The sequence below is a fragment of the Lactuca sativa genome, chromosome 1 (assembly GCF_002870075.4).
Source record: "Lactuca sativa cultivar Salinas chromosome 1, Lsat_Salinas_v11, whole genome shotgun sequence".
Classification (NCBI taxonomy): domain Eukaryota; kingdom Viridiplantae; phylum Streptophyta; class Magnoliopsida; order Asterales; family Asteraceae; genus Lactuca; species Lactuca sativa.
Genome location: NC_056623.2, coordinates 89223821 through 89367999, shown reverse-complemented (window position 1 = coordinate 89367999; position 144179 = coordinate 89223821). Strand labels below are relative to the sequence as shown.

At 38.6% G+C, this 144179-nt stretch overlaps 5 protein-coding genes across 5 annotated transcripts; 2 read left to right on the top strand and 3 right to left on the bottom strand.

The window, feature by feature from the left end:
- Positions 1 to 84345: 84345 nt before the first annotated feature.
- Positions 84346 to 84957, bottom strand: LOC111896914 (uncharacterized). The gene has a single exon (XM_023892888.3). The coding sequence runs from the start codon at positions 84955 to 84957 to the stop codon at positions 84346 to 84348; it is 612 nt and encodes a 203-aa protein (XP_023748656.1).
- A 19-nt stretch (positions 84958 to 84976) lies between these two features.
- On the bottom strand, positions 84977 to 85633 carry LOC128125826 (uncharacterized). The gene has a single exon (XM_052766128.1). The coding sequence runs from the start codon at positions 85631 to 85633 to the stop codon at positions 84977 to 84979; it is 657 nt and encodes a 218-aa protein (XP_052622088.1).
- An 888-nt stretch (positions 85634 to 86521) lies between these two features.
- Positions 86522 to 90188, top strand: LOC111896913 (70 kDa peptidyl-prolyl isomerase). The gene is made up of 12 exons (XM_023892884.3): positions 86522 to 86860; positions 86960 to 87046; positions 87170 to 87430; positions 87516 to 87590; positions 87667 to 87747; positions 87849 to 88046; positions 88148 to 88234; positions 88319 to 88494; positions 88576 to 88698; positions 88892 to 89166; positions 89247 to 89367; positions 89942 to 90188. The coding sequence occupies exons 1-12, from the start codon at positions 86653 to 86655 to the stop codon at positions 89993 to 89995; spliced, it is 1746 nt and encodes a 581-aa protein (XP_023748652.1). The 5' UTR covers positions 86522 to 86652; the 3' UTR covers positions 89996 to 90188.
- A 14303-nt stretch (positions 90189 to 104491) lies between these two features.
- LOC111896904 (cysteine proteinase inhibitor B) lies at positions 104492 to 105370 on the bottom strand. Its single transcript, XM_023892872.3, has one exon. The coding sequence runs from the start codon at positions 105139 to 105141 to the stop codon at positions 104749 to 104751; it is 393 nt and encodes a 130-aa protein (XP_023748640.1). The 5' UTR covers positions 105142 to 105370; the 3' UTR covers positions 104492 to 104748.
- Positions 105371 to 121655: 16285 nt separating this feature from the next.
- Positions 121656 to 127547, top strand: LOC111896985 (kinesin-like protein KIN-12B). The gene is made up of 15 exons (XM_023892961.3): positions 121656 to 122146; positions 122250 to 122384; positions 122477 to 122560; positions 122646 to 122771; positions 122873 to 122932; positions 123005 to 123151; positions 123272 to 123367; positions 123438 to 123580; positions 123658 to 123807; positions 123882 to 124011; positions 124097 to 124843; positions 124939 to 125037; positions 125147 to 125299; positions 125628 to 126314; positions 127108 to 127547. The coding sequence occupies exons 1-15, from the start codon at positions 121823 to 121825 to the stop codon at positions 127333 to 127335; spliced, it is 3309 nt and encodes a 1102-aa protein (XP_023748729.1). The 5' UTR covers positions 121656 to 121822; the 3' UTR covers positions 127336 to 127547.
- Positions 127548 to 144179: the final 16632 nt, after the last annotated feature.

The window sequence follows — 144179 nt, the reverse complement described above, 5'->3', positions numbered from 1 at the left end:
TGCCCCGCATTGATGATTTATTTGATCAACTTCAAGGAGCCAACTACTTCTCGAAGATAGATCTACGATCCGGATATCACCAACTACGAGTGCTAGAGGAGGATGTTCCCAAGACAGCCTTCCGAACTCATTATGGACACTACGAGTTTGTAGTGATGCCGTTCGGATTAACTAACGTACCCGCAGTATCCATGGATCTGATGAATAGGGTGTGTCATCCTTACTTGGATCAATTCGTCATTTTTTTCATTGATGACATACTTATCTACTCTCGAAGTAAGGAGGAACATAGTCAACATCTTCGTAGAGTCTTAGAAACATTACGAGCGGAGAAGCTCTATACGAAGTTCTCCAAGTGCGAATTTTGGATCCAACGAGTCGAATTTTTGGGCCATGTTGTTAGCGAAGAAGGAATACACGTGGACTCTCCAAAATCAAGGCCATTGAGAACTGGTCAGCACCGAAGACACCTATAGAAATTCGTCAATTTCTAGGTCTCGCTGGCTACTATCGCAGGTTCATTCAGAACTTCTCCCGCATTGCGAAACCTCTTACAAAATTTGACCCAGAAAGGCGTGGCCTTTGACTGGGAAGAGAAACAAGAAAGAGCGTTCCAAACGCTCAAGCGAGCCTTGTGCACCGTACCAGTACTATCCCTCCCCGAAGGGATAGAAGACTTCATTGTCTATTGCGATGCATCCAATCAAGGACTCGGATGTGTTCTGATGCAGCGAGGTAAAGTCATAGCCTATGCCTCGAGACAGCTGAAGACACATGAGGTTAACTACACCACCCATGATCTTGAGCTAGGAGCAGTTGTGTTTGCTCTGAAGATCTGGAGACACTACCTATATGGTACAAAAAGCACGATCTTTACAGACCACAAGAGTCTACAACACATTTTCGACAAGAAGGAGCTCAACATGAGACAACGACGTTGGGTCGAGCTACTAAGTGATTATGAGTGCGAAATTCGTTATCATCTGGGTAAATCCAATGTAGTAGCCGACGCCCTGAGTCGGAAAGAATATACTGGTCGTAGAGTCAAATCTTTGACTCTAACTATCCATTTACACTTGTCCACGCAAATTAAGGAGGCTCAGCTCGACGCTTTGAAACCTGAAAACGTGGCAGGTGAATCCCTTAGAGGGATGGAGAAGAACTTGGAAGTCAAGGGTGGCGGAGCCTTTTACCTCATGGATCAGATATGGACACCGAAACACAGTGGCTTCAGAGACTTGGTCATGACCGAGGCTCACAACACTCGTTATTCCGTCCACCCGGGTTCAGATAAGATGTATCTGAATCTTAAAAAGTTATTCTGGTGGCCTAACATGAAAGCAGATATTGCTACCTTCGTAAGTAAGTGCCTTACTTGCGCGAAGGTAAAGGTCGAATACCAGAAACCCTCCGGTCTTCTATAGCAACCGGAGATACCAGAATAGAAGTGGGAGCGGATCACTATGGACTTCATAACCAAGTTGCCCAAGACGACGGGTGGACTTGATTCCATATGGGTCATCGTCGATAGACTGACCAAGTCTGCACACTTCTTGCCAATCAAAGAAACAGACAAGATGGAGAAACTGTAATGCCCGTAGATCAGGGCTAGTCAATTTAGAGACGATAAGCGTCAAAAATGACTTTTTGATAGAAGATTATTTAGAATGAATAATCTTAACTAAGTTGTAGTATATGTTACAAGGATTCCGTACATATAAAGAACGCCGAAATCCGAGTTATAACGAAGAAGTTATGACATGTCGAAGTTTCGCGACAGAACCGACACGACACAGCGCGACGTAAAAAGTGAATTTACGTTAGAGCGATATTTAGCCTTAGCGATCTAAACGAAAGTCGTAGAATACGTTAAACCTTGAGCGTGCATAAAAAGAACGTCCAAATATGACTTCATATGAGGAAGTTATGATTTTTCTAAGTTTCGACTTAGCGGTATGTAGCCCGAATACTCGATTTGAGATCGAGCGGTTTTTAGCTGAAACAATCTAAACAAGAATCGAAGATCTCGTTAATAGTAGTAAAACGATAAAAAGATAGGCGAAAACGGACGTCAGACGAAGAAGTTATGAATTTCTAACGGAGTTTTCCTATCCCGACCTATTAAAAATAATATAATAAATATAAAGTCAAAATTAGCCGACGGAGCCTAAAGGAAAGTTGTAGACCATAGTATCACCTACGCGTGGATATAAAGAACGTCGAAAACGGGGCTCGTATGCGAAAGTTACGCAATTTTTAAGTTTGGTATGTCGGTGTACGCTAAGCGTAATGAAGTACGCCCAGCGTACCCATATGCATGAACTGAAATGGGCCACGTCGACCTAACCCAACACTCGAGTACCCGGGATCGTAAGCGATGACGTATCCGGCCTGATCTGAAGCGTACACCCAGTGTAACGCTTAGTACGCCCAACGTACTCCGAAATTATGCCCAGCGTAATCCCAGATCCAGCACCCTATAAATAGAATGCGAGGGCAGCCGATTCCTTTGCTCATTTTCTCTTCTCTCTCTCTCCCGTTTTGCATCGTTTTGCGTGCAAGAAATATCCCGAAGCCTCGGTATCATTCCCGAGACCCGAAGCGAGTCCCGAGGCCCCTAAGATCCCGAGAAGTGAAATTCCCGAGCCGAAGCTCTGCCCGCGAGGAGCCCGATTTTTGTGAAGATCTTCCAGATCTACCGAAGAATACTACTTCTACAAGTCGTAGTGCTGTCCGGGAATCGTCTAATCAAGTGAGTGTGTAGTTACTTTCTTCTAACACATAAATATGAAGTATTTGGTATGAAATACGTGCTATGTGTTTATATATTATTTGTCTATTTGAGATGGACGTGGAATTGATGTTGTATACAAGTGTTAAATGATTTAAACTGTGTAAGTATTTATATCTATGAAAATGTTGGGTAGAACTTGGGTAGATGGGATAGTTGGTGACTATGGAGTTAGCGCCTATTTAATGAACCTTGGCGACTATGGAGTTAGCGCACGTTGAGTAAACCTTGGCAACTATGGAGTTAGCGCTTGTTAAGTGAACCTTGGCGACTATGGAGTTGGCGCTTGTTAAGTGAACCTTGGTGACTATGGAGTTATCGCCTGATAACTATGGATTTAGTACTTGATAAATAAACTTTGGCAGCAATGGATTTCGTGCCAATTCCTTAGGAATAAATGAATGAAGGATAGTTGGTTCTTAGGGTAAAACCTTAAGAAGATAATGGGGAGGGGTAATTGGGTTGATTGTTTGTTGATTAAATATAATAATTATATTATTGTGGGTTGAAAACCCTATATGCTCACCAGGCTCCCAAGCCTGACCCACTTAGTTTTCTTTTCATTACAGGTAATGGCATAAGGGTATAAGTTAGTGGACTTGACGAGAGAATTTGGATTATAGATCAGTAGTCATAAATAACTGTTGTAAGATCTATTTTATACTGTTTATGCTTTTGGTCTGTATCAGAACATGACATCCCGAGGTTTTATTATTTAAGGAAAATACATTTTCTTTAATAGATGCTTTTCATAAATTCTTATCATATTTTATTTTGGGAACAAATTCCACAACTCTTTTAATCAAAAGATTACTCTGATTTTATAAAACAAAGCATAAACAAATCGGTCTTTTCTGGCCGTGAAATTGGGGATGTCACAGAAACTTACAAGAACATACATTAGGGAGATTGTAAGACTGCACGGTGTTCCCTTATCTATCATCTCAGACAGAGATAGTAGATTCACTTCGAGGTTCTGGCAGTCACTACAAAGTTCCCTAGGAACTAGGCTGGACATGAGTACAACCTACCATTCACAGACCGACGGGCAAAGTGAGAGAACTATCCAAACCTTGGAAGATATGTTGCGAGCCTGTGTGATAGACTTTGGGAAAGCTTGGGACACCCATTTACCCCTTGTCGAATTTTCCTACAACAACAGTTATCACACGAGCATAAAGGCAGCTCCTTTCGAGGCCCTCTATGGCCGGAAGTGCAGATCCCCTCTGTGCTGGGCTGAGGTGGGTGATACCCAGTTAGCTAAGGGACGAGTTCCCGAAAACACTCTCACGGGTCCGGAAATCATTCGGGAAACGACAGAGAAGATCGTTCAAACTCGTGAACGATTGAAAGCCTCTAGAGACCGACAGAAAAGCTACGCCGACAAGCGAAGGAAACCATTGGAATTCCAGGTGGATGACCGTGTTCTATTGAAGGTCTCACTATGGAAGGGCTTGATACGCTTCGGAAAGCGTGGAAAGCTAAATCCAAGATACATAGGGCCTTTCGAGATTCTCGCAAGAATCAGCCTTGTAGCTTACAAACTCAATCTACCACGTGAACTCAGTAACGTACATTCTACCTTCCATGTATCGAACTTGAAAAAGTGTCTGTCCGACGAGACTCTTGTTATTCCACTCGACGAGATCGAGATCAACGAGAGCCTCAACTTCGTGTAGGAACCAATAGAGATCATGGACCGAGAAGTCAAACAAACGAAACAAAGTTGTATCCTGATAGTGAAGGATCGCTGGAACGCAAAACGGGGACCTGAATTCACTTGGGAACGAGAGGATCAGATGAAACATAAATACTCTCAGCTTTTTCCTTAGTTACCTGTAAATACTTTATTTGCATAGACTTTAATTTCGGGACGAAATTCCCTTTAACGGGGGAATGATGTGACAACCCAAAATTTTCATTCGGTCAAAGCTTACAAGTCAATCACTTCTTATTATGAGTTAATGTTGTTGTTTCTTATTTTAACAAATTTAGAGTTTGTTTGATTATTTTAATAATATTCTTTAAGCGAACGGGTGTAAGAAAGTGTCGTCTCGGGTTTTGAAATTTAAAAACCGCAAACACCTTGCGTCTTAGAAGTTCCCGGCCAAACTATTTTGTTTGGGTCGAAAAATCATCCCAAAATCTGTAAACTCATGCTTATCCATTAGTTTACTCCCTAAGTCTAGTCAAGGATGAGTTTACTCCCCATTTATCCAAAAGAGTAAACTCCAAAAGAGTAAACTCAAGAAACACTCTCAAGTAGCAAACTAGAAACAATTCAAGATCTTCAAAGTTGTAAGTGTTCTATCCATTCCAAGTTGATTAAACACTTAATCTAGTGTTTGTGCATCTATTCATCCATTCACTTTTGTGTTTTGATTAGATTTCCAAAAACACCAAGAACACACACTAAGTGTTCTTGGACTTTTAGCATATTTCAAGCTTCCTTATAGTAAGTACTTCAATCCTTGAGTCTTATTGAGTTAGTATTACAAGTTAGCATCAAGAAAATATGCCAAGAACACATGGAACAAGGTGTTCACGGTCCAAGAATGTTCTTGGGCCGTAAACACCATATAAGGCACCAAAGTGTGCCTAAGTCATTAATCTAAGCCCTAGTTGGATGTTTAAGCCTTCCTTGACATGTTTGAACCTTCCATTGATGTGTTTAAGCCTTGAAAAACACCAAATACCAACATTTATAGGTGTTTACGGTTTGGGGATCTCCCAAAACCGTAAACACCCTAAGGTGTGTTTAAATGAGTCGTTTTCCTTCCTTAGGCCTAAAAACTAGCTTAGACAACTACCTTGATGAGTTAGGGACTTGAAAACATGGCAATACCCTTTTCCATAAGGGTTTACGGTAGTAAAACCAAAGGGAAATGACCATGAGGCCGTAAACTCCTCTAAGGAGTGTTTTGTTGCCCTAGTCCCTTCCAAAGTCCAAACCACCAAGTAGAAATGCTTCAAAGGACTTGCAAACCCTCGAAACAACTTATGGTCAAAAGGAGAGGAGTTTACGACCATAAACTCTTGAGTTTATGACTATAAACTCATTAGGTCAAGGTCATGAAGACTTTAAACTCCAAGGGAGTTTACCCTTGAACCCCAAACACAATAGCAAGATCCTTTAGCACTTAGATGCAACCCTTATAGCTTGTAGCACATATATAAGGTGTTTTACATGCTTTAGGATGTCTTAACTTTATCAATTAGTGGTTTAAAGTCTAATTGGATACATATATGTGTGATTATATGTTAACTAGGATCTTTGGGTGTGAACAAGTCTTCACTTGTCACCTAGTTATCCTACATCATTCCGTACATCCAAACCACCATCTACAGGTGAGTTCATACCCCTTAATCAATGTTTAAATGATTTTAAATGCTTTAATGGGGGAGAGTTGTAACACCCAAAGTTTTGAAGGCCAAGAAAGGAAAGAAAACCCTAATTTTTAGGGGCGACTCGGCGAGTCCAAGGAGGAACTCGGCGAGTCCGAGCGGGATCCGGGTCGAGGTGTAAGTGACCAACTCGGCGAGTCGGCCAAGTGTTCTCGGCGAGTCTGGTCTGTGCGAGGAAAACCCTAAATCCGGGACTTTGGGCGCTATTTAAGCTCCTTATTCTCTCCATTAGGGTTCCTTAGAGCCTCCCTCATTTAGAAAGCGAACCCTAAGCCTCCATTGTTGTGCATTCAAGCTTCCAAGCCATTTTTGGGTGAATTGAAGGAAGAAGAAAGAGGGGAATCAGTGAAGCTTTAAGGATTGGCTTCAGATCTGGAGTTTGTGGAGCCCTTCTGAGATATTGAAGGTAATAAGTCGTCTCTCTCCTTTAGATCTTCCATGGTTGTGAGATTTGGGGTTTTTAAGCCATGGTTTGTCACCCATTCGAGTTAGAAGCCGGATCTGGAGTTGCTACTTCAGATCCAAGTGTGTTATGGACTAAAGAAGCATAAAGTATCAGCCCTTGAGTCAATGTTGAAGCCCCTTGGCCTTAAACCCTAGTTTATGGTGTATTTTGCTTGGATCTCCTTCTCTACACGTAAAGTTTGCAACTTTACGTGAGGAATAGGCTTGGGAAGGGTAGATCTACAGATTTGAGTCCCTGCATGACTCAAAAGTCCTCTGCATGTATGGAGGACCGGATGGACTCGACGACTCCTTTGAGTGGACTCGACGAGTAGCTTGAAGATGAGGAGGAACTCGACGAGTGGGATGAACAGCTCGTCGAGTCGGATGAAGTTGGGCATGAACTCGGCGAGTTGGATGGAGATTGTCTTGGACTCGGCGAGTCTGTTCTTGGACTCGGCGAGTCAGGTCGCGAAACCCCAAACCCTTCGAGTTGAGACTCGAATCAGTGAGTCGAATGGAGACTCGATGAGTTGGACAGGTCAGGACTCAGTAATCGGTAGACTCGGCGAGTCATGGACTGGCTCGGCGAGTCGAGTCGCGAATACAAGGACTCTGAACATATGAACTCGGCGAGTCAACAGGGTGACTCGGCGAGTAGGGTTGACCTGGGAGGTTGACTTTGACCAGGACTTTGACTTTGGAAAGAGTTGACTTAGTTGACCTTTGAAGGTCAGTTAGACTAAGTGTTATGTTGATATTGGTAGCTCGGGGAGCTAGTGGAGCAGCAGTTCGGAGTTAGTGGTCAGGTAGCAGTCAAAGGGATTAGCAGCAGCAGTTCAGCGGTATCAGGTGAGTTTCCCTTTGTGTGAATGGGTCTACGGCCACAATGTCGGCCCATGTAGACATGAGTAGAAGACCCGGGGGTTAGTCCTAGGCATCGTATGCTAGTATGTTGTTCAGGACGAGGTCCAATGTTAGCGGGCGGGTGCCCAAGGAATGGTTTATGTGATAGTTTATACTTGTTGTCTGTGTGATACTTGTATGTGCCTGGTAGGGTGGTGAGTGTGGGCGAGGTCCCGTACCTCACCAACAACAGAGTGTGGATGGTGTTCCACATCTCATTAGCAGCAGATCAGGGGCGAGGCCCAAGTTAGGGAAAGAGTGAGCGCGGGCTGGGCCCGTATCTCACTATCAGTAGGAGCATGGACGGGGCTCCCTGGCTCATCAGTAGAGTTCGGTTGTTAGGACCGGAGGGTAGTTAGACACCCCAGAAACGTCTGACAGTATCTGATGATATGTTTGCATGCTGGCCTGTTATGTTATATGCGATAGAGGTAGTAGGAGGGGACCGGTCCCCAAGTTCGGTTGTTAGGACCGAAGGGTAGTTCAGACACCCCAGATATGTCTAATAATCTGTTATGTTATGATATGAGTATGTGATAGTATTAGAGTTCGGTTGTTAGGACCGAAGGGTAGGTCAGACACCCCAGATATGTCTGATAATATGTTATGTATGATATATGTGTAAGTAGCAGTAGGGGGTGAAACAGTCCCCGAGGACCGGTTGTCAGGACCGACGGGTAGTCAGCACCCCAGAATGGCTTGACACGGGTAGTCAGCACCCCAGAATGGCTTGACACGGGTAGTCAGCACCCCAGAATGGCTTGACACGGGAAGTCGGCACCCCAGAATGGCCGCACGGGTAGTCGGCACCCCAGAATGGCCGTACAGGGTAGTCAGGCACCCCAGAATAGCCGGGCAGTATGTTTGTTGTATGTTTGCATGGTATGTGGTAGGGTGGGGAACTCACTAAGCTTCGTTCTTACAGTTTTCAGTTTTGGTTTCAGGTACTTCCGGTAGCGGATGATGGAGCTCAGGATGATCGCATGGCACACACCATAGATTAGTCAGCCTGGGAATGTTTTACTCTGATAATGAACACGTGTTTTGAAAACTAATACTCAGTTTATGTTTTGAAATGATGATTTTACTTTAAGTAATATTTTATTATAACAAATTTTTAGTCTTGAATTTTGGGACGTTATAGGGTGGGTGGGGGGGGGGGGGGGGGAATACAAGTAGAAAACTGTTGGATTAGTGTCTAAGTCCATAACTATTTTGGTATGTACTTGACCCGATGGTGCATGGTCCTTTTGGGTTGCCTTCACCAAAGCAACTTGATTGGAGAAATAAATAGAGAGAGAGGTTATTATGATTTATTAATATGTTATAAGAATAATATATTAAAGGAGAAATCATATTTGTTTAATTAATATTGGTCAATAATTAATTAAGAATTAATTTTGTGATCAAGTGTAATTAATTAAACTAGAGGGGCTGAATTGTAATTATGTGATAGTTACAAAATAAGGTAAGAATTATCTTAAATATAGGGTGAACGAATTTAAGGAGATAATGCCTTAAAATTCGACTAGGATAAGGGTTTCTAAGACTTATCTTATGGTTGCTTGGTGGGCAAGTAACTAGATAAGGATAAGGACTAAAACCCTAATCTTTACACCTATATAAACCCCCTAAGGCTCATGAATTCGTCCAACCCTTCCCAAGAAGTCCTAGGGACGAATTCTAACACCTCTCCTCTCTCCTTATACCTTCTCCATTTGCTCTTGGTGTTTGTAAGCCATTAGAGGAGTGACACTTGTGACTCTAAACATTCCAAAGTCAATTCAAGGAGGAATTGGGATTGTTATTGCTACATAACAATCAAGGTAATATCATAAACCTAATTATATGTTAATATTGATTTCCATATGCTAGAATTAGGGTTTATAGTCTTGGATTCAAAGCATGTACAATAGAGAAACCTAGATCCAAGCATTAGGGTTTGTATGAGCACATAGGATGTCTTATGACCAAAACCCATCAGTGGTATCAGAGCCTAGCTTGGTTTTAATTGTATTGATGCTTGGTATAACTGGAAAATTCGATTTTTGGTGTTTTAGAGGCTGGACTCGCCGAGTCCATAGCTGAACTCGCCGAGTCCAAGGTGACTCGACGAGTCCAGGCTTGACTCGACGAGTCAACTCGTCAGATAGAGCTTATCTCGGGATTTCTTGCTGTTTTTTCATTGGGATAGTTACCTTATCATGTTAGATCAATATTAATCCGATTATATGATATATTTGACTATATTTTTGATCTAATTGAGGATATTTATCAATTAATAAGATAATTGTTTCCTTATAAGATAATTGATTAATTATTTTGAGTAGTCAGACACCCCAGAAACGTCTGACAGTATCTGATGATATGTTTGCATGCTGGCCTGTTATGTTATATGCGATAGAGGTAGTAGGAGGGGACTAGTCCCCAAGTTCGGTTGTTAGGACCGAAGGGTAGTTCAGACACCCCAGATATGTCTAATAATCTGTTACGTTATGATATGCGTATGTGATAGTAGTAGAGTTCGGTTGTTAGGACCGAAGGGTAGGTCAGACACCCCAGATATGTCTGATAATATGTTATGTATGATATATGTGTAAGTAGCAGTAGGGGTGAAACAGTCCCCGAGGATCGGTTGTTAGGACCGACGGGTAGTCAGCACCCCAGAATGGCTTGACACGGGTAGTCAGCACCCCAGAATGGCTTGACACGGGTAGTCAGCACCCCAGAATGGCTTGACACGGGAAGTCGGCACCCCAGAATGGCCGCACGGGTAGTCGGCACCCCAGAATGGCCGTACAGGGTAGTCAGGCACCCCAGAATAGTCTGGCAGTATGTTTGTTGTATGTTTGCATGGTATGTGGTAGGGTGGGGAACTCACTAAGCTTCGTGCTTACGATTTTCAGTTTTGGTTTCAGGTGCTTCCGGTAGCGGATGATGGAGCTCGGGATGATCGCATGGCACATACCATAGATTAGTCAGCCTGGGAATGTTTTACTCTGATAATGAACATGTGTTTTGAAAACTAATACTCTGTTTATGTTTTGAAATGATGATTTTACTTTAAGTAATATTTTATTAAAAGAATTTTTTAGTCTTGAATTTTGGGACGTTACAAGTTGGTATCAGAGCCTTGGTTTGAGGGATTCGGACATGCTCTCGGGTGTGTCTGAACTCAAACTGAGGAATTGGTATAGAAGTTTTCAAAATGAAAAGACAGTTTTGGGAAAGAAAACAGTTTTAGAAAAGCAAAAATAATTCAGAAAGGAAAGAACTTTGAAAAGAGAAAAAAGGGTGTGGTGCATGCAATCAGCCGAGCTCAAGTAAGTAACCCAAAATACCCATACAAGTTTATGTTATGATTATCAGTTGATGGAACAACATGCTAGATTAGGACTAAGGATCTAGGAATGATGCCTTATGTGCCTATTATATGTGTTTGAGCTGCATGATAGTGCTGATTAGACAGTAGTAGGATAGCCTGATTAGGTTATGCCTGAGTTTATGAGTTTGTGTTGCATGCTAGTTCAGATTCTTGCTATTTGGATATGATTGCTTAAGTATTTTGTGGTTAGATTTTCCCCTTGTCCGAATGCTGCTTGCTTTGTGCATTGTGGGATTTTGAGTGATGGAAGTTAGCCATTAAGTGGATACGCCGCGTCACATGTGATCAGGGTTGAATAATCTCAGGGTGCTAAATTTGGCCCTATTGCGCAACTCTCGTTTGAGTCTAACCGTTTTAGGGACGAGTCTTTTACTTGAAGGATTATCTGAGTCTCATCACATGTGATGGTATCCAGGTGATGGCTAATTGGCATCACAAAGAGACCTTCAGCAGCTGAGGACTGGTTGAGTTGAGTCAGAGGTTTCCCTAGGGTAAGCCTAGGATGAGAGTAGTAGAGATCAGTAGTAGTAGAAGTGACTTGGTGGAGTCGAGGCAGTACTTGAGGAAAGTATGGATAGATGTGGAAGGTAGTATGGGCCCGTACTACTGAAAACAGAGGATCCGTACTCGAATCAAGGAAGGCTGAGATGAATCCAGGGAACGTGTAGTGTGTGAGATCCCTCGAGTTTGGACGAGTATTGTGATGTTAGTGATGGCATGTTGCCGAGTATAGTGACGCTACGTGGTAGACTAGATGGTAGTTCTGGTGTCGACAGGGGATCAGGCTCGGACTCTGGAGCCGGGCAGATTGATGATCAGATGAGAGAGTTCATTTCATCTGGGAATTTTACGCAGTATCATTGACCAGACTCCTGTGATCCTCAGCGTGATCAAGGAGGGCATTATAGAGATTTGTGATGAGAGGCCGAGTGCATTCTGCACTGAGATAGCAGTCATGATGGAAACCCATACGTTGATGTTTCAGGAATTCAGAGTTAGTGAGGCTTCAGATTGTCATGGGGGTTAGGGACCCCATTGTTAGCAACAGATGGTTGGCAGATGTCACCAACACTTTTCGTACCAGACGTTGTCTCGAAAGGAGACAAGATCTGGCTTACTTCCTATCTCTTGAGGGATAGAGCACGAGATTGATAGGAAGAGGTTGGTAGTGAGTTGAGGGATGATGTGGTTGATGCTATGTCATGGGATGACTTCCAGACCAGATTCTGGGCAGAGTGTGCCCAGGCGATTGAGGCGCAGCAGTTGGCGCCAGAGTTGTTAGATCCTCACCAGACGAATGAGACTGTGGCAGAGATCACTGCCAAGCCTCGGGAAAGAGCTTATATGGTACCGTATTATGCAGCAGATGAGGAAATGAAGAAGGAAAGTTATCAGGACATACTGTAGAATGATAGCAGGGAGATCATGAGTATCTCGGGGTGCAAGACCCTGAATGATATGACTTCTAGAGCTCGAGAGCGGGATATTGACTTGGAGCACATTGTTAAGAGGGAACCAGATCAGTTGCTTATAGTGAAGGGTCCCAGGAAGAAACCGTAGATTTCAGATTAGCTTCTGAGAGGCCAGCGGGGTCAGAATCGGTGCAGCACTTGTGGGAAACTGCACAAGGGAGACTTTTGTTCCAAGGGTTGAGTAAGTGTAACCCTGTGTTATCCTCGGTTCATGTCTGAATTACATTTTCAAGAGATGTCATATGCCAACTGCATGCCGAGAAGCATTAGCGAATAGTGATAGAGCAATTACCCAGATTACGGGATTGGGAATATACAACATCATCTTGGTTTATTCCAAGACTGAGGAGCAGCATGAGAAGCACCTGAGGAAGGTGCTAGAGACTTTGAGAAAGGAGAGAATTTTCGCAAGGTTCTCCAATTGTGAGTTCTGGTTGTGCGGGGTGCAATTTCTTGGATCCAATTGAGATTCAGAACTTCCTGGTTCTAGCGGGTTATTACCGAAGATTCATTCGGATTTTTAGAGTTGTGTGATCTTTTGGACTAACTAGTGTTGAAACACTAGCAATGGTAAAGTGTGGTTTCTAGCAGATTGGTCATGGGTGGTGAGAAGGATTGGGAATTCTTCCAGTTTTGTTTGCTATAGGGAGTTAGCTGAATCAAAGTGGGGGAGAATCACCCAAGGATTTAGAAGCGAAGCAGTTTTGAAACTAGGTTAAGTTTCGCTCTCCTGTTAGGAAGAAAGACGGCTCAGGTGACTATATGATTGGAGGATAGTGTAAATTGGAAGTTGGGAAAACTTGTCAATTGTGAGACCTCATTCTCAAAATTTCTGGTCGCGGATTACATAGGAATCGGTTGGGAGTTCCATTTGGGACATGAGTACCACTTGGGAGTACTCGATTGTGTTGTATGATCAACTATGGGTTAGTCGTATCATCCACTAGCAACTAGTCGGTGTGGAAAGGTGTTGTCAGACTACCGGATGGCCGTAGCATTCACCAGTGGCTAGATAGTAAGAGAAGTACATTAAGACTGCGGTGTGGTCCATAGCAATCGTATGTGAGGATAATTAGTAAGACTGCGGTGTGGCTCGTAGCATTAGATTAGTAAGACTGCGGTGTGGTCTGTAGCATTAGATTAGCAAGACTGCGGTGTGGCCCGCAACAATCGTAAGAGAGTATGGTTAGGCTACGGTGTGGCCCGTAGCACTGGTTTAGTAAGACTGCGGTGTGGCCCGTAGCATTAGATTAGTAAGACTGCGGTGTGGCCCGTAGCATTAGATTAGCAAGACTGCGGTGCGGCCCGCAGCAATCGTATGAGAGTAGAGCTAGGCTACGGTGTGGCCCGTAGCATTGATTTAGCAAGACTGTGGGGCGGCCCGTAGCTTTGGTTGGTTGGCAGCGTAGAAGTGTTGTAAGACTACGGGGTGGCCCGTAGCATTCATCGGTCCCTATTCGTTAGAGCGTATGTATCAGGTGTATGATTTAGTGGCAGAGTGGATTGAGCGGTTATTGGTGAAGTTTCTTCGAAAGTCGCTGGGAGCGACTAGGAGTTGAGTTGGGGCTAGCGACCGGTGGGGGCCGATAATCCAGATATTGGTAGATTGGTAGGGACCAGGGTGGTCTCAGTTCATCCGGAAGGCAGATAAGGAACAGCAGAATTGCCAGTCAGTGGCAGTGCGAGTATGCAGCGTATGGTGGAATTCGGTTAGTTGATCGTGAGGTGCTCGGCACCAAAGTATAGTAGAAAGAAATGCCCAGTGGATACTGGCGATAATGACCCATACTGGAAGTAGTGGGAGTAATAGAATTGGTGAAGATAGGATCTTCACAGTGGCAGGGGAGATAGTTCTTTTGGGGCATCACCTTGGGAAGGAAAGGGAATCGCATGAGGAGAGAAGAGGTGAATCCCTATGGGTCCAGTTGCAGTACTCGGCGAGTACCAGAAGGTTGTCGACTGAGTAAGTTATGTTTCCAGAATGATCAGGTTCAGATTTGACCCGAAATGATTATCCGCAAGGATTTGTGTTAGTCGGAATGACTGAGCGGGAGGCCAGCGAAGGTAGGCAGCTGGTGTTGGATTAATTGGTGAGTTATTGGAGGCAGATGGCAGGCGGTGGGCCATAGCAAACTTCGAGGACGAAGTTTAGTTTAAGTGGGGGAGAGTTGTAACACCCAAAGTTTTGAAGGCCAAGAAAGGAAAGAAAACCCTAATTTTTAGGGGCGACTCGGCGAGTCCAAGGAGGAACTCGGCGAGTCCGAGTGGGATCCGGGTCAAGGTGTAAGTAACCAACTCGGCGAGTCGGCCAAGTGGACTCAGCGAGTCTGGTCTGTGCGAGGAAAACCCTAAATCCGGGACTTTGGGCGCTATTTAAGCTCCTTATTCTCTCCATTAGGGTTCCTTAGAGCCTCCCTCATTTAGAAAGCGAACCCTAAGCCTCCATTGTTGTGCATTCAAGCTTCCAAGCCATTTTTGGGTGAATTGAAGGAAGAACAAAGAGGGGAATCAGTGAAGCTTTAAGGATTGGCTTCAGATCTGGAGTTTGTGGAGCCCTTCTGAGATATTGAAGGTAATAAGTCGTCTCTCTCCTTTAGATCTTCCATGGTTGTGAGATTTGGGGTTTTTAAGCCATGGTTTGTCACCCATTCGAGTTAGAAGCCGGATCTGGAGTTGCTACTTCAGATCCAAGTGTGTTATGGACTAAAGAAGCATAAAGTATCAGCCCTTGAGTCAATGTTGAAGCCCCTTGGCCTTAAACCCTAGTTTATGGTGTATTTTGCTTGGATCTCCTTCTCTACACGTAAAGTTTGCAACTTTACGTGAGGAATAGGCTTGGGAAGGGTAGATCTACAGATTTGAGTCCCTGCATGACTCAAAAGTCCTCTGCATGTATGGAGGACCGGATGGACTCGACGAGTCCTTTGAGTGGACTCGGCGAGTAGCTTGAAGATGAGGAGGAACTCGACGAGTGGGATGAACAGCTCGTCGAGTCGGATGAAGTTGGGCATGAACTCAGCGAGTTGGATGGAGATTGTCTTGGACTCGGCGAGTCTGTTCTTGGACTCGGCGAGTCAGGTCGCGAAACCCCAAACCCTTCGAGTTGAGACTCGAATCAGTGAGTCGAATGGAGACTCGATGAGTTGGACAGGTCAGGACTCAGTAATCGGTAGACTCGGCGAGTCATGGACTGGCTCGGCGAGTCGAGTCGCGAATACAAGGACTCTGAACATATGAACTCGGCGAGTCAACAGGGTGACTCGGCGAGTAGGGTTGACCTGGGAGGTTGACTTTGACCAGGACTTTGACTTTGGAAAGAGTTGACTTAGTTGACCTTTGAAGGTCAGTTAGACTAAGTGTTATGTTGATATTGGTAGCTCGGGGAGCTAGTGGAGCAGCAGTTCGGAGTTAGTGGTCAGGTAGCAGTCAAAGGGATTAGCAGCAGCAGTTCAGCGGTATCAGGTGAGTTTCCCTTTGTGTGAATGGGTCTACGGCCACAATGCCGGCCCATGTAGACATGAGTAGAAGACCCGGGGGTTAGTCCTAGGCATCGTATGCTAGTATGTTGTTCAGGACGAGGTCCAATGTTAGCGGGCGGGTGCCCAAGGAATGGTTTATGTGATAGTTTATACTTGTTGTCTGTGTGATACTTGTATGTGCCTGGTAGGGTGGTGAGTGTGGGCGAGGTCCCGTACCTCACCAACAGCAGAGTGTGGATGGTGTTCCACATCTCATTAGCAGCAGATCAGGGGCGAGGCCCAAGTTAGGGAAAGAGTGAGCGCGGGCTGGGCCCGTATCTCACTATCAGTAGGAGCATGGACGGGGCTCCCTGGCTCATCAGTAGAGTTCGGTTGTTAGGACCGGAGGGTAGTTAGACACCCCAGAAACGTCTGACAGTATCTGATGATATGTTTGCATGCTGGCCTGTTATGTTATATGCGATAGAGGTAGTAGGAGGGGACCAGTCCCCAAGTTCGGTTGTTAGGACCGAAGGGTAGTTCAGACACCCCAGATATGTCTAATAATCTGTTATGTTATGATATGCGTATGTGATAGTATTAGAGTTCGGTTGTTAGGACCGAAGGGTAGGTCAGACACCCCAGATATGTCTGATAATATGTTATGTATGATATATGTGTAAGTAGCAGTAGGGGGTGAAACAGTCCCCGAGGACCGGTTGTCAGGACCGACGGGTAGTCAGCACCCCAGAATGGCTTGACACGGGTAGTCAGCACCCCAGAATGGCTTGACACGGGAAGTCGGCACCCCAGAATGGCCGCACGGGTAGTCGGCACCCCAGAATGGCCGTACAGGGTAGTCAGGCACCCCAGAATAGCCTGACAGTATGTTTGTTGTATGTTTGCATGGTATGTGGTAGGGTGGGGAACTCACTAAGCTTCGTTCTTACAGTTTTCAGTTTTGGTTTCAGGTGCTTCCGGTAGCGGATGATGGAGCTCAGGATGATCGCATGGCACACACCATAGATTAGTCAGCCTGGGAATGTTTTACTCTGATAATGAACACGTGTTTTGAAAACTAATACTCTCTTTATGTTTTGAAATGATGATTTTACTTTAAGTAATATTTTATTAAAAGAAATTTTTAGTCTTGAATTTTGGGACGTTATAGGGTTGGGGGGGGGGGGGGGGGGAATACAAGTAGAAAACTGTTGGATTAGTGTCTAAGTCCATAACTATTTTGGTATGTACTTGACCCGATGGTGCATGGTCCTTTTGGGTTGCCTTCACCAAAGCAACTTGATTGGAGAAATAAATAGAGAGAGAGGTTATTATGATTTATTAATATGTTATAAGAATAATATATTAAAGGAGAAATCATATTTGTTTAATTAATATTGGTCAATAATTAATTAAGAATTAATTTTGTGATCAAGTGTAATTAATTAAACTAGAGGGGCTGAATTGTAATTATGTGATAGTTACAAAATAAGGTAAGGATTATCTTAAATATAGGGTGAACGAATTTAAGGAGATAATGCCTTAAAATTCGACTAGGATAAGGGTTTCTAAGACTTATCTTATGGTTGCTTGGTGGGCAAGTAACTAGATAAGGATAAGGACTAAAACCCTAATCTTTACACCTATATAAACCCCCTAAGGCTCATGAATTCGTCTAACCCTTCCCAAGAAGTCCTAGGGACGAATTCTAACACCTCTCCTCTCTCCTTATACCTTCTCCATTTGCTCTTGGTGTTTGTAAGCCATTAGAGGAGTGACACTTGTGACTCTAAACATTCCAAAGTCAATTCAAGGAGGAATTGGGATTGTTATTGCTACATAACAATCAAGGTAATATCATAAACCTAATTATATGTTAATATTGATTTCCATATGCTAGAATTAGGGTTTATAGTCTTGGATTCAAAGCATGTACAATAGAGAAACCTAGATCCAAGCATTAGGGTTTGTATGAGCACATAGGATGTCTTATGACCAAAACCCATCAGTGGTATCAGAGCCTAGCTTGGTTTCAATTGTATTGATGCTTGGTATAACTGGAAAATTCGATTTTTGGTGTTTTAGAGGCTGGACTCGCCGAGTCCATAGCTGAACTCGCCGAGTCCAAGGTGACTCGACGAGTCCAGGCTTGACTCGACGAGTCAACTCGTCAGATAGAGCTTATCTCGGGATTTCTTGCTGTTTTTTCATTGGGATAGTTACCTTATCATGTTAGATCAATATTAATCCGATTATATGATATATTTGACTATATTTTTGATCTAATTGAGGATATTTATCAATTAATAAGATAATTGTTTCCTTATAAGATAATTGATTAATTATTTTGAGTAAATTGATAAATTGGTTTGCAAGAAATCATTAAACAACTCAAATATGGATAATTATGTAATTAAATGTTAGTTTAGATTATTTGTTATTTGATCCTTGTTGTTATGAAAAGTTTTATATTTTGCCCTTTAGGTTTTATAGTTTAAATTTGAACCCAATAGTTTTGTAGTTTTGAAATTTAAATAGTTGAAACCCTAATGTGTTGAAATGTTTCAAAACTTGCCCTCAAGTTGATTAAAGAGGTTTAATATGTCCATAAAAGTTTAGGTTTACAATTTAAGTCAATTAAAAGTATAATTGTTAAATTAGACCACCTAGTATTTTAAAAGTATAAAATACACCCTATACTATATATATAACATTAAAGGTATAACATTATATATATGTATGAGTAAAAGTCAGTCTTGCCGTTAGTAGGCCTCATTCACGAAGCTGGTCTATAAGGGGTGTTTAAGGAAATTGCCTATAAAATGGCGATTGAATGGGTATCCACTCTTACCCACCGCACTCTTGACTAGTGGAGGGTCGTTAGCCGAATGGGTAGGATAGGACGAAACCTTCCATTATAAGTATAATGAATTATCAAAGTAACTAAATGTTTTATAAAATTCCCAATCTTAGTTACTTAGGCAAAAGTGAATTGATGCAATTCCATGAAATTACACTTTGTGCCCTTGCGAAGACGTTAGTGGAGCGTGTGTGGTTTACCGGCACACTAAATGGGTCTAAGCAAAGGTAGCAAAGGGTGACTCAATGTTTGTCATAGTTCGGTGGAGCGTGTGTGGTTTACCGGCACATCGAATAGGTGACTGTAACATGTGAGGGCACCATGTAAGTTTGCATGGTTATTCACACCCGCTTTGTGATCCTCGACATCCCAGTCACAAACAAGAGGGGCATATCGAGATTTAAACATGCCATTGAAAGTTCAATGTATCTCAAAGGATCTAGGAGTTTTCATAGATTTAAAACTTAAATTTCTTTTTCGTTTTTCATGGTGGAAATTAGTGAATCGTCATTCACTTACCTTCAAATATTCTGCAATTAGGGTTACGGCATCCCTCTCCCGAGTTGTAGAATATTGTGTTGGGTCCTAGCCTTAGTATTTCATTTGGGTGATTTACTAAGGACTCTATCAATCAACTAACTTGAATTCTTTTTTCTCCCGTTTTGTAGATGTCAAAGTTTGACAACTATGGTCTTCTCAAATCCCGTGGAACAAGCATTCCACATGAAGATGATATTCCACGATTCAATCGAGGAACAAGAAATCATGCTTCACTTCCTCCTCCTCCTCCTAGTGTTCTCCCCAACCCACAAGATCGAAGAATTGAAAGGTTCAAGATCACTAAAGCCCTATTGGAAATGAAACATGAAGATGGTAAACCCGTGTGTGCCCATGTTCTAGGAATGAAATCACACATTGATAGGTTGATAATGTTGGGTGTGTCATTCCCAGATGAGTTGGCTGTGAATTGGGTTTTGCAGTCACTTCCTGAATCATATAATGAGTTCAAAAGAAAGTATTATATGATGGATCATGACGACAAACTCATTGACCTAACTTACATGCTCATTGCTGTTGAATCAGAAATGATTTGACGAAGCAATGGAGCGTATTTGTTGGGAAAGTCAACCGACCATGCTTCCGAGGACGTTCTAGGAGAACCGACCTGCGTTTGCTGCCAAAAGAAAGGGCGTTGGATACAAGTCTGCCCAAAGAGCCTGAAGAGTCCAGAAGATGGGAGAGTCAAAGAGTATGGCTGCGCTTCAGGTAAAATCCACTAACTCTTTTAAGTTTCTATTCTAGATTCTTAAAACATAATGTGATAAGATTACAATTGATGTTTTGTAGGACCAAAGAAAAGAAAGGAAGCTTAAGGGAAGAAGTGAGCAAAATCTAACCGTGAAGGAATGGATTTCGATCGCATTTCTCGAAGATTAGATTCTTGAGCTACTACTTAGAGTTAGAATTAGATTGCTAAGAAAGATGTATTAGCATAGTTTTTCAATGAACTGCATTGTAAGGACAAAATTTTTTCCACAATAAAATAAATTTTGATTTTAAATTTTATTTATTTATCCTTGCAATGGCGTATATGAAAAATTCATGTTTGAATTATTAACAATAATTGATTTGGTTCTTATTATGTTATTTATGGAAAGTCGAGAATTTACCAAATAGGAAGAGTTTCTCATCGCCCAAGTTTTAATTGGACAGAAACTTGGAATCATGCAACTTGGTTGCACGATGAATGAGAAATTTTATATTTGGAAATTAGACTAATTCATTGACAAAGTGTCAAGTGAAGGACTAGGAGATCGAGCACACAAATTTGCGTGTTGAACGAGTCCACCATAAGAGTAACAATGATATTCATCATGATTTACTAAAGGTTTAGTAAATATGATTATACTCACAAGATTAAGTGTAATTATGAATTGATTGAAAAAGTTTAAATCAATAGTAGAACGAATAAGAAGAATCAAGTAGGCAGAAAGATAAAAGTTTCTCCATTCTAAGAAGAAGGGAGAGTAGCTTTTATGCTTTATGATAGGTCTTAATGATTAAGAACCATATCTCAATTGATCCTCTAAGTAAATCTTAGCACAATTGTATGTTTAAGAAGAGGAATCAAGGATTGAAGAAATGGTTAAATCAAGAAGTCTATCATACTTCGTTCCAAAACACGTCTTAGAGTTATGATTGTGATAATGAGTGAAAAGTATTAAAGGTTTATAACGTTCATCAAATGTGGAAAGTTGTAATGTCTTGGATAAGACAAAGACCAACTAGGACCAATTTATGAAGTGTTTTGATAAAAGCTACACTAACTCTTGAATATTTGTTTGTCAAGAAATGGTTATTGACAAGAGAATCTTATATGTCAAGGAGTCAGTGGGAGTCTTAATGGTCTTGAAAGGTTTCAGGAACAAATCAAATAAACCTTATCGATCATCACTAGCACACGAGTTGAGGTTTACAACCTATCGTGTTGACATTATTTTGTTTCTGTGCTATTCCAATTGAGTTAATTATGCATGTGAGTTCTATGAGTTCTCATTTTGAACGCATAAAAGGCAAAGCACCTTAATCAATGAAAGGTACATTGATAGGAAAAGGTGAGCTGCTTAACTGCTTGGAAGACATGGTGGGCAACTGTGCTACCATAAGGCAAGAAATCAAGATTAAGGAAGTTCGGTCCATATGAGTTTGAATTTGTCGTAAACTTGGTTTTAACAAATTCACATGGATAGGAACATATACACCGTTTAAATCTAAGTGTCATAAGATTTCCTCCTTCATGAAAATGATTGTGAGGAAATGCTTTCACTAAGAGAGATTTTAAGAAGATAGTGATTGTAAAATTGCATTCTCGAATTCGATTATGGTTACAGTATCCCTTTCCATAATTTGAATTGTGAGGTTTGGCAATTGTTTACACACACATATGAACTATCTAAGGCAAAGGTGTATAAGTTCAACAAGCCTTGATAAAAGATTATCAAAGCACTAAGTATTAGAAACATGAACTTAAGAAATTCAATAAGCATTGTTTTTCTGAAAGTTAAGAGGTTTATGAATACATGTTGAAGCTAGTGGGATCATAAGTGTTATGTTTTATAATAATCATCATGATAGTGGAAGCATAAAAGTTATGATTGTATGATTATTAAGGCACGTATTGCAAGTTGGCAATATTAATTATAGAAAACAAGAGTTATACCTTGCAAAGTCGTAAGGGTTGTAAAGTTGTTTTGCTATAATTAAGGGAGAGAATATTATGCTTCATTTCAAATCTAAAGGCTTAGGTTGTGGAATGTTAATAAAATTTAGTCAAAGGTACATAGTGTGTTCTTAAAATTTCGATTATGATTACGGCATCCCTCTTCACAATTTGAATTTTGAGAACATAGCAAATAAAACATTATGCGTCGTGTCCCATACGCTTCGGGTATAGGATCGATTGCAAATGCTTTAATGTTTGACCATTCTAAAATTTTCCAAATGTCTAGCGCATTTAGAGGGAAAAGGGACTAGAATCGGTTTTGACTAAAATGATTAAACAACTATCAAAGGACAATCCAAAGTTCGACGAGGATTGGTCGCTTGTGAGTAGTTGGAAGTATAGTATTGGAAAATATGGGAATGTTTCCATATTGGATGGACCATATCGACATCATTACGAATAGATAAGATTCTATTAAGAATGAGTTGTCATATGAAAAATATGGAAGCGTGTCCATATTGAGAATTGAATATTGAAAAATCTATGTCTAGATTAGAAACTTTTATGCAAAAGGATGTTCAAAGGAATGTACTTTGAGTGAGAGACATCATATCTAAGGAATTGTGTTGTAACAATCTCCGATAGAAGACTTTGTAATATCCTTGGCAATAGTCTTTGTGACTTTGGTGCAGTGACATTACGAAAGGATAAGTTGCATAGAATGTTAGAATCTAGCATATTCTATAAGTAGCAAGAATTTGATAATCTTTCACTTATGAAAAAGGATTTGGAGTTGTGAAATGAGAATGATTGGAAATGTGTTCAATATGATCTATTTCACAAAGTAAGAACCATAGGTAAACATTGTGTGCATGCTAGGAGCATGGGACAAGTGTTGTAATTCAAGTAAGAAGTTGATTACCCGAAACGACAAATAATGAGTAATCAATATGGTGATAAATAAAAGGCGTTTTATTTATACTCAAAGATTTGAGGCCATATGGGATTAGTATTATTCTTGTGTTTCACATTTGCATGTTTTGACTTCCAGAATAATTGAGTTTATTAAGAATAATCGAATTATTCGAACGGGCCACAGTCGTTCATATGTTGGAAGTAGATATGAATGAAGACTGTCGTGAATTGGTGTGTGGATTGTCTAAAGAGCATTAGACATAAGCAAATGTTTGCTGCAACGTTCATGAGTGCTTATGAATATGATTTGAGCATTGGATTAAACCCACGCTCACTTGGATCACTCCATGGATTGTATCACGAGTGATTGGTGAGACGATAACATCTTATATTCTTGAAACTGAGATGTGTGAGTTGTATCTTGTAAATCGGTTGCACATTGATAATATGTAAACGCACTAGTAACTTGGTGTTATAAAACATATTGTTGTGTGTGATTTGGTTAGTAAGTGCAAGCAAGCATTGTATCAAAGTTTATCCGTTTCTTTTATTCAAAGTAGGATAAGCGATATCTTTGGGCCCCTTGATGGTTTTGTGATGACAAACGTAAATGCTCGGCCGGGCTAGGGCTAATTTGATTTGTTCAATTAGTCTATCGTCATAAATCGGGAATCGAGATATAGTACAAAGAGAATGATTTGAAATCATATCTCATATGATATCTAGAATGGAGGAATATATGACCCATTATCTAAGGACACGCGTATCTGATATGATCAGAGTTGACAATGGCTTTGGAAAGCTACAATTGCAGATTAGGATCTGAAGTCATACGCAGAATAGTTGTTAGACTTATCCAAGTGGGAGACTGTTGGATTAGTGTCTAAGTCCATAACTATTTTGGTATGTACTTGACCCGATGGTGCATGGTCCTTTTGGGTTGCCTTCACCAAAGCAACTTTATTGGAGAAATAAATAGAGAGAGAGGTTATTATGATTTATTAATATGTTATAAGAATAATATATTAAAGGAGAAATCATATTTGTTTAATTAATATTGGTCAATAATTAATTAAGAATTAATTTTGTGATCAAGTGTAATTAATTAAACTAGAGGGGCTGAATTGTAATTATGTGATAGTTACAAAATAAGGTAAGGATTATCTTAAATATAGGGTGAACGAATTTAAGGAGATAATGCCTTAAAATTCGACTAGGATAAGGGTTTCTAAGACTTATCTTATGGTTGCTTGGTGGGCAAGTAACTAGATAAGGATAAGGACTAAAACCCTAATCTTTACACCTATATAAACCCCCTAAGGCTCATGAATTCGTCTAACCCTTCCCAAGAAGTCCTAGGGACGAATTCTAACACCTCTCCTCTCTCCTTATACCTTCTCCATTTGCTCTTGGTGTTTGTAAGCCATTAGAGGAGTGACACTTGTGACTCTAAACATTCCAAAGTCAATTCAAGGAGGAATTGGGATTGTTATTGCTACATAACAATCAAGGTAATATCATAAACCTAATTATATGTTAATATTGATTTCCATATGCTAGAATTAGGGTTTATAGTCTTGGATTCAAAGCATGTACAATAGAGAAACCTAGATCCAAGCATTAGGGTTTGTATGAGCACATAGGATGTCTTATGATCAAAACCCATCAAAAACAGCATGTTATCAAATCTTCCATATGTATTTATAACTATGTTTTCATCCAGCAGATTTCACATACTTCAAAATGTGATGAATGAAATGGTTTTCTATCTTAAAAATACTTTGTTATCAAATGTATTACTTATGAAATGTTTATTAAAATGACATCAACTCATTGTTACTTATTGTTCAAAACTCACACATGTTTTACAAAACCATTTTTACCTTCTTGAACAAAACTATACTTATATATTTATGTTCTTATATATGTATTGATGTTATAGTTTTCATCATTCATTCAGTTTCCCACACTCTTGTGTAGCAAGGGTGTATAAACCTACTTGAACAACCAATTACCTTCCAGTTACTATCATAGGGATAGTTAGAAGATAAAAAACATTATTCCTATTACAAGGAATTACATTAGAGTCAGTTCATTCATGAGTCTACACTATACATTACATGAGTACCTTACATGAATACATTACATGTGTACCTTACATGAATACATTACATGAGTACCTTACATGAATACATTACATGAGTACCGTACATGAATACATTACATGAGTACCATTACATAGATACATTTTCCTGTGTACACTTACATGGATACTTATACCTAGAGATACGAGGATGATTTATTAGTACCTTCTGTGTAAAGTGTCCTTCCTATCCCAGTTCAACGAGATATCTAGACGGGACTAACCATTCCGAAGCCCAACTGATTAGCACCAGTGGTTGATGAACATCTACGGATGCCTACGATTATTACTTATATTAGAATACAGTTACGGGACTAACCATTCCTCGAGCCTACTGTTCGCTACAGAGGTTGATGAACATCTACGGATGCCTACGGTTAATACTTATATTAGGGAATCGATTACGGGGCTAACTCTTCCTCCCCCTGTTGTATGCTACAGAGGACAATTGAACAATCTACGGATGTTCATTAGGTTATACATTTCGCTAACCGCGATGTCATGTTAGTCCTAGTACCAAAGGATAACAATTACATTAGTACATTTTCCTATTACTTTATTTTGTGATACATTCACATAAACGAGGAGTTAGACTAAGTACTTTTAGTACTAGTCAATAGAAAGGAAAAAAATATCATTTTACTTACAAAACATTCGGGTCTTGGTAGAAGACTACATCTCATACTAGTAGGATATAATGGATTTTCTAGGGTTTTTCATTACTTACATCAATTGTTTCATTTAAAGATTTACAGGGCATTCACAACAGTTTTCCTAAAACAAGACAATGACACTTAATTAATTATGAATTCACCAGCTTTATGCTGATACCCGCTTTCAAAATAACTTGTATTCTCAGGTCACCAGTAGACAGGTACGATTGCCAGGTTTTGAGAAGACGGAGCACAGACAAGACTCGTCTTTTATTTTGATTGTATTTTTGGTGTCTTATTACATTGAAAGAACACACATGTATTAAAACTTTACTTTTAATGCAATGGATGATGTTGTTGCTTGTTTACTACTTTACATTGTTTGTGATACTATACATGACGTCCTCCACCCCGGAACGTTTCCGCCGTTCTTGGTTTTGGGGTGTGACAGATTGGTATCAGAGCATTGTTTATAGTGAATTTAGTATATCAACCCATAAAAGATATACTAACTATAAATACATTGGGATTAAAACACTCTGTCTAAGAGTTATACTTTTAAATATTAAAATATTTAAGTAAGTATACGTGCCTGCATTCATACTAAAATCAGTGTCACAATGACAAGAACAAAAGTATTATGATTGTTGAATATCACAAGTAAGCCTGGGGATATATGGTCAGTCTTGGGAATGACATAGCCTGATCAACTATGCTGGTCCAATGAGTGATTAGCATATGCCCAAGAATGGTTGTGATGTGGCAACAAGTCTAAAAACTTACCAACACAACCATAAAGAAATACCATAGGGGTATTTGATCTTACTGTAAATATCTTAGTCAGTTCGTATACTTTTGCTATTTCTTATATCCCTTTTCTCGCATAGATTTTAATGGCTGGATTTCACCACGGCGATCCGTACTTCCCGAACCAAGGCAACGCTGGATGGCTAGAGGAAGAACCAGAAGATGATCACCCAATCCCTTTGGATGATCACCATGCTGAGGGTTTTTCCGATAGTTCTGACTCGGAGCCTGAAGTCAACAACCTACCTCCAGCTGCTCAAGACCTAAACCTGAACCCTCGTCCCGCATTTCAAAGACCCACACCTCTGTGGGCCACTAACTTGAGTAGATGGAGTTAGGAACAGGGTCAACCCATTCCCTACAACGGAGATAGAAGTTTCTACAACCTCACTGAAGGAGGTTCTGCTGACAGGGTCCTACCCATCATGGTTCGTAGAATTTCTAGAAACACGATACTGGGTCAAGAAACTATCGACCGAGTCGTGGAGATTGAAGCCAACTCTGGCGTTAACACTGTCCACATTCGCTAACTAGAGTCTGCTCATGAAAGGACTCTGGTCCGCAATGCGGCTCTGCAGAGGGAACTTGCCGAAACTCAAGCTGAAGTTAGGGAACTTCGAGCTCAACAAGTGAGAGCTGACAGGCATATAAGGGACATAGAACGTCTACTGTCGGGATCAAGAACTCATGCTAGCAGTTCTCGTCGCCGATAGAATCTTGACGACTCATCTTTTGGATATAACCTAGTTTATGTAAAAACTTTGGTCTAATTTCCTATCTTTGTAAATCTTAGATCTGTTAGGTCTTGATTAGTCATAGTCTGTCAAAATTTTCTTATCTTGGTTGATGTAAGGGCTACTTCTAGGCCATTTTTCCCGAACTTGTTACATCTATAATCCCAGTATTATTGACAGATATCTAATCATATGGATATTATTATCCAAATGCTATCATCTTCTTTTAGCCACTATTCATTTTGTTGTTGGACTATGGAGAGTTAGTCCATGAGACACATTCATTATTCATTATTCATTTATTCTTATCCATGTCGTCATCTTTTAAACGTATAGTTAAAGATGCCGCCACGCAGAAATCCCAGACGTAACCCAAACAACGAAACACCGATACCACCACCTTAACCTCCTCAACCACCTCCTCCCTTCGATGCCACTATGTTCCACCACCATGGACCTTTCAGGGAGATGTAGTGCTCTAACTGCGACAGGAAGGGGCATACAGTCCGTTTCTGCAAAACTCCAACAGCTCAGGCCGCCCAGGTTCCCAACGCCGGTATGGGCCAATCTTGCTATGGTTTTGGCGAAGTGGGCCACTACAAGAGGAACTTCCCTAAAGCGGGGATGGATGGAGGAGTAGGAAGAGTTATGGCCCTAGGCCACGAGGAAGCGGTAGCTGATCCTACGATAGTTACTGGTACGTTCCTCCTCGATAACTCATATGCTTGCATACTTTTCGACAGTGGAGCAGAGAGAAGTTTCGTAAGTCATAAATTTGCACACATGCTTAAACAAAAACCATGTGCATTAGATAATTCATTCACGGTAGAAATGGCTAACGGGAAAACGGAGAGTACTAACTGCATATACGTAGGTTTGTTTCTCGATCTCAGTTTTGTCTGACATAGAACTTAATTGAACACATCAATTCACAGGGCTTGACACATAAGTCAAACCAAATCATCGAGGGGCCCAGATATCACTTTTACCCTCTTAGGATAAAAGGAACAGATCAACTTCAACTTATATGCATTTATCATTCGCTCATCGAATCATGCACAATAATGCGTTTTATGACATCAAGTTACTGATGCGTTTACACATTATCAATGCACAACCAACTTGCAAACAACAAACGATATATCCAGGTTTCAAGACCATATGATATTATCGTCTTGCGATCACTCGTGATAAATTCCATAAAGTGATCCCAACAAGCGTGGGTTTAGTCCAATGCTCAAATCTTATTTCATAAGAACTCATGAACGTTGCATCAAACTTTTTCTATGTCTAATACACTTTTAGACAATCTATACGCCAATTCATGCCAATCTTCTTTCATACCTACTTCAAAAGTATGAACGACTGTGGACTGTTCGAATAATCTTATTATTCAGGAAGTCAAAACATGCAAAGTGAACTAATAGGTAAATAATTAACATAATACATTAACTTTACTCATAAATAATACTCCTTTATTTTATCATCTAATGTCGATTACAATTTTTCTATTACACGTTTCGAAACTATCTAATCTAAACTAATATCGTCCTTCAGCCCAATGTTCCTAGCGTGTTGCAAGTGCTTAACCCTACTTAGTCCCTTAGTAAGGGGATCTGTTGGGTTCTCTTCTGACGGCACCATCTTCACTACGAGGAGTCCCTATTCTACCCGATGTCTAATACAGTGATATTTCATGTTGGTATGTCAAGATCTGCCATAATCCCTTGCTTCCTTGGTCAAGGCAACCACTCCTTCATTATCACAAAAAATTTCCAGAGGCTCCTTTATGGCTGGCACAACTCAAGGGTCTCTGATGAAGTTCTTCAACCATATCACCTCCTTTGACGCTTCGCTTGCCGGTATGTACTCTGATTCGCACGTTGAATCAGCTACGGTCTCTTGCTTGGAACTGTTCCAAGTCACTGTTCCTTCATTCAGGGTAAAGACCCAGCCTGACTGAGAACGGTAGTTGTCTCGGTCGGTCTTAAAATTGGTGATATGAGCATATCTAGTTATAAAATTCATGCATTATCTTAATACTTTATGTTGATTTTATCTCATTTAATGAACAAAAGGTGCTTAATTAGTTTATAATTTCATTTTTCAGCAACAATTACATGCTCGAAAGGAAAATGAAGCGGAATTGGCGATTGGACGCTTGGATCTTGGATTTTGAAGAAAGAAGGACGTTGCTAGACAACTTGACCCCTCGTCAGTGTTTTGGCCATATGTCACGAACCGTAACTCCGATTGACGAGATTCAAGATGTTCTGAAAAGTAGACACAATTTCGAACAACTTTCGTGTTTTGAGAAAATGCTGATTCGAAACGTACTCGGCGAGTAGGGTCGATTACTCGGCGAGTTGTATCGAACTTTCGCGATTCTGGACACGCTGACTTGCCGTACACGAGTTTTAAGTGACGGACTCGCCGAGTAGGTCACTAGACTCGCCGAGTAGCCTCTGGTTTGTGGAAATATATATAAAGGGACTTTCAGATCGATACCCTAACATGGAGAGAAACCCTAGGAGGCTGAGAAACGATTGGAAGTGCTGCTAGGTCGTGAGGAACTGAAGAATCAACCCTACATTCAATTGTGAAGAGAATCAAGACAATTTTGGTTTATTCTTAGTAACTTTTTGATTTAAGTCATGTTTACATACTTTGATTTCGTTTTTGAGTTTATGTTTACTGCAATCATGAGCTAAAACTCATAACTTATGTTTAGGTAGATGAATTTGTGAACATGGATTGATTATTTGATTAGGATTAATTTTAATTGGTGATTATGTTTTATTAAGCTTGTTAAAGAACCTTATGTGTTAACAATAACTATTCTTCTGTTAATAAATCAATAATTAAGTTGTATGAACATCTCTTAGTTGCTAATTTCATATGATTTACGTGACCACATAGTTGTATGTCTAGGAATAACGAATGTGAAACTAGAATTAACTTGAAGATAGGTAAGTTAATGTGTGAGCTTGTGCGATACACCATCAACAAGAGGTTAATTGAATCACCAATTTAATTAGCTAATTACAAGTCTTTCTAAACCCGAATCAACAAACTAGGAAATTCATTAATTTAGACAACTGTCCATTGCTTGAATTAATATGTTTTCTAAGGATTAGCTATAGCGAATGTGAATTTAATCACTTTAGTCGGTAACCAATGAAGAATTAATCCAATATATTTACCATAAAATCATCCATGGGAACAAATGATTCAAACCTAAACAGAAGGCCTTTTTAATCATTGAATTTAGTTGATCTTTGTTTTCTTAGCTATTAGTTGCTTAGTTTGCGTGTTAGTAACGTATTTAAGTTTCTAGTCTTGCAAAACTAGAGAAAACTCTTTCTTTTACTTGTTTTATTTAGATAATATTAGCATTTATTTTAATTGTTTACCGTTCTCTGTGTTCGATACCCTACTTGCTTGAACTATATTACTAATCGATAGGTACACTGCCTTTCGTGTGTTTATTTTGTGTCTAAGTTAATAGGATTAAAACTAGTTTGTTTCACACACATCAATTGGCGTCGCTATACCCTCGTACCCTTAAGTCATCACTCCTACCGAGGACTAGAAACCATTCCTTGGTCCTCCGAAGGTACTTAAGAATATTCTTGACTACGATCCAATGTGCTCTGCCAGGGTTCCATTGATATCTGTTGACCATGCACAAAGCAAAGGCCACATCAGGGCGAGTAAAAGTCATAACATACATGATCGAGCCAACTACGGAAGCGTAAGGTACTCGGCTCATCTCTGTTATCTCGATTTCGGTACTCGGGTTTTGAGTCTTACTCAACTTGGCATTAATTTTGGATTGGTAACTCCCCTTTCTTGGAATTCTCCATACTAAAAACGTTTTAGTAATTTGTCCAAGTAAGTATTCTGACTAAGTCTTATTAGTCTCTTACTCCTATTTCTCACCATCCTTATTCCCATAATATAAGCAGCCTCTCCGAGGTCCTTCATAGCGAAACACTTCCCAAGCCAAGACTTATCTTCCTGCAGGGTCGGAATGTCGTTTCCTATGAGTAGTATGTCATCTACATACAATACAAGGAAGCTAACTATACTCCTACTGGATTTGACATATACACATGAATCATCCTCGTTTCGCAGGAAGTCAAACTCTTTGACTTTCTTGTCGAAACAAATATTCCATCTGCGAGTTGTTTGTTTCAATCCATAAATGGATTTCTCAAGCTTACTCACTCTATTAGGACGCTTCGCATCAACAAAACCCTCTGGACAACTCATCTAAACATCCTCAACCAACTTTCCATTAAGGAAAGCGGTTTTGATGTCCATCTGCCATATTTCATAATGATGAAACGCAGCTATGGCTAGCATCACCCTAATAGACTTTATCTTTGCAACTGGTGAGAAGGTCTCATCATAGGCCCTGTAAATCATAACAAATGTGAAAACCACACCCTGTATCGAGAACCCAAGAAATAGCATGAGATGAATCATTATATTTAACAGAATAAATACCTGCGAATGATGGCTTGATCTTCCCATCCTTGATATCTTGCAGATATTTCGGGCAACTTCGTTTCCAGTGCCCTTTGTCGTGGCAGTGAAAGGACTCTGAATCCATCGGTTTTGAAGAGGGTGTAGCAGGACCAACATTGGTTCCATTAGAAGAGGTGTCATCATGGGAATTTCCCTTATGGTGGCTCTTTGAAGGAGTCTTCCTCTTCTTACTCTTCCTTTGCCCAATAGCCAAGACAGGGGAAGTAGTAGCAGTAGGATTTGGTGCAAAAGATTTGTCCTTGAGGTTGCTCTCAGCAGTCCTCAACAGGCCTTGCAGCTTGCTCAACATAACCTCCTCTTTGTTCATGTGGTAGGTCATGCGGAACTGGTTGTAGTAAGGAGGTAAGGAGTGAAGAATAATATCAATCGTCATCTCCTCATCGAAGTTAACAATTAACTTCTGCAGGCGGTCGACATATCTCTGCATTTTTTGCAGATGAGCAGTGACGGACTCTCCGTCCCTCATCTTGGTCGTGATCATCGAAGTGATGATCTTATACCTCTCCTGCCTGGCACTTTGGTGGTACTTGTCTAGTAAATTATGGTGCATTTCATAGGGATAGAAGTCCTTGTAGGATTTCTGGAGTTCGGCAGTCATGGTTGCGAGCATGATGCAATGGACTTTTGTAGCATCACGCTCATGAGCCTCAAAGACAACGATCTACTTGGGAGTAATAGTATTGACATCTACTTCTTTCAGCTCCTTGTCGAGGACATACTCCTTGTCCTCGTAGCGGGTAACCATTCGTATGTTGTGGATCCAATCATTAAAATTGTTTCCATTGAAGATCACCCTCCCACACAAATTCATGAGTAAGAATGAGTCGGAAGAGTTTGAGCCGGAAGCGTTGTTGTTCGGGTTAGACATCTGAAAAAGAAAAGAGACAAAGTTTTATTAGAAAAGAATCCCCAATTAAACACCCAAATGAGAAAATAGGGCTAGGATTCAACAACATTATTCACAATTTAGAAGAGGGATGTTGTAATCTAAACAACAAATAATTTGAAGGTAAGTAAATGGCGATTCACTAATTTCCACCATGAAAAACAAAAGCAACTAAGTTTTAAATGTTTTGAAACTCCTATATCTTTTGAGATTCATTGAACTTTTCAACGGCATTTTTAAATCTCGATATGCCCTTCAAGTTTGTGACTGGGATACCGAGGATCACAAACAAGGTGTGAATAACCATGCAAATGTACTTGGTACCCTCGATGTTACAATCACCTAATCAATGTGTCGGTTAGCCACACACACTCCATTAATCTATGACAAACATCGAGTTACCCTTAGCTACCTTTGCTAGACCCAAATTAGTGTGCCGATTAACCACACACGCTCCACTAACGTCTTGGTAAGGGTACAATGTGTAATTTCATGGAACAACATCATTTTTCACATTTTGTTAAAGTAACTAAGATTGAGAATTTTATAAAAAAAACATTTAGTAACTTTATTAATCATTATACTTTTAATGAGAAATTAGTTGCCCTATCCTACCCGTTCGGCTAATGACCCTCCACCAATCAAGGAAGTGGTGGGTAAGAGTGGACACCCATTAAACTGTCATTTTATAGGCAACAACCTTATACCCCCTTATAGATCGGCTTCGTAAATAAGGCCTACTAACGGTAATACTAGCGTTAATCTTATAAATATATATAATCATCATTCTTATAATATTATAATAGTATAAAGGTTGAATTTTAAACTTGTAAAGTTCTAGGGTTTTGAATTTAATTATTTCAAAATTAAACTTTTAATCAAAGATTTAAATTTCAAAACTTGAGGGCAAGTTTTGAAACATTTCAAAACTATCTAGATCAAAATTCAAATAATATAATTAAGCAATTAATTGGTGATTATCTAATTTTGACCTAGTCCAATTTCATGCAAGATAATTGATCAAATAATTCAAATAATTAAGGTTTATCATATAAGGCAATAATTATCTAAATAATTGATAAATATATTTTATTTTGACAAGCATAATCGCATGGAATCAATAAAAATCGAATTTTATTAATTAAAAACAATTTTGGTAATTCTCCCAAGTCAAAATAAGCCAAAATCCCGAAAATCCATATGTCTGACACCCCGACTCACCGAGTCCTTTACAGAACTCGCCGAGTTCATCTGACTCGTCAAGTTCATCACTGGACTTGACGAGTCTGTCAGGCAGACAACAGAAAAAACAATTTCAAGCAATGAATTAACACACAATGCATCAAATACAATAGAAACCAAGCAAGGCTCTGATACCACTGATGGGTTTTGAGTAAAAGAACGTTCCTATGTGCACATGCAAACCCTAAAGCTTTGGATCTAGGTTTCTCTATTGTACATGCAAACAATCCAAAGCTTGTAAACCCTAATCTAGCATACCATAAAAACGAGATCTACAACTAAAACAAGTTTAAATGATTACCTTTTGATAGTAGCAAGAGTCTTCAACTTCAAGAGCTTAGTATCATAATTGTAATACCTCTAATGGCTCACAAACACCAAGGCAAGAAGATGATCTTTGAAGAGAGGGAATGGAGGCTTAATTTCGTCTCTTGAACTCTAGGGTTTCTTAGGGTAGCCGAAATATGGAGCCCTGGGGTCCTTTAAATGTGTTGCTAGGGTTTTGTAACGCCCCGATTTTTAGGTATTGACTGTGTGAGAACTTTATTGATTTCAAGGCTTACTCGACGAGTTGGCTGCCCTACTCGTCAAGTAGTAGCGGGTTGGTTCATGTGTTTTAGTGATCTACTCGTCGAGTCCAAGAAGGGACTTGACGAGTAGGAGCTGGCAGATGAAACCCTAAATCTCGGGCTATTGTGCCCTATTTAGAGGATCATTTTCCTTCCCTAACCTCCCCTTCACGACTTCTTGGCACTCTTAAACCCTAAATCATGTGTGTGTGTTTCTTTGGTGTGATAGAGCTTGGAAGAGAGGGATCTTGGTAAGGAGCACTTGGGGAAACAAGGAAACCAAGGCTTGGAACTCGTGGGGAGCTAAGAAATTCATCAGTCATCACTCTCTAGAAGGTATTAAGCTATTTCTTTGGTTTATCTATCTTTTAATCCCTTTTGGGTGGGTTTTTGAAAAAGGCTTTTGGTGTTTGAGCCAAGATCCGAAGCTGCAACTTCAGATCTGGACTCCCTTTGGCCTCTAGATCAATAAAGTCATCAGCCTTGCCTAGTATGAGCCTTCCCTCAAGTGTGAGACTTCATTGCAAGCTTATTTTTGTCATTTAAGGGCCTTAAAGCCTTGCATGCATCTAAAGTTTGCAACTTTACATGATAAGCATGCCTAAGGATGTTGGATCTACAATCTGGAATTGTTGCATGGCTTAAAAACATCTATATGGATGAAGGATAGAAGGGACTCAGCGAGTAGCATGGTCGACTCGGTGAGTCATATGAAGATAGTCTAGAACTCGACGAGTTGGATGTACAACTCGGCAAGTCCGATGAAGATTGTCGAAGACTCGGCGATGGAGTAGAGTGAATCCGCGAGTAGGTGAGGGTTTCTCCTAACCGTTGGATGCGTATGAACTTGTTGAGTTGCAAGGGGAAAACCCGACAAGTATCCGTGGAGCTTTGACCACGAGCCTTAGGAACTCGACGATTTACTCTGGTGACTTGGCGAGCGGACAAGTATTACAAGGAACTCGGTGAGTAGCTGAGGGTACTCGACGAGTCGAGGTCAACATGGACTGTTGACCTTGACAGTTGACTTTGACTTTGACCAAGGATTGACCAGTTGATGTAACATCCCGAGTTCAGGAGTGCAAGTTCAGGGTTCAAAGTGAAAATGTGGATGGTCAACTCGACGAGTCCATGGGTAGACTCGGCGAGTAGGGTCGCAATTCTGGTCGTGTGTTAAGTGGCCAACTCAGTGAGTCGGTGGCTGGACTCGGTGAGTTGGTGCTGTGTGGAGGAAACCCTAATCCCGGGGGTTGATCCCTATATAAAGAACATAATACCCTCTCCCCAGCATCATTACTCTCCCTTGAAGTCCAGAAACCCAAATATTTTTTTGTAAGAGAATTAGAGAGCATTTGGATCTTGAAGGAGTGTTTGTTGAAGAGATCTTGAAGATTAAGAGGCTTGGAGCAAGGGGCTTTACAACGTTTTGGCTTATTCTTCTGTGGAAGTCTTCTCTTGAGGTAATGATTCGTTGCTTGAGTTGTTATCCATCTAGATCTATCATTTGTGGGATTTTTGGGAGTATATCTAGTGTTATCTTGAGCTTGGAGGTTGGATCTGAGGTTGCTACCTCAGATCTAGAGTAGTGATGATCCAAAAGAGCATAAAGTCCTCGTTCAAGAGTTGTTGATGAAGCCTTTTAGTCCCAAACCCTAGCCCTAGAGTGTATTATGCTTAGATCTCCTTGGATTCACGTAAAGTTTTCCACTTTACAAGATGGATGGCTTGTATAAGAGTAGATCTATGGATTGGAGACCCTGCATGGCTTGGAAAGCCTCTGTATGGGTTAAGAGCTAGTGGTACTCGGCGAGTCACATGGGTGTACTCGGCGTGTTGCATGAAGATAGGCAGCAACTCGACGAGTTGGAAGAACAACTCGGCGAGTTGGTTGAAGATAGCCTTGGACTCGGCGAGTCTGGTCATGAGGTCCTAACCTTTCCTGGTTGAGCTGTGAATCGGTGAGTCAAGGGATGACTCAGTGGGTTGAGTGCGATTAGACTCAGAGTTGTGGGACTCGGCGAGTCTTGGGGCGACTCGGCGAGTTGAGTCGTGTTATGGGAGTTTCAGAGCATAGGGACTTGACGAGTCAGCGGGGTGACTCGGCGAGTAGAGATGGTCTTGTGTTGACCAGTTGTCTTCCAAGGATTTTTTGGTATTTATTGAGTTTAGTGTTTTGGTTATTGATCAGTGGTGAAGTTCGTGTCAGAGGTTGGAGCAGCGTGATCTTATCTCTTCAGTCGGCAGTTGCGAGGTGAGTTATCCTCACTATATCGATAGGGTCTATGGCACCAAGACCGGCCCTTTATCAGATTGTAATCCGGGTATTGTTGTTATGGTATTGCTTTGCTATGTTTGCATCCTGGTAGTTAGGATGGTATATGTTAAAGACCTGGTTGAGGTCGGTATCCTGGTATATAGGATGATGCTATGCTAGTGACCGGTTAGGTCGATATCCTGGTTAGGATGATGTTATGTTATGTGATCTGCTTGATCGGTTTGATTGGATGTGAATTGTTATATGATTATATGTTTATGTGCACATGGTTGTCGGATTGGGGTTGGGTTGAGGCGGGTCCTGCTTTGTGTTGTAGGCCAACATACCCAAGGCGGACCGGTTATCCCGAAGGCCCAACGAGCGGTACAGATAGGCTGTGGGTCCTAAGAGGGCGGACCAGACGTGCCGAGGCTCGGGGAGTGGACCAAGCGGACTGAAGGCCCGGTGCGGGCGGACGAATCATACTGTAGACTCAGAGAGTGGACCAGATGGATTGAAGGCCCGGTGCGGGCAAACCAATCACACTCTAGACTCGATGTATGTGGCTAGACTCGGAGGGTGGACCAGGCGGACTGAAGGCCCGGTACAGCGGACCAGTCACACAGTAGACCCGAAGTGCATGGCTGTTATGTGTTCTGTTATGATATGACATGTTAGGTGTATGGTATATGTGGTTGGTATTTTGGGGGTATCTCACTAAGCTTTCAGGCTTACAGTTGTGGTTTAAATGTTTTAGGTACTTCAGGAGACCATGGCAAGGCAAAGGCATGATCGTACCGCTCCTCATGTATATGTTTTATGATATGGTTCTGGGAAGACTCTGATAATAATTGTATCGAAAACCTTTTTGTAATAACTTAACGAAACTGGGTTGTTTTTGAAAAGTTTAAATTGGTTGGAATTTTTAGAGTGTTACAAGTTGGTATCAGAGCCTTGGTTTGAGTGAATTGGAGGAACATTCGTGTGAATCCAGTCTCAAATAAAGGAGAGTTTTCAAAAGAGAATTTAAAATGGTTTACAAAATGAGTAAAAGAGGACGCGGAGGTACGATCAGCTGGAGCCAGTAAGTAACGCCAAAATACCATACAAGATAATTGTTTTTTGAGATATGATAGAACAACATGCTAGTACTAAGCTAGGGATCTTCAGGAATTTCATGATAGAGTTTCCTGATTTATGATGCCTGCTAGCCTAGGGTTGAGTGCTTGTTATGTATGATCATCGCTAGGGTGTTGTAGTGACACTTGATATAAATATGGGTAGGTGTGGAAGGTAGTATGGGCCCGTACTATTGAAAGCATAGGACCCATACGCGTATTAAGGAAGCCACAACCTCTAGGGTGGGGTTGGGAGTTGGTTCTCGGGGTTCTGGGAGAGCGTTTGATGTTTTGCGTTATTTTCAGTATGGTGGTCACAAGGCATGCTGGGAGCGGATCCGGATCAGGATCGGGAGCAGGAGAGGGCGGTCAGGGTGGGTCGGTACCGCCCAAGGTTATTGGTTGTGGGCCTGGGGTATTCCATCATGAGGATGATTGGACCTATAGTATGTCGACATTCCAACCTGTTGGTTGTTGACCTGGGGTATTCCAAAATGATGGTTGATTGGACCCATAGTATGTTGTTTGTGATTCTATGTGTATAGCTGTGAGTATGGATATTTTGGGGGAACTCACTAAGCTTTCGGGACTACAGTTTCAGTTTATCATTTCAGGTACATCGGGGGATCGCGAGAAGGTCAAGGCGTGATCGCACAACTCCTCATCTTTTGTCATGGTTTATGGGAAAATTCTAATATGAACTATTTTAGAAACAAAGTTGTAATAACTATTGATTTAAAGTGTTATTGAAAAGTTTAAATTTGGCTTGAATTTTTATGGGTGTTACAATTTCAGTCAAAACCCTAATTGGATAGCTTAGGCCTTAAGCAGTCCAATGGAACCCTCCAAAATAAGGCTTTGGACGATTTCTAAGTGGACTCCCACCTTAAAATCGTCCACCCTATAATCCAAGAGATCCACAACCCAAAATCCAATTATCTTATAATTGCAATTCCAGTCCCCTTAGTTGAATTAATCTCTTTTGATCACAAAATCAATTTCTCAATTAATTCTTGATCAATATTAATTAACTAATATGATTTCTCTTTTAATATAATACTCATATAATATATTAATAAACCATAATATCCTCTTTCTCCATAAATCATCCTGTCAAGTTGCTTTGGTGAAGGCAACCCAAAAGGACCATGCTAGAACCGAGTCAAGTACATACCAAATATACTTATGGACTTTGACACTAATCCAGTAGATACAAGATCTCAAAGTTGTAGTCCTTCACTACATCTAACCACTTCCTATGTCTCATATTCAGGTTGGGCTGATCCATAAGGTACTTTAGGCTCTTATGGTCCATTTATATGGTACACCAGACACCATAAAGATAGTGGTGCCAGATCTTGATGTCGAACACCACTGCCCCCAACTCCAAATTGTGAGCGGGATACCTCGTCTCATGAGGCTTCAACTGGCTCGATGCATACGCTATCACATGCCCCATTTACATCAACACAACACCCATCCCGAATATAGATGCATCACAGTAAACTACGAAGTCCTGCACTCCCTCGGGAAGGGCTAACACTGGAGCTTCACACAATCTCTAGAGAAGAGTCTCGAATGAGGCCTGCTGCTTAGGCCCCCAGGAAAAAGTAACACCCTTCCTAGTCAATTTGGTAAGAGGAACAACAATCTTGGAGAAATCCCTGATAAATCTCCAGTAGTAGCCTGCCAGGCCAAGAAAACTCCTGATCTCGGATGGAGACCTCGGCTCCTCCCATCGCATAATTGCCACAATCTTGGCCGCGTCGACCAAAATCACATTCTCATTAACAATGTGCCCTAGGAACTGGACCTATCGTAACCATAAATCACACTTGGAGAATTTGGCGTAAATCCTCTCCATCCTCAATACTCCAAGAATCTCTCGAAGATGCTCCTCATGCTGCTCTCTGGATCTCGAGTATACCAAAATGTCGTCAATGAACACGATCACCGACCGATCCAACATGGGCCTACACACCCGGTTCATGAGATCCATGAATGTTGCCGGTGCGTTGGAGAGTCCGAAAGGCATCACCACAAACTCGTAGTGCCCATAACGAGTCCTAAAGGCCGTCTTCTGGATATCCTCCTCGCAAATTCTCATCTGATGATACCTAGATCTCAAATCAATCTTGGAGCCCCATGTAACTGATCGAATAAATCGTCGATCCTCAGTAGTGGATAACGATTCTTGACCGTCAGCTTGTTCAACTCCCTGTAGTCGATACACATCTGGTGTGAACCATCCTTCTTCTTGACAAAAAGGATCGGCGCTCCCCATGGTGAGCTACTCGGTCTAATAAAACCCTTTCCCAGTAGCTCCTGGAGCTATGAGGATAACTCATGCATATCGGGCAACACAAGGCAATAAGGTGCCGCACCCGGAACCAAATCGATCCAGAACTCTTCCCGCATCTTGGGAGGCTCACTTGATAACTCCTTGGGGAAAACATCTGGGAACTCACACACAACTAGAACATCGAAAATCGAACTCGTCCTCTTAGTGGCAACTCTCGTATCCATGACATATGCTAAATAACCCATACATCCCTGTTGTAAACTCTGCCTCGCCCTGACGGCAGAGCAGAAAGTTGATCCAGATCTGGTCCCCTCGCCATACACGACAAGCACCCCCCCCTTCTAGGGTCTCATACGGTCACCATCTGTCGCTCACAGTTGATCACATCTCTAAATCGGGAACTCAACACCGAAAATTTCCAATACACATCCTTGGAATACATCGGTGGAAAAAACTGCACGCTCTTCGGCTATAGAAACCTTCGGTTGCCGACTTAACGCCTCGCGTTTTACACTAATGTGACAACTAAAGGGTAGAGACACAAAAGATCGACTCACACCTAGGTCAAACAATACCAAGGCAGGCACATAACTCACAAGAAAAGTACTTATATACAGCACAATATAAAGCACAAACAAATCTCAAATAATATAAATAAGGAGATACGTATCAACAAAGACATCAGGCGCGACGCGGACCTCCTTTGTGGTCAGCTGAAATGCTCTCCCACGAGCCCTCGGAGGCTCGACCTTCCCCGACCAACCATCAGTAAGACGTAAAGCAGTAGGAGCAGCAACCTAGGATGATCCCTGAGTGAGCTGGGGACACTCAGCCTTCCGATGGCCCGTTTGGTTGCAATGAAAGCAAACAGAAAATCCCTTCGGGAAGTCCATCGCCATATGCCCCTCCTTGCCACATATGTAGCAAATCCCCGCTCGGCATGACACCTCATGGATCTTGTTGCACTTGCTACAAGTGTGGCCCTTCTGGACTCCACCTCTCGAATCAACGGGCTTAGCCCTCTTTGTCACCGACTGCGATTGTATCAGTCTTTTATCTCTCCCATGCTGCTCTCCCTCCTCCCTAGTCTGAATCTCCAACTCAATCTCTCTCTTCCTGGCACTGGTCTGTAACTCAGCCACTTTCTGATAAGACGAGTTCACCACAAACTCCCGAATGTCTCTCCTCAAGATGCTCAAATACCGACTCACATGTTCCTGCTCAGTGGACACATGCTCAGGGCAGAACAACGCCCTCTCATGGAACATCCTCGTAATCTCAGTCACTGACTCTGTCTTCTGCTTGAGAGACAGAAACTCATGTTCCAAACGTTCCCTCTCCACCCAGGGATAATACTCATCTCGAAACAACTTGGTAAACCTATCCTAAGTCACTACAGCAGGATCTGCAGGGGTAAAATCAGTAGTCACAAACTTCCACCAGTCCTTCGCTCCCAAGAGAAGCTGGTTCAGCGCGAACTGAACTCTCAGATGCTCTGGACATGAACACATATAAAAACACCCCTCAATGTCGGAGATCCATCTCATGGCAACGTTCGGATCCTGCGTCCCATCAAACTCTGGTGGCTTCATGTTGCTGAACTCACGAAATAACGTGTCACCTCCCTGTGGCTTGGCTGCAGCTATGGTCGCAGTGGCTGCAACATCAGCAGCCTCCATAACAACAACGTATCTGTCATCGAATGTCTCGATCAATGTCATCTTAATAGACCCGAACATCTCTGGTATGGCCTATCAGATAGTTGCAGCCACTTCCTCATGAATGATCTTGCAGATCTCCTCATCACTGCTACCACTTGTTGGATTAGTGTTTAAGTCCATAACTATATTTGGTATGTACTTGACTCAGTTGTGCATGGTCCTTTTGGGTTGCCTTCACCAAAACAACTTGACTGGATAAATTATGGAGAAAGAGGATGTTATGGTTTATTAATATACTATAAGAATAATATATTAAAAGAAAAATCATATTTATTTAATTAGCATTGGTCAGGAATTAATTAAGAATTAATTTTGTGGTCAAAAGAGGTTAATTGAATTAAGGGGACTGAACTTGTAATTATGTGGGGTAAGGAAACCCTAAAGCATAGCGTGGACGAATTCTAAGGATAAGGGCCTTAGGAATTCATCCAAGGGGATTTTAGAATAATCATTGGTCTGCTTGGTGGCTAAGTAACCAGATAAGGATAACCACTAAAACCCTAATCTCCACACCCTATATAAAGACCCCTAGGGCATGGGATTTCGGCTACACTTGAACCCTAGGAGTCTTGGAGCCGATTTTTTCGTCTCCCCTCTCTGTCTCTCTCTCTCGATTCATCCAATTGCTTTGGTGTTTGTAAGCCATTAGAGGCACCACATTTGGGGTGCTAAAGTTCTCAAAGCTTCAAGATCTACAATCAACAATCAAGGTATTCATCTAAGTTGTTTATTTGATATTCAATTAGTTTTGTTGTATGCTAGATTAGGTTTTACAAGCTTTGGATAAATTTGCATGTACAATAGAGAAACCTAGATGCAAAGCTTTAGAGTTTTGCATGTGCACATAGGATGTTCTTTTGCTCAAAACTCATCAGTGGTATAAGAGCCTTGCTTGGTTTCTATTGTATTTGATGCATAGTGTATTTATTCATTGCTTAAAATCAAATTTTATGCTATCTAGTTGACAGACTCGTCGAGCCCTTTGAGTTACTCGACAAGTCGGATGAACTCGGCGAGTCCTGTAATGGACTCGACGAGTCGGGCTGTCAGACAGACTGATTTTCAGGATTTTGGCTTATTTTAACATGGGATAATTACCAAAATTTTTATTAATAAAATCTGAATTTTATTGATTCTATGTGATTATCTTAGTCAAAATAAAAGATATGTATCATTTAATTAGATAATTATTGCCTTATATGATAAATCTTTATTATTTGAATTATTTGATCAATTATCTTGCATGAAATTGGATTAGGTCAAAATTAGATAACCACCAATTAATTGTTTAATTGTTTTATTTTAATTTTGATCTAGATAGTTTTGAGGTGTTTTAAAACTTGCACCCAAGTTCTGGAATTTAAATTTTTGATTAAAAGTTTAATTTTGAAATAATTAAATTCTAAACCCTAGAATTTTACAAGTTTAAAATTCAACCCTATAGTACTATAATATTATAAGAATAATTATTATATATGTGTAAGATAAATGCTAGTCTTACCGTTAGTAGGCCTCATTCACGAAGCCGATCAATAGGGGGGGGTATAAGGTTGCTGTCTATAAAATGACAGTTTAATGGGTGTCCACTCTCACCCACCGCTTCCTTGATTGGTGGAGGGTCGTTAGCCGAACGGGTAGGATAGGGCAACTAATTTCTTATTAAAAGTATAATGATTTATAAATTAACTTAATGTTTTTTATAGAATTCCCAATCTTAGTTACTTTAGGCAGAATGTGAAAATGATGCTATTCCATGAAATTACACTTTGTACCCTTGCCTAGACGTTAGTGGAGCGTGTGTGGTTAACCGACACACTAATTTGGGTCTAAGAAAAGGTGGACAAGGGTGAATCGATGTTTGTCATAGATCAATGGAGCATGTGTGGTTAACCGGCACATTGATTAGGTGACTGTAACATTGAGGGCACCATGTACATTTTCATGGTTATTCACACCCTGTTTGTGATCCTCAGTATCCCAGTCACAAACTTGAGGGGCATATCGAGATTTAAACATGTCATTGAAAAGTTCAATGAATCTCAAAGAATCTAGGAGTTTCAATACATTTAAAAGTCAATTGCTTTTGTTTTTCATGGTGGAAGTTAGTGAATCGTCATTCACTTACCTTCGAATTATTTGCTGTTTAGATTACGACATCCCTCTTCTAAATTGCAAATAATGTTGTTGGGTCCTAGCTCTAATTTCTCATTTGGGTGTTGAATTGGGGATTCTTATCTAATCAGCTTTGTCTCTTTTCTTTATCAAGATGTCTAACCCGAATAACAACGCTTCCGGCTCAAACTCTTCCGGATCATTCTCACTCATGAACTTGTGTGGGAGGGTGATCTTTGACGAAAACAATTTTAACGATTGGACCCTCAACATAAGGATGGTCACCCGCTACGAGGACAATGAGTATGTCCTCGACAAGGAGTTGAAAGAGGTGGATGTAAACACTGCTACTCCCGATGAGATCGCTATCGTTGAGGCCCATGAGCAAGATGCCACGAAAGTCCATCGCATCATGCTAGCGGCCATGACTGTTGAACTCTAAAAGTCCTACAAGAACTTCTATCCCTATGAAATGCATTATGATTTACTTGACAGGTACCACCAGAGTGCCATGAGAGGTACGAGATCATCATTTCGATGATCACGACCAAGATGAGAGACGAAGAGTCTGTCACTGCTCATCTATAGAAGATGCAAAGATATGTCGACCGCCTGCAGGAGTTAAATGTTAACTTCGATGAAGATCTGGCGATTGATATCATTCTTCACTCCTTGCCTCCTTGTTCCAACCAGTTCCGCATGACCTACCACATGAATAAAGAGGAGGTCACGTTGAGCAAGCTTCAATGACTATTGAGGACTGCTGAGAGCAACCTCAAGGATAAATCCGTTGCATAAACTCCTACTCCTACTGCTGCCCCAGTCTTGGCTATTGGGAAAGGAAATGGTTAGAAGAGGAAGGCTCCCTCAAAGAGCCACCATAAGGGAAAGTCCCAAGATGGCACCTCTTCTAGTGGAACCAATGTTAGTCCTGCTGTACCCGCTTCAAACCCAAAAGATGCAGAGTGTTATCACTGCCACAACAAAGGGCATTGAAAACGAAGCTGCCCGAAATATCTGCAAGATATCAAGGATGGAAAGATCAAGCCGTCCTATGCAGGTATTTATACTATTCAATCTAAAGATTCATCAAATGCTATTTCTTAGGTTCTCGATACAGGATGTGGTTTTCACATTTGTTCTGATTTGCAGGGCCAAAGAAGAAATAGGGATGTGGAGCATGGGAATATAATCATGATCATGGGGAACAGAAGAGTGTCACCTGTCACCAAGATTGGAGTTTACTCTTTAGTTCTTAGTAATGGATTAGGACTAGATTTGAATAACTTTTGCTATTCTCCAGAAATGGCAAGAAACATCATTTCTTTTCATGGTTTGTATAGACAAGGATTCATATATTCATTTGATAATGAAAAGGGTTCTATTAATGCTTATCTTAATTGTGTTTTCTATTTTGAAGCATTGCCTTGTAATGGAATATATGAAACTGTGATGGTTGTAGACAACTTAGGAAATGATGTGTCGCATATCGATTCTTCCAATAGTTTGGACAAAGCATGCTTGTGGCATTGTCGTATTCGACATGTCAACAAGAAACACATATCCAAACTCCAACATGATGAAGTTTTGGAGTTATTCGACTTTAGGGACGATAATGTGTGCGAGTCTTGTTTACTTGGAAAGATGACCAAGTCACCCTTCACTGGTTCTTGTGATATGGGTGAGGGTTTATTGGATCTCATACACACCAATACGTGTCGGCCATTTAGATCCACCGCAAGAGATGCAAGCCACTTCTATGTGACTTTTACCGATGATTATAACAGATATGGGTATATCTACTTAATCAAGCACAAGTCAGCAACCTTTGAAAAGTTCAAAGAGTTTAAGCAGAAAGTGGAGAATCAGCTTGGTAGGAAAATCAAGATGCTTCGATCCGATCGAGGTGGAGAGTACCTTAGTCTTGAATTCCATGACTACCTTAAGGAATGTGGAATTGTTTCGCAATTGACGACACCTAGGACACCACAATTGAATGGTGTGGCAAAGAGGCACAATCGAATCCTGCTATACATGGTTCATTCCATGATGAGTCGTGTTTTGCTACCTATCTCATTCTGGGGTATGCCTTAGAGACTGTTGCCCATATCCTTAACTTAGTCCCTATGAAGAAGGTTGCTAAAACACCTCACGAGATGTGGACAGGGAAAGCTCCCTCGTTGGCACATATCAAGGTTTGGGGTTGTGAGGTTTTCGTAAGACAAGAGACTTATGACAAGCTCGAACCTCGTAGTGAGCGGTGTGTTTTCATCGGCTACCCATAGAAGTCCTTTGGATATCTATTCTATAGAACGAGTGACAATGTTGTCTTCGTTGCGAGGATAGGGTTTTCCGAGAGCGAGAACTCATAAGCTAAGGGGACAGTAGGAGGAAAATCGATCTTGAAGAGCTTCAATAATCGAACGATGAAGGAACCTCTAACATTGGTGCTCAACCCGAGGTGGAAACACTAGTTGAACCAATTGACGAGTTCTTACCTCTTAGTCCTTCAAGTAGAGTTAGTGTTCCACCTGTGTTATATGGTTTTCATATAACAAGTGAAAGTGATACGTTTATTACTGACAATACACTGATAAATTTGGACGAACCTAACACCTACAAGGAAGCCATGTTAGGCCCAAAGTCTGCAAAATGGAAAGAGGCTATGGACAACGAGATCCGGTCCATGTATGACAACCATGTTTGGAATTTGGTTGACAATGTGCCAGGTTTAAGACAGTCGGGTGCAAGTGGATCTTCAAGAAGAAGACCAACATGGATGGGAAAGTACACACTTATAAGGCACGATTGGTTGTGAAGGGCTTTACTTAAACTCCCAGAGTTGACTATGATGAGACATTCTCACCGGTTGCAAAGATAAAGTCTATAAGGGTCATGTTAGCCATAGTTGCGTTTCATGGTTATGAAATATGGCAGATGGACGTCAAAACCCCTTTCCTTAATGGGAAGTTGGCTGAGGATGTTTACATGAGTCAGCCAGAGGGTTTGTAGATGCGAAGCCTCCTAATAGAGTGTGTAAGCTTGAGAAATCCATTTATGTATTGAAACAAGAATCTCGCAGATGGAATCTTTGTTTCGACGAGAAAGTCAAAGAGTTTGGTTTCTTGCGAAGCAAGGATGAGTCTTGTGTATATGTCAAAGCCAGTGGGAGTATGTTAGCTTCCTCGTATTGTATGTCGATGATATACTACTCATAGAAACGACATCCCGACCCTATAGGAAGTTAAGTCCTGGCTTGGGAAGTGTTTCGCTATGAAGGACCTCAGAGAGGCTGCCTATATTCTCGGAATAAGGATAGTGAGAGACATGAGTAAGAGCCTAATAGGCTTTAGTTAGAATACTTACTTGGAAAACGTACTAAAACGTTTTAGTATGGAGAATTCCAAGAAAGGGGAGTTACCAATCCAAAGGAATACCAAGTTGAGTAACACTCAAAGTCCGAGTACAAAAGCCGAGATAGCAGAGATGGGTTGAGTACCTTATGTGTGACAACTGTCAATTTTTTGTCAAGTCAAATTCAAATAAAGTGAACAAGGCAAACCAGTCAACTCAATTAACCCTTGTATATTAGGGTTTACCTTAGGTTTACTATTGTACAACACACTATCTTAATGCAAAGTATCACTTTGAGTTTTCACGTGTTCAGAAAATCTAAACCCTAATCAAGGTAAGTGATGGAACCACTCGATAAAACATTATTGCATACCCTCCGGGGGTATATAACACTCACGAGGCTTAATGGGGTTTGCACACCTTGGTATGATAAACTAAACACTCGCAACTGTCACAAACAACGTCTCTCTCAATCTCTCTCGCTCTATCTCTCCCTCTATCCTAAATCTCTCCGAAATCTCTCTCAAAACCCCTCTCGACTTTTTATGATCACTCGGGGCATCCCGACCCTTAACTTAGGCAAAAATCACTCGAAACGGGAAGATTAATGGAAAAACAACTTAAAGGGGGCGAAGACTCTTAAGGACCGAAGCTACTCTTAAAACCCGAAGCCAACTTCTAAGAACCGAAACAGCCCCTAAGAACCGAACCTCCTTATAGACCGAACACACCCTTCGACCCGAAACCTACTTCGGTTCCTCCCACCTTCGATTCGAATCAAGCCCCTTTGCCTTCACTTCCCTTACATCTTCGCATGCGATACTTCTCGGACCAATCCTGTAACGTCCCAAAATTCAAGACTAAAAATTTCTTTTAATTAAAACATTACTTTAAGCAAATTCATCATTTCAAAACATAAAAAAAGTATTAGTTTCCAAAATACATATTCGTTATCAGAGTAAACATTCCCAGGCTGTCTAAACTATGGTGTGTGCCATGCGATCACCCCGAGCTCTTCCCTCCGCTACCGGAAGTACCTGTAAACAAAACTGAAAACCGTAAGCACGAAGCTTAGTGAGTTCCCCACCCTACCACATACCATACATAACCACATACTGCATATACTGGGCCGCGCCCGCTATCCTGGGCCTCGCCCCCTACCTCGGGCCTCGCAAGCTACAACGGCCCCGCCTGGCTTCGAGCCCCGCTCGGATACAGATCTGTTTTACTTAGGCCTCGCCTGTCACAGGGCCCTACCCACTAACATATAATAACACATACACATATCACATAACATCACATAAGCTAAACATATACTAACGACTCTTGTTCTAAGGCCTCGCCTATCTCTGGGCCCCGCCCTTGTCCTGCTACTGATGAGTCATGGAACCCCGTCCATACTCCTGATGATAGTGAGGTACGGGCCCAGCCCACCCTCACTCCTTCCCTAACTTGGGCCTCGCCCCTGCTCTGCTGCTACTGAGATGTGGAACACCATCCACACTCTGCTATTGGTGAGATACAGGACCTCGCCCACACTCACCTCCCTACCAAGCACATACAAGTATCACACAGACAACAAGTATAAACTACCACATAAACCATTCCTTGGGCACCCACCCTTTATCATTGGACCTTGTCCCGAATATCATACTAGCATACTGTGCCTAGGGTTAACCCCCGTGTCTTCTATTCATAACTACATGGGCCGGCATTGTGGCCGTAGACCCATTCATACAAAGGGAAACTCACCTGATACTGTTGAACTGCTGCTGCTAATCCCTTTGACCGCTACCTGACCACAGACTCCAAACTGCTACTCCACTAACTCCCCGAGCTACCAATATCAATACAACACTGAGTCAAACTGACCCCTGACAGACAACCAAGTCAACTCTGGTCAAGTCAAAGTCCTGGTCAAAGTCAACCCTTCCAGGTCAACCCTACTCGCCGAGTCCACTTACTGACTCGCCGAGTTCACATACTCAGGGTCCTTCCATTCGCGACATGACTCGCCGAGTTAGTCCATGACTCACCGAGTCCCACGATTTCCGAGTCCTGACCTGACCAACTCGCTGAGTCTCCACTCGACTCACTGATTCAAATCTCAACTCGAAGGGTTTGGGGCTACGCGACCTGACTCGTCGAGTCCAAGAGCAGACTCGCCGAGCACAAGGTAATCTTCATCCAACTCGCCGAGTTGTTCATCCAACTCGTCGAGTTCATGCCCATCTTCATCCGACTCGACGAGCTGTTCATCCCACTCGTCAAGTTCCTCCTCATCTTCAAGCTACTCGCCGAGTCCACTCGAAGGACTCGCCGAGTCCATTCAGATCTACATACATGCAGAGGACTTTCGAGTCATGCATGGACTCCAAACTGTAGATCTACCCTTCCAGAGCCTTGTTGGATAAGGTGTCTAAGTCCATAACTATTTCGGGCTTGTACTTGACCCGACCCGGCATGGTCCATTTGGGTTGCATGGCACCATGCAATTGGATAGACTAAATGAGAGAAATAACACTTGGAGATTATTAATATATTATAAGTTCTAATATATTAATAATATTATTTGATTAGTTTGATCAAGAATTAATTTGGAATTAATTAGGTGATCAAAGGATAACTAATTAAATATATGGGTTGATTATGTAAATCATCCATATCTTGTATAGTGGGCTAAGAGGCTTCATGGATTATCAAGTTGGGTTCTACCCATAGGATGCTCCATGGATGCTCCATGGGAGTTACAAACCCATGGGTCATGGAAATGAAGAGTCATGACACATTAGGGTTTACATGGTGTAACCCTAGATGTGTCAACACTATATAAGGATCATATTCTCCACCAAAATCGGCTAGACATAAGAAACTAGAGGGCTTGGCCGATTTTGAGAAGTGTGTGTTATCTCAAGAGTCTTTCCAAGAGCATTTGGTGTTGTGTGAAGCATTTGAGGCATCACACTTGGGGTGCTAGGCTCACAAGGTTTCAAGGAACACAAGCAACAACAAGGTAAGTTATTCTATCTATGATTCAAGATAAAATTGTTCCCCATGTATGCTAGATAGGAATATAACCTTGGAATTCGACTTTGCATGATAATTAGACAAACATAGATCCAAGGTTATTAGGGTTGCATGTACACTTAGGAAGTGTTAGAATGCTCAAAACCCATCAGTGGTATCAGAGCCTAGGCTTGTTTGTTTGTTATTTGTGCTTAAAAGTTGAAGAAAGTCGAAAATCTTGCTGTCTGACTGATGGACTCGGCGAGTCCATGGGGAGGACTCGTCGAGTTCATGTGTATCTTCAACCTACTCGGCGAGTAGGTTTATGCACTCGGCGAGTAGGGTCGACAGAGTGCAGAATTTCGACTTATGTTGCTGGAAATGGATTAGAATCATTACCCTAAAATGTTTTGGTACTTGAAAACTTATTTCAGAAGGTGTAATGTCTTTTCTAACTCATTTACAACAACTAGTTATCAAAATTACAAAGATTAAATGTGATTTTGATTCTTGAAAGTGTTCATATTCATATTCTTGTTCTTATGATGTTTAGATGATCATAGGAATTATTTGTAACCTATGTGGTAGATTAATTCATGATGATAATGTGTTTTAATGGAGTCCATAACTTGTCCTCAAGTTATGGAAAACCAAAAGTCTCTTGGATTAAAAACCATTAAAAGAACACAAGAGTTAGGAAAAATGAAAAGTCTTCATTTTATTACTCTATTAAACTCATAAGTTACAAGAAATGAAAAGTTTTGAAAGTTTACAAAACTTGCCCTCAAGTTTTGGAACAAGTAAAGTTAAGTTACAACTTTAGTTCCAACCCCTAGAATTTTAAAAGTTAAAATTCAACCCTTATACTTATATTATTATGATTTAATAATTTTATATATATATATATATATATATATATATATATATATATATATATATATATATATATATATATATATATATATATATATATATATATATATGTATAAGAACAAAGTCGTCTTACCGCTAGTACGCCTCATTCACGAAGCCGGTCTATAAGGTGGGTATAAGGTTGTTGCCTATAAAATGGTGACTTAATGGGTGTCCACTCTCACCCACCGCTTGCTTGATCGGTGGAGGGTCGTTAGCCGAACGGGTAAGACAAGGACTTATTAATTCTCATTCAAAGTATGATGAATATTATAAAGTAACTAAATGTTTTATTAAATTCCCAATCTTAGTTACTTTAGGAAAAATGTGAATAAGGTGCTATTCCATGAAATTACACTTTACACTTTGATTAAGTCGTTGGTGGAGCGTGTGTGGTTAACCGGCACACTAACTTGGACTTAACAAGGTAGGTAAAGGGTGACTTAGGGTTTATTATAGTATCGATGGAGCGTGTGTGGTTAACCGGCACATCGATTGAGTGATAAACTTTAAGGGTACCAAGTGATTTGCATGGTTACTTCACACCTCGTTTTGTGATCCTCGGTATCCCAGTCACAAAACTTGGAGGGCACACTCGAGATTGAAACATGCCTTTGAAAAGTTCATTGAATCTCAAAGAATCTAGGAATTTCTAAGAACCATTCAAAAACCTAATACTAAAATATTGCGGTTTTCGTGGTGGAAATTGGTGAATCGTCATTCACCTACCTTTCAAATATGATATAGCTTAGATTACGGCATACCTCTTCTAAGTTATATTATATTGTGATTGGATCCTAGCCTTAATACTACATTTGGGTGTTTTATTAAGGACTCTCTTATATCTAAACTAATCTTGTCCTCTTTCCTTCAGATGTATTTCAACAATGCTTCTGGCTCTAATCCTAATGGCTCCTTTACCCTTATGAACTTGTGTGGGAAAGTCACCTTTGATGGATCCAACTTCAATGAGTGGATCAGAAACATCAGGATGATTACCCGCTACGAGGACAAAGAATATGTCCTTGACAAGGAGCTTAAGGAGATTAATGAGTCCACTGCAACTCCTCAGGAGATCGCTGAATTTCGGGCACATGAAAGGGATGCTACGAAAGTGGCTTGCATCATGACGGCCACGATGACAGCGGAACTCCAAAAGTCTTATGAAGATTTCTACCCTTATGACATGCACCAAGATTTGATGGAAAGATACCATCAAAGTGCAAGACAAGAGAGGTATGAGATCATCTGCTCCATGATAACAACCATGATGAAGGACGGGGAATCCGTCACGAGCCACATGCAGAAAATGCAAAGGTATGTGGATCGTTTGCTGAAGCTTAATGTGAACTTCCCGGAGGATCTTGCAATAGATATTATTTTGCATTCCTTACCATCGTGCTATGATCAATTCCGCATGACATATCACATGAACAAGGAAGAAGTCACCCTCAGCAAACTTCAGGGACTTCTCAAGACCGCAGAATCAGGTCTTAAGGGGAAGTCGGTTGCTATCACTCCTACTCAAAACTCTACTCCGGTTTTGGCAATCGGGAAGAATTGATGGAGGAAGAGAAAGAGATCTTCGAAGGGTACCAAGGCTCGGACCCTTGATGGCTCTTCTTCAAGTGGAACCAAGAAAGGTTTCATTACTCCTTCTTCTGACCCAAAAGAGGCTGAATGCTTCTATTGCCATGAAAAAGCTCATTGGAAGCGGAACTGCCCAAAATACCAGCAAGATGTGAAGGATGGGAAAGTTAAACCCAACCATGCAGGTATTTACACTATCATTTCTAATAACTCACCCCATTCTGATTCTTGGGTCCTTGATACCGGGTGTGGTATTCACATTTGTTGTGACTTGCAGGGACTAAGAAGAAGTGAGGATGTGGAGCAAGGAAGGATAAACTTGATCATGGGGAATAGGAAAGCTATACCTGTTACCAAGATTGGAGTTTATACTTTATCGCTAAGTAGTGGGTTTAGTTTAGATCTGAATAAGTGTTGTTATTCGCCAGGAATGGCAAGAAATATTATTTCCTTCCATGCTTTGTACAAACAAGGGTTTACCTTTTCATTTAATAATGAAGTTGGTTCTATTGATGCTTTCTTTAATAATATTCTTTATTTTAAAGCATTACCTTGTGATGGTGTGTATGAAGCTGTATCTGTTGTTGATAACTTAGGAAATAATGTTTTGTGTATTGATTCTACTAATAATAACTTGGATAAAGCATCATTATGGCATTGTCGTCTTGGACATATAAGCAAGAAGCGCATAGGCCAACTCCAAAAAGATGGAGTCTTGGAGTCGTTTGACCTAAAGTCAGATGATAGTTGCGAATCATGCTTACTTGGAAAAATGACAAAGTCACCCTTCACAGGTTCGTGTGAGAGGGGTGAAGGTTTGTTGGACCTTATACACACGGATGTGTGTGGACCATTCAAACATGCCACAAGGGATGCTAATCGTTATTATTTGACTTTCACTGATGATTATAGTAGATATGGATATGTCTACTTGATCAAGCATAAGTCAGAGACTTTCGAGAGGTTTAAGGAATTTAAACAGGAAGTCGAGAATCAATTGGGCAGGAACATTAAGATGCTTCGATCCGATCGTGGTGGTGAGTATCTTAGTTCAGAGTTCCTCGACTATCTAAGGGAATGTGGGATAGTCTCACAATTGACACCTCCCAGGACACCACAGTTGAATGGTGTGGCTGAGAGGCGTAATCAAACCTTGTTAGATATGGTTCGTTCCATGATGAGTCGAGCTACGCTACCAATCTCATTCTGGGGGTATGCCTTAGAGACTGCCGCCCATATTCTTAATCTAGTCCCTACAAAGAAAGTTGCCAAAACTCCTCACGAGATGTGGACTGGTAAAGTACCTAAACTAGACCACATCAAGATCTGGGGTTGCGAGGCTTTCGTGAGACGCGAGACTCATGATAAGCTTGAACCTCGAAGCGAGAGGTGTATTTTCATCAGTTACCCACAGCGATCCTTTGGTTACCTCTTCTACAGACCTAGTGACAATGTGGTCTTTGTAGCAAGAAGAGGTGTCTTTCGAGAAAGAGAGTTTATAAGCCAAGGAGACAGTGGGAGGCAAATTGATCTTGAAGAAATTCAAGAATCAAGCAGTGAAGGAACTTCAAACTCTAGCCCTCAACTTGAGGAGGAAACTCCTGTTGAGCCAATTGACAAATCTGTACCTCTGAGACGTTCCACGAGAGTTAGGAGTGCACCTGAGCATTACTATGGATTCCATATTACTGCAGAAGGTGAGACACTTATTAGTGATGAAACACTAGTAAGTCAAGATGACCCTAACAGCTACGAGGAAGCCATGGCAGGCCCCGAGTCTGCTAAATGGAAGGAGGCTATGGATAGCGAGATACAATCCATGTATGACAATCAAGTTTGGAACTTGGTTGAAAATGTACCAGGTCGTAAGACAGTAGGGTGCAAATGGGTCTTCAAGAAGAAGACCGACATGGATGGTAAAGTACACACTTATAAGGCTAGACTGGTTGCAAAGGGCTTCTCTCAAATTCCTGGAGTGGATTATGATGAGACCTTTTCTCCGGTAGCCAAGATTAAGTCTATTCGGGTTCTGTTAGCCATAGCTGCATTTCATGACTATGAAATATGGCAGATGGATGTCAAAACTGCTTTCCTTAATGGAAAGTTGGCTGAAGATGTTTACATGATTCAGCCAGAGGGTTTTGTCAGCAACGAGTACCCTAATAGAGTGTGTAAGCTTGAGAAATCCATTTATGGATTGAAGCAAGCACCTCGCAGATGGAATCTTTGCTTTGATGAAAAGGTCAAGGAATTTGGCTTTTCTAGGAGTGAAGATGAATCTTGTGTGTATGTCAAGGCTAGTGGGAGTATAGTTAGCTTTCTGGTATTGTATGTGGATGACATACTACTCATAGGAAACGACATTCCAACCCTGCAGGAAGTAAAGTCCTGGCTTGGGAAGTGTTTCGCTATGAAGGACCTTGGTGAAGCTGCCTATATTCTAGGGATAAGAATCTTGAGAGATCGGAGTAAAAGACTAATTGGACTTAGTCAGAGTACCTACTTGGATAAGGTGCTGAAGAGATTCAGCATGCAGGATTCCAAGAAAGGAGAGTTACCCATCCAGAGTAACACCAGATTGAGTAAGACACAAAGCCCTAGCACTGAGGCTGAGATAGCAGAAATGAGTCGAACACCTTACGATTCGGCTGTAGGATCGATCATGTATGCTATGACGTGTACTCGACCCGATGTAGCTTTTGCCTTGAGCATGGTTAGCAGGTATCAGGCGAACCCTGGCAAGGCACACTGGACTGCGGTAAAGAATATCCTCAAGTACCTGCGGAGGACTAAGGACTGGGTTCTTACCCTCGGTGGGAGTGATGACTTGAGAGTTGTTGGGTATAGTGATGCTAGCTTCCAGACTGATAGGGATAATTTCCGCTCTCAGTCGGGCTGGGTCTTTACCCTAAACGGAGGAGCAATTTCTTGGAAGAGTTCCAAGCAAGAGACAGCGGCAGATTCTACTTGTGAATCAGAGTACATTGCAGCTAGTGAAGCAGCAAAGGAGGCGATATGGCTGAAGAACTTCATTGGAGACCTTGGAGTTGTACCAGCTATTAAAGAGCCAATGGAAATTTTCTGTGATAGTGAAAGTGCTGTTGCCTTAGCCAAGGAACCAAGGGATCACGGGAGATCCAGACACATCGACAGAAAATACCATTTCATCAGACATCGGATCGAAGAAGGACTCCTCGTGGCAAAGAGGGTATCATCGGATGAGAACCCAGCAGATCCCCTCACGAAGGGACTGAGTAGGGTTAAGCATCTTCAGCATGCTCGGAGCATAGGGCTGAAGGATGATATAAGTTTTAGTAGTTAGATAACCCGGAAATTTGTAAAGTGTAATTGACATTTGATGATGAATAAAAGGTGTTTTATTTATGAGTAAAGTGTTGCTATCTCTTGTCAATCATTTACTATATTTCTTTTGCATGTTTTGACTTCCAGAATAATTCTGTTTGGTATAACATATTATTCAAACCTCCACAGTCGGTCATATGTTGGAAGTAGATATGAATCAAGACTGTCATGGTTGGTTGTAGAGGTCTTGGACAAGGCTACAACAATCATGAGTGCTCATAAGTTCTGAGCATTGGACTCAACCCACGCTCACTGGAATCACTTCATGGAATTCTATCTCGAGTGATCGTGAGACGGTAATATCATATAAGTCTTCAAACCTAGAGATATGATTTGTTACTTACAAGTTGGTTATGCATTGACTGTACGAAACCGCATTGGTAACTCGATGTTATAAAACGTACTTTTGTGTGTAATTCAATGAGTGGTAGAACAAACATATGAGTCGAAGTTTATCTGTTCCTTCTTGGATTAGAAGCTGATATCTGGGCCCCTCGATGATTTTGTTTTGACCCATGTACCGGGCCCGGTCAGAACTAAGTTGATGTGTTCAATTAAGTTCTATGTCAAACAAATCGGAAATCGGGAAACAAATGCTGGACAATAAGCAAGACAATGTTCCATGTATTTGTCCGGCTGATATCTAGAACAGAGGATTATATGATCACTTATCTTAAATGGCGTATCATCATCTTCTCAGTTCCGAGAGACCTTGAAAGAGCTACGATTGCCGGTCGGTTCCTGAAGTACTAGAGATACAGTTATTAGACTTATCCAAGTGGGAGACTGTTGGATAAGGTGTCTAAGTCCATAACTATTTCGGGCTTGTACTTGACCCGACCCGGCATGGTCCATTTGGGTTGCATGGCACCATGCAATTGGATAGACTAAATGAGAGAAATAACACTTGGAGATTATTAATATATTATAAGTTCTAATATATTAATAATATTATTTGATTAGTTTGATCAAGAATTAATTTGGAATTAATTAGGTGATCAAAGGATAACTAATTAAATATATGGGTTGATTATGTAAATCATCCATATCTTGTATAGTGGGCTAAGAGGCTTCATGGATTATCAAGTTGGGTTCTACCCATAGGATGCTCCATGGATGCTCCATGGGAGTTACAAACTCATGGGTCATGGAAATGAAGAGTCATGACACATTAGGGTTTACATGGTGTAACCCTAGATGTGTCAACACTATATAAGGATCATATTCTCCACCAAAATCGGCTAGACATAAGAAACTAGAGGGCTTGGCCGATTTTGAGAAGTGTGTGTTATCTCAAGAGTCTTTCCAAGAGCATTTGGTGTTGTGTGAAGCATTTGAGGCATCACACTTGGGGTGCTAGGCTCACAAGGTTTCAAGGAACACAAGCAACAACAAGGTAAGTTATTCTATCTATGATTCAAGATAAAATTGTTCCCCATGTATGCTAGATACGAATATAACCTTGGAATTCAACTTTGCATGATAATTAGACAAACATAGATCCAAGGTTATTAGGGTTGCATGTACACTTAGGAAGTGTTAGAATGCTCAAAACCCATCAAGCCTATCCCCCACGTAAAGTTGCAACCTTTACGTGTAGAGAGGGAGATCTAGGCAAAAAGCACCATAAACTAGGGTTTAAGGCCAAGGGGCTTTAAAATCGACTCAAGGGCTGATACTTTATACTTCTCCAGTCCATAACACACTTGGATCTGAAGTAGCAACTCCAGATCCGACTCCTCACTCAAGATAATATCATTATGGCTAAAGAGCCAACAACCACACATAAATCTAAATGCAAAAAGGGTCCAGGAACTAGTTTATACCTCCAAAAGCTCAGAAATGTCTTCCCAATCCCGGATCTACAGCCCCCTTCTTGCACTCTCAAGATTCTTCTTCTTTCTCCAATCTTAATGCACTCGTGAAGGCAATAAATGGCTCAAATAGAGGATATGGCGGCTAGGGTTTGATATCCAGGGCTTAAGAGGCAGTAAGGAACGCTAAGAAGGAGATTAAGACATTTATATAGGCTCAAAGTCCCGAATTTAGGGTTTTCCACGCACAGACCAGACTCGTCGAGTCGGTCACTTACTCCTCGACCCAGATCCCGCTCTGACTCGCCGAGTTCCTCCTTGGACTCGCCGAGTCGCCCCTTAACATTAAGGTTTTCTTTCCTTTCTTGGCCTTCAAAACTTTGGGTGTTACAACTCTCCCCCACTTAAACTAAACTTCGTCCTCGAAGTTTACTATGGCCCACCGCCTGCGATCTGCCTGCAATACCCAACCAATTATTCCAACACTAGCTGCCTTCCTTCGCTGGCCTGTCGCCCGATCATTCTGACTAGTATTAAACCTTGCGGATGATCATCTCGGGTCAACCCTGACCCTGAACATTCTGGAAACACGACTTACTCAACCGATAATCCGCCTGGTTCTCACCGAGTACTACACTGAACCTATAGGGGTTCACCCCTTCTTTCCTTGCACAATTCCTTGCCTTCCCAAGGCAAAACCCCATAACCAATTATTCCTTCTATCACTGTGAAGGCCCTATCCTTCACCGACTCCATCACCACCGCTTACCAGTACGGGTCATTATCGCCAGTATCCACTGGGCATTTCTTTCTACTATGGTTTGGTGCAGAGCACCCCACGATCAACTAACTGAATTCCACCATGCGCTGCATACTCGCACTGCCACTGCCTGACACTTCTTTTGTTCCTTTTTGACTTCCGGATGAACTGAGACCACCCTGGTCCCTACCAACCTATCAATGACTGGATTACCGGCTCCCACCGGTAGCTAGTCCCAACACCACCACTAGTCGCTCCTAGCGACTTCCAAAGAACTTCGATCACCTATAACTGCTTAATCTACTCTGTCATTCAGGCACTACAAACCTGGGATGCTCGATCTCCTAACTTGACACTAAGGTCCCTACCAGGTCCCACCTGTGCTGCTAAAACTCACGGCCCTCGCCCACGGGTCCCACCTGCCTTTATCCTTCTATTCCCACTAGTCTAATCACTCTCGCTCGGGCCTCGCCCACGGGTCTCACCCAACCATACTACTGAGCAACCCTGCTCCCAGGTCTCATCTACACTGCTAATCTCATACGCGCCTCGCCCACGGGTCTCACCCAACTATATCCTGGAGCGGCCTCTCCCAAGGTCTCACCTCTCTAGGGATATACAGGCAAACTCCATATCATTATCATCCACTACCCATTCCTGATCCCTATCTGATCACTAGGAGATAGGGGCCTCGTCCCAACTCCGCTAACAAAACTACTAAGGAATGCTACGGCTTACCCGTAGTCTTACATCACCATCCATTGCTGACTGCTAGTACGAAGGCACCCATGTGTCATTAGCTCTCAAGATCCTCATTCCGACTCCCTCGAATCCTACGGGCGATCCACAACCTGAATTCTCAACCATAACTAACCATTACCATCACACGCACTAGCTGATGGGGAGTTTCTCAAACTCCCAACCCTGAAATCCTCAATCCATCAAACGCTGAACTACTTCTCTTCCCTCTCGGAGGTCACGTACTCATTCTGGGTCTGCATGCTCCTCTCTGGGCACACCCGGAGGATTCTCCCCCAATTCGATCCTGCTTACCCCCTGCTGCTCAATACTCAAAAGAGATCCCGATCTTTGCTACCATTCCATAACCCATCTACTGAGGAACCCAAGCCCGCCATAGCTAGGGATTTAGCCAATCCATCACAATCACTGTACCACTCCGAACTAGCGAGACGCACCGAATCCCTCCCAAGCATGTTGCAGTTACTGCATCCTTCGAAACTTTCTTCAATAAAGCACAACCCCTAACTACCATACAAATATCCAAGGTATGCAGATGGCATATAACATAATCACAAGCAAGCCACTCCCTAATACAATGCTCATACCAAAATTGATGCAGAACCATAACAATATAATCATAACATAAGCTGACAGAAAGAGGAGGATTCATACCCGCATCCTGCTCTGAAGAACCCCCAAATCCTCCTTCCTTCCGAGGCCTCCGATGATACTGAGGCTGCTCCTCCCGCTGAGCGGGGCAATTTGCCCTGACATGACCAGGCTGATGACAACGATGGCATAACTCTACTCCTATTGTGCATTCTTGTCGTCTATGACCCTTCCATCCACATCTGCCGCACTTAGACTTGCTGTGCAGGCCAGCCCGTGCTCCCTTCTCCCTCGTGCCACCATCTCGACCCTGCGGGCCCCTGACACCAATTACGACAGTGTCCGACTGCCCATCCTGCCGAACTAGACCGGAAAACCGCTTCCTCTTCCTTAGCTGACTATCCGAGCCAATCTCCCGTTCACGGGTCATAGTGACCATTTCACCCATTGCCTGGACAGCTGAGGTCCGCCTTTCAATCCCGTCGACCACTCTATCGGTGATACGCCCAATGGTGTTCGGTAACTCTTCCTGGAGAGCCCGCGAAACCTCTGCAGCAATCCAATCCTGCAAATACCCCTCCTGAAAACATGATGAACCATTCACTTTTGACCCCAATCTACAAAAGCTAGTGGTAGGATCCTCTTTCCAAAAGGATCCCTGAGATCCACAAGTTTCGGGCTCCGGATGAGCCCCCACCTGCTCTGCTACAATCTCGGCCCGGAGGGCCCCGATGCGGCTATCCAAAAGCCCCATAATAGCCTCCTTAACCGAATCAAAAATCACAGGAGTCTGATCAATGATGTTGCGCATAATCTCTGCTGAAATAAACTTTCTCGTCCAATCGTCCATCTGTCCGACTCCAGAGTCGGAGCCAGATCCCTTTCCGGCACCTGAACTGCCCACTGGTATCTCTTGCAATGTCACCATTCTACACATGTAACACAATCGCTATCAGAATACTTATCACTGCTGCGAGACCGAACACACGCACCACTAGGTTCCCAGTCTTGTCTCGGCCCTTCCCGAATTGAGTACGGATCCTCTGCTTTCAGTAGTACGGGCCCATACTACCTTCCACATCTATCCGTACTTTCCTCAAGAACTGCCTTGACTCCACCAGGTCCCTTTTTTACTACTTCTACTCCCAGCACTATCTCATCCTAGGCTAACCCTAGGGAAACCTCTAACTCAACTCAAGCCAATCCTCAGCTGCTGAAGGTGTCCTTGTGATGCCAATTAGCCATTACCTGGATACCATCACATGTGACGAGGCTCAGATAATCCTTCGAGTAAAAGACTCATCCCTACAACGGTTAGACTCAAACGAGAGCTGCGAAATAGGGCCAAACCCAGCACTCTGAGATTATTCAACCCTGATCACATGTGACGTGGCGTATCCACCTAATAGCTAACTCCCATCACTCAAAATCCCACATTGCACAAAGAAACACAACTCATAACATCAAGCATAACCTAAACAGGCTATCCTACTACTGTCTAATCAACATTATCATGCAGCGCAAAACACATAATCGGGCACATAAGGCATCCTTCCTAGATCCTTAGTCCTATTCTAGCATGCTGTTCTACTAATAAAATCATAAACTTGTATGAGTATTTTGGGGTACTTACTTGAGCTCGGCTGATTGTATGCACCACACCCCCTTTTTCTCTTTTCAAAATTCTTCTCTTTCTGTATTCTTTTTGCTTTTCTAAAACTGTTTTTCGTTCTCAAAATTCTTTTTACAAAACTGTCTTTTCACTTTTGAAAACTTTTTATCCGACCCCTCAGTTTGAGTTCAGGCACACCCGAGAGTATGCTCGAATCCCTCAAACCAAGGCTCAGATACCAACTTGTAACGTCCCAAAATTCAAGACTCAAAATTTCTTTTAATTAAAACATTACGTTAAGCAAATTCATCATTTCAAAACATAAACAAAGTATTAGTTTCCAAAATACATATTCGTTATCAGAGTAAACATTCCCAGGCTGTCTAAACTATGGTGTGTGCCATGCGATCACCCCGAGCTCTTCCCTCCGCTACCGGAAGTACCTGTAAACAAAACTGAAAACCGTAAGCACGAAGCTTAGTGAGTTCCCCACCCTACCACATACCATGCATAACCACATACTACACATACTGGGCTGCGCCCGCTATCCTGGGCCTCGCCCCCTACCTCGGGGCTCGCCCGCTACAACGGCCACGCCGCCCCAGGCCCCGCCTGGCTTCGAGCCCCGCTCGGATACATATCTGTTTTACTTAGGCCTTGCCTGTCACAGGGCCCCGCCCACTAACATATAATAGCACATACACATATCACATAACATCACATAAGCTAAACATATACTAAGACTCTTGTTCTAAGGCCTCGCCTATCTCTGGGCCCCGCCCTTGTCCTCCTACTGATGAGTCATGGAACCCCGTCCATACTCCTGATGATAGTGAGGTACGGGCCCAGCCCACCCTCACTCCTTCCCTAACTTGGGCCTCGCCCCTGCTCTGCTGCTACTGAGATGTGGAACACCATCCACACTCTGCTATTGGTGAGATACGGGACCTCGCCCACACTCACCTCCCTACCAGGCACATACAAGTATCACACAGACAACAAGTATAAACTACCACATAAACCATTCCTTGGGCACCCGCCCTTTATCATTGGACCTTGTCCCGAATATCATACTAGCATATTGTGCCTAGGGCTAACCCCCGGGTCTTCTATTCATAACTACATGGGCCGGCATTGTGGCCGTAGACCCATTCATACAAAGGGAAACTCACCTGATACTGTTGAACTGCTGCTGCTAATCCCTTTGACCGCTACCTGACCACTGACTCCGAACTGCTGCTCCACTAGCTCCCCGAGCTACCAATATCAATACAACACTGAGTCAAACTGACCCCTGACAGACAACCAAGTCAACTCTGGTCAAGTCAAAGTCCTGGTCAAAGTCAACCCTTCCAGGTCAACCCTACTCGCCGAGTCCACTTACTGACTCGTCGAGTTCACATACTCAGGGTCCTTCCATTCGCGACATGACTCGCCGAGTCCCACGATTTCCGAGTCCTGACCTGACCAACTCGCTGAGTCTCCACTTGACTCACTGATTCAAATCTCAACTCGAAGGGTTTGGGGCTACGCGACCTGACTCGTCGAGTCCAAGAGCAGACTCGCCGAGCACAAGGCAATCTTCATCCAACTCGCCGAGTTGTTCATCCAACTCATCGAGTTCATGCCCATCTTCATCCGACTCGACGAGCTATTCATCCCACTCGTCGAGTTCCTCCTCATCTTCAAGCTACTCGCGAGTCCACTCGAAGGACTCGCCGAGTCCATTCAGATCTACATACATGCAGAGGACTTTCGAGTCATGCATGGACTCCAAACTGTAGATCTACCCTTCCTAAGCCTATCCCCCACGTAAAGTTGCAAACTTTACGTGTAGAGAGGGAGATCTAGGCAAAAAGCACCATAAACTAGGGTTTAAGGCCAAGGGGCTTCAAAATCGACTCAAGGGCTGATACTTTATACTTCTCCAGTCCATAACACACTTGGATCTGAAGTAGCAACTCCAGATCCGACTCCTCACTCAAGATAATATCATTATGGCTAAAGAGCCAACAACCACACATAAATCTAGATGCAAAAGGGTCCAGGAACTAGTTTATACCTCCAAAAGCTCAGAAATGTCTTCCCAATCCCGGATCTACAGCCCCCTTCTTGCACTCTCAAGATTCTTCTTCTTTCTCCAATCTTAATGCACTCTTGAAGGCAATAAATGGCTCAAATAGAGGATATGGCGGCTAGGGTTTGATATCCAGGGCTTAAGAGGCAGTAAAGAACCCTAGGAAGGAGATTAAGACGTTTATAGGCTCCAAGTCCCAAATTTAGGGTTTTCCACGCACAGACCAGACTCGCCGAGTCACCTTGGCCGACTCGCCGAGTCGGTCACTTACTCCTCGACCCAGATCCCGCTCTGACTCGCCGAGTCGCCCCTTAACATTAAGATTTTCTTTCCTTTCTTGGCCTTCAAAACTTTGGGTGTTACAAATCCTCCTCTCGGTTCTCAGGGACCGAACCCTCGCTGGTTCACCTCTCAAATCCGGTTTTCGACTACTTTCGCGTTTTAAGCCCGTTTTTCATGATTTTAACATGGGATTTTCACCCAAACTCATATTTTGACATATAAGACCCTATATATTCATATTTTAAACATATTTTGGGGGAAATCTTTAACTATGGATAATACCTTTTGTGCAAGATATTGTCTATGAGTGTTGACCTTCCCATAAAGCTATGACAACAAGCTATCCCCCTATACCCACTCTATGACAACCTCCAGTCACTATTCATCTCTAGCTAGTCAAATATTTGTACTTTCACACTCTTCTCCAACAAGTTACATTAATCAAAACCTGGGGAAATCCTTATCTCTCCTCCACGATATTCTCTCTTTCACCAAAAGCAAACATATCACTCTCTCATTTACTCTCTCAAAACTCGAGATTTCAAGGGATGATCTCAAGCTTTTCACTCACTTTTGGTAAGTATCTTCACCCTACACTTTAACATTCTACACACCTTCACTCGAATCATGGATTTCTTACATAAATATCGACATTTGCTCTTAGGATCTTCAAATCTTCAAGCATCTTCCAAGTGTTATTGACTTGGAAACCTCCTCTCTTCATCATCCATCCCAAGAAATCAGTCAAGGTGAATTTATAACCCCTTCTTTTCATGATTTTATCTAGTTTTTATGGGGGAGAATACAAGTCACCACAACAAAAACATGCTTAAACTCAAATGACAACTTTCATCAGAAAAGTTATGGTCCAATCACGAACTGTTTTGACCACCTTAAACTACATAAATTTCAAAAATGCTCAATATGAAAATGGTTCAGGTTTATAACTTTAAAATGACTACTTGCACATGCTCATACGATTTTTCTACAATTCATGGTGATGTTTACAAAATGGTCTATCACGGTAGCTAAGATTTCGGACCAGTCAGTGAAAATGTCCACTTCTACTCTAGTTAGAAATCACTAAAAATCATAATAAAAGCTGTGAGTGTAATAGACATATATTTAGAACTGTTGGAGTTTACAGATTTAAATTTCGACTCACGATGATTTTTTTGTGATTTTTACAAAAATAGGGACCGAAAAGTAAAAGTTTATAACTAACAGTTTACAAGTCATTCACACTTTGTAATATGTTGAGCAAAATGTTTATCTTTGATGACTTTATATTTTACATGTGTTTTTCTATTTAGTTACATTTAAATAATAGAAATTACTCACTGATTGTAAGAGTCCTTAATCATTACAAACATACAAGATGAAACATAATAAGTATAGTTATGTTTTGCTAAACTACTACTCACTACGAAAAGGGTTTTACTCTCAATACAAACGGGTTTTGATTTACCACATGATAAACTACAATAGGTATAGTTTATGGATTTTACAATACAAACATACTACATGAAAAGGGGATTCAATTCCACCACAGAAAAGGTTATACACTCACACTACATGTAAACTCGTTATCGTAAATTGTGTGACATTCTTCATTGTACTCTTAGAGTACGGGTTAAAATTCTTGTAAGTTATAACTAAAGTATCTTGTAGGGAGATCATGATAATTGTATATACATCTATATTGGGATTGACAACCCACACCCAAGCTGCTTGCAACAGCTCGACCAGGGTGACAAATGTCATATCTTTTCCGACGCTTGAAGAACGTCACAACATATATTCTCTGTCATAGTATGGTTATAGCAACTCACATAGGGGGATAACGACACATATAGTTTACGGGAATTTCTACTTTGAAAAGGGGTTTTAATTATTTAAATCCGCATACACTATTACAAGTACGAAATAACACACTTACACTCGGTCTTGGGATTTAAGACTACATATCATTTTATAAGGAAAATATCGGATTTTTCTTGAGTATACACTACATTTACAAACAAAGGTTTTAGAAACTCTACATACAAAAGCTTATGCACTCACCAACTTAATTGTTGATACTCTTTCAAAATTACTTGTAATCTTAGGTAATCAGTAAAACAGGTAACTACCAGCTTTTGAGGATGAGACGCTGTAGCGTCAGGGTAAATACTTTTTCATTATATTGTAACAGAATTTGAAACATGTAACTCGTGAAATCATGTAACCTTCTCGATTATATTTATAATGGTTGTATTTACTTTGAGCACTATTATACTCATTGTTGTGATACTATACATGAAATCCTCCATCCCTGGACGTTTCCGCCATCCTTGGTTCGGGGGTGTGACATTATGCTTCTGCAGTTCGCTCGATCATGTATGCTATGACTTGTACTTGCTCTGATGTGGCCTTCGCTTTGAGCATGGTAAGCAGATATCAAGGGAACCATCGTAAAGCGCATTGGACCGCAGTCAAGAACATTGTTAAGTACCTTCGGAGAACCAAGGAATGGTTTCTAGTCCTTGGTGGGAGTGATGACATAAGGGTGTGAGGGTATAGTGACACTAGTTTTCAGACCGGCTGGGACAACTATCGCTCTTAGTCGGGCTGGGTCTTTATCCTGAATGGAGGGGAAGTGACTTGGAAAAGTTCCAATAAGGAAAACGTAGCTGATTCAACGTTCAAATCGGAGTACATAGCAGAGAGCGAAGCGTCGAAGGAGGCAATATGGTCGAAGAACTTCATTGGTGGCCTTGAGTAGCACCAGCCATAAAGGAGCCCATGGAAATTTTCCGTGATTATGAAGGTACGGTTACCTTAACTAAGGAACTGAGGGATCACGACAGATCATGGCATATCGACAGAAAATATCACTTCATTAGACCTTGGGTAGCAGAGGGACTCCTCGTAGTGAAGAGGGGATCATCACAGGATAACCCATCAGATCCCCTCACGAAGGGACTGAGTAGGGTTATGCACTTGCCGCACGCTAGGAGCATTGGGCTGACGGACGATATTTGTTTAGATTAGATAGTTTCAAAATGTGTAATAGATAAATTGTAATTAACATTTGATGATTAAATAAAGGAGTATTATTTATAAGTAAAGTTACTGTCTTGTGTTAATTACTTACCTATTGTTTCACTTTCCATGTTTTGACTTCCTGAATAATAAGATTATTCGAACAGTCCACATTCGCTCATACTTTGGAAGTAGGTATGAAAGAAGACTGTCATGAATTGGCGTGTAGATTGTCTAAAAGTGTATTAGACATTGCAAAAGTTTGTTGCAACGTTCATGAGTGCTTATGAAATAAGATTTAAGCATTCGATTAAACCTACGCTTTCTGGCATCGCTTCATTGAATTTATCACGAGTGATCGCAAGACGATAATATCATATAGTCTTTAAACCTAGATGTATGGTTTATTGTTTGCAAGTTTGTTATGCATTGATATTGCGTAAACCCGTCAGTAACTTGATGTTATAAAACGCATTGTTGTGCATGATTTGATGAGTGAATAGTAAATACATATAAGTCGAAGTTTATCTGTTCCTTTTAACCTAAGTGGGTAAAAGCGATATCTTGGGCCCCTCAATGATTTGGTTTCACTTATGTGTCGGGCTCGATCAGGACTGAATTGATATGTTCAATTAAGTTCTATGTCAGACAAATCAAAGATCGAGAAACAAACTGCTGGACAATAAGTATGACTATGTTCCATGTAATTGTCCGCACGATATCCTGAGAACAGAGGACTAGACAATCCCTTATCTAAAGGACAAGTTACTGATAAGATCAGAGTTCGGCAACGGCTTATTAGAGCTATGATTGCTAATCGGATCCTGAAGTCGTACTTGCAAATTTAGTTGTTAGACTTATCCAAGTGGGAGACTGTTGGATTAGTGTCTAAGTCCATTACTATATTTGGTATGTACTTGACCCGGTTCTAGCATGGTCTTTTTGGGTTGCCTTCACCAAAGAAACTTGACATGATGCTTTATGGGGAAAGAGGATATTATGGTTTATTAATATATTATAGGAGTAATATAATAAAAGAGAAATCATATTGGTTAATTAATATTGATCAAGAATTAATTGAGAAATTGATTTTGTGATTAAAAGAGATTAATTGAACTAAGGGGAGTGGAATTGCAATTATAAGATAATTGGATTTTGGGTTGTGGATCTCTTGGATTATAGGGTGGACGATTTTAAGGTGGGAGTCCACTTAGAAATCGTCAAAGGCCTTGTTCTGGAGGGTTCCATTGGACTGCTTATGGCCTAAGCTATCCAATTAGGGTTTTGACTGAAACCCTAGCAGCACACCTATATAAAGAACCCCAGGGCTCCATATTTCGGCTACCATAAGAAACCCTAGAGTTCAAGAGCCGAAATTAAACCTCCATTCCCTTTCTTCAAAGATCATCTTCTTTCCTTGGTGTTTGTGAGCCATTAGAGGTATTATAATTGTGATACTAAGCTCTTGAAGTTGAAGATTCTTGCTACTATCAAAAGGTAATCATCTAAACTTGTTTTATTTGTAGATCTCGTTTTTATGGTATACTAGATTAGGGTTTACAAGCTTTGGATTATTTGCATGTACAATAGAGAAACCTAGATCCAAAGCTTTAGGGTTTGCATGTACACATAGGAATGTTCTTTTGCTCAAAACCCATCAGTATCACCCTGGCAAGGCTAATGTGGTAGTAGATGTCCTGAGAGGCAGTGCAGTGGGTGCTCCGATCCGAGATATATGCATGAAGATGACGATGATGACTTCGGTCTTAGATACCATCCGAAAGGCCTAGGTGGTGGTAGTGAGACCAGAGAACCGTAAGAGAGAGCAGGTGGTCGGGCACATTTTCGAGTTTAGGATGGATAGTCGGGGGCTTATGACTTTCCATGGACGGATTTGGGTGCCTTATACGGGTGGGGCTCGGCGTATTTTGAAGGGGGAGGCCCATAGGTTGAGATTCTCGATCCATCCAGAGGCCACCAAGATGTATTTGGATTTGAAGAGGGATTACTGATGGCGCTGAATGAAGAGATTTGTGACATGGGTAACTGAGAGATGCTTGAACTGTTGTCAGGTTAAGGTGGAGCACCAACGTCCACATGGCCCGTTGCAGCCTCTAGAGATTCCCCGGTGCAAGTGGGAACAAATTTCCATGGATTTTATCACCAAATTACCGAGGACTGCGCGAGGTGTCGATGTGATCTGGGTGATTGTAGACCGGTTGACGAAGAGTGATTACTTCCTGGCTATCATTGAGAGCTCTTATGCAGAGAAATTGTAACATCCCAAACTTCGCAGGTATATTTCAAATCCCTCCTCTTTTGCAAGTTTCCAATTGTAGCCCCTGGAATGTTTGAGTTGGGCCATGCGGAGTATAAGGATCGAAGTTACTACTTTGAGTCAGGAGAGAGTACGCTGAGCGTACTGAGCGCGTCCTAGTACATTGGGCGTATACTCATGTATGTCGGGCGTACTAATGTCTGGAGTAAACACTAATGTTTAGGGTTTGGGGACTATATAAACACCCTTATGGATCGTTTCCTTTGATTATGCTCAGCCTCCATAGCCTACATTCGTCATCCCCAAACCCTAGCTCTTCTTTGTGGGTGTAAGCTTAAGTGGTGTGTGTTTTGGAGTGTTTCAAGAGAAGAAGATTGCATTCAAGTATTGGAGAAGAAGATCAAGTTCATAGATCTGAAGTTAGTTTGTGCTCAAGAAGCTCCTAAAGGTATGAAGTTCTATACTTTATACACATATGCTTAGATCTAATCATTTTACTTTATATGAAGCATCTCTTGTCCCAAAAGCCATAAAGTGGTGTATTTTGCGTTATGGACGAAAAGAGTTGTCCTTCCAGGCTCTTGAAGGGACTTTGACTGATAAAAATCAGGTCCCATTAGCTGTAAGTGTCCCATGCAAGAAGAATAAGGTCTTAATAGGTTAAGACCAAGCATTTAGAACTTTATGGACGTCCAAAGTGATAAAGGACGTGACTTTATGGACCCTGGGCATGTTAGGCCTCTAGATTTGAGATTAGAACTTAAGTGCTTAAGCCATTAAGCACTTAATAAGGTTTTGTCAAGAGATGAAATATGCCCAACATAAATTCGGTACGCCCAATGTACTGGGTCAACCACCTCGATGGTGGTCAACCTCTGGTCGAGTACGCCCCGCGTACGACCTTTGTTGGGCCATTGACATTTGGGCTTTGGGTTTTTGGGCTGTCTTATGGACTAAAGGGGGTTTGGGCCTTTGCTGGGCTTAATAAATAAGATTTTATGGGACATTTAGTGGTAGTGGATCATGGGTTTAGCCCCAATAAGGAGATTAGGCCCAATTTAGTAAGTTGGGCCAATAGTGGGCTTAAGTGTTGGGCCTTCAAGATAAGGACTTGGTGTGGGACTTTGAACCAATAAAAAGAATGGTTTAATGAATTCTAAAGACACTTAGTCAAGGAAATGGCAATGTTGGGTATTAACCTAGTATTTATTCTTATGTGACAGTTCGGGATTCCTGGTGAGATCATAGTCAGAGGCTTGTAGTATTTCAACACTATTTGCGAGGTGAGTTATTCTCACTATATCAATAGGGTTTAAGGCACCAAAGCCGGCCCTTTATGGTTTGTATTCGGATTATTATTATGATATGCCTACTGATTTACATCCTGGTAGTTAGAATGATATGTTAGTGACCTGTTAGGTCGATGTCCTGGTGATAGGATCATTGCTATGCTTGTGATTTGTTCTATCGGTTTGATTGTTATATGCATGTTATTGTTTGTATGTTATCCATATGCATATGATTGTTTGTTTGGAGGTTGGGTTGAGGCGGTCCTGCTTCGTGCTGTAGGCCAACATACCCGGGGCGGTCCGGATAGGCTGTAGGCCCTAAAGAGGCGGTCCAGTCATGCCGAAGGCCCGACGAGCGGTCCGGATTGATTGTAGGCCTTGAGGAGGCGGTCCAGTCATGCTGAAGGCTCGAGAGCGGTCTAGATAGGCTGTAGGCCCTGAGGAGGCGGTCCAGTCATGCTGAAGGCTCATTATACATGTTGTTTGTTATTATTTTGCTGTATGGTATATGTTGGTATTTTGGGGGTAACTCACCAAGCCTTCGAGCTTACATTTACCAATTATTGTTTCAGGTACTTCAGGTGACCATGGCAAGGCGAAGGCATGACGCACACATCCTCACATTTTATGATTTTGGATTTCTGGGAACTCTGACATGAAATCATTTTGAAATAATTTGTGAACTATGTTGATGTTTGAATAATTTTTGATTATTCAGATTGGTTTTGAAAAGTTTAAAAATTTAGTAAAATTTTGTGTTGTTACAGAAATTGGTCGAGATCTACGTGCAAGAGGTGGTGGCACGGCATTGAATACTAACATCGATAATTTCAGATCGAGATATGAGCTTTACTTACGGGTTCTGGAAGAAATTTAATGAGGAGTTGGGTACCCGGTTGCACTTCAGTACCACTGTAAGGTCAAACCTTGAAATATGATGATGTTTTGAAATTTATCTTTCAGCATCAGCGCATATCTTAGCATCAGCATCAGCATTTCAATAGCTCAGTGTATATAGCTTTATTCAGTGCATTGTAACAGATCTTGTATTTATCTTGTTTCCATAGTTAGCTTATATTAGTTTGCTTTATATCCCTGATTTGTAGGGATTGTCTAGAATAGTATTATATATTGTTTTGTGTCGGTTTGTGTAGTTCATACGCCTTTCACAAACCCAAATAGCCGCTTTGTGCAAACAATAATCTCTTGGTGAGATTATCATTCTTAGTGAAAGCTTTTCTTCGTGAAACCTTATTGTTCTTATTTACAATCATTGTTTGATAAATAGATTGGTCTAAAGTCTTTTCAATTGGTATCAGAGCAGGTTTCTTTTATCAAACAAATGGCTTCATCTTCTTCTTCATCAAACTCATCAAATCATCCTTCCGCTAAAATTCCTCCTTTTGATGAAACAAATTTTGCTATGTGGAAAATAAAGGCTCTTTATGCTTTAGAATCAGTAGATGAAGACATGTTGGACATCGTCGAAAAGGGTCCATATGTTCCGATGTATCAGCCTCTGAAAAACAACGTTCCTGATGGTGCTATGAAGAAAAAACCTAGAGAAAACTGGACAGCAGATGACAAAAGAAAAAATGGTCTAGATGTTCGTGCTCGGGCTGCAATCAGTTACGCTTTGCCATACAATATCTTTGGACTGGTCCAGAATTGCATCTCAGCAAAGGAGATGATGGATACACTGACTGTATCTTTTGAAGGCACTGAAGAAGTCAAGGCCACTCAAATAAATGATCTAAACCGAAGGTATGAACATTTTTTGCAAAGAAAGGTGAAACTCTGACTCAAACCTTTAATAGGTTTAATACTCTTGTTAATGATCTGCGGAGACTAGATCAGTTGAAGCATCGAACTGTTCTAGTGCAGAAGTTTTTGGACTCTTTGGGTGCAGGTTGGGAGAACCATGTTGATGTGCTGAAAAACAGTGAGAAGATCAACACTATGGACTTACAAAGTCTCTATGGAAACCTACGTTACTATGAGGAATCCAAGCTTCAGAGAAAGGAACTGATGAAGGATTCTCAGCGTGAATCATCTGTAGCTTTATTCTCAAACAAAAAGCAAATGTCAGAGTCAGACACTGAAAACCATTCAGACACTGATTCATCTAAAAGTGACATTGATGATCTCGAAAAGGTTGTGGCTAGTGCGGCCTTGATTGTAAAGACTTTTGAGAAATCAGGCCGAAACTTCTCAAAGTTTCAGAAGAAGATGGGTGGAAAATTTTCAAAAAGATCAAACGCTGAACAAAATCATGGTACTGATAAGAAAGGGAAAGCCCAGTGCTTTAACTGTGGGAGCACTGATCATTTTGCAAAAGAATGCAAGCAAAGAATCCAAAGCTCGGACGAATACTGGAAGCAGAAGTATAACAAGCTGGTTGAGAAACTGAAAGTAGAGAACTTGGATCATAAAGTTCTTGTTGCTGAAGAAGAAAAATGGAAGACTGATGAGGAGTCATCAGATGATGAAGTTAAGTGTCTGATGGTCAAGATAGAAGACACTAATAATTGTGAAAACAGCACAAGTACATTTGACGCTGACATGTCTGATGCAGTTGAAAATTCTAGGAAGCACAACACTGGCTCTCCTTCAATGTATCAGGTTAAAAACTTTGTTTCCTACTCAATGAATGAAAAAATCAAAATGTTTGAGTATTTGGGTGTCCTTAATTCTAAGAAGAATCAAACAATAAGGGATTTGCAAAATCAACTTGATCTTCTTGAAACTGAAATATCCATGAAAAATAACATTATTGATTCCACTCAGGAAAACCTTAGAATCACTAGTTTGTCAAACTCATCTTTGTCTGCTGAAATTGATAATGTTAAAGATATGTTGATCAAAGAACAAACTGTGCTCCAAATTTGGGCAAAATATCACAAAAATGCTAATTATATTATTTCTGCTCAAATTCCACATTCATGTGAAAAAATTCTTGGGGGTAATTTTGCAGAAGCTGAAAAAGTTTTTAAATCACAAGAAAAAGAATCTGAATTTTATTCCATGAATGAAGTGAAAAACAATTTCAAAAAAAAGTTTGTCAGTAACTCTTTTATTAATCAGAGTCTAATTGATGAATACTCTGTTACTAACTCTAATGGTGTCACTGACTGTGATGTTGAAATTACCGGAATTGATCCAACCTCTTATCCTGCACATCTTGTGAGACCAACTCCTCTCTCTGAGAATATTATTGCCTTCCCTATCTCAAATGGAGTGTTTCACGCTGTTCATGAACAACTTAAACATTTCCCTGATTGCAAAGCTTCTGTGAACATGTCCAAATCAGATACTGATGTCAGCTCCACATCTGTCACTGATCATATTTTATCTGCCACTGAATTCAGTTGTGATTCAATGATAAACAAAGGGACTCAAAGTTCACTTGGTGAATCTTACAAGTCTAAATGTGTTAAGTCTAGAAATATGCTCACCAAGAAGAACTTTGGTACTAGAGTTTGTTACAGATGTGGTGATACCTCTCATAAGATCAGTGAATGCCCATTTGATGAAACATCTTTAAGAGTTGATAACATTAAAGTTAGAAATGAAAAATGGACTCTTAAGTCAAATTCTTTAAAATGTCTTCCTAAAGAGTGTTATAACTTATTATCAAATAACATTGTGAATGACCCATCTTCGAATGGGTCAGTATGTTCTAACTAGTTTGTCAGCACTGTAGGGTCAGGAACATCTTTGGTACTTAGATAGTGGATGCTCAAGACATATGACAGGATCCAAGTCTCTCCTGGAAGATTATGTAAAGAAAACTGGTCCTGCAGTAACATACGGAGACAATGGAAAGGGATTCACCAAAGGATATGGAAATATCAAGTGTAATAACGTGGTCTTTCAAAACGTTTCATATGTAAAGGGTCTCAAACACAATCTTATCTCCATCAGCCAATTGTGTGATGCTGATTATGAAATTCACTTTACAAAGAAGGAAGGAAGAGTTGTCAACACTGACAAGAACATTGTACTTTCAGCAAGTAGAAAAGATGATATATATGTTCTTGATATGTTCTCAAGTGACAAGGCGCTGATGCAATGTTTCTTTACAAAGTCTCAAACCAATCTTAGCTGGATTTGGCATAAAAGGTTCTCTCATTTGAACTTTAAGAATCTATCCAAAATATCCAATCAAGATCTAGTTAGAGGTCTCCCAAAATTCAGCATTGTAAAAGACAAGATGTGCTCAGCGTGTGAACAAGGAAAACAAACCAAGTCATCATTCAAACCCAAGTCATGTTCTAGCATATCTGTTCCTCTTCATTTACTACACATGGACTTGTTTGGACCTATTCCTGTTCGTTCTCAAGGAGGAAATAAGTATACTCTAGTGGTTGTGGATGAGTTCACTCGATTCACATGGGTGGTTTTCCTAAAGAAGAAGAGTCATGCTGCACAAGAAATTATCTCACTGATTCGTAAAAATGAGACACTGACGGGTCTCAAAGTTAAGCAGCTAAGAAGTGATCATGGCACTGAGTTCCGGAATTCAACTCTTGAAGAATTTTGTGATCATAAAGGCATTGGGCAAAACTTCTCAGCTCCTCGTACTCCTCAACAAAATGGAGTTTCTAAACGAAGAAATAGAACACTGATTGAGGCAGGAAGAACCTTAATGATTCATGCTGGTCTTCCTATGTCATTTTGGGCTGAAGCTGTTAACACAGCATGCTATTCTCAGAATCGATCTCTAATTCACAGGATTCACAAGAAGACACCATATGAAATGCTGAAAGGTCGAAAGCCAGACGTATCCTTCTTTCACGTGTTCGGATGTATTTGTTATATTCTTAATCAGCGTGACCCAAGATCAAAATTTGAGCCTAAGGCTGACAAAGGTATTTTTGTTGGGTACTCATCTATTTCAAAGGCTTTTCGTGTCTTTCATGTGAACAAGCAGTGCATTGAAGAATCCATTCATGTGAAGTTTGATGAGGAATCATACATTGATGAAAAGGTCACTCATTCTCCCTCTATTTTTAAAGAGCTTCTCTCTTGCCCATATAATGAAGTACCTCATGCTGAAGATGAAGCTACCATTTCTGACTCTATCATCCCAGTTCTAAGTTCCTTGAATCAAGATACTGCAGTTAGATCATCATCTAATTCGTCAGATGCTGATGAAACCCTTGAAGCTGAAGATTCTCCTGCAACTGATGTTCCTCTCAGTAATAACTCATCAGCGTCAAATCCATTGGAATCAGTATCAACTCCTGTACATCGAGATCACCCTGTTGATCAAATTATTGGGAATCTTCATGATGGTGTCCGAACCAGATCTCGTGTATCAAATAATTTCTGTATGTATGTTAACTTTGTTTTAATGATCTTACCTGACAAGATACACTCAGCTCTTTAAGATGCTGACTGGATTAAATCCATGCAAGATGAGCTGAATGAGTTTGAAAGGCACAAGGTTTGGACTCTTGTTCCCAGACCATCAGGAAAGACCATCACCGAAACACGTTGGGTCTATCGCAACAAGGTTGATAAAGATGGCATCATTATTCGCAACAAAGCAAGGCTTTTTGCTCAAGGGTTCACTCAAATCGAATCCATCGACTACGGGGAAACCTTTGCTCCAGTTGCTCGCATTGAAGCAATCAGACTGTTTCTCGCATACGCATCCTACATGAATTTCATTGTCTATCAGATGGATGTGAAGACAACACTCCTTCATGGTGTTCTAGAAGAAGAAGTATTCCTTAGTCATCCCCCAGGCTTTGTTGACAAAGATCACCCGGATTATGTATACCGACTAGACAAAGCTGTTTATGGACTGAAGCAAGCTCCTATGGCTTGGTATGAGACGCTGACATCGTATCTTTTTGAAAATGGATACAAACAAGGAGCAATTGACAACACTCTCTTCATCAAAAACAAAGGCTCAGGCATGATTCTTGTTCAAATTTATGTCGATGACATCATATTTGGCTCTCCAAATGAGAAGCTGAGCAAGGAATTTGCAGAGATCATGTCTCAAAGGTTCGAAATGAGCATGATGGGGAAGATGACCTTTTTCTTAGGTCTTGAAGTTCAGCAACAAAGATCAGGTATCTCTATTTGCCAAAGTAAATATATTTCTGACTTTCTGGTTAAGTATTCTCTCAGTGACTACAAACCAGCCTCTACTCCTGTGTCCAAGACTGATAAAATGCACGCTGATCCAACTGGTACTGATGTCAATCACTCTCTTTATCGAGGAATGATTGGATCTCTTCTGTATCTCACTGCAAGTCGTCCTGATATCATGTTTGGAACTATTCTTTGTGCTCGATTCCAAGCTAATCCAAAGGAGTCTCATCTCATGGCCGTCAAACGTATTTTTCGATACTTGAAGGGGACTCAGAACTTAGCACTGTGGTATCCTCATGACTCAGCATTTGAACTTTTTGGATACACTGATTCAGACTATGCAGGATGCAACTTAGACAAAAAGAGTACGTTAGGTGGATGTCATTTCCTTGGAAATCATCTCATTAGCTGGTCTAGCAAAAAGCAAACATCAGTAGCCATCTCGACTGCAGAAGCTGAGTATGTTGCTGCTGGAAGATGTTGTGCTCAGCTCTTATGGATTCAAAATCAGCTTCTAGATTATGGGATCAAGTTCTCCAAGACTCCCATATACTGTGATAACACCAGTGCCATTCAGATCACACAAAACCCTGTTCAACACTCAAAGACAAAGCATATCGAAATCTAACATCACTTCATCAGAGATAATGTTGAGAAGGGTAAGGTTGTTCTTGAACATGTCAATACTTCAGAACAACTAGCTGATATCTTCACCAAGGCACTGGATTCTCAAACAACTGCTTACATTATTGGAGAACTTGGAATGATCTCTTTGTAATTTATTTTGCTAATGTTTGCTATTGTCTTATAAGCTGATGTACTTTTCGCTGATGTTGACATGCTGATGATTTTTCACACTGAGTCCTTGGTTTGATCTCTTATCTCTCTCTCTTTCTCTCTCTCTCTCTCTCTCTCTCTCTCTCTCTCTTCTTCAAATCTTCTAAACTAAAGTTGAATGATTCATTGTATTAAACCATACACTGATAACAACTTGAAACTCTTTGCCGATGGTTAGATCAAAGCACCAAGATCTATCACACGCAACTATCTCTTCTTACCAATCTTTCACCGATTCTGTGATTCAGTATGACAAAACACGCGCTGATGAGAGTCCAACAGGCTTTGCCGATTGTTAGACCAAAACACCACGGTCTATCACACGCAACAATCCTCTCTTTACCTTCTTCTCACTCAGTGTCTAATGATTCAGTAAGACGAACCACTCACTGATAAAGACACCACACTCTGTGCCGCTGGTTAGATAATCTAACTAGTATCTATAACACGCACCAACCTCCTTGCTAGCCTTAATCAAGCAAGTTGTACCTTGAATTGACGGAGAACCATCCTTAGCATGTAACTTTTGTGACACTGATCTCAGCGCTTCCACAGACACTGATTGTCATTTCATCTTCAGTCCAACGGCTCCTTTACCCAACGGCTATTTTTCTGATTTGACAGGTTGTTACAATACACAATTATTTTTGAAAAAGATAATCATTGCCTTTTAAAAGCCCGTTTAATTCCATATTTAAACCTCTTTCAAACCCTATTTCAAACCTTCCTTCCACAATTCAAATTTCCTCCGCGTATTTTCAAAACCCTAGATTCCTAACATTCTTTAATGGTGGCATCACTATTCACATTCTCCTCTACTTCACGAAGGGTAATCCCTGCCCCAAACTCTCCTCCTCTTCCAATATACATCAAAACCACCAACGTTGTCTTCAATCCTGACATTCCAGATGTTCATTGAGGTCTTGGACTTGATGATTTTGTTAACTTCTTAGCCTCATGCCGACTCCGATACGCAATCAGCGATGTTCCATCAGAGTTCTTTCCTGAACAAGTATGTGAGTTCTACTACACTGCAACACTCAATGATGAAAACAATGTCATCTCCGGGACTATTGGCCATGGAAGACACTCAGTCTTTATTACTGCTGACCTCCTCAGTGTCGCGCTCCAGTTACCAATTTTTGATTTCTTCTCTGAACTCCCTCCTATTGAATGTTGTCGACGTCTCTTTGATCAACTGGGATATGATCACTCAAAGGCTGGGACTCGATCAGCTCTTATTCTACGTCAATGTATGACCCCAGAATGGAAATTCTTCACAGGTGCTCTGTGCAAATGTGTGGGTCATAAGTCTCGAAGTGGTGATCAACTGAGCACTTATGAGCAACAAGTCATCTGTTCTCTTCTTCTCAACAAAAGGCTTGACTATGGAGCTTTCTTCTTTGATCAACTTGTTCAACTCCTTAGTGCAAATGTACGTGCTGATCATGTTCCCTTTCCACGCTGGATTGCTCTGGTATTAGATAAATTTTTCGCTGCAGATTATTACTCACACTCTGGAAACCCCATCCAATGTCCACGTATGTCAACTCGAATGTATCAAGATGATCCGTTGGATACTGACATCGGCATCTCTGATAGGATGAGAGAATGGATTGCAAATCCATACACTGTTCCATCACTCACCGCTGATACTGATGAAGGAACTGATGGTAACCATGAAGATTATGCCGATCAAGAAGCTGAACCACAAGATGGTGGTCATTTCTCCCCTCAAATTTCTCATCATACTGTCTCTGTCACTGAGAAAGTTCACTCAGCTCAAGAGGAACCACTGATTCAAGGGGAGCAACCATCTCAGGGGGAGCATCCCTCCCAAGGGGAGAATCTACCCCAGGGGGACCAACCTTCTCCGGGGACGCAACCACACTCACAAGCAGCTCCAGGTACTTCATTCCTTCATATCCCGGCCTCAGCATTTAATGAAATTCTGACACTGACTCGGGACATGAGTCAGCGTCTTCTACGCATTGAGGCTGATGTTCATCAGCTAAAGGGAGTTCTCTTGCATACTCCTTCCTCTAGTCCCCATACTGATGATGCTCAAAAAGGGGGAGATACTGATGCTGCGGATAATACTGATGATGATCCAAAAGAGAGAGACACTGAATATGTTGACAACACTCTAGTTCAGACTGAGTCACCAAAGCCAATGCACGAGTCTGATTCTACGAAACCTAATAGTCCAGCAGATACTGAAAAGCTTGTCGAAGATAGTGAGCATGATGATGAACAAGATGATGAATGTCAAATATTAGATATGAACTTCATTGATCCCTCTATTCCAGTCCAAGAAGAAGATTCAGATGAACTTGATAATGAATGTCAAAGGCCAGACATGAAATTCATTGATCCCATTATTCCGGTCCAAGGAGAAGATTCAGATGTTGCTAGTGAAGATACCCAACAGCTATCTCGCAAGCGTAAGGCAAAAGATACTGACTTGGCCCCTTCACAGACTGATACTTCTCTGTCCTGCAAGAAACCCAAGTCCATAGTCAGTATATCAAATTTGGCGGCTGAATGGAATATGTCTCCTGATCAAGTTAAGCAAATTCTTGATGAAGCCAATCAAGCTCAGCTTCTAAAGAATATTGCTCAAGCTGATGAATCTCTCATTCAGCATAAACTTCAGGCCAAAGGATCTTTTGAAGCTCAGATACAGAAATTCTTAGAATTTCAGTCCAAATCTCAATCTTCTCAGCCTCCTCCTAGCAGCAGTAAGCCTAAAACTGATAGTATTCTAGACAGGATTGATCGAAAGAGGTTTCAAGATGTTCTTAGACGACGAGTGTGTAGTGATAAAATCATCAAAGTTAAAGCTTCCAAACCACGCAATGAGAAAATTCTTACGTTGCTGATCACTCGTCAAGGTTCACAACATCCATACACTGAAGTTGTCAAGAGGGATGAGCTGATCAAATATGGATATTCTGAATGGATGGAATTACTCGAATTAGCATCCAAGCAAACTTCAGCTCTCTCCTCTGAACTAACATGTGCTCTTCATCTGCTGATCAAGAAAGTTCAGCGTTGGGACCTTGTTCCTAAAGAACGACCACAACATCAAGGCCAAAGTTCATCAGTTCCTAGAATCCGAAGAACCAAATTTCAAGTTAATGGTGAAGATGTGTTGGTTCTGAACTTTGGTGCTGGTGGAATAAACAACTCTCTTCCTATCGGTGTTGACCCGGTTCAACATAAATTTATCTCAGTTCCTGAACACGGGATGTTCTATCTCGACAAAAACAGAAAAATGTGTTTTCAGCGAACTGCTGAGATTCCAAGGGCTCCAACCACTCATCTCGTCGGCTTAAGGCAAATGTGCATGAGTCATCAAGATCTCTCCAGAGAGTTTCACATCCTTATTGCTATGGAGCTGCTGAATAGAAGACAAGAGTTGCTGGATAGTCCTTACTGGCCAGTAAAAATAGAAGCTGAAGCTGAGTATGAGGAATTCTTGTCCAGAGGTGTTCTAATTTAGTTGGTTTTGAACATCATCATATTGGGGGAGATTGTAAGGTCAAACCTTGAAATATGATGATGTTTTGAAATTTATCTTTCAGCATCAGCGCATATCTCAGCATCAGCATCAACATTTCAATAACTCAGTGTATATAGCTTTATTCAGTGCATTGTAACAGATCTTGTATTTATCTTGTTTCCATAGTTAGCGTATATTAGTTTGCTTTATATCCCTGATTTGTAGGGATTGTCTAGAATAGTATTATATATTGTTCTGTATCGGTTTGTGTAGTTCATACGCCTTTCACAAACCCTAATAGCCGCTTTGTGCAAACAATAATCTCTTGGTGAGATTATCATTCTTAGTGAAAGCTTTTCTTCGTGAAACCTTATTGTTCTTATTTACAGTCATTGTTTGATAAATAGATTGGTCTAAAGTCTTTTCAACCACTTATCACCCACAGACAAACGGGCAGAGTGAGCGAACGATTCAGACGCTCGAAGACATGTTACGTTTATGTGTTAAGGACTTCGGTGGAAGTTGGGACACTTACTTGCCCTTGGCTGAGTTTGCATACAAAAACAACCACCATTCCAATATAGGTATGCCTCCCTTTGAACTCTTATATGGGAGGAGGTTTCAGACTCCTATTTGTTGGGGAGAGGTATGGAAGATAGTGATTTGGGGGCATTGAGATAATGCTCAAGATGACAGAGCAGATCCAGCAGGTTAGATAGAGGTTACTAACGACCCAGAGTCATCAGAAGAGTTACGCCGACCGACGCCATTCAGAGCTATAGTTTCAGGTCAGAGATCTGGTCCTCCTAAAGGTATCCCTATGGAAAGGGGTGATCCAATTCAGGAAACGGGGCAAGCTAGGCCCTAGATACATTGGCTCTTTCAGGGTGATTGCCTGACTGGGTAAGGTAGCTTATCGGTTGGAGCTTCCTGCAGAGTTGAGTCAGATTAATAACACCTTCCATGTGTCCTAGCTAAGGAAGTGTGTAGCCAATGAGACGGAAGTGGTCCCTTTAGAGGACATTTAGGTTGATGAGTGTTTGAACTACATTAAGAGGCCGGTAGTGATCTTGGATAGGAAGGTGAAGGTATTAAGGAATAAAGAGGTACCATTGGTTTAGGTTTAGTGGCAACATCGGAAGGGATCTGAGTGGACTTAGGAGCCAAAGTCCAAGATGCAGGAGTAGAACCCAGAGTTGTTTCCGGAGGATGACTTCGGGGGCGAAGTCTGATTCTAGTGTGGGAGAATTGTAACATCCCGACTCCCAGGTATGATTTTTAAATAATTTACTTACATAATTTTAGATCAACTCGACAAGTTGGATTCCCCAACTTGTCGAGTAGAGGAGTTGATGACTATTGGATTTTTAGAGAATATGTGACGAGTTGGAAGACCCCAACTCGAAGAGTAGGTGCCAAGTGAGAAAACCCTAATTTTCATGGTTTGTGTCTTATTTAAAGGACCTTAAGCCTTCTAATCCGCCTCCCTTGTAACCTTAGAGCTCTGTGAGAAACCCTAAACAAGTTCCATTCGTTGTGTGAGAGAGAAAGATTAAATTTGAAGTATTCTTGTGCATATTGGAAGGAAATTGGAGAGCAACGCGACTTGGATCGAGGAGGGACCTTTGGATCCAGTGTTCTTCAGTGATAGCTTCTGTCTGGAAGTAAAAAGCTACCACCTAACCATTTCTTTTGTTAGACCTCTTCCTATGGAGTTTTAGGGTTTTCTCTCATCTATCTTTTGGTTATTTGGTCACTTGAGCATGACATGGGATTTAAACATCAGATATGGGTTGTTTGAGGTCCTTTGAGGCCAAGGATTCAAGCTTTATTAAGCTACATGCAAGCTTTTATACATTTAACCCTACATAGAGCTTATGTTGGCATTTCGAGTCCTAGATGCCATGCTTAGACGTAAGCTTGCAACTTTACGTGGTATTTCAACCTTGAGAGGCTAGATCTAGAGTTTGAGACCTTATTTCTGCTTAGAATCGTCTGAATGAGAAATTGTCTAGAGGGACTCAACGAGTGCTTGAGCCAACTCGACGAGTCAGTTAGGGTTTTCCCCGATTACATTGGACGCGCTACAACTCGACGGGTTAAGGAGACAAATCGACGAGTTGAGTTGGATTTTCCCGATATTCCAGAGAAAATGAAGGAACTCGACAAGTTTAGTTAACATGGACTGTTAACTGGAGAGTTTTCATTGACTTTTAGGGTTTGGTCAACTGTGGACCTTAGAGACCATGGAGGGGTAAAATGGTCTTTTCACCCCCTTATGAGATTAGTGGAGAAGTTAGCTTAGCATCTCTAGTGGTTATTACAATTTGCTTATTCGAGATAATTATATTATGTAGGCAGAGTCTAGACTGTTCGTGGGGTGCTAGATCTACTTGCTTACTTCCAAGATGAGTCTTCTCACTATACATACCTGAGCGGTAATACTGTGTGACCGGAGGGTTATATGTGTTTGTACTGAATTATGTGATATTGTGCATTTTGTCTTTGTGATATATGTTATATTATTCTGTGCTTTACTGAGATTGGACCGGAGGGTCCAACCTAAGCAATGAGGCCAGAGGGTTCACACTTGAAATCAAAGATGTCAAAATATTGAGTGAATAATATTGAAAGCATGTTGAAATTAGAAATTTCAAAAGGAAATTTAACGTATTTACCAAACTGAAAAGCTTGACATAATGCACTAGACTTTTTGGTTATTCTAAAAAATTAAAATACTTGAAAGTAGAGACTTTAATGCTTGATCACCGGGATAAACAAGTTGTTGATGCCAAAATGAGTACTTGAGGAGCGAAAGCAACATCATAAAGGGAGCCCATGTTATCACATCAAATAAGAGGTTGGTGGCTTGTTAACCATTAAGGCTGGAGGGAGTGGTGTCACTGAAACCACACTCCCTCCCCCGCCACATAAACGTCATGTCATTTTTTACCACACAAGTGTGGTTTCTTGCCACACCAAGGGAGTGGTGCCACACTTTTTTTTTCTTTTTTTAGCTATTTTAATTAAAACTTCTTTTTTTAATAAAAAACATAATTTTTCATTACTTGAAAATTAAAAAAAAAATATTACATTGCATTACCACAAAAAAAAAAAAAAAAAAAAAAAAAAAAAAAAACGAAAACCACACACACATGACATTAAAATAATCTTAGAAACTTAAAAAACACAAATAAAATAACTAAAACAAACTACATAAAGTCGTTCTCTTAGAACTCGTCTTCGGAGTCATCCAATGGATCCAAATTAAGGTTAATGTTTTGAACCCCGTAAATGTGTTCCGCCAAGTCATTGCGAATATTGTGAAATGTTTCAGTGCAATGTATCTCTGCTCCCCTGTTCATATACTCTTCGCCACCAATTTCTATTGGTTGTGTCTCTGGTATGGTTTCTTCCTCATCAAACGCACATATCACTCTTCCTTCGTCTTCAATAACCACGTTATGCAATATGAGACATGTATACATGATTTCTTGAAGTTTTTCCTCGCCTAAGTAACTTGCTGGTTTTTTCAATATGAACCACCGTTTCTTCAGAGCTCCAAAAGCACGCTCAACATCCTTCCTAGCTCTTTCTTGAACTCTCTTGAATTTCTTTCGTCTAGAACCATGTGGACACGTAAACGATTTAACAAATACAACATATTCTGGATAGATTCCATCGACCAGAAAACAACCATACTTATATGGCGTTCCACACACTTCAAAAGAAGAATCTGGTGCAGATTCATCGTATATGTTGTTAAATATAGGTGAACGATTAAGAACGTTGATATCGTTAATCGAACCACGAGAACCAAAAAAAGCATGCCAAATCCACATATCTTGTGATGCAACTGCTTCAAGTATGACCGTTGGGTGACAATATCACTTCGGGTAAATTGCCCATGATATGACGTAGGGCAATTTTCCCATGCCAATCTAAGCTTCCTAGCATTCCAGGAAACGCATGCAGACTAGCATGATAAGCTTGCAATTGCAAGATGTCATTACATGTAGGTTTAAGTAAATATTTTGGACCATAAAACTGAATCACAGTTTTGCAGAAAAAGTGGAGACTGTCTCGTGCTATCTTAGCAGACATCCTAAAACTTTCGTCTAACGCATCAGGCGGAATGTCATATGCTAACTGTCGAAGTGTAGCCGTGCATTTTTGTAAGGGAGTGAAACCGGGTGTACCTCTAGCATCGTACCGTTGTTGAAAAAAACTGCACTCCCTCGTTACATCTTCAACTATACGTTCGTATAAACCTTTGAACATTCTGAAGCGCCTACGAAAATAATACCCTTGATAAGTGACATTCTGTTCAAAATAGTCTTGCACCAAACGTTGGTTGGCTTCTTCACAATTTCTGAAAATATATCTTTGTGTTCTCCGTTGAGAACTAGCAGCTGCGTTATTGCATAAAGCATCGTATGTTTGTTTTGCCATTTGAGCACACGCAACAACAACATCAAAAATAGTCTGAAATTCTTCAGAAGATGAAGAAGATTTCATTTTTGAGAAAGAGTGGTGATTTTTTAAAAAAATTTGAGAGAGAGAAAAGGTTATATTGTGGTTAAAAACAAATGAATTGTATATGTATATATAGGAAAGAAAGGCAAAAAGGAAAAAAAAAAAAAAAAAAAGCAACGCCCAAAAGCATTTAACGGTTAGTTATTCCACCAGCCAATCACATGACGCGTTATTCCTTAGCCGCAGTGCGATCAAAACTGCACCAGACTGCGGTCTGGGGGCGGTGTGCATGGTTCCAAACTGCGCTCACACCCAGAATAAAAACCAAACTCATCAAAGTCAATATAATATTTTATTATGTTGGGTATATTTTCCAATGGAAATAAGGTTCTTGGTTATGTTTGGAGTAGTCAGAATGTTGTTTAAGTATAGTCTTACTTTTATATGGATGCTAATAAAAATCTGAGATTTTTAATTTTGATTTTGTTACGTAAATTCGTACAACTTTTCAATAATAATTTATTAATTATTTGGTCACACTAAATTTCACAAAAAAAATCATTTAATTTCGAAGCTCAAATTCAAAATCAACCAAACCATGCCCGGAGTTCTTGATAATCAGATAAATCATCCAAATTTTGCCGATCTAAAGTTCTAAAATCATCAATAAAACAGAACCCATTTCGAATTTCTTCCAACTATCAGTAGGGTTTCTTGTTAATTTCAGGAACTGTAATGGTAATTAACACACCCATGAAGATTGGATCGTAGAGGAAAAGAAGGCGTTAAAGAGACAGCTTACTTACCAAATATCATCCCTTTTACCCGCTCTCATCTTCTCTTCAAATCCATGGAACTCTCACTCTCTCTCCCTTCAAACCCATGCGTATATATACCCCATGGCAGAAGCATCATCTCTTCTGTGTCATTTGATTCAATCAGAGCCTCTCAGATCATATCCGAACACCCTTCAGATAACAACCTCACGTTTCACCATCACCCCCTTCCGTTTTTTGTCTGCATTTGGATATCCACAGATATAAAACTGTGTTATCGGATAAATGGAGGACGATTTTGATATTCCGACTGCCGGAAAATTCAACGAAACCGACGGAGAAGACGCAATCGGCGACGACATGGACGCGCCCGAAGGTGGAGCTGGCGGGAAAGTAGGAGAAGAGAAGGAGATTGGAAAAGATGGGTTGAACAAAAAGATCCTTAATGAAGGTGATGGCTGGGATACCCCCATTAATGGCGATGAAGTTGAAGGTAATTTCCATACATTTTCTTCAAAATTAAAACTTTCAACATTTACATGAATTTCGACTTGGGAATTCTATAATGTAACATTCTGATTCAATTCTACAGTTCACTATGTTGGAAGTTTACTCGATGGAACTCGATTTGATTCAAGCCTCGATCGGGAGCTGCCATTTAAGTTCAAGCTCGGGCTCGGTAAGAGTAATTCTGAACAATTTCACACGATAATTCTTCTTTCTAAAAGTAGTAATCGTATTTGGAACACTACCCATGAGTCGATTTCTGCACATTTCTTGATATTCGTTTTTGCCATTACAGGACACGTGATCCAAGGGTGGGACGATGGTATCAAGACTATGAAAAAAGGCGAAAAATCCCTTTTTACAATTCCTCCCGCTCTTGCATATGGTGAATCCGGATCGCCTCCCACTATTCCTCCTAATGCAACACTTCAGTTTGAAATTGAGTTGCTTTCATGGACCAAAGTGAAAGATATTTCCAAAGATGGATGTATTTTGAAGACAATAGTAACTGAAGGACAAAACTGGCAAACTCCCAAAGATCCAGATGAAGTTCTAGGTACATTACATCTTTTTACTGTTAAACTGTGTTAACCTGTCGTGTCATAATATGTCTGTCATAACATGATTCGTGTGTCATACAGTTAAGTACGAGGTGCGGCTTGAGGATGGAAGTTTAGTTTCAAAAAGTGAGGAAGTCGAGTTTACGGTTAAAGATGGTAAGTAGTTTCCTGATGTTGAAATTACGTATTTACCCTCAACAGTTGTTACTTACAAGAGGTTATATATGCATAGGGTGTTTTTGTCCTGCATTGTCAAAAGCTGTGAAAACAATGAAGAAGGGAGAAAAAGCCCTCTTCACAGTGAAGCCACAATGTGAGATTTTGAATTGGAATCAACACAAAATTTTAGTTTATTGTATTTCACATTCACAAGATTGAATCTTGAAGGGCTTTTTCGTCATTTTTGATCAATAGATGGATTTGGGGAGAACGGGCGGGACCCATCAGGTGGTGATGAATGTGTTGTGCCACCAAACACCACCATTCAAATAACCGTTGAGTTGGTTTCATGGAAGATTGTTTCAGAGGTTACAACAGACAAAAAGGTTTTAAAGAAAATCTTGAAAGAAGGAGAAGGGTATGATCGTCCGAATGATGGTGCAATTGTTCAAGGTTTTCTTCGTCTTTGTAACAACTCATCCCACGTGGACATTGTGGGCCCCTTATAAGCCTTAATGTACTTATGCTTTTTTTTTTCTTTTTTTTTTAAATAGTGAAATTGGTCGGGAAACTCGAAGATGGAACTGTCTTTGTGAATAAAGGACACAACGAGACACCATTTGAGTTCAAGATTGATGAAGGTGAGTGGCATTTTGGTGATTTTAAAAAAAAAATGAAAAGACGTGAGCTAATAACAACGAAATCGGTTTCTTTTTTGATGATAGAACAAGTTATTGATGGAATTGATAGAAGTGTGAAGACGATGAAGAAGGGTGAAGTTGCAGTGTTGACTATTCATCCAGAGTATGGATTTGGTTCAATCGAATCACATCAAGAATCAGCAATTATTCCTGCGAATTCCAATGTGTATTATGATATTGAGTTGATTTCATTTGAAAAGGTATGGAAATTGCAAAAGTTTTGATCTTTTTTAGGGTTCTTGAAGAATTCGGAAGGATAAAAATGGTTTGAGTTGTTACAGGAAAAAGACACGTGGGAATTAAGTACACAAGAAAAGATCGAAACTTCAGGGAGAAAGAAAGAAGAAGGGAATACGCTTTTCAAGAGACAAAAATACGAGAGAGCTTCAAAAAGATACGAAAAGGTAATATAAATATAAATACATATTATATATTTATTATTATTATACTTCATCTCTTGTATATATAAACCAATATTAACACTTCGAATTTCTAAGACTTATTCTTTTACAAATTTACCCTCGTGTGCTTTTTCTCATTTTCTCAGATACTTTTTGACACCACTTAGCTAACCATACAACCTTTTTTATGACACAGGCTCTTAGTTTCGTTGAATATGACTCAACTTTTAGTGATGATGAAAAACAAGAATCCAAAATTTTAAAAATCAGCTGCAATTTGAACAATGCTGCATGCAAATTAAAACTGAAAGACTATAAACAAACAGTAAAGCTTTGCACAAAGGTCTTGGATGCTGATAGCAAGAATGTGAAGGCGCTTTATAGAAGAGCCCAAGCGTACATTCAACTTGTTGATTTGGATCTTGCAGAGATGGATATTAGGAAAGCACTCGAGATTGATCCTAAAAATAGGTAATTTTGATTTCTTTGGATTTTTGAATTTTGAATTTGAAAGAAGTTAAGAATCATGTATGATTTTGGTCTTTGATTAGGGATGTGAAGTTGGAGTACAAATTGTTGAAAGAAAAGGTGAAGGAGCATAACAAGAAAGATGCACAATTTTATGGAAATATTTTTGCGAAAATGAATAAATTGGAACACCTACAATCTAGTGTAAGTTGCAGTAAAATGGATATACATACATGACATGTCATGTCACGTCATAATAGAACAAATTGTACTGCCTTTGGCATGCATCGGTCCAAGGGAATGTTTATTTTTGACCTAATGTATTAAGCACTTAATCTGGACAAAATGACTTAATTGGTTAAGCCAAAAAAACATGGTTTAATGTATTCAGGCACTAGCCCTTTACGGATCTGTCCTTTTTTCCTTCCCAAGTTTTCTCACATTAAAAATTGTGAATATTTTGAAATTTGTTTTTCTGGGATGTAAAGGTAAAATGGTCATTTGGTCTCATTCAAACCGTTTATTCGGTCTAGAAAAGAAACAGACCTTATGTATATAACACTTTATCGAAACAAACATCATTCCGCCTTCAACCACTTATACATGACTTAATCGAGAAAAAAAGAAAAAACCCCTAAGACCAATATCAATAGGAAAAAATTGTAACTTTTTGTCCAACCTAAAAGGAACCCATTCTCCATCCATCATATATACAAAAGACATGAATGTTCTCCTCAATGAAAATCACCTTAGTAACCGAATTTGTGACATATTGCAGAATGGAGCAAGAAAGCAAGAAACGGTGCCCATGACGATTGATAGCAAGGCATGATGAGTGAATTTGGACTTGTTTTTTTGCTCTATAATCACTCTGAATAACTAGAAAAGCAGTCTAGAAATCAATATGATTACACATGTTTTTGGTTAGTGAGGTTTTTTTGAGGAGGTACTGTAGTGTTTTTGAAAAACTTATGGAAATTGATTAGTAATAATAACTCGCATTTTTTGGATCTTTCCATACTTAATCGACTCGATTTGATTTTGTTAGAAAACAACAAAAATTGAACGCAAAATTCTTATAGGTTATGTAATTTATTTAGATTGAAGAGGGTATTTTTGACTTTTTGGGATACATTTACAAGAACACCAATAAATTATATAATTAAATGGTAACATGTATAACATTTAATGTTCATTTAATGAAATTTAATGATATTTTAATATACTAATATGACACATGTCATCATTTAATTGGATAGGAAGTTTTGTAGGAATAAAAAGTAAGAGGATATTTAATTTCTTTATAATTTATAATCTGTCTTTCTCAATGTTAAACATCAAATAATGGTATCTTACTAGATTTTTCACTTTAATGAAAAAGATGAAGATTGAGGAGGATGAAAAAGATAAATATAGGGTCAAATAGTCATTGTTACTTAGACTTAGAGGGACAAAATAGTCCAAAACTAAAACTGGTTCTTGAAACCATACTACAATCAATCCTAAACTTAAACAATTTTCAGTCGTAAACAAGTTAAAGAATGAAACCGGATTGAAATCAAATTTTTATATTATTATATATTTTATTATTATAGATTAAAACCATTCATGCCAGATTTCTCAATTTCTCAATTGATATATAGACTATCAATGAAAAACAACATCATGAATGCATTAATAACCAAACATAATGCATGTTTTTCTCACTTGTCCATGCTCTTAAAATTGATTAAACCATTTAATAAATGTTCTTTCAATTATACAATGACAAATCAATCATGCAGTGATTAAACAAATTTAGTAAATGCTCTTCCAATGTTGTTATTTTGGCAATTATATTTTTTTTTGGAACCGGCAAATATATTATATAAAAAAGAAACTAGCACCCGTCCAACAAGTAACTAAACGGGTCCGGAAGAGAAACAAAGTACATGATAAAAATGAGAAAGAAAACAATTACATATTACAAGCAAGAAAATGGGTAGCTAGACCAATCAAACCAATTATAACTGCTCTTCGCCATTCGATATTTGATCCACGTGAAGACCTGCGATTTGATGTTACCCACCACTGTTGTCGGGTTAACATGGAGGTTCTTAAAAACCCTGTCACACCTTGCCTTCTAGATCCACCATATACTGATCATCGTATTTCTCTTCCATTGATAGTTCTCCCATCCCCTAGCAAATTCAATGATATCAAGAACATATGAGAATTGGGATGGCGCTGGAGTGTCACACCATTGTAGGACCCATTCCCATATGTTTGTTGCAAAAAGGAACTTAATGATTACATGGCACACATCTTCCTCTTCTGAGCTACAATAGATACATGACGAGGAACCTTGGATTAATCCCCTCTTTATTAGTTCCTTTAATGTTGGAATTCTCCCTTGACACGCACGCCATATAAAACATTGAACTTTAATAGGTATCTCTTTAATCCATTCAATGTTTTTTGTTGGTTCCATTGTTGTTGGTTTATCAATCAGTCGCCTAAGTACATCAACATGGTACGTTCCATCCGGTGATATACCGCATCGCCATCTATCCATCGCCGTTGAGGGTTGAAAAGTTCCTAACAGTGAGGATAATGCATGCAGTTCACTTACCTGGTCAACATAGGAAAGGGTTAGTTTCCACCTCTAGGTGTGTCGACCAAATTGAATTCGATCTACAACTCTACACGTTTTGTACCTCTCCAACTGGTATAGAGCTGGGAATACTAGTTTTAGGGGTTGTGTCCCTATCCATTGGTCAAACCATAATAGAGTGTTATCTCCTTTATCCATCTGCTTTACTAGTACTATATCCATACCAATCCCTAATTCTTTGAGATGATCTTTGATTCCTGCAACATTGCTCCATGCCCTTGGAATGGCTTTTCTTGAGATGACACTCGATGGTTTAGTCCATAATATTTGGATTTCTTTAATCATTCGAGCCCATAATTGTGAGGGATCCATCTTAAACCTCCACCAACATTTCATGATCAAGGCTAGGTTTAGGGCTCTCATCGAACCAATTCCTAATCCACCCATTTCTTTTGGAGCTTTGACCTTTTCCCAAGATACCCAATGTACTTTCTTTTTTCCTTCGTGACCTCCCCAAAGGAACCTTCTTCTAATAGATTCAAGTGTGTTTACTACCCCGATAGGTTCAATAAAAAAAGAGAAATAAAATGGTGGGAGGTTCCCCAAAACAAATTGATCAGTTTCATTCGACCCCCAAAGGAAAGTGTCGTCGCCTTCCATGTAGAGAGTTTAGTATGGAACTTTTCAATAACCGGCTTCCAGTATTTTTTTTAATTTCATGTTTGCTCCACACAGGAACTCCCAAGTAAGTGAAGGGGAGTCTTTCTGGTTCGCATCCCAGTGGAGTTGCCCATCTAGCCACCTCTTGTGTACTTGCACCAATACCAAATACCTTTGATTTCTGGAAGTTCACTTTTAATCCAAAAGTCACATGAAAACACCTTAGGATTCGGGCAAGATTCCTTATGTTACTTCTACTCCAATCACCCAAAATAAGGGCATCATCTGAATAAAACAAATGTGATATTGTCGCCTCGTTATGTGGAATTGTGATTCCTTTGAAGATTCCTTTTTCACACGCTGCTTTCATAGCAATGTTTAGGCCTTCCATGGTGATAATGAATGAAAAGGGGGAGAGGGGGTCACCTTGCCTAACACCTTTTTCCATGGAAAACTCCTCTATGGGCGAGCCGTTTACAAGGACGGAAGCTCTAGTAGATATAAGGCAGCCTTTAATCCATCTACGCCATTTCTCACCATATCCCATTTGTTTTTGGAGGGAATCAAGGTACTCATAGTTTATTGAGTCAAAAGCCTTGTAAAGGTCGATTTTGAAGAGCATGATTTTTTTTCTCACCTTTTTTGCCCATGAGCATAGTGCATTGACTATAAGTGGTCCATCAAGTATGTTTCTTCCCTCTATAAATGCCGACTACACTTCATCGATGTTGTGCCCAATGACTCCTTTCAGTCGATTTGCAAGCGTCTTTGCAATAATCTTATAAATAGAACCAATGAGATTGATTGGTCGGTAATCTCCTGACTTGAGTGTGTCTTTTATTTTTGGAACTAGTGTTATAAAGGATGAGTTACATCCCATGTTGAGCTGCCCATGTATCTCAAAATGTTTTACACATGAAAATATATCCAAATTTAATAAATCCCAAATTTTTTTGATGAATTTAAAACTGAATCCATCAGGTCCAGGGGCCTTCTCATTCCCATACACCCAGACTGCAGATTTAATTTCTTCAATACTGAAAGGGGCCTCAATCATGTTACTAACATCTACACTTAATGAACGAAATCTATTACTAAGAAGCTTTGGTCTTGTTGGCCATTTCTCCTGGAATTTCTTACTGTAGAAGTTGAATACCTCTTTCTTGATTTCTTTTGCATCCGTATTCCATTCAACATTGATGATTAGACAATGGATTCGATTTTTATTCTTCTTATTATTAACATACCCATGAAAAAAGCAAGTGTTTTCATCCCCGTCCACTGCCCACTCTATTTTTTTATTTTTGTTTGAGATCAAGAACGACCATCCTCTCCAAATCAACGATTTTCTGAAAGCCCACACTTCTCTCCTGTGTCTCATTGTTACTTAAGGTTCGATTCTCCGTAGCTATGTCAAGCTCGTGGATTTTTTTTAGATTTTCCAGCTCCATATTCTCCTTTAGGAACTCAGTGCTTCTCCATTTCTTGATTGCATTTTTTAGATATTTTAATTTTGCCAGTACAAACATGTCACGATTCCCATAATCAACAAAAGTAGCCCGGGTTTCAGTAACAACTTTATCAAATCCTTCCCGATTCATCCACGAGTTGAAGAACCTAAAAGGAGGTTTCCCAAAATCTTGAGTTGAAGTTTGGAGAAGGATTGGGCAATGGTCCGAGAGCTCCCGGGGAAGGACCGTCACAGAGGTAGAAGGGAATTGATACACGAATTCGGGGCTCACAAGGAAACGATCAAGCTTGCTCATCTATAGGTCCGTTTGACAAAAGAAAGTGTACCTGTGTCCACCCATACGAAGGTCACATAGTTCTGCTTCACTAATGAATCGATTGAATGCATACGCAATGGAGGGGCAGAATTGCGAATTGAATCTCTCATCAGGCCTTCGTAATGTGTTGAAGTCCCCCATCACTATCCAGGTTCCCAATGTTTCTCTTTTTATTTGTAGCAAGTCTTCCTAGAGTTTACATTTTCCAACCGATGATTGTGGGCCATAGACATTAGCGATTATTATCCTCTCCTGAATTCCCATGCAGGTTCCAATAGTTATTAAGAAATGCCTGGTTTTGATTACATCTTCCACTTTGTGAATATGCTATATTTTCTTTTAAAGTTGAAATCATTCCACTCCATCCACATAAAGTCCTTGCAATTGATTACCAACAATGAAATATTTAATAACTCTTGTTATATTGCAACTTTGCAATTAACTACCAACAAGCAACAACGGATATATGTCCAAGTCTTTAATGTTTGATTAAGTAAATAATTAATACATTCTCGTGTTTACCTACTATAAATATATAGGACCTTAGATATTGAAATACAAAATTCCATAAGGCGGCACAGAGCGGGCAACGCCTAATGGCGTTATTATGACGTGGCTCACAGATAACTGCGTTACGACGCCTTAAACACCGCCCCTATTGTGTTTTTGGGCGTTATGGTAAGAGGCGTTACCGTGGTGACGTAAGGAAACGACCTTTTTTGATTTGTTTTTTACTGGAATAGTCATATTTTTAACCGTTTGTAAATGGTCACAATTAAAAAAAATCTTTATTATTATAAATACTCAAAAATTTATCTTCATTTTACCTTCATCATATTTTCAACAAACTATTTCAATAATCTCCATTTCTTTCAACTTCAAAATTTTCATTTTACCTTAATACTCTATTTAATTATAGAAAGGAACATTTTGATCCGTTCCATCCATACAATCATGATATCGATGAGGATGATATGTTCGTGGGTATGATGTATCAATATGTTACGGACATGATACCGTCAGAGCCAGCTCCACTACTGACTAGACGTGCGGCGTTGAACATAGACCGTGAAGAGGGACATAGACGTCTAGTACACTATTATTTTGCGGATAAATGTATCTACCGACAAACGATTTTAAAAGAAGGTTTCGTTTGCGGAAAAATGTATTTCAACGAATAGCCAATGCAATGGAAAGCAGGTACCGTAATTACAATTATTTTCTTTTTTAATATATTTTCTTTAGATTATTAAATAATTGCTTTAAAATTTTATTATATGTTCTTTAGATTATTAAAAAGTTGTTTGAAAATTTTATTATATGTTTTTTAGATTATTAAAAAGCTATTTGAAAATTATATTATATGTTTTTTAGATTATTAAAAAGCTATTTGAAAATTATATTATATGTTTTTTAGATTATTAAATAATTGTTTGAAAAACTTATTATATGTTTAGGTATGAATAAACTAAGGTATGATGCGAGAGGTAAACGAGGTTATACAAGGTTGCAAAAATGTGTTGCTGCAATCAAACTTATGGCTTTGGGGGAATCGCCCGATTCTATTGATTACTATATGAGAATGTCAGAGCGAACGAGAAAGTTTGTATAGATTGGTGAGAGATGTTATCGAAACCTTCAGTGACAAATATTTGGGCAAACCTTCATTGAATGACATACAACAACTATATGTGGCGCATGAAGAACGACATGGTTTTCCGAGAATGCTTGGAAGCATTGATTGCACAAAGTGGATATGGAGAAATTGCCATGTGGCGTGGAAAGATCAATACACAAGTGGTCATCTTGGATCGTCTTCGTTAGTATTAGAGGCTATTGCATCTCAAGACTTATGGATTTGGCATGCTTTTTTGGAGTAGCGGGTTCGAACAATGACGTAAACGTTCTTGATCAGTCACAAATATTTCAGGACCTTTTGACAGGAAAGGCAACGGATGCTCCTTTCATAGTAAATGGCAATGAGTATAAGTTCGGGTATTACCTCACGGATGAAATATATCCAACATATTCTACGTTTGTGAAGGCGTTTCGACACCCGATAGAACCAAGAGATAAATTTTTCAAGAGAAGACAAAAAGGAGCACGTAAGGACGTGGAACATGTTTTCGGAGTTCTGAAAGCAAAATGACACATAGTTGAATATGCGACACGAGCATATGAGTTGGACACACTACGAGATATTATGTATGCATGTATCATTATGCATAACATGGTGATTGAAGATAAAGGACGAAACATTGCCGAGTATTCGCCTACGAAACCTGGACACATTCAATTTCAACCAGGGACAACAGAATACTTACATAGAGTTGTTGATATTCAAGATCAACGAAAACATAAACAACTTCAAGAAGACTTGGCAGATCATATCTATGACGACACTGAAGTTGAGTAATTTAGATCAAAAATGTAATTTGTTTCGTTTTTTTTAGGTTTCTAAATGTGTTTTTATCCTTAATTGTAATTTTTTATGTTGTTTTTATATTAGGATTTATATTTATATTTTTACTTTTTAAATGTTAATTTTAATTTATGTTATAATTATAAATATTATGACATAAATAGAAAAATTCGAAATATAGAAACTAAAAACATCAATAAATAAATAAATAAGGGATGTTATTATATGTTATTTGATGTTGTCTATTTTAACATTTGGTGGTATAACACCTATTTATGACTAGGATGATAATGTGACACCTTTTAGATGTGATAATATGTAATAACATGTAGCTCATACCCAGCTGCCTAAATAACATTCAAGATTCAAACCTTGTATGTGTAAAATATATTAGTGCACCACGATATACAGTTCTAAAATATATTATAAATTTAAAGATAAATCCTTAATGTTTAAATCAGGTAAAGTGGAATAAAGTTATAGCCGTTAAAGAAAGAGGTGGTCTTGGTACACAGGGGGACCAAAAAGAAATAGGTGGTCTTGATAAATAAAGTCCTTATCCGAGATTTTTGTAATGTAATGTGACTATATTTGTGGGCCCAAATACGTTATGAAAACTTCAAACAAGGACCAATATGGTGAAGGGACCAAAAATGTAAATTTATTTATCTATTTATTTATTTTGTGTTGTGGCCAGGCGGCCAGGCCTCTATGCAAGGCACACACGACCGACACAAATGTTTTGTAGGTTGGTTTGTCAATGGTGACTCTTCCCTTTAAAAAATGGCCACTAGAGATATCGGTTCCCTTCGTTTAGCCACGTTAGATTATCCGTGAAAGACACCATCATGAATGGATTAATAACCAAACATGGTGCATGTAGTGGCCGATCTAAAATTTTGATATGGGGATATAAACATTGTCAATATATTATATATGTAGTTATCCAATATCGGACATTAAAAAATATGTTATAATCTCTTTAGTTATCCAACGCCCCACCTAGCTCCGCTATTGAGTGCACGTTAGCCAAATTTCTCAATTTCTGGTACTCATGCAAATCCGTGTTTCCTTAAATTGATGTTCTTCAATTCATGGATGTTATTCAAATCATGACTTGTAAAGGCATCCTTAGAACCAACAAATCGGCCAATAGATGTTATTCAAATCATGACTTGTAAAGGCATCCTTAGAACCAACAAATCGAATATGAAATAGAAACATGAAGATATGAAGATAAGAAGCAGGGAGGAGGCATGTAGATGAAATGGAATTCCGATGATATGAAGAGTTAAGTAAATTTTCTAAATTTAAAAAAATAAAAAATATACTCTAATATATGTGGATTGTACAACGCGGCACCCAAGTTATAAAAATAAATTAATTATAAATGTCACGTTAACCTTGTTACCTGGTAACCAGTTAAATTCGAGCAAAATGGTTTAATTGACAGGCCAAAAAAGACTTTAAGGACCTATTGCGCAAAAAAAAATAGTGATCAAATCGGAAAAATGACTAAACTTTAATGTGGTACAGTGACATTCTCCTTTAAATAAAAATTGAATCCGAGTTTTTTGTGTTTTGGTGTATGAAGCATGAAAGAGTACGAAGAGAAGACGGTGAATTTAGGGTTGAATCCTGGAAAGCTTGATGATGTGAGAAAAAGATAGAAGTAGACCTGGCAAACGTGTCGTGTCGTGTCAGGTTCGTGTCGTGTCAAGACATTAAACGGGTTGAAATGGCTTGACCCTAACCCGACCCGTTCAATTATCGTGTCATGTCAATTCATTTATTTTCGTGTCGGGTTTCGGGTTAAGGTTCAGACCTTGTAAATATGTTGTGTCATGTTGGGTTGAAATATTTTAAAAGTTGGAAAGTAGGAGTTGTGGAGGCAAAAAGGAAAAAGTGAAACACTGGAATTAGGGGTGTTCGTTTGGATGGATCGGTTTGATCCGATCCAATCAAGTGAATCCAATTTGATTTCGGTTTTCAAAACATGGATCCGAATAGTCCAAACTAAATTCAAATCCGATCCGATCCGAACCAATTATAATTCGGTTGGATCGGTTTTTATAATTCGGTTTACAAAAACCAAAACATTTTAAAACGACATATAATTCTAATATTACCCAACTTTACATAAGAAGCAAATACAAATTATTTAGTTGTGATTTGAAATTTATAAACAACTAATAAGAAAATATATCATAGTTAAATATTTTATAGACAGAAAACTTTTGAGAGAAAATGCGTATTAATGTTTTTTTGTATCGAGTGTAACGTTTTGAACCTATTTGAAAAAATAAATTACAAAATTAATAAATAACTATAGATATATATTATAAATAGATAAATTATAAATGTTTATTCGGTTTTTTCGGACTATTCGGTTCTGATTTTATAAACCAAAACCAATCCGAAATCCAAAATAATAATTCGGTTTTGTTGAAAACCAATCCAAAAATCCGAATATCCAAACCAAATAGTCTAATCCAAATTATCCAATTGGATAATTCGGTTTTATCCGAATAGTAAACAGCCCTAACTGAAATTATGAGATGGAATGATAAAATTTATAGTAGACAAAACTTCAAAAATGGCCCATGTGGTTTCTGAAAATATCAAGTTTAGTCCCTAAGTTCAAAAAACCTCACAGATGGTCCCTGTGGTTTCAAAACTTTTAACAAATGGTCATTTTCACTAACTCCGTTAGCTTTTGACTGTTAAGTAAAGGGTATTTCTGTCTTTTCACTACTACAGGGACCATTTTTGAAGTTTTGCCCTTATTTAAAAAAAAGAAAAAAAATATTATTTAATATTAAAGGCTTTCTCTCTCTCTCTCTCTCCACGCTGTAAAACCAAGACTCCATTTTTCTGATTCCATCATCGCCTTTCTCAATCGAGTTTGCAAAAAAGTTCATGGAAATCCTTAAAAATTGAGTTTGCAAACCAGATCTTTGAAACTCTATTAAAGACAAACACAAACACACACAATATTTTCGATCCTAAATCTAATCTCCTTGATTCCACCATCTTCTCTCACGATCTTCTTCCCCATTCCATTTCATATGGTGAACACAATGTTGCACTTCCGACGATGACCTCTGTGTCACACATTTCTCCATCTTCACTTCTAGAAACACCACACATGACTCTCCTTCCCTTCATTTTGTCATCTCCGACCAGAGCCCTTTAGCACCGGCGACCTTGAACCCAATGAAGCTCCGTCGTCCCAGTTTTGATTATCTGAAAATCAAAACATCACATAATATGAAGCTAGTTTTGATTATTAGAAAATCAAAACATCTAGAATCTAGAATATAAACGATGAATGGGGTTTGGTTATCTAAAAATGAAAACAACACAAAATCAAAAACCCAAACTAGGTTTCAAAATTGAAATCCAAACGAGGTTGCGAATCTAGAATCTGTAACGATTTAGGTTTTATGATGAAGATTTTCAATGATGTTTGAGGAAGAAATCAGAAAGATGATACAATTGGTGGTTGTGATATACGATCAATACACCTAGTTGAAATACACCTATGAATGTGAATGTCTACTGGAATTCCCTCAAGAACAACTTTGGCATCGTTGTAATCAGAAACGAAAACAGATAAGAGCTTCTTTAAATTTGAGATGAGTTTGTTTAAGCTAATGGTTTGAAGATTTGGGCGTGGATCCGGGATTGGAGAAGAGCCGCTGGAAATATGAGATGGTAAGGTAAAGCTTATCGATGATGATGGTTCTGATGAATTTGCCATGGATTAAAGTCAAATTCCCAATATAAAAATGACAAAAATCATATTAAAAAAAGATTGGGGGGGGGGGGGGGGTATGGCTAAAAAGTAAAAGGAAGGAGAGAGAGAGAGAGAGAGAGAGAGAGAGAGAGAGAGAGACCTTTAATATTAAATAATAATTTTTTTCTTTTTTTTAAATAAGGGCAAAACTTCAAAAAATGGTTCCTGTAGTAGTGAAAAGACAGAAATGCCCTTCACTTAACGGTCAAAAGCTAACAGAGTTAGCGAAAATGACCATTTGTTAAAAGTTTTGAAATCACAGGGACCATCTGTGAGGTTTTTTGAACATAGGGACTAAACTTGATATTTTCGAAAACCACAGGGACCATTTTTGAGGTTTTGTCTTTATAGTAAGTTTAGAAGTAAGAATGAAAAGAATTAAAGTTGGAGAGCAAATGTATAGATTGTAAGGATGATTAAAATTAAGTAACTTTGAAAATTAGAATATTAATTCTAATTCTTGAGTTTGCCCACTATAAGTCTATAACATATAATATATTTTTAAAAATATGAAATTTATAATAAATAATATATAATTAATCGAGTCATCTTCGAGTTGAAAGTCTTGACCATAATCCTACCTGTTTAATTATCGTGTCGTGTTGTGTCAACCCATTTACATAAACGTGTCGAAATCTCTGACCTAACCCGCTAATTTCATGTCGGGTTTTCGTGTCGTGTCATGTTTTGCCAGGTCGAGATTGAAGATGTCGCGCCTTGATTGCCCTCTTTTTGATACGTCACGATGGGTAATTAAGTTTTTTTTTTAACAAATGTTTATTGGTTTAGTTAATTAATTATTTTCTTCCGATAGTTATTTTTTTATTTTTATTTTTTTTTCTTTTCAGGTGAGAAATCTTGAGCGGGCGTACGTTCAGATGTAGAGTCCGCATTATGGGGGTGAACAACCAAAGCACTTTAAAGTGAAGGAAGATGATCATGAATATCCGTATGATCGTTAAATGCATTTGTTGATGAAGGTCAGAATTATACATCTATTTATATGGTTAATATGTTGAATGAAAATTGTAAAATCAACTTATCTTAAAAGATGAAAAGTATTGTTGTCCACCATTACAAAAATATAAAGTAAAAAAGAAGAAGAACCAAGTTATAAATTTTGTCTATAAATTAAATAGACAAGATTAACTAACCAATTTTAACTGTTAACAATAGCTAATTTTGGGAAAACAACATGGGACCTCTCATAAATTAAAATTAAAGAAGGGAGTGCGTTGTACCTTGTATGTTACCTCCAATTTGCTTTACAACAAATGAACAACAACATGTCACACTCGAAACTAGCATATCAAACCTGTTCAACTTAAAACTAAACAAGTTGGTGAAATTGGATATGCAAGTTGTTAGCATCCCATGATTTTATATATCAATCATGTTGTGATAATGATCATTTTTTCGGTGATAGGAATTTATGTAGAACATTTGTTACTGGAATACCCATGGGTCTTGTTATATATATGATGATAAAGTGAAGCAACTATAACAACCCATGAACATAGGAAATTGTGTAGAAACCCAACACTGAAAAGGCACTCGATTAGAGGCGTTTGATAGTTGTTGATCGAGTAAAATCTGACTGAGCCAATGTGTCTAACTGGGTCTGAAGCTACATCTTACTGAAAACATGTTGTTTGATTACAATCTAACTCGTTGTACTGACTGTTGAAAATGATCATTTATATTTTTGTTCCGTTTTGTGCCGAATAAAAAATTTCTAATTGATAAAATGTATTGATAAAATATATGAATAAAACTGATGAACATTTATACAAAATATACAATATATCATACAAAATCCAACCTACACAAAGATAATTAGTTAATACAAACTCTATAAACAAAAATAACAAAAATGATTGTATAGATGAAAGACAAAATCCAATTATCATCATTCCAACATCGGTGATACTTGAAGAACCACTTTTGCATGAAAGAATGAAAGAATGTAAAGGAAGGAGTGTGAACGGAGGGAACGGTTGTAAGCGTCTTCAATGGTGGAAGTGGGTTCAATGAAGCGTCTTCAATGGTGGATTATGTTAGGTCACAAGGCGTAGCGGTATAAAAGGAACGACAATTTTTTTTTGGATCAACATTGATTGTGAGGGGGACCGACTCACTTTATTGGTCAGTTATTGTTAACCGAGTCAACCACTTTGGAACTCTATCAATTGATCTGACTGCTGACCGAGCCAACAATCAACTCTTACTGTACCGGGTAAGTGCAAAGCAAACAACCCCTTATATATAGAAAAAACTTATCTAATTACAAATCGTACAACATATATTGGATATCCAATCACAATTGGATTGGATCAACTTCAATTTTTCAATATCCAAACAGATCAATTTGGTTCTTGGATGACAATAAAAATTCAATTAAAATTGAAACGACCAATCCAGTTAGATACCTAATTGGATATTCAAATCTCATCCAATTTAATATATTCATTTATGATTCAATTCCTATTCAATTTCAATTATTGAAAATTATTGCTATAGATATTTTAATTATTTAGATGAAATTTGGACGTATCTAATTGGATGAAAATTGGATAGGTCCTATTGAATATATTGAATATCCAATTGTAAAAAGTGATTTATTCTTATTTTCTATTGGACCTGATCGGTTCGGTTTTTCATAACAAGTTGGATTATAGATTTGTTGGTAATTTCCAATAACCAATAGATAATCGGAAAAATCATTTGTTAATCAATGATGAAGACCCTAACTAATAAAATTAATAATAATAAAAGATGGGTACATAAATTTAGATGGAAGGGGGAGAAGACTTGCGAAATTTGAAAGGAAAAAATAGAAAGTTATCAACAGAAACGGAAAGAGAGGAATTCGAACCCTCAGTACGAATAATTCGTATAATGGATTAGCAATCCGCCGCTTTCGTCCACTCAGCCATCCCTCCCAATTGAAAAAGATAATTACTATGTTACATTACACATCAAGTAAGGATTAACGAAAGTATTTCTTTCACATTCTTTATCGTTATTATATAATTATCAATTCCATTTAGATGCTCAAAAGATCCAAATAGAAAGATAATGAATGCTATATAAGTCTCTAAAAAATCTCACAAAAGCTCAAAATAATAATAATAATAATAATAATAAAACTTCTAAACCACTTTTTAATAGGAAAGGTCGCCTTATCGCGGCTTATCCTAATTATTTGGATAGATAACTCCCTCCAAAAGAGGGACTTGGAAGGCATTCAACAAAACTCCACCTTAAGATGAATTCCATCTTCAACAAAAACAAAGCTTTAACATCTTCAAAAGCGAAATACAAGTCTCATGTCATAGCCACTAAAGATCCATTCCAAGGTTCAATCTTGGACACCAAAATTGTCTGTCATAACCGAAGTGTTGAATTACACCTTTTTGTGTTTGCCAAGTCGATAGTGCCTAACTTTGACGACATATTTTTAAGTAGAAGTGGTTGAAAAAACATGTATAAGGATACCCAAGGATTTCAAAAATTTTGAACTGGAAGTGGTCTCTGAATATTTGAGTAGGAGCTAGAAAGCGAACATAAGAGAATTAAGCCAATAATTTCCTCATTATACACATGACTTCCATGGTAGCTAAGTCAGAAACAATCTCTTTGATGTTGAAAATATGGATGAGAAGGTTTCCTCTATCTTTAAGTTTGTGTATAAACTATTAAGAACTTTGTGTTGAATACATTCTTATGTTGTCTCTTCTTCATGCAAATTTCTTTTAGTTTGGACAAAAAGGCAACTCCCGTTTTTCTTCAGCCGGTTTTGATTTTTGCTTCCTAAATATTCTACTCGAGTCAGTAATCCCCTCATCCTAACTCGCCATAAAGAAAACCAGGTATCACATTCTAATAGCAGAAAGTCGTATTTTATTGAAGCCATGTATCGAATATCACCGAAGAGAAATCGATCTTAACCATGTGCAAGTTTAGAGAAAATCAATATTTAAACATATTTGATTGGGTAGGAAGAAAATCCACGTGACCTTGTTGCATGTTTAGAGAAGATCAAAAACAAATAAATGCACCTAATCTCATTAACAAAATATAGATTAACTTATTTGATAATTTTCAAATTGTCACACCATGCTAACAACTTTTTAAGTCAAAATTTTCAAAAATCAACAGCATTAGTTTATTCCAAACTCCAATATTTCTTACTCACGAGCGATGAGTTTATTTAGCCTTATATTTTCCCTCACATGTTACAAAAACGGAACTACAACAAGTCAACAACCAGATAGCTACATTAGACACCGGTGGCGAATTCCGATCCAGTTCCGGCGAAACATCACCAAATCAGTTGGGAAATCACCGACGACGACGGCGAGAAACTCTGCAACTGCTTCGAACGTAGCCACGGTTTCACCACCACAACAGCCTCAAACACCTTCGGATCTTCACTCTTCTTCGAAACCACCTCGATCTTCAAGTAATATTTCATCCCTGACACTACCTGCTTCTCCGCCTCTACCACCTTCAAAAACGTTAGATCTCCGTCGTTCTTCCCCGACGAGATACGTTGCAAGCGGTTGTACTCCTCCACTGAGTACTTTCCGAGCTCCTGAAGCTCCTTGTTCGACTTCACATCGGTTACCTTCGTCCTTCCTCCCGGAATTCCGTTAGCTACAAAACTAGAAAACAAAATTACGATTGAGAAGGTTATGATGGAGATATTCTTCATTATGGTGTAGAAAGTGAAACTTGATTTGTGTAGAGTGAGAGTGGATGTGTTTATAGATGAAGTGAATGGTGGACACGTAATTGAAAACGCAGGTGTGGCAACGCCATCGGAGTGCCGCGTTTCGAAGAGATTTTGGGGAAGACGACAAACGATGTCAGTAAGTTTCTTGTTTTGTCAATTATCAATTATCATATCCTTTTTCTATCTTTTTTCGGATTAAATTCTTCATGGACTTCTGTTGTATTTATCCGTTCGATGTTTGTCTTGATTCATATTTATACGTTTCCAAGATACAAGATAATGTATAGAATCAGATTAACGCTTTTGTCGTATGTTTATAATCAATGGTAATTACCACCACTCACATGATCTTTAAATTTTTGTTTATGATTGTGTTTTGATATGAGTTATGATCCGCGTTAAACGCGAGAAACATAAATTAAATACATATTACATTAATATGTGGAAATATGTGGACGGAGAAGGAGAACAAGAATAAGAACAAAGTAAATACAAGAAATTGTAAAAGAAGAGGAGAACAGGGTAAAGAAAGAACCTAGAAAAAAGAATTATAGAATAAAACCGTTGAAGAAGAACACTATAAATCATAGACTCAATCCAAAATTGTAAGAAGAACAACTTCAATGTAATTGTATATAAGTTGTTTTTCAATAAGAAAATCATTATCTTAAAAAAAAAATAGGATCATAAAATATTATCTTGGAGATTTTCGGTTATTCATCCGGAAAAAAATGATATCATTTATATTGAATCAAAATTTCAAATTAATTGACTTGTTTAATTAATGAATTTTAAATTCAAAATCATTATCTCAAATTGATTTATTTTACATGGGATATATCGAGAGATAAATTATAAATAATATTGACTTTATTTTTTACTCTTAAATATTTTGCTAATTTAATAGGATTACATTAGATTTTATAGGTTAATGACCAAATTATTGATATGTTTATTTAATGAGTTTAAAAAAAAGAATTAAATAAAAACTAAACGGGTTCGAATTTTGAAACCAAAAACTATAAATAAGGGAGTTAAATTAGGAAAAATATTAATTAAAAAAAATATCTAGTATATAAATAGAATGATATGCTATAATTGTTAATGTAATTATTGATGTATCGTATATAAATAGAATGATATTCTATAATTAAATGTAATTGTGTTTGAATTTTATTTGAAAAATATGATGTCATGTAACGACCAAATTTTCACGACCAAAAAATTCTTTTTAATAAAACATTACTTTAAACAAGGACATCATTCCAAAACATAATCTGAGTATAAGTTTTCAAAACACATGTTTATTATCAGAGTAAACATTCCCAGGCTGACTAATCTATGGTGTGTGCCATGCGATCACCCCGAGCTCCTCCCTCCGCTACCGGAAGTACCTGAAAACAAAACTGAAAACCGTAAGCACGAAGCTTAGTGAGTTCCCCACCTTGCCACATACCATGCTAAACCACATACTTCACATACTGGGCCACGCCCGCTATCCTGGGCCTCGCCCTCTACCTCGGGCCTCGCCCGCTACAACGACCTCGCCGCTCCAGGCCCCGCCTGGCTTCGAGCCCCGCTCGGATACAGATCTGTTTCACTTAGGCATCGCCTGTCACAGGTCCTCGCCCACTAACATATAATAGCACATAAACATATCACGTAACATTACATAACTAAACATATACTAACAACTCTTGCTCTAAGGCCTCGCCTATCTCTGGGCCCCGCCCGTGTCCTGCTACTGATGAGTCATGGAACCCCGTCCATACTCTTGTTGGTAGTGAGATACGGGCCCGACCCACCCTCACTCCTTTCCTAACTTGGGCCTCGCCCCTGCTCTGCTGCTACTGATATGTGGAACACCATCCACACTCTGCTATTGGTGAGATACGGGACCTCGCCCTCACTCACCTCCCTACCAGGCACATACAAGTATCACACAGACAACAAGTATAAACTATCACATAAACCGCTCCTTGGGCACCCGCCCTCTATCATTGGACCTCGTCCGAATATCATACTAGCATACTGTGCCTAGGGCTAATCCCCCGGGTCTTCTACTCATAACTACATGGGCCGGAATTGTGGCCGTAGACCCATTCATACAAAGGGAAACTCACCTGATACTGCTGAACTGCTGTTGCTACCCCTTTGACCGCTACTTGACCACTGACTCCGAACTGCTGCTCCGCTAGCTCCCCGAGCTACCAATATCAACATAACACTTAGTCTAACTGACCTTCAAAGGTCAACCAAGTCAACTCTGGTCAAAGTCAACGTCCCGGTCAAAGTCAACCTTCCAGGTCAACCCTACTCGTCGAGTCACCCTACTGACTCGCCGAGTTCATAATTCCAGAGTCCTTCCACTCGCGACTCTACTCGCCGAGTCAACCCCTGACTCGTCGAGTCTACTGATTCCCGATTCCTGTCCTGTCCAACTCACTGAGTCCTGGCTCGACTCGCTAACTCGAGACTTAACTCAAAGGGTTTGGGACCACGCGACCTGACTCGCCGAGTCTAAGAACAAACTCGCCGAGCACACGACAATCTTCATCCAACTCGCCGAGTTCATGCTCATCTTCATCCGACTCGACGAGCTGTTCATCCCACTCGTCGAGTTCCTCCTCATCTTCAAGCTACTCGCCGAGTCCACTCGAAGGACTCGCCGAGTCCAATAAGATCCACTTACATGCAGAGGACTTCCGAGTCATGCATGAACTCCAAACTGTAGATCTACCCTTCCCAAGCCTATTCCCCACGTAAAGTTGCAAACTTTACGTGTAGAGAGGGAGATCTAGGCAAAATGCACCAATAACTAGGGTTTAAGACCAAGAGGCTCCAAATTCCACCCAATGGCTGATACTTTACGGGATTCTAAACCAAAACAAGCATGGATCTGAGGTAGCAACCTCAGATCTGGACCTCAAGCTCAAGATTGATCTTAAACATGGCTTAAAAGCCCCAAAACTCATAACCAAGGAAAATCTGGAGGAGAGAAACGACTTAATACCTTCAAATGCTCTGAAATGCTCCCCAAACTTCGGATCCAAGACCACTCCTTGATGCTTCAAAGATTCCCACTCCTTCTTCTTCCTTAAAACCACTCAAAAATGGCTAAAAACTTGAATGAACACAATGGAGGCTTAGGGTGCGGCGTTCTGGGTGTGAGAGACAGTAAAGGAGCCCTAGGAAGAAGATTGAGACGTTTAAATAGGCTCCAAGCCCCGGATTTAGGGTTTTCCTCGCACAGACCAGACTCGCCGAGTCCACTTGGCCGACTCGCCGAGTTGGTCACTTACTCCTCGACCCGGATCCCGCTCCGACTCGCCGAGTCCTTCCTTGGACTCGCCGAGTCCCTCTTAAATTTAGGGTTTCCTTTACTTTCTTGGCTTTCAAAATCTTGGGTGTTAAATGTCAGCAATCCAATCTAATGGTGGAAAACATAGGATTGAAATGCAATCAAGGATCTTGATTGCTTTATTGGTGAATTAAGAGTTCTTTTTTAATAATATTTAGAGATATTTGAAAAAAATTATTTAAATTTACTCTTTAATTTATTTTTTTTTTACCTTTTACGATAGGTCACCATCATTGGTCACTGCACCACAACAAACCGTTGCTATTTTTGGATCTACATATCGCTTAAACCGCCTTCCCTCCGCCATCAAACCCACCAACCGCCACTATCTTCCGATCAGGGAGCTACCTACGCCACCCTCATTTTCCGCTGGAAAACCAAAAACCCCCTTATCTCTCCCTTTCGATTTCACCACAACACTTACTACCACCTCCTCAGTTCCCTCCTGCTGCCACCACCACCTCTATCGTCGTCACTCATGTTGTGTGCTTTGATTTTTAGATTGTGGTGATGGTAGCGTCGTTGACTCTGCTCCGTTCGTCGTAAACCCTCATTGTTGCCTCTGCGGTGTCTTTTGATTTTTGGGTGGTGGTGGCGATTTACAGGTTTGTGTGTATGTTTTGATGATTTTCAGAGTATAATTATGGTGGTGGTTGTGGCAGTAGATGGTGGTGGTGGTTATGGTTGTGACGACAGATGGTGGTGGTTGCTTTTAGTGGTGGTAACAGGGCGAATTGTGGTGGTGGTGACCTGATCTAGGCAATGGTGACCTGTTGTAGAAGGTAAAAAATGGTTGAAGGGAAAATTTGAACAAATCCTCCTTTTCTTGTTTGGAAATGGTGGTATCCCTTGAATGCTTGTAGGAAACACCATTACCATAATCCTTATAGTGATTCAACCTTTTGATCAATTTATGGTAAAAGGTAGCAGTCCGTTGGTCATGTTTTCTTTAGGTTAGTGAATTCGATGTACATACGTATAAATCAATTGGATTTGTCTACAAAAGTTAGGTTTGATATTCATATCGTGAATGTTGCATCTTGTAAGATCTATGCTTTGACAAGCTTGTTGACTTCTAAGTTGATAACCTCATTCCAGTTTCCATCTTAGTCTCTTTTTTATATTATTGTACTCGAGGACATGTTGACATTAAGGTTATGTTCAGTGATTTCTCATGAGATACTGACCATATCGGATGGTTCCCACAAAAAGACATCTTGATATCTTCTCAGCAGCTTTCTTAGTTTTTCTCAAGTGTCAGGTGAGAGGTTTTTACCGATTCGGACCGGTTGGTCCTTCTATAGATCATTGATGATTTCTTCTTTGAGTTGTTTTTTCAATCGAGGTCGTTTTTTTATTTGCAGTGTTGATTGGCTTCATGATTTGATCGTAATACAATGTCTTTGGTGGTGAGCTGACTACGAATGCTACTCCCTCAGGCATTTAGAATTGAGTAAGCCATGCAATGTTGATGTTGTGGTCACAAATTTGAGGATTCATGGGGTTTTAACTATTGTGAGGCTAAATATACATATTTATTTACTAGGGGCTATGTAACGACCCAATTTTTAGAAAATTTTTAAACTTTTGTTTTCACAAACATCATCCATAGGAAGTACAAAAATCCCAATACATATCCATATTATTTTTGAATTCAGAGTACAAAAAGCTAATTGTGAAAACATTGGAGAATGCATGCCACGTCATCAAGCCGGGCCCTTTCCATTATCAACAAAAGTACCTGAAACATTCAATAAAACTGTAAGCACAAGTTTGATAAGTTTCCCAATCACACAAATCGTATAATCACATAATGTCATGCTCACACATAAAAATACAAGGTTGCCATGGACTCCCTCCATGGTCTTCAATGGAATGCCATGGGCTACCCCCATGGTCTTATATCCTCATGCCATGGGTTCCCCCCATAGTCTTGCCAAGTGTCATGGGCTCCCCCATGGTCTTCACATAAACCCATACATAAATAAAATAACAAACCATTACACATTCCAATACTAATAATCTCATATCAATTAATGGGTTGGCCTTGGTGCCTTCGACCCATGAGTGTGGTAAGAAGACTCACCTTAATACTGCACGAGAGCTGACTAGGTCAGGACTCCAATATCAGCTTTACAACACCCTATAATAGAAACAATTTCTTAAATACAACTCAATATGCCCCAAAAACCCTTAAGGGTCAAACTTGGTCAAAGACTAAGGTAAAAGGTCAAAGTCAACGCCCTGAGTTGACCTAACTCGCCAAGTTACCCTCAACTCGTCGAGTTTCTCTATTACCTGCGCAAATCGGGAAAAATCTCATCACCTCGTCAAGTTCACTGTGACATCCCCAATTTCACAGCCAGAAAAGACTAATTTGTTTATGATTTATTTTTAAAATCAGAGTAATCTTTTAAAGAAAACAGTTGCAGAATTTTTTCCCAAAACAGAATATGATAAAATTTATCAAAGCATTTCTTTAAAGAAATGTATTTTCATTTTATAACAAAATCTCGGGATGTCATGTTCAATACAGACCAAAAGCATAAACAGAACAAAATAGACCTTACAACAGTTATTCATAACTACTGGCCTATAATCCAAAATCTCTCGTTAAGTCCACCAACTTATTCTCTTGTGCCATTACCTGTAATGCAAAGAAAACTGAGTGGGTCAGGCTTGGGAGCCTGGTGAGCATATAGGGTTTTCAACCCCACAATAATATAATTATTATATTTAATTATCAAACAATTAATCCAATTACCCCCCCCCCCCATTATCTCCATTTATTTAGTAAAGATTTACCCTAAGAACCGAATACCCTTCTCCCATTCATTCCTAAGAATTTCCCTAAGGAATTGGCACAAAGTCTAGTGCTGCCATGGTTCTTAGATTACCTTTGGTGAACACGCAGTTTAAAATAATTAATAAACACCTAGTTCAAGAACACCCATTGAACACACTTCGTTCAATAATACCTAATGAACACCTAGTTCAAATATCCCTGGTGAACTCAATCACCTAAGGAACACAGAGTACGAAAGCTCTTAGTTCAAACCACGTGATTATAATGTATATCTCGATCCTACAAAACCACTAATATTATTAACACATATAAATCATATTTCTAAAACAATCTATCCCATCCCGTCGATCCCCACATACTGACCCTATACAATGATCTTACGAGATCTAGCCTAAGGAAATCGATATGAACAACAACTGATGAAGCTGCTTCGGAAATTCCCTAGCAGCAAACGAGGATCAATAAAGACATCAAATGAGGGGAATAGAATGAGTTTCACAATGAACCTTCGTTCGTAAAAGAAAGAACCACAAGACATTTTAAGTCAGGGGTAGTTATCTAGATAACAATGCCTAGGTGTGGTCTGACTATCATGAGGTATTATACCCCCAGACTTTACCTATCCCAACATCGAACTTTGCCTAGCAGTGGCCTGAATACATGAGGTATTTCACCCCCAGACGCACCCTATCCATCAATATAACACCAGGCATACCTATCAGTGGTCTATAACCGACACGCTTTATTAGGCAGTCTACGAAGTTCCCTTAATTACTTCGTGAAAGAAAACGCTGACATATGAAGCTCAGTCGATCACTTCATAAAAGAAACGCTGACTCCAAAGCTCTCTCAAAATAAAAGTATGGGGAAATACTACTAGAGTACTCCCGTACGCTCCCGTAACCGACATACAAATCTGTCAAAAAGACTTTGTACATGATAGTACTTCTGGCACATTATAGTACTCTGGTATGCGAAAGAATCGTACCCGAGAAGATAATAGTACCCTGGCACAAGCAGCACCCAAGACACAAAGCTTTGAAAAATACTTCGTACATAAAATGTACTTCTGTACGTAGGACGTACTCCACCGACCATCAATCTCACAACACACATACTCTTAATATGAGGCTACCCAATGTCCAAACTTAATGGAACTAACATCCCTATTTAAGTCTTAACCCATCACCAGGCAAACCTACAATACTTATAATCAATTTCCTATACTATCTCCGTTTAGGAAAAAGCTAACTAATGCATACTTAACACAAAGTTTTAAGTAATAATATCATATGTATATATACATCTTAACACATATTGAACCATATCCGATTCGCACGTTGTATATCATCAAATATATCTAATACGTATTTTCGGACAATAACAAATACTTCACATACATATGTATATTTCATACTTTAATCAATTCTTGTATTAAAATCACGTTCCTAAAAGGGACTATACACATGATACCTTATCGAATGAACACGTAATTCAAAAATACATAATCCGTACTCCCGGACCTAAAATTAACCTCTTGATCTGATCCCTACTCTCGGATCTAAAACTAATCTCTTGATCTGATCCATACCCTCGGATCTAAAACTAATCTCTTGATCTGATCCATACTCTCGGATCTAAAACTAACCTCCTGATCTGATCCATACATCCAGATCTAAAACAAGTTTATCTCTTTATCCTTTTATCTCATGGTCCAACCCATATTTTATCACCTCCATCAACCTCATCTACTCATGTTCTACCCAACATATTTTTAGATACAAATTACATATATAGTTTAACTCATTAAAACTTATATAATTCATCCATTCCACAATCATCTCAAATAAACAACAATATATTATACACATAGCACGTATTTCATAGCAAATACTTAATATCTATGTGTTAGAAGAAAGTGACCACACACTCACACATATAAACAACAATATACTTAATACATTCAAACAATACTTGTATTATTATCGTGTTTATGAAAGGGACTATACACTCACTTGATCAGAAGATGATCAGACAGCACTACGGCTTGTAGAAGTAGTATCTCTCCGCAGATCTGGAAGATCTTCACAAAAATCGAACTTCTCGCGGGCAGAGCTTCGGCTCGGGAATCACGCTCTTTGGGATTCTCGGGGCTTCAATCTTGCTTCAGGACTCGGGAATGATACCGGGGCTTCGGGGTACTTCTGGCACGCAAATCGAGGTAAAACGGGAGAGAAAAGAGAGAAAATAGCAACCCTAAACGGCTGACCCTTCAAATCTATTTATAGGGCAAATTTGGCCCTTGCCACGTCGTGGCAACCTTTTTCCACGTCGTGGGCTTGGTCGTCACTGCATGCGTCATCCCAAGTTGCATCTGGGGGCCTCCCGGAGGTGTCAGGAAACTTGCCACGTCATGGCACTGCTTGCCACGTCGTGGTCTCTGACAGTTTTGGGGTTTCGCGCCCCAAACTTCAGAAATTCATAACTTTTGCATACGAACTCCGTTTTCGATGTTCTTTATATCGACGCGAAGGTGAGATTATGATCTACAACTCTTGTTTAGACTCCATTGGCTAATTTTGACTTTATTTTTAATATATTATAATCATATTACTTATATATTATTTTTAGTAGGCCGGGACAGGAAAACTCCGTTATAAACTCATAACTCCTTAGTCTGACGTCCGTTTTCGTCCGTCTTTCTGTCGTTGCACTACTATCGATGAGATATTAATGTCTCATTTAGATCACTAAGGATAGATATCTATCTACCTTAAATTCACTATTTACGTCGCGCTGGGTCGCGCTAGGTCGTGCCGGTTTTGTCGTGAAACTTTGACAGGTCATAACTTCTTCGTTATAACTCGAATTTTGGCGTTCTTTATATGCACGGAAACCTTGTGACATATACTACAACTTGGTTAAGATTAATCCTTCTAAATAATCTTCCATAAAAAAATCATTTTTGATGCTTATCGTCTCTAAATTGACTAGCCCGGATCTACGGGCGTTACATTCACTATTGAACTCGTCGAGTTGGCCAGAAAACCAACATCTTAATGCATTAAGCTGAATCCATCTAAACCAGGGACTCCAAAACTCATATCTCTTCCAAAATGATGTTTAGAAGGGTAAAGTTTCCGACTTTACCCTTAAGAATCATCCAATAAGAAGCAAACCCAAACCTTAGGCTCTTTTGAGTGAGTAGTAATCCATTAAACCTTTGAACTCTCCCAATATAGCCCCAAAACACAGATCTAGAGTCCAAAGGTCGGATAATCACGTAAAGTTTCCAACTTTACATCCATGCAAGCTAGAAATACACTCTAGAGCCTAGTAAGGACTTATTAGGGGACTTATTGCATGAATAGGGCTTGTGGAACTAATAAAGTTTGCAGCTTTCAGCCATGAAAAGTCATGAAGGGGTTAGATCTAGCATAATAACCCCTGAAACCTTCAATATCTTGGCTAGCCCCAACCAAAACCCTAAAATAATGCTAAAACATCCTTTAAAGAGATCTAGATGATAACAAAGCAAGATGCCGACTTTATACCTCAAGAAAACTGCTATTGATGAAGAGTTTCTGGATCTATACTCCTTCTTCTAAGCTAGATGTATCAAACTTCCAAGCTCCTTCCAAGAACCACCAAAATCAATTCTCAAAGCTCTCACACATTTAATCTAGAAAGGATAAATAAACTTAGGGTTCTGGACGAAGGGAGGCTGGTAAGGAGGCCAACCAAAGGGATTAAGTCCTTTAAATAGGGTGCAACACCCTAAAATTAGGGTTTCATCTTCAGCCGCCAACTCGTCGAGTTGGGTCATTAAAACCCGTAGCCATAAAATTCTCGATATGACGAGTTGGGGCTCCCCAACTCGTCGAGTTCCTACAAAATTCCAATATTTTTAAGAAATGAATTATACCTGAATCAAGCGTTACAGACTATAATGGTTTAAAGTGTGAAAGGTAGTAAGATCTTACCATCAGTTATAGGTTGTATCCTACAAAACCAACAACTGAGAATGTTGATTTTTGAAGGTTACCTCTCCATAAGCTAGACAGCTGCTTTAAAGACGACCCAAACATTATCTCTACCGCACTTCTACCATCCATGTATATCCGGTGGATAATATCCTTCCTTACTTAATCTTGGATGAGGAGGGGTTCGGTTTCTTTATGGATGTTTAACCAGACCAAAATCATATTTTAAGCCTAAACCTAAACCAAAATCATATTTTAGAACGTTAACCAAAACAATCAGTTCATTAATTTTTTAAGCCTAAACCTAAACCGAAAGACTTAGTTAACTGATTTTTGGTTAACCTATTTTTCCGGTTAGGTTATTCGGTTAACCTATTAACCATCTATGAATTAATAAATGTATTTTGAAACTATAAAACTCTATAATTAACATTCAAAATAAACATAATAATTTCTTACAAGCTTCTAGAAAAGCCAAAAGGATGAATATAAGTTTAAAGTTTAATCGAACATCATCAAAAATATTAATTTGTTAAGGTAATTGTCATAATTTTATAGGGATGGGTATTACAATATCAATAAACATTGTTTTCTAAATTGAATCGGTTCATTATTTAATAATAAAATTTTGATATGCTAATGGTGTAACATATGATAAGATCATCTCTTATTTCAAATTCAAATTTTGTTGCGATTTGCACATACTATAACAAATAGTAATACATTATTATGTTCCAAATTACACATCTGATTTTGAATAAAGTATTAAGGTAATAAAAAAATTCTTTTTTTGGTTAACCATCTATAGCAAGATACATGAACCGTAACTAAACCAAAAAACCAAAAATTTTAGCGGTTCGGTTAAATAAATCGAAAAAAGTCAAAAAGCTGGTTCGGTTAACCTAAAAATCGACATAGATTTCCGGATTTTCGGTTTGCTTTTTTGGTTTTCAGATAGGAGGATTAGGTCATTTTCGTTGAAGTATAGTCCCCCAATTGGTTCCCGAAATACATTACAGACCATTAATGCCTTTGTAGATTCGATGGCATGATCGTTTGTGTCATTGTGTGGAGGATTTGTGATTCCTCATGTAGGTTTTTCATTTTTAAGAGCCTGATATCCACTTTACAAGGGTAAGGTTATTATCAGAATTAGAGATATGGGTTGTTTGTTGCCATCCCACGGATGATGCCAATGATGCAACCAATTCCTAAAAGGAGTGGCTTAATGAAGGATGGTGTAACATCTCAAAATTCAAGGCAAAATTTTCATTTTTAAAATCCAACCAAAAACCATAATTTTTTACAAAACATAGTTCCCAAAAGTAATAATCACGAATTAGAGTATCACAAAAACAAATATTATAAAATTAGACGAATGTGCAAGATCACGCATTTGCTTTTCCCCGATCATCTGAAGTACCTGAAACATAAAACTTAAAATGTAAGCCAAAACTTAGTGAGTTTCCCCCAATCACCACACAACATAACATATACAAATAATACATATTGGGTCCACAACCTCCCGGTTGTATCATGGCCCACAACCTCCCAATTGGATTACCTCGGCCCACAACCTCACAGTTGGATTGCCTTTTTCTGTCCCACAACCTCACGGTTGGATTGCCACCGTCCCATAACCTTTCGGTTGGTTTTCTCGGGTTTATTGACTGTCAGCACAAAGTAGTACAATCTCAACCCCATCACATTATGTCGACATTGAAAACAAATAAACACATAACAACAACGAGATAATCATACAAATCTTAATAGTTCACTACAATACAACAACATTTCAAACCAAAATACACAATCTACTGGGTCGACATTGTTAGATTAGGTGTCTAAGTCCATAACTATAATTGGTATAAACTTGAACTAATAGTAGCATAGTCCTTTTGGGTTGCCCTTAAACCTAACAATGGATAAGATATTTTGGAGAGAGAGATTGATTTATTATTTGATTAATAAATTGAAATAAATAATTTGTTAATATATTATGGAAATAATATGTTAATTGGAAATAATAATATTTAATCAGAAAGTAATTTGGTGATTAAAAGAACTAAATGAAAGTGCAGAGACTGAAGTGTAATTGTTCAATAGTTCAACAAGTGGCATTCTAGAACCCTCCTTGAGGCTATGGATGGTTTTAAGGAGCCTTTAGGGTTTCTAGAATTATCCTTGGTGGATTATTGGAAACTGGATAATTACCTGGTTCAAGATAATATTATTATATTGGGTTTGGGCTTATCTAGGTTTTCCTGACTACACTATATAAAGGCCTATAGGGCTATGATTTTCGGCCACTCATACCTTAGAAGCGTTAGGCATAAATTATGAACTCCTTCCCTTCTTTCCTCAATATCCTTCTTGCTTGTGTTGGGTGTGAACCATCAGAGGCACGACATTTGTGGTGCTTGTGTAACATCTCGATGTTCAGGTATTTCTAAATTCATCCCTATAATTCTTTTTCATGTCAAATTGGTCCCTAAGTCCAAGAAATATGCTTTGAAGCCTTACTGGCAATTTCATAATTTAGACAGGAGGAGTACGCCAAGCATACATGTGTGTACGCTGAGCGTACTAAGGTGCACCCTAGTACGTTGGACGTATACTTATGTACGTGGGACATACTAATGTCAGGAGGAAACCGTAATTTTTAGGGTTTGGGTGGTAGTTAAGAAACATCATGGCTCATTTCTCCCCACCTTTTCAACCTCCACATCCTTTGAAACTTTTTTGCAAACCCTAGCCCCCTTAGTGTGTGTTTTGAGCTTAAGAGTGTGTTTTTGGTGTGTTAAAAGAAGAAGAAGTTGCATTAAGGAGCCTTTAAGTGGAAGCAAGCTTGTGGTTCTGGGATCTTTGCCTTGTTGAGAAGATCCAGAAGGTATAAAGTATACAACTTGATGTCTTGGTTGTTAGATCCCACTTTGGGTGTTTTATGTTGCTTTTCTTATCCCTAAGGTCCTATATTGTGGATGGTTGGTTATTGTAATTTTGAGTTGTCCTTCCAGGCCCTAGGAGGGGTCCTAAGCCATAAAAATGAGGTCCTAATTACTAGAATTGTTTCATGCATCTTATAAAAGGTATTAATGGATTAAGACCTTGTGTTAAGCACTTTGTGGACTTGTAAAGTCATAAAATTGGAAACTTTATGACTTTAGGATGCACTTGGAGCGTAGATCTGAAGTATGGGCTTGAGTGCTTAAGCCATTAAGCACTCAATGAAGTTTTTAGCGTTGCAAGGTTACGCCCCGCGTAATGAGGAGTACGCCCCGTGTACTCGCATGGGTCAGCCTTGTTGAGTTGATTCGACTGGGTTGACTCATTTGACTTTGTGGGTTTACTAGTGGACTTTAACTTTGACTTTGATCGAGTTTGACCAAGTTTGACCTTGAGGGTATTTTTCGTTTTGATGGAATTTGTCATTTAATGGAAATAGGTATCGGTTAGAGAGCTGAGATTTGGAGTTGGGCCTTATCAGTTCTATTCAATTTGCGAGGTGAGTTTTCCTCACTGCTCTTATGGGTCGAAGGCACCAAGTCCAACCCTTTGGATTGTTATCTTGGTTTATCGTATGATTTTGTACTGTAGTGATTTGTTAGATCTGTACCCTGGTAGATAGGATGTTAGCATGCGGTAGTGATCTCTAAATCTGCCTGTTTGTCTGATGCCTAGTTATATGTTTATTATTTATGTGTATGTCAACATGTCATGGTTGGTTAGGTTGAAGCGGTCCCGCTTTGTGCCGAAGGCCAAGACATCCAGGGCGGACTAGATAGACTGTAGGCCCTACGAGGCGGTCCAGTTAGGCCGAAGGACCGGAGGACGGTCCAGATATGCTGAAGGCCCGGTGCGGCGGACCAATCATGTTAAAGGTCATGTGAGCGGTCCAAATAGGCCGAAGGCCTGTAAGGGGTCCAGTCATGCTGAAGGCTCTGTGTGCATGTTGTTTTATATGTGTTATTTGTTTGTATGTTGATACTTTAGGGGACCTCACTAAGTTTTGGGCTGACAATTTTGGGTTATGTTTCAGGTACCTCAGATGATCGCGGGAAGGCGGAGGTGTAATCATGCACCTCCCCGTGTTTTGTTTTATGATTTTGGGAAAACTCTGATATTAAACATGTTTTGAAAACTATTTTGTAAACAATGATGATTTCTGGATTGGTTTTAAACGTTCAAAATTCTCTTGAATTTTATGGATGCTACAACTTGCTACCAAAAGCTTTGAAGAAGGAATTCAAGATTGTTTACTACAATAATCATCAAGGTAAATTTTCATCCTTATAAATTAGGTGTCATATACAAAAAGTTTTGTAGGATGATAGTTCATAGTATGTTGCCTTTACGTGAAAGACATAGATCCTTCGTAGGTTGCATGTGCCCTAATCATTTAACTGTTAAATGTTTTTCTGTTTAATGTGTCAACAAACTTTTCCTATCATTTTTTAACAAAGCATAATTGGTACGCATTGGCTACGACATAGCTGCACAACATTGTTTTTACTTGAGCTGGATCTTTAAATCTCATACCAAGTATGAGATTTTGTTTCTTCCAGTATGTTGACTCATTAAAAATGACATGAACTTGACTTCTGGGTTCACTTCCGTCCTCATCTTCTACATCATAGTTGGTATCCTCCTGCTCCCCCTCTTCTTGGGAACACAAGTTAGTCAAGAATTCATCATTACATGTCCTATTCATAATAATTATTTCCTCATTAAAATCCACTATCACATCCATAGGGTACCTATATCATCATCCCCACCACTAATGTAAGAGTCATGGTCATCATCTCCTCCTTCTGACTCAAACATATCATCTATTCCATCATCAATATGGTCCATATAAAAGGGATATTTGACCATCAATTCCATATGCATCAAAGATGGAACCTGCATATTCCATTTCATTCTAGATAGGTATAAGGCCACTCAAAAGGGGATCACCTGGCTCATTTTAGTATAACTTCTTACAATGTAGTTGCATGCAACGTTCGAGAAAAGTAATACATTTTGAGCGTGTCATACCGGAAAAATCATGATCTGTGAAGATGAATTTCATACTGTTAGTGTAAAATAAAGGACGATGAATAAACACCCCCTTAAAGTTCAGTTCAACTAACGAAAATATCGCATTGGGGTTCGAGGCTGACATAACTTCTTCTTCCTCCTACTTCACTTTGATCTGTGGAGGAATTGTAAACCACAACTCTGGTCGAAGGTTTTGGAGTATTGCTAATGAAAATGAAGACTACGAGTTGAACTTAAGTCCCTCTCAATTACACTCAACTCGTCTCATTTAAGTTGATAAATATGTGTAATTGCTATCGTGACCTACAATTTTCTTTTTATTCGTTTTTCTAATTAACACGTAAGCAAAGTAATCGGTTCATCTAATATTCTTGGTCAAAATGGCGTAGTTGACGGATAATTTGAAAGTTGAGGGATTAATTGCGCCAAAAAAAACTTGAGTGACCAGTCTGGGAAAAAACCAAAACTTAGTTGTGCTACAATGTCAATTTCCCGTTATTAAATGTCTCCTTCGAAAATATGTCACCAAGTATTACCTTCGAAAATTATATTAAATCTTCAAAACTTTTTTTGAAAAATGATTGGTTATTATATGTCCCCAAATATGTCACCAAGTAGTACCTTCTTAAATTACTTGTTATTTTTGAAAAATGATTGGTTATTATATGATATGTGTTTCTTTTACATGATCGATGTGTCAATATCCATATAGTCCATGTGTCAATATCCATATACAATAATTCTTAAATAATTTGTGGTCGTTCTTGTAATTATATATTATAGTTAATCATTTTGTGCGAATAATTATGCTTTGAATTAATTTTTAATGTTTGAACATCACAATAATTATTTTTAGAAAAAAAAAGAAAAAATCTCTAAAAACCATTTTATGTTCTAAGGTTTGATTAAATTAATGCTTCGTAACTATTTTATGTTATGGTTTTTTAAAAAAAAAATTAATAAGTTTTATATGAGATCATTCAATTGGTTTTAATAGATATTTTCAATAAAAACACATTGATGTATCCTAGTTTTAATTAAAATACATTGCAATAAAATGGTTATGAAATTAATTATTGCTATGAAATGGCTATGTAATATTAATTTTGGCAAAATCAGAATATTAAATGATTTTAATAAATAAAAATATAATATAAGAACTTTTTTGATTATTGAGAAATAACATCTTGAGTTTTTACGAGGTTAAGAAAAACACATCCATAAACGCCCTTAAATTGTAAAGATGTAAGGTATTAATTGCAACTTGCTTTAAGTTAAAGGGTGAAAATTGAATTTTTAGTCATCAGAAGAACGTTAGAGGAAACTCCATCGTCCCCATTTCGATTTCAAATTATTTCCTCTTTCAAAACCCTCTCCAACGGCTAATTTTCTCATTCTCTCTCTACAGTCCCCCCTCTCTACTCTGTAGGATAATCCTTTTCTCTACACACTGGATTAGGGTTTGTGAAGATGAAGAAGCCACCTAGAAGCCCGATATTGAGAGAGACTTCTTTCGATATGCCACCACAAAACCCTAGTTCAATGAAGCAGAATAGATCTTCAAATCGAAAACAGAAATCTTCCAAGGAAAATGCTCCGCCTTCCAATACGAACGTCATTCCAGATTCCTCTCATAATCCTTCTTTCACTGGTAAACCCTCTCCCTCAGTTGCTAGTAAATTGAAATCCCTGCTCCCACCGAGACCTCCTTCATCAAATCCTCTCAAGCGGAAGCTTGGTACTGAGTTTCAACCTGAAAATGGTGTCTCTGGATCTTCTGATACAGGGGTTAAGGTATGCATTTTTAAACCCTAATCCAGTGTTTTTTTTTTTGCTGGAAAATGTTTACAGTTTGCAGCCTTACAAAATGTCAGCTGAATCTGAAGTTTTTCTTTAGGTTATTGTAAGAGTGCGACCACAGAGTAAAAATGAAGAGGGAGAAACGATTGTTCAGAAGACTTCTGGTGATTCATTGTCGATACTTGGACAACAATTTACTTTTGATCATGTAGCAGACACAACCGCAACTCAGGCAAGTGGATTGTTCTTGTTAATTTAGTTTCCTTTTATATAAAAAACTCAGATTTTTTACTAATATTCTCGCCAAATGGTTTTTTCTTTCAGATAGATATATTCCAGCTTGTGGGAGCTCCTCTTGTTGAGAATTGTCTTGCTGGATTCAACAGTTCTATATTTGCATATGGACAGGTATCATTTCGTGTTTCCTTCATAGAAATAAGCTTTTAACGCTCCTATTTGTCTTAATTCATCACTGTACATTTGATTTTCATAGACTGGTAGTGGAAAGACCTTCACAATATGGGGACCCACCAATGCATTGTTGGAAGAAAATTCATCTAGCGATGAACAAGGCTTGACACCCAGAGTTTTTGAACGACTATTTTCTCGCATAAATGAGGTAACTTTACACATCTTTTTTATGGGTCCCAACCCCTTCTTACCTTGAAAAAGCAGGGTCAATTATGTAACTTTATCTCATGATTTACTTATTTCTTGTAGGAACAAGATAAACATGCTGACAAACAACTTATGTATCAGTGTCGCTGCTCTTTTCTTGAGGTAATAATCAATATGATCATTTATGATTGTTTGTTCTCACTTCATACTGATCCCAAAACATTTTATTTTCAGATATACAATGAACAAGTTACTGATTTGCTGAATCCATCACAAAAAAACCTTCATTTAAGAGAAGATACCAAAACCGGTGTTTATGTTGAAAATTTAACCGAATCTTCTATTTGCAATATGAAAGATGTGACAGAACTTCTCAAAAAGGTGTGTGATTTGTCAATTATCACTTTTATATGGTATCTTCTGCATTTGACTAATAGTCAAACACATTCAGAAAGCATATAATTTTCTAGAAATCTCGTTGATAATATAAAAATTATGCAGGGTTTGTCAAATAGGAAGACTGGAGCAACAAGTATAAATATAGAAAGTTCCCGCTCACACAGTGTATTCACTTGTGTTGTTGAGTCACGCTGCAAGGTAATAATAAGATTGTAATAATTGTAATGCGAAAGGGCATAATTGTAATTTGTAAATTCCCATTGTTTAGAGCATGGATGGATTGAGCTGCTTGAAAACAAGTCGAATGAATCTTGTTGACCTTGCTGGATCAGAGAGACAAAAGTCAACTGGTGCAGCTGGAGATCGTTTGAAAGAAGCTGGAAATATCAACCGGTCACTTTCACAGCTAGGGTATATTTGTCATTCAACTAAAATATGTATTTACATAAATATAAAAGTATTTATATTTATGGATGTTGGATTGACAGAAACTTGATCAACATTCTAGCTGAAGTATCACAAACAGGAAAGCAAAGGCATATTCCTTACAGAGATTCCAAATTGACATTTTTGTTGCAGGAATCTCTTGGTGGAAATGCAAAACTTGCTATGATTTGTGCCATTTCTCCAGCACAAAGGTATGAAAAGTTGTTATAAGATTTGCTATAATAGACAAATGACAAAATGACAAATCTACCCTTTTTTATTTCAGTTGTAGAAGTGAGACATATAGTACATTAAGATTTGCTCAACGTGCAAAAGCTATAAAAAACAAAGCAGTTGTTAATGAACAAATGCAAGATAACGTGAATACATTGCGTGAAGTGATACGTCAATTAAGGGTATGTTTTTTTTATCTCCTTTTTGTATTAAGTTGGAGGAATTAATAAAAACTAACTTGGGATTTTTTTATTTTTTTTATAAAAGGATGAACTTGTACGTGTAAAGGCAACAGGAAACCAAGGTGACACGTGTGGAGGGTATTCAACAGGGTGGAATGCTCGAAGAAGTTTGCATCTTTTGAAATTTACCCTCAATTGTCCAATGATTTTACCTCGTGTAGATGATGATGGAGATGAAGAAATGGAAATTGTTAAAATGGAAGAAGATAAAGTTTCTGAGGATATTACTGATGTTAAAATGGCAATTGTTCCATCTACTACTGAAGATAATCAAGATTCTTTAAGTGTTTTGACTGAAATACCCCCAGTCCTGAAGTCGCCAACTCCAAGTGTTTCACCAATAACTGAAAACAACAGTAGTAGGAAAAGTTTGAGAACTTGTACAATGTTAACTGCTTCTCAAAAGGAACAAGAAACTAGGGTTTTTAAGGATCTTGAAAATCAGCTTGAAAACCATTTTGCAAAAAAATTGAATCACAATTTGGCTAAGAGTCTACATCGTGGTCTTGAAGTGATTGATAAAAACCGAAAAACTTCTGCTTATGAAAGATTGTCTTTCAAGTTTTGTTATAAATCTTTAGATAGTAAGCCAAAATTGGTGAGAAAAGACATTGGTGTCCAAACTCTCAATGAAAAGAAGTTAGAAGAAGAAGAAGAGAAAGTGTTTTTATGCAGAAATTGCAATTGTAAAAGCTCTAAACAAGTAGAAGAAGATGGAAACTTGCAATTGGTTCCTGTTGATGATGATAAATCCAAGCAGTTGGTTCCTAAAGTATGATTGATTGATTATATAAGTTTACAAAACATAAAATTTTGTTTTTTTGTTTATTTTTTATTAATGAAACTATTTTTATATATATAATGCAGGCAGTTGAAAAGGTGTTGACTGGAGCTATAAGGAGAGAAATGGCATTAGAAGAGCTTTGTACAAAACAAGATTCTGAAATTAATCAACTTAATCGTTTGGTATGCTTGTAATTTGCTTTTTTTTTTTTTTTTCTAAATGCAAAAAATAGAAACATATTTTCACCTTTTTAATCATTTCTATAATCTATAATATAATACTGCAAAACAGCTGCAACAATATAAACATGAAAGAGAATGCAATTTGATAATCGGGCAAATACGTGAAGATAAAATTGCTCGTTTGGAGAGCTTGATGGATGGAATTTTGTCTCCTGAAGAGTTTAAAGATGATGAGTTGGCTTCTTTAACAAATGAGAATAAGGTATTTATTTATTGTCTGTATATCTGCTTTATGCTTTATTATCTGTATATCTGCTTTATACTTTATTGTCTGTATATTTGCTTTATGCTTTATTGTATGTCAATTTACTTTATGCTTTATTTGATATGAGATTTTGGGTATTCCTATTGTATTGATTGCAAGTTTCTTCATCTTTATGCTTTATTGTTGTATTCTGTATACCTGTTTTATGCTTTATTTGATTTGACATTTTGGGTATTGCTATTGTTGGATTGCAATTTTTTTCATGTTTTGGTTCATTTACCATTTTGCCCTTGTATTAACTTTCACTTTTCCATACATTACACAGATTTTGAAGGAAAATTACAAGAACCACCCGGAAGTTCTAAGAACAGAAATCGAGTTTCAAAGATTTCAAGACGAATTAGAACGTTACCAAAACTTCTTTGAATTAGGGGAAAAAGATATATTATTGGAAGAAATTCAAGATTTAAGAAACCAACTTCAATCTTACATAGATTCATCACAAAAACCTGTCTTCCAAATAACTCACCAAAGTGGGGCCCAAAGTGAAGAAGAAGAACTAGAATCCATAAAACAAGAACTAGAAGCCACACGTTTGCTAATGGAAAAGCAAAAAGAAGAAATTAACACAGAAAGAAAATGTTCAAAAGAGCTAAAAGATGCATTGCAAATGGCAATAGAATCACATGCAAGAATGCTTGAACAATATGCTGATTTGGAAGAAAAACATGGTCATCTGGTTACAACACAAACAAGAATTGAAGATGGAGTTGCAGATATTATAAAAGCAGCATCAAAAGCTGGAATCAAAGGGGCTGAATCTAGATTTATAAACAAACTTGCGAATGAATATTCGAGTTTGAAAGCAGAAAGAGAAAAGGAAAGACATGTTTATAGAGATGAAAAGAAAGGGCTTCAAGAACAGCTGAAAGATACTGCTGAAGCTGTTCAGGCTGCTAGTGAATTGCTTGTTAGACTTAAAGAAGCAGAAGAAGCTGTTGCTGCTGCTCAGGTAATTTACATTTTTGGTCCCTCAGTATAGCTGGATATTTCAATTTCGGTTCTTGTTTGAGGTTTTTGTAACGTTTTTGGTCATGTTCCAAGTAAGATGAATATATTTGGGACTAAAATTGCAAAAATCGGCTAAACTCAGGGACCAAAAATGTTACAGAAAGTTTAAAGAAGGATCAATATTGCAAGAGAACTTTTTAGGACCAAAAGTTCTACACAGGGAGGACACTTTTTTGGAGTAATTTACATATTTGGTCCCTTAGTATAGCTTGTATTTTTGTTTCTTATATGAGGTTTTTATAATGTTTTTAGTCCTATTCTAAGTAAAATGACTATTTTTGGGACCAAGGTTGCAAAAATAAGCTAAATTTAGGGATCAAAATAGTCATTGTACTAAGAACATGGACCAAACAAGTTACATAAATTATAAGAAAGGATCAAAATTAGATAACTTTTTGGGACCAAAATATGTACAGAAATCCTAAAGAAGAATCGAAACTACAAGAGGACAATTTTTTGGAGTAAATTACATTTTTGGTCCCTGAATATAGCTAAAATTTTCATATTAAGTCACAAATTGTTTTATCTTGCAAGTTTAGTCCTTATTTGAGGTTTATGGTTTTTAGTTAGTCCGTTTCCAAGTAAAATGATTATTTTTAGGACCAAATTTGCAAAAATAACCTAAACTCAAGACCAAAAATGTAATTTAATCATTTTCTATAAATTGTTTATCGTCTCAGTTTATTGTTGAAAATTTTTATATAAAATGAAGAAACATGAATTTAAATGTGCAGACACGAGCTAGGGAGGCGGAAGAAGAAAAGGAGAAGGCTTACAAACAGATTGAAAATTTAAAGAGAAAATATGAAGATGGTGAATTGACTAAACTACCCCTGGTTGATGAGGAAAATGACCAGCACTTGGAAGGTGAATTTGAAAAATTCTATGTGGAAGATGAGGAGTTGACTAAATTACCAGAACCCTCTTCTTGGTTCTCTGGGTATGATAGTTGCAACATATAGGGGTAGGGGTATGATAGTCAATTCAAAATTTAGAAGTAGAATTTTTTTATGTATATCTATACATTTGGGACCAAATGTATTGGTTCTCTATTGTATTATTATCTTTTTTTGAACTTTTTGCATTAATACGAATCTTTTTGTCTGTTAGAAGCAATCTAGTGCCCCTATGAAAAGGGGCCTAGTTTGTAGAGAGACAATTGGCCTTTTCTTTAGATCTTACATTTAACGAATATAAATTATTTATGTTATATAACTTCTAAATAAAAATTAAAAACAAGATAATAATCTTTGACCGATGATTTGAGCTAAACTGTCTTAATATCACTGAGTTAGATCTAATTTTTTACGACTCGTTTGTTCAATACTATTTTTTTTTTTTATCTAAGTGTATAAGTAAATAATTTCATACATTAGGTTTAACTAAAAAAGTTATTTTATATTTTTCATAAAATGAAAGTGATTGGTAATCAATTGTTCTAGCTACTTGCACTTGCCTCTTAACAACGGCGATTTTTATTTTAAATGTTTGTCATAACTTAAAATGGTCCAAGTGTAAAAAAGTAGAAAAATAATAATTAAAAGTCATAAATAGTTAATTAAGTTAGCTTGAGAAGTTAATGAATCTTTCAAAATTCAAACTAACAGAAATTATGCGCCGGTGGTTATACAAATTAGTTTTCCTAAAACAATTGTATCATTATATGTTATTAATAAATTACAATAATAAAATCATGAAAAAAAACCAAGAAAACAAAAACATGGGATAATGACTTAAAATGGTAACATATTATTCAATTTGTATACATTTGGTCATTGAGTTTTTTTTCGTCCACATTTACCCCTTAAACTTGTTAAACTGTACACATTTAGTCCTTATGACCTGTTACTCTAGGTTAGCCGGGAAAAATGACTTGATAGGGTAATATATTTTTAATTTTGTATACATTTAGTCCTTAATATTTTTGTACATATTTAGTCCTTAATTTTTTTTTGTTTCAAAATAAGTCCTTCTTTTGTACTCATTCAATACTTATTAATGATTTCTTTAGGTTTTTTTCACGACATCTTACGTAAGACAATCATTGATGAGGTGTTTGAGGTTGTTGATGCTTATGTCCAATGCGATCTCGACTGCTTGGTTGCGTAAGTCTTGTGGTTTGGCTTAGGTCTTGTATTTTGAACATCGTAACTTCTTCATATGATATCAGATTTTAAGGATCTTTATCCACGTGTTCATTTTTTGAGTCTACTACAACTTTCATTAAGATTACTCCCGTTAAAATGTAATATATTTTTACTAACGATTTTTTTAAAAACATAGATACATGCATTCATAAAAAACGTATGGACAGGGGAAGACGCAGTAATACATAGTACGTGTTGCCGAGATGAAATAGATGTTTCCAATACATGGAAATAGGTATAAACGTAAAAAAAAAACGAAAATTTTTCCACTGCGAACAGAAAAAACACGTGTTGTCGGTGCAACACCGGGACCATACTAAATCCGCCACCGCGTATGGATATAAAAATCGTAAGTAAAAATATATTATTTTTTAATATTAGTAATCTGAATGAAAGTTGTAGTAGACTAAAATACGAACGCATGGATATAAAGATCGTTAAAATCCGAGATCATATGAAGAAGTTATGACGTTCAGAATACATGACCTAAGCAACCAAATAGTCGAGATCGCGATGGATATAAGCATCAAAAGCCCCATACACCTCATTAATGAATGTCCCACGTAAGATTTCGTGAGAAAAAACTAAAAAATCATTCATAAGTACTGAATGAGTACAAAAAAATGACTTATTTTGCAAAAAAAAAAAAAGGACTAAATGTGTACAAAAATATTAAGGACTAAATGTGTATAAAGTGAGAAATATATTACCCTATTAAGTCATTTTTACTGGGTAACCTGGAGTAGCCGATCATAAGGACTGAATGTATACAGTTTAACAAGTTTAAGGGGTAAATGTGGACGAAAAAACAACTCAGTGACCAAATGTGTACAAATCGAAAAATATATTACCCTTTTAAGTCATTATCCCACAAAAACATTTCAAACAAAAGCTCGGTCCTTTGGATGCACAGAGATGTATCTAGTTATATTGAAGGTGGGTCCTAAGACCCACCTATTTTTTTAAAACTTATTATAAGTTATGTATGAAAAAAATTGAGAACTACTTTATAAATTTTTAAGGACCTACCTTATAACTTTGCCAAAAGGAAAATGGATCAAAATGTATGAAACCTAAAGTTTATATTTCAATCCATTTAAAATAACTCAATGACTCAATGTGATTTAAAATTAATCATTTGACATTAGCCTAGTCCATTTAAGATTAAACAAAAAAAAACACAATTGCTTGAAATGTAAAACGTCGCTTGGACCGAGGCGTGATCAACATCTTTGAAGCATCATACAATGTTACCCTGGTAATCGCTCCCACCCGGCCACCAGTTTCGCTCTATGTCATTCGTCGTCCGACCATCGCAAACGTCAACTGGCCCGCCGCCGCCGCTCAGCCAGACGCCAGCCTGTAACTAGTATTATTTATTCTCTCATTTTTTTTGATTTCACTTATATAAGGAACCACGTAGTTTTTGGTTCTAGATTCGCCACTGTGGATGCACAACCAGATCAAAGAACGACAGTATGAACCTAAACCAGAATCAGAATAATCAGTCTCACCTTATGTTAAAAACTTTGATACGAACCGAAAAAACACAATTGTGCACCTCTAACACTTTTGATATGATCCTATATGCTTGATATGGCCAAAAATTATACAATATAGAATCTTGAAGCTAAGATCATTAATATTATTTGACATTGATGCTCAATAGGTATTAGGTAACAATGTTTAGTATATTTGATGTCTATAGAGACCAAAAAACAAGTAGCTTATGGTATTGTCTTGCAAGATAAACATGTCTCTCCTACTTTGTGGACAAATAAGGGTATTGGTATTATATTATTACTATTGGACCACAAGAATCAAGATAGGAACAAACATAATTGGTAAGGTAACAATCCTAACCATTCGTTTTCTAATGTAGATAATTCTATTTTTTCTTTTTTTATGTTTTTCTTTTTATAAGTAGAAAGAAAGTTTTAAGAATACATCAATGCTAGTACTCATGACAGGAAATGGGCCATGATGGGGACATTTAGAATCTAACTACAGGGTTAGAATGGGAAAAAAATAGTTGTAAGTTATTTTAATTTTGAACACTATTATTATAGTTTGGTAGAACCTTTTATTTATTTATTATTATTATTTTTGCCAATTGGTTGAGTTATGTTATAGATTGATAGATGTCCTTTTGCTTTCACACAACGCGGGTACTCGGTACAAACAATCATCACACTTAGGAATTATAGATTTATGATTACCATTTTATTTTTTGTAGTAAGATATATTTAAATGTCGAAAATGCCCTTGAAGTAGATTAGTATCATTAACTCTTGATTTAAGATGACATTTTACCTTTTTTTTAATAAATACCTTTTTATTTTGACATAATGTGGGTAGAAATTGTAAATTTACGATGACTATTTTACACTTTTGTAGGTGGTAAATATTAATTGTCGGAAAATGCCCTTGAAGTAATTAGCATTATCAAAGATTACTCGAATGTTACTGTTTGGTGAATGGTTGAATAATTCTTAGGTTATTACTAAAATGTCTAAAATACCCTTATTAACTTTAATACAAGATGAACAACTTTATCTTTTATGACTTTTATCTTTTTGCTTTGCCACAATGTGGGTAAAAGCAAAATAGGAATTGTACATTTGAAACGTCTAAAATACCATTATTAACTATTACACAAATGCCACGATTTGGTAAAGGGTTGAATAAATTTTTTACTATTATTAAAATGTCTAAAATACCCTTGATTAACCATCCTTAATTGATGGTGAGTTAATCTTAGCTTAAAAAATAATGGAAAACTAAAGCAGCCAACTAAAAGCAACAAAGGATGATTCTTAAGGTGAAAGAAAAGGACATAAAGTGAGGAAAGAGAGTGATTTGTACCAATTTGAGCTATGATAATTAGTGACAGCTGGTAAAATGGACCATTCCTAATCATAATTGATGATCATAAACAAATGAAACCCCACATGGAAACATATTCAATCAATCTTTCCCTAACTATTCCTTTAATTTATACCCTTTGTTTTTCTTTGTTTTCGTATCACTAATCATGGAAACCACATCATCTTCTTTTCTTTTGACTTTTAACCAAAGTCAAAAAAGACTAGTAAGTTGACCTTTTGGTAAAAAGTAAAAAAAAAATTAATTATTTTCTAAAGGGAGGGAAACTCAATTTCTTTGATGAACCCATATGAATATTTTTGTAAGAATCTTGGATCTAATGGATTTAACTCTAATGACCATGTTTTGCTAATCTTTTGATCCATGTAATGTCAATGTCATTCTTCAATATATTTCGTCTCAACTACTATTTGGTAGATATTTAAAACAAAAGGGCCAAATAATCCTCTTCAATTACATTCCCTTGTAGGCTTGTACCCTACTTTAAAACTATCCCATCAACCAAACTAAATGACACAAAATTTGTATTATTGAATGAATAGTATTTTTTTTTGGAGGAAGTTGAGTTAAAAAATAAATAAATTAAAAGACTACAAAAGTTTCAATCTTGGTATTATTGTTTCCTACATGACTTTCCCAAAAAAAAGTCTTGTACGTCTCAACTAACAATATTTTTCTAATTATTATTTCAACAATACTTCAGACACTTTAGTAAATCAGATACCCAGTTAACATTAGAGTCTGTGTATAAAAAGCTCAACCTACACTGGAATTAAAACTTCTGACATTGCGGCTACTATAAGACTGATCAACTCTTTAGTGTTTCTACACGTAAACCACACTATGGATCTTTTGACGAAAAAAGAGTAATAAAAAATAAAGAAGGATGATTGATTGTAATGTTTTGATTTTTTGGAAGGTTGCAAGAGGATTTGGGAGCCAGGCTTTCACGTAAAGTTTGGCTGTCTATCTATCAAAAGGGTATCTTTCTACATCTGAACACCACTACTTTAAACATTCTACTTATCCAAAAAGATTTCTTTTTTCATAAGTTTCTAAAGTATGATTGCAAATAAAAAAGGTCTTTGATTCCTTGGCCAAAGTCAGATCTACACCATGCCCAACCTGGGATTTTGATTCCTTTTCTCCCTTGGCTTTGTAATAATTTCTTGATAATTTGCACTTCTAGACAAATGTATGTGTATTTATGTATATACGTACATACATATAGAACAAAAGGATATCAAATATGGAAATTGCATATATTCAAGGATACCAGTTTGTTAATTATAACTTTACACGTGTTTTACACCCCATTGTTATTCTCCAAGCACAATGCACAAATCACTCGTAATAAATGAAACATTCAGCCTAATAAATGAAGATATTTTTGCCACATAATATTTTTTAAAATTTTCAATTTCATTTAAATCTACTTGGCAAATTATGGTTTTTTGGCTTTTTATTAAATTATAAAAAAATCTAATTTAAAAATATAATAAAGAAAATAAAGAAACTTAAATATCTCCATAATTTCTCACGTAATTTATCAATTAATATATTAAATTCAATTTAAATTTAAATTAACCTTCCTAATTGAAAAACATAATTTTCGGCCAATTTCTTTTGAATTCATGATAATTTGCAGAAACCTTGCAAAGTTTGGTTGATTCATAGCTAATATTGATATTCTTTCCAAATTCAATTTTGTAAATTATTAAACATGTAATGCTTAACAAAATATATATATATTTTTTTAAATTCGTGTATTACACGGGTCTCACACCTAGTTCTGAATAATACAACGTTTCTTCACTATTATTGATTTAAAAACCTTTATTTCTAAAGTATGATCAAAACAAATATTTTAATTGCCGGTTAAAAAAACATTTACCACTGCAACAAAACATTCACACATGGATTGTTTTGCAGTTGATCCGTGTGTGTGAAGGCATTTACTGACACATAAATCCATCGCATATTTAGGTGTGGCTAACATTTTAGCGACGGATTCTTCTGATCAGCGATAGAATTATCCACTGCTAATCAATTACATTATATTTTCCAACGTTTATCTGTGACAGATTGTCACGCATTGGTGACGAAATTTTAATGCCGCTAGCAACGAAAATCGTTTGCGATGTATTTGTCCCAGTCACAAAGGTTTAGAGTTTAGTGACGAACGTTTTTAAAGAAAATCCAGACTTTTTTGAAATGCAGAAAAATATGACTATAACAAACAAACAAATATAGCTTTTTCAAGATAAAACAAAGCAATAAACATAAATCTAGAAAATTTTGAATACAAAATTCTAAAGACATAAAACTATTACAACATATCGATTGGTTGCCTTCTTGCCGCCTTGTATGAATTTCATAAAAATTTCATTCATTTGTTGTTGAAGATGGGCGGAACCTTCACATTGTCTTCCACGGATAGTTTCAGAATCTTCATGTTGTCTTTGACAAATTGCTTAACTCTTCACATTCAATGGATTGTTTTGGAATCTACATTTTCTCTTTGAAGAATTGTTTTAGACTCTTCACATTCTTTTGTACGCTAGGTATTTTACCATGAATAATCCATTTCATTAATTTGGTATAAATAGAATTACAAATACAGTATGGGCCTATGACAAAATATAAAAATAACAAATGGGCTATACAAACTATATACGCTAATAGCCCCCCTATAGTTGGAACGGGAGGATCACGAATGTTCAAACTGGACAGAAAATCAATAAACGAAGAAGATGGTAAGCCCTTCGTGAAAATATCAACATATTGAGAAAAAGATGGGATGTGAAGAACATGAACATGTCCCATGACGATTTTGTCACGAATGAAATGTAGGTCAATCTTAATATTCTTGGTTCGTTGATGTTGAACCAAGTTGGAAAATAAATAGACCGCACTCACATTGTCACAATAGATAATCATAGCCATATGAGTTGGTTGATGTAGCTCTTGAATTAAGTTACAGATCCAACAAGTTTCAACAACGACATTGGTAACACCTCGATACCCAGCTTCGAAACTAGATCTTAAAGCTGTCCCTTGACGTTTGGATGACCATGAGATTATATTTTGTCCCAAAAAAACACAATAACCATAAGTGGAGCGTCTGGTGTTGGGAGAACCAACGCAATCAGCATCAGAGCAAGCAATGAGGCCTCGAGCTGGAGAGACATATAAATGAAGGCCATGATTAATAGTGCCTCGAAGATATTACAATATTTGTTTAAGAGCAGTGAAGTGAGGCTCACGTGGATCATGCATATATAGACAAATTTGATGAACAACATAAGAAATATCTCGATGAGTAAACGTCAAGTACTGCAGAGCACTCGCAAGGCTTCTATAGGAGGTTTGATCAGTGACAAGAGGGTCTTTGGGGTCGAGTTTGGCAGTAGTGTCAGCAGGGGTGCGTGCTAGTTTTCAAGTCAGCATGTTGGATCGTTCAAGCACTTCAAGAGCATATTTTCGCTGAGACAAAAACATGACTGACTGATTACGCGTGACAGTAACACCGAGGAAGAAATTAAGGTTACTAAGATCAGTCATAGAAAATTCAGTGTTGAGAATAGCGATAATTTCTTGGAGCCATGTTGGTGAAGAGGGAATAAGAACTATTTCATCCACGTATAGTAACAAATATGCAGTTTGAGATCCCTGTCGTAAAATAAACAAGTAAGAATCACACCTGTTGTAGTGAACCCAAGTTTGCTAATAAAGTTAGCAAATCGATGAAACCATGCCCGTGGTGTCTGTTTAAGACCACAAAGGGATCGCTGCAATCAACACACATGGTTAGGATGGTGAGGATCCCGAAAGCCTAGAGGCTGCTGCATATAAACTGTCTTAACAAGATCACTATAAAGAAAAGCATTCTTCACATCAAGTTGTCTAATCGACCAATGTTGAGATACAACTAATATCATAACTGTCTGTATGTTAGTAGGTTTAACCAATGGGCTAAACTGTTGGATTAGGTGTCTAAGCCCATAACTATTTTGGTATGTATTTGACCCGATTATGAGCATGGTCCTTTTGGATTGCCTTCACAATAGCAACTGATAGGACGAATTAAGGAGAAAGAGGATTATGTATGATTTATTAATATATTATATGAATAATATATTAAAAGAGAAATCATATTGTTTAATTAATGTTGATCAAGAATTAATTTAAGTATTATTTTTGTGGTCAAAAGAGATTAATTAAATTTGGGGGACTAACATTGTAATTATAAGATAATTGCATTGTGGGATGAGGAACCCTTGGAAAGGGATTGGACGAAATCCTTATGGATAGCCCATAAGATTCTGTCTATAGGGAGTATTTTGGAAGGATCTTGTGGGCTGCTTAAAGCCTAAGCAACCAGATAAGGCCTTTAAGTGAAACCCTACTTCCTCAACTATATAAGGATACCCCAGGCATCCAAAATCGGCCAACCTAACCCTAAGAAGAGTTCTAGAGCCGATTTTACCCTTCTCTCTCACCATTCTTCTTCCTTGTTGCTAGTGGTGTTTGTGACTCCATTAGAGGTGCAACACTTGAGGCACTAAGCTTTCAAGAGCCAAGATCAAGAAGGATTGTGATTGTTATTGCTATATAACAATCAAGGTAAAGATTCTAACCCTAATCACATGTCAGTTTCAGATTTGTATGCTAGTCAATTAGGGTTTATTGCTTTGGTATTCAATGTTGTATGTTTACTTAGAAAAACCTAGATCAAAGCAATTAGGGTTGCATGAACACCATAGGAATGATGTTATGCTCATAAACCAACAGTGGTATCAGAGACTAGGTCATTTTTCTAGTGAATAGACGCAAAAGTGTACCACCAAATATCTTGAAAATTGATTTTTTTTGGTTTTTGACTGGCAGACTCGTCGAGTCCATGTATGGACTCAACGAGTAAGTCCTATTTGACGAGTTCCATAGTGGACTCGATGAGTCCAAGGGTCTGGTGCCGAGAATTTCGATTTTCTAGCCAGATTTTGTTGAGGATAATTGCCAAAACTCGTTTTTCTTGCCAAAATCTGATTTTTTAAGTTTGGAAGGTTATCGTCATCAAAATTGATGGATTTGGTTAAATATGGATAATATAGGATTATTATTAGTCAAATATTTGACCTAGTAAGATTGAAAAAGTTTCAATTTACACCCTTTAGGTTTTATTGTTTAAATTTGAACTTTAAAAGTTTTAGTTTTTTAAATTTAAATAGTTAAACCCTAATATTTTGAAAGGTTTCAAAATTTGTCCTCAAGTTTTGGAATTTACAAATTTAATTAAAAGGTATTAATTTTAAAATTTTAAATTCTAAGACCCTAGTATTTTGGAAAGTTCAAATTACACCCTTATGGCTTTGTTAAATTAATTAAATGTGTAATTAAAAGAAAGTTAATAAATCCATAATGATATGGTTTAATTTTAATTAAGTTAAAAGTATAATTTGTTAGATTAAACCATCTAGTATTTTAAAAGTGTAAAATACACCCTTATACTATATAGAATTAAAAGTTTAATATATTATATATATATATATATATATATATATATATATATATATATATATATATATATATATATATATAAGTAAAAAGTCAGTCTTACCGTTAGTAGGTCTCATTCACGAAGCTGGTCTATAAGGGGTGTTTAAGGAAATTGCCTATAAAATGGTGATTGAATGGGTGTCCACTCTTACTCACCGCACTCTTGACTGGTGGAGGGTCGTTAGCCGAACGGGTAGGATAGGACACAACCTTCTATTATAAGTATAATGAAATACAAAGTAACTAAACACTTTTACAAATTCCCAAATCTTAGTTGCTTTAGGAAAAATGTGGAGTTGGTGCTAATCCATGAAATTGCACATTGCACTTGTTGGTCGTTAGTGGAGTGTGTGTGGTTAACCGGCACACTAATATGAGACCAATGAAGGATGGAAATGGGTAGCTAGTAGATTATCATAGATCAATGGAGCGTGTGTGGTTAACCGACACATTGATTAGGTGATATACGTCTTCGAGAGTACCAAGCTAATTTGCATGGTTATCCACACCTTGTTTGTGATCCTCGGCATCCTAGTCACAAACTTGAAGGGCATAATCGAGATTTAAACAAGCCATTGAAAAGTTCAACGAATATCAAAGGATCTAGGAGTTTCAATCCATTTAAAACCTAATTTTCAATTTTTGTTTTTCATGGTGGAAATTGGTAAATCGTCATTTACCTACCTTCAAATATTCTGCAATTTGGGTTACGACATCCCTCTTCCAAGTTGTAGAATATTGTGTTGGGTCCTAGCCTTAATATCTCATTTGAGTGTTTTATTAAGGACTTTATTAACTAACTTGAATTTCTCCCGATTTGTAGATGTCAAAGTCTATTAACTATGATATTCGTGAATCCGTTGGAAAAAGTTTTCCACTTGAAGATGATGTTCCACGATTGGATTGTGGAAATGGAAATCATGCTTCACTTCCTCCACCTCCTTCAATAATTCTCCCTGACCCACGTGTTCGAAGACTTGAAAAGTTCAAGGTCACTCAAGCCCTATTGGCAAAAAGACACAAAGATGGAAAGTCTGTATGTGCTAATGTCTTGGATATGAAGTTGCATATTGATAGATTGGGAATGTTGGGTGTCGATGTCTCAAGGAAGTTAGTTGTTGACTTGGTTCTTCAGTCACTTCCCGAATCATATAGTGAGTTCATTGGAGAGTACTATATGATGGACGACAACGTGACCCTTATTAATTTGACTTATTTGCTTATTGCTGCTGAATCAGCGATGATTTGGCGCACTGTTCAAGCAAATTTGTCTGGTAAATCAATGTCCTATCCTTCTATGGGAAATGACAACATTGGAAGTCCGGAAAAGTTTTCTCTATGCAAGATAAAGGTTGAGTCTGAGATTTTCCCATGTACCATTCCAGAAGAATCTATATGTTTCTACTGCCAAAAGAAGGGGCATTGGTTACGAAGTTGCCCTGACTACCTGAGAGATCTAAGAGATGGGAGAGTCAAAGTGTATGACTCTGCTTCAGGTAACATCCACTATCTAACTCTATTAAATTTTCTATTTTAGATTCTTAATACATGATGTGATAAGATTGCATTTTGATGTGTTGTAGGATCGAAGAAAGGAAAGGAAGCTTGAAGGAAGAAGTGAGTTGAGTCTGATCGTGAAGAAATGGATTTCGATCGCATGATTCGAAGATCGGATTTTTGAGCTGCTGCTTAGAGTTATGATAGATTTCTTAGGAATATATGATATCATAGTTTTCCTTTGAATTTGCGTTGTAAGGACAAGTTTTTTTCTGCACCTTTTTATAAATAAAATAAGAGTTTTGTCTTATTTATATCTCCTTGCAACGTCATTTGTGAAAATTGATGCTTGTGCGTTTCTATTATAAGCAATATTAAGTGGATGTGATTCTTAGTTATCTTATTTATAGTAGTGTCGTAATTTTCTAAGTAAGGAAAGATTTCTATCGCCCAAGTTTCAATTGGACAGAAGCTTGGAATCATATGATTTGAGTCATGTGATGTATGGAAATCTTGGTACTTAGGAAATTAAGACTAATTCCTTGTTCACACAAGTATGTGAGTCATGTGAAGGACTAAAAGACTAGAACGCAATGTTGTGCACTGGTCAAGTCCACCACAAATAACAATAAGATAATTCTTCATGATTTACTAAAAGTCTAGTAAATGTGGTTATGCTTACAAGATTAAGTATAATTCTGAATCATTGAAAAAGTTTCAATGTATAGCAGAACGAATAAGAAGAATCAATTAGGCAGAAAGATAAAAGTTTCTCCAATCTGAAAAGAAGGGAGAGTACTTAAGTATCATGTTTTATGATCATCTTAGTGATTATGAAACCATATCACAATTAATCCTCTAAGGACACCTTAGTGCACTAGTATTGCTAAGAAGAGGAATCAGAAATTGTTGAAATGATTAAATCAAAAGGTGAATCATACTTTGTTCCAAAATCATGTCTTAGAGTCATACTCCAAGATTGTGACTTGAGTGACACATCTTAAGAAGTTTTTAACATACTCATCAAATGTGGAGTAGAAAAATGTTTTTCTTACTCTTGCACGTTTGAAATTGGTAAGTTGTGATGTCTTGGATAAGACAAAGACCAACTAAGACCAAATGTGGTAGTGTTTGTCTTGATAAGAATCCACACTAACTCTTTAATATTTGTTTGTCAAGAAATGTTTCTTGACAAGAGAATATTATATGTCAAGAGGCAGTGGGAGTCTAAACGATCTTGAAAAGGGTTCAAGAACTAATCAAGAGTAAACCTATTAGACACTAGAACATGAATTGAGGTTTGTAAACTATCCTGTTGACATATTATTGTTTCTGATAAAGAATTTGGAAGCAATGGTGGGACCCTTGATGGCAAGAAATTAAGAATGAACAAGTTGTGTTCATAAGAGTTTGGATATGTCTCAAACATTATCTTATGATTATGGTTATGACAAATTCACATGGATAGGAGCACATACACCATAAAATCTAAGTGTCATAAGGTTTCTCTCCGTTTCATGAAAATGATTGTGAGGAAACACTTTTACTAAGAAAGATTTTAAGGAGATAGAAATTGTGATATTTGCATTCTTAAATTAGATTATGATTACGACATCCCTTTTCATAGTTCGAATTGTGAGAAATGGTAATAAGTCTGAATATTCAGGACTTACTGTTGTAGGTTCTGAAATAGTTTAGACACACATGTGAGCTGTCTAAGGAAAGGTGTATGAGTTTGAGAAGCTTAGATAAAGGCTTATTAAAGCATATCGTATTAGGAATATGAACTTTGGAAGTCAATAAGTATTGATTTCTAGAAGTCCAACTGTTTTCTGAATAAGTGTCAAAGCTAGTGGGAGCATAAATGTTATGCTGTTATGGATATAATTATCATGTTAGTGGGAGCATGATTATTATTTTAAGTGTTGCAAGTTGGCAATATTAATTATAGAAAAACAAAAGTTTCACTTTGCTAAGTTGCAGGGGTTGAAAAGTTGTTTTGCTATAATTAAGGGAGAGAATATATACTTCATTTCAAATCTAAAAGCTTAGATCGAGAAATTTTAATTAAATTTAGTCAAAGGACATATATGGATGTTATGTTGAAAAGGTTCAACTTAAAAGAATTCTATATATGTCAATATTATAGCAAGAAACTGGTAAAGTATCACTTTTTTCATTATGAATCGTGTCCCATACACTTTGGGTATATGATCGATTGCATATGTTGTAATATTCGAACGTTCTAAATTTTCCTAATGACTAGGGAATTAAGAGGGAAAAAGGACTAGAACCGGATTTGACGAAATTAATTAAACAACTGTCAATGACAATCTAAGGTTCTCCAAGGATTGGTCACTTATGGGTAGTTGGAAGTATAGTAACGAATGGACCATACTGACGTTATTATGATTAGATATGATTCTATTAATAATGAGTTGTCGTATGACAAATATGGAAATGTTTCCATATTGGGAGTTGGATATTGAGAATCTATGTCACACCCCAAAACCAAGAACGGCGGAAACGTTCTGGGGTGGAGGACATCATGTAGAGTATCACTACACAGTAAAAGTAAACAAGCAAACAACATCATCCATTGCATTAAATATATAATTTTAATACAAGCGTGTTCTGTACAGTTATAGACACCAAAAATATAATGTAAATCAAAATAATAAGATGAGTCTTGGACTCCATCTTCTCAAAAGTTGGCCTCGGTACCTGTCTACTGATGACCTGAGAATACAAGTTATTTTGAAAGAGTTTATCAGCATTAAGCTGGTGAGTTCATAAGTATTTTAGTGTCGGTGTTTGTTATCAAAACGTTTGAACATGTCTCAAGTGTAAGTTTGTAAAATGTATGTAAATGTTTGTAAGTGTTTGTAAAAGTTTGAATCTCTCAGAAAAACCTATATTTTCTATTAAAGTAGCCTTCTACCAAGGCTTAACTGTTTTGTATGCTCATTTGTTGTAAAAGTGTGTAATTTCCCAAGTGTAACTATCATTTAACAAAATATAGTTTGTACATTAATGTTTAAGTGAAATAATCACTAAATATATGTAATGGGTAAATTATTGTAGTACTGTAGTGTTGTTTTATAGGAACTACTGCTGTACTAACTACCTTAAACCGGATTTATATTAAGGTATCATGTGACTAATTGCACCATACTATCGACTGGTAACAACGACATACGAATGGTCGTAATAACGGAATGACGTTTGGCACCCGCAGACCTGCAGGTCCGGCTGTAGCTAGCAGCAAGGTGTAGGATAGTCAATCCAGTATAGATCTATACGAAAACTCACGCTCTCCCTTCAAGAGAATTCTGGCTACATCTCGGGCCATGACATTTAAGGCATGCTCCGATACAGTGGATCACAATTGTTAACGTATTCATGTATATGTAATGTAATGTTACTTGTTCTAGTATCGTTGTAAATGTTCTCGTCCTAGTATAGTTGTATATGTTCTCTTTCTAGTATAGTTGTATATGTTCTCGTCCTAGTATAGTTGTATATGTTCTCTTTCTAGTATAGTTGTATATGTTCTCATAGTAATAAGTATTGACTCATGAATGAACTGACTCATTGATCTAGAAATTGTAGTAGTATGATCCTGTGTTACCCCGATGGTAACTTACTAATGATGTGACTAATACGCAGTACATTTGACATATAATTAATATTGAAACGACCTTCGGACGGCTACCCGAAATCCCACCAGACCACATCCAAATCGAGAAAAAGGAAATAGGGCGGATGGCCTTCCTAAGCCCTTTAAACATTGCTTATATATCTATACATATATGGGCATGCAATTTATAATAAATATAACAAAGTTTAAATAAAAGTATTTGATAAGTAAAAGAGTGTGTAAAGCAGTTTGAAGTAAAACAGTTTGAACAGTAATAAAGTTATTGGTTTTGTAGTTATTAATCACATGTGATTGATGTAATAACTATAAGTATTTAACTTGTATCCCCCCTATAAAAGCATTTAAAACATTAAAAGTATTTCAAAGGTTAATTAAAGGGGTATGAACTCACTTGTGGTGAGTGGATTGGATTGAAGTGTCGGATACTGTGCTAGGAGGCAAATGGAGACTTGTTCACACGCACGAGCCTAGTTATCATATAATGAGCACATATATATATATATATATATATATATATATATATATATATATATATATATATATATAACTAATTAGCCAAATAATAACTAATAAAATTTGTTGGGACACTCAGGAACATGTAAACACTTTGTATAAGTGTTATAGGTCCTAATGGTTGCTTCTAGGTTGTTGTGGGACAAGGCTAAAGGGGTTTAATGTTCCAAAAGGCCTTAATTATGTGTTTAACATTCAATAAAATCCACACAAGAAGTTTACGGTCGTAAACCCTTGAGTTTACGGTTGTGAACTCTCAACTTGGTGGTACATGGTGTTTTGAAGTGCTATTTGATTTCTAGAATAAGTTCTACTTGGTGGCTTAGTTCTTTGGGTAGTTTAGGGCATAGAAACACTCCCTTAAGGAGTTTATGGCCCAAAGGACAATTCCCTTAGAGTTTATGGCCGTAAACTCTCATGGGATGGGTATTTTTATTCTTTCAAGTCCCAAGAACAAGTAGGATAATTTCTAGGTATTTGTTTAGGGCATAGAAACACTCCCTTAAGGAGTTTACGGCCCAAAGGCCAATTCCCTTAGAGTTTACGGCCGTAAACTCTCATGGGATGGGTATTTTTATTCTTTCAAGTCCCAAGCACAAGTAGGACAATTTCTAGGTATTTGTTTAAGGCTAATGAGGACCCTAGGCACACTTTGGTTCCCTTGTTTGGTGTTTACGGCCTATGAGTATTACCTTGGCCGTAAACTCCCTTTAAGGGGGTGCTTTTGATGTTTTAAAGTCCATAATTCAGGTAGGAATAAATGGGGGTTAATGTCTAAAGCTTTAGGGGTGGTTAGGGCACATTTTGGCCCTTGAATTTGGAGTTCACGGTCCAAGAAGTTCTTGGGCCGTGAACACCCTAAGCTTGGTGTTTTTGATTGTTTTCTAGCCTCAAATATACTTATATACAATCCTAAGCTAGTTACTTAACAAGGAAATGGGACTAGGAAGCATTTATGCCTCATTTTGGAGTTTACTCCCCAAGAACATTCTTGGGCGGTAAACTCCCGAATCTCACATATTTGACATGTAATCTATGTTATTAAGCATATAATAAGCATTATGAAACAACTAGAGAAGCGTACTCATGATTTGGGATGAAAACCCGAAGATCCGTGAGAGAAAAAATGGCTTTTCTCTAGTTGGAAATGTGAATAATGAATGAATTTGGTTCAGAAATCTATTTATAGTCCTGAGATATTTTTGACAGAAAATATTTTTATTCCTGAAATGATTTCTAATATAACAGAGTGTTGGAATAACAGTGTTGCACAAAACCATAATGCATCCACTCTCCTGATATTTACTGAAGTGTAAACCCTGGATTACTCCAACTTATACGAAAAGTCTGAAAATTGACTATGACTATTATAACTTCTATTGAAGTGATATTGTTTGTACAGAGTGGAAATTTCGGGTTGTCACATCATCCCCCCGTTAGAAGGAATTTCGTCCCGAAATTAGAATTTAAGTAATTAAGAAGTTTCAAATAACTAAGCGAAAAGATGAGGGTATTTCAGTTTCATCTGATCCTTGCATTCCCA

What these genes read in the sequence shown, in the direction of transcription:
- LOC128125826 (XM_052766128.1), bottom strand. Translation starts at nt 85,633, where the DNA reads ATGAAATCTTCTTCATCTTCTGAAGAATTTCAGACTATTTTTGATGTT.
- LOC111896914 (XM_023892888.3), bottom strand. Translation starts at nt 84,957, where the DNA reads ATGTGGATTTGGCATGCTTTTTTTGGTTCTCGTGGTTCGATTAACGAT.
- LOC111896985 (XM_023892961.3), top strand. Translation starts at nt 121,823, where the DNA reads ATGAAGAAGCCACCTAGAAGCCCGATATTGAGAGAGACTTCTTTCGAT. An exon ending in CTATATTTGCATATGGACAG is followed by an intron (nt 122,561 to 122,645) that starts GTATCATTTCGT and finishes TGATTTTCATAG; the next exon opens with ACTGGTAGTGGAAAGACCTT. An exon ending in TTGTTGAGTCACGCTGCAAG is followed by an intron (nt 123,368 to 123,437) that starts GTAATAATAAGA and finishes CCCATTGTTTAG; the next exon opens with AGCATGGATGGATTGAGCTG.
- LOC111896913 (XM_023892884.3), top strand. Translation starts at nt 86,653, where the DNA reads ATGGAGGACGATTTTGATATTCCGACTGCCGGAAAATTCAACGAAACC. An exon ending in TGATGGTGCAATTGTTCAAG is followed by an intron (nt 88,047 to 88,147) that starts GTTTTCTTCGTC and finishes TTTTTTAAATAG; the next exon opens with TGAAATTGGTCGGGAAACTC. An exon ending in TGAGTTCAAGATTGATGAAG is followed by an intron (nt 88,235 to 88,318) that starts GTGAGTGGCATT and finishes TTTTGATGATAG; the next exon opens with AACAAGTTATTGATGGAATT.
- LOC111896904 (XM_023892872.3), bottom strand. Translation starts at nt 105,141, where the DNA reads ATGAAGAATATCTCCATCATAACCTTCTCAATCGTAATTTTGTTTTCT.